The 144,179-nt window shown below is 39.6% G+C and overlaps 1 long non-coding RNA gene across 1 annotated transcript; it reads right to left on the bottom strand.

Annotated features, from left to right (window-relative positions):
• Positions 1 to 47,891: 47,891 nt before the first annotated feature.
• Positions 47,892 to 121,167, bottom strand: LOC123288715 (uncharacterized). Its single transcript, XR_011506851.1, has 10 exons — positions 121,031 to 121,167; positions 109,186 to 109,288; positions 78,637 to 78,721; positions 71,968 to 72,041; positions 71,028 to 71,051; positions 70,199 to 70,278; positions 67,646 to 67,738; positions 65,546 to 65,648; positions 48,448 to 48,544; positions 47,892 to 48,311 (listed from the first exon to the last, which is right to left on the bottom strand). It is a non-coding gene; the product is annotated as an uncharacterized lncRNA (long non-coding RNA).
• Between the last annotated feature and the right edge of the window lie 23,012 nt (positions 121,168 to 144,179).

Genomic DNA, 144,179 nt, shown 5'->3' with positions numbered 1-144,179 from the left:
TATAAGTAAAGCCTATTTTTCCTATAAATGAGAAGCTGCTGTGTTTCCTAATCCCTCTTTAATTAAGGACTAAAACTATAGCTGGAATTATAAGATCATAAAATGAGAAATAACCTTTTAGCAACTTAATATATGCAGAATAATGAGCAAATGTTTTATACTATTTTGTAAGTGACCCCAGAAACCCACTTAAATCAACAGGGAAAATGCTTTCCTGAATTTCTGATTAATGTTGCACTTATCTCTGGAGACCAAGGCACAGTGATTAATAAAACACACAGCAAAGTCATATTTTTTTAAAGTTCTGGCATCTTAGCATTTTCAAACGCTGAAATTAATCTGAGGATTAATGATGGAGAAGGTTTGTAAGACAGTTTTAGCTTGCACATTCTGCAGGATAGAATTAAAGAGAGGAACTAATCTCCAGAATGGGAGAAAGGAGTCAGAAACAGAGAGACTGTAAATTCACTGAGGCCTGTGCACTTAATTTGCAGAAATGCCCAACATCTGGGAGTTCCTTGCCATTGGTCTGGATTTAGCGGCTTATTGGAGTTTCACAGTTAGAACATAAATTATATCACAATCACTTAGACAATACCAGTTGTTCATTTTGTATTCATTCAACAAACTTTAAGTATCATGGCAAACCCACAACGGCTGTCACCAGTCTGGCACCCTCAGAGCCTATTTGCATCAGGACGCCTGACATTAGGTGTTATCCTCACCTCATACACTCTCAGACTGTAGAAACCACAAAGACAAAATAATAATGGATTTTAATCTTGACCTTTCCTAGAAGGTCTATAATGCATGAGCTCTGTAGGAAATAGTTGGCTTTCTCAAGCTTATAAGGATGTATGAGCATGAAAGTTACCAAAAATGGGAAGTAAATTTCTTTAAAGGGGCTTCTATTTTAAAGTTGGATGAAGACTTCTCTCAAACTGAACAAAGTTTAAAATGTGTTTTGAGTGTGGAATGATAGTGATAGCCAGAGCTCTGTTACATCGTGTATTTTTATCTAGGCAAGGCTTTCAGAGGTAAAAGCTAAATAGAGCCAGGCTAAAAATGTGGAAAAAATCTCTTGAGCTCCTTCGACTACAGTGTGATTGCACAGTCTTGGTCTGGTCACACATGGCTTATTCCTGGATTTGGGCCACTGTTTCCCTCCTGCCTCCAGTTCCTCATTTACATGGCCTTCCTGCATCCTGCTGTGAGGCAAATGTTTCTAAAATGCCATTAAATTTCCTTCATATAGCACAATAATATACAGTGTCCCCAGCCAGCCTGGTCTTTTGAAGTTCTCTGTTATTTTTTCTGCCCTCACGTGCAACAGCATCTCAAGGCTCCCCTTCATTCCCTGCCTGGGAAGGATCATCCACTCAGGTCAGCTCACCCATTTTGTAGTGCACATGGTATTCTTTGCCATATTGAATTCATGCATCTCTGCTTGGGCTTGTGCTTTTTACTGAACCTGGAACACCACCTCTTCCTCTGGCCCCCTATCTGGGCCTAGAGTTCACCTTCTCTGGATGTATGAGTCTCGGCTGATCTTTCCTTCCTCTGAACTCCCACTACATTTACGGCCCAAGCCTAAGCATTCAATCCTCTTACTGCCTCATGAGACTTAGTCATTTGTCACCTCCTGCAGAGCAGAAACTGTTTCTGACATATGTCTCCTTTGTGTCTCTCACAGCACAAGTATGATGCTGAGAACAGAGAAAATATAAAATACTTGTTGACTAATGCCCATATGTAATACATCATATCTTTTAGTCAACAAACCTGTTAGTTTTGAAACTTCGTGTTCTACAAAGAATTAAATCATTTCTAATTAATTCTATATGTACCATCTTCTACAAAAACCTTTCTACAAAATGAAGATGGTTTGAATTTGTGAGGATAGCACAGGTACCGTCATATGAATGTCCCCAAATCCTCCAGCCTTACAGAATCACCTTCCCTTCAACATTTGTATTACAATAACTTGTCACCTGTACCACAAAATCCAGGGATTCTAAAGGAGATTAGGATTCTCTAAGTCACAGCTTATTCTTATTGCTTTCCCTGTAGAATTTTCCATTTCATTCATGTTTCTCCTCTTATGATTGCTGTTTGCTTTTCATCCTATACTAATATAAATAAGCATAATTTCCCTTCTTGATTTCCACCAATACTGTTTATACAATACAATTTTGTAAAGAGACATTTTATATAAAAGTTTGTAGATGAAGACAGGAGAATAGCATGCAAAGCATCAGAGATAATTTGAAATTGAATCTCAGTCCAGGTTCCTCTAAACCATCCCCACTGTTCCCAACCCGGGGGATTTCTTGCTGGCTCACTTTCGTCCTCTGTCTTCTGTCCTCCTGACAGCTTGTTGTCTGTCTTTCTTTTCTCACATCTCCTCTTTGGCAGACTGCTCCTGGAATCTTAGAATCCCACAGCCCACCTCCCCACTTTTTTTTCCCTAACCTATCCAGACCACTTTCCTCTTCCACAGTGGAGAAAAATCATCAGAGTATTCGACACTGTTCTCTCCTCAAGATGAATCATTCCATCAGCATGAAAATATTGTTTCATTTTAATACATAAACAATGCAACAATCCTTCATAATTTTAGGGGGGAAAGTTAATATATATGTTATATAATTTTTCTGATTCTTTCCTTTCTATTTTCTATTATTTTATGTCCCCAGAGCTAGTGGGTAATTACTTATTTGCAGAATTAGATTAGATGGTTGAGCCAAAATCTCATTTATATAAATGTTCAGCATTTTCCCTGAAGCTTGAATCTTCCTGCAAATTAACACAGGGATTTTCTGCAACTTTCAAATGCACTGAGTATTGAAAACTTAACTTTATTTATTGTGAGGTGTTCTCTGGGAAAGTTTCGTGATAATAGGGTTTGATTTCTCTTGATACATCCAAGTCATTAAAGAGGTGGATAATTCTTCATTTTATCATCCAAGATGTTTCTTTGACTAATTAGAAAGGCTGTGACAATCTCCTTGGTGGTTAGGTGGAGGAAAAGGAAGAAAAAGATATTCCTCAATATTAATCAGGAGGACTGAGGTGCAGGGTGACAATCTCGGTCACCATGTACTCTTAGGCAGGATTCAGAGCAGAATTAGAGAGCAGAGGGGCTTGGGAAAGCTGCCGGGAATTAATTCATATCAGCCAGATATTAGGTGGAAGGTTCCAGAGCTGGAAGCCAGAATCCACGCGGAGCAGGCATCTGAAGCCTAGCAGTTGACACAAGAAGCAGGACCTCTTGAACGTTTGCAGGGCTCAGAATGAGGGTACAAATGCAGGCCCTCACCATATGTCTCAATACTTAAAAGTTGTAATAAGTCAGGGTAGCAAACTATTAAATGAGACATATTATCCTCCTACCTTGACAAATATACCTTCCTAACAACTTGGAAGGCCAGGATTTGACTTTAAAATTCTCAAACACCTCATGGTATTGGTTGCTGTGCAGCATTATTGTGGCAATAGATAATTGATACACATATTCTCCACTGTAAATTCCCTGGAATCAAAGAGCATCTGCCCGGTAGCTTGAGGAATAGTCTGTTTCCAGTGGGGATTTTAAGAAGAACCAGTATCTTGCTATTTGTGAAAACTATATTGTGATCTAGCATCATAGGAATATCTGCTATGGGAAGGAAATAAAATCTGTCAAATTGTATGAAACAAATGAGTAAAAAGAAAAGAATGAGGATATGATATTATTTTGAGAATCACAATTTATTACTGTTTTTCTTCCATATAAAATTTTTAGCAAAAAAAAAAAAATTCTCAAACACCTCAGAGTTCTATACTACCACATGGCAGCACAGAGAGAGCTGCTCCAGCTCCCGGCTCCCCAGTGCTGCCCTCTCTTGTCTCACCCTCAGCTCAGTTCAGAAGGGCGAAGGAGCTTGAGCACATGCCTGGGGTCCACCCAGCTCTATCCAAACACCACCCACACCCCTCGCAATTAGCCACCCCTCAGCTATCCTGGCCTATGGGTCTACACACAGGTAATATCTGCCTCAGGAAGACAGGCACAATGATGAAGCACACACATTCTTTGAAAGCGGGCTTGGGGCAGTTTGGACAGGGGGTTCTGATGTGCTATGTACCTGGATCAGGGTGCAGAAGGGGTCCTGTCTCCCTGACTCTGAGCACTCCTTGCCCCCTTGGGATGTAGCACAACCTGAAGAAGCCTGGAATGGAGTTCTAGGCCCAGGACTGGGGCCCCTCTTGACCAAATTTAACGGCAGTATTGACAAGAGGAATGCCCACCAGCCAGGAGAACGAGGAAAGCCTAGCAGAGTCAAAGAAACTGAGCACCAAGGTGCAAAGCAGAGGTCCCAGCTAAATCAACTGGAAGAGACTTAACCCAAGGCTGACCGCCTCTAGTGTTTACCTCAAATTGGTTACACTCACCTATACTCCAGTTACTTTTTAGTCTGGATAATGAGTATCACAGCTTCTGGAATCCTTCACTCATTCCTTATCCCCCAAACCTCTCTATCTTGCAAGGTCTTCCCCAAGTTCCCCACCGGAAGAGTGCCTTTCACTGAATTTCCTCAGAGGGCCTTGAGGACATACGATGGCAAGAGGTGAACCGCAGGGAGTGAAGGAATGGTCTGGAAGATGCAGGCCGAGTTGACAACCATGAAAGATCTGTAAGACATGTAAGCATTCTCTGGAGAGTCTCTGAAATTATTGTGGAGAAGAACTCCTAAAAAGGTTGATCTTGCTGTAGTCTTACAGAATGGGGGCTCAATAAATGTTAGTTTGGAATTAAAGGGAAGAACCCCTTCATGTATTTGGGAAGAATAATAAATGTTGGCAAAGATGTAGAATAACGAGAACCCTCATACCCTGCTGGTGGGCGTGTAAAATTGGTCTGGCCATTTTGGAAAAGAGTTTGTATCATTTAATAAAGCTGAGTGCACAGATTCTCTATAACCCAGCAATTCCACTCCTGGTATATATCCTGCAATAATGCACACATGTGTGCACCAAGAATGTTCATGGTAGAATTACTAGTAAGAGCCTCAAACAGGAAACAATCCTAAAATCATTCAGCATTAGATTGGATAGATAAAATGTGCATAAACATCAACAAAGTTCTATACAGTAGTGAAAATGAATGAATTCCTACAACATACAACAACATGGCTATATCTCAAAAATGTACTATTGAGGGAAAGAAATCAGACACAAAAGAACATATATAGTAAGATTCAATTTATATAAAGTTCGAAAACAAGCAAAACAATTATATCAGCAGAGGTCAGGACAGTGATTACCTTTGGGAAGGAGGGGAGGGATGGCAAGTGGGAGGGACAGAAGGCTGACTGGCTGTGTCCTATTTCTTCATGAGTACACAGGTGTTTCCTATGTGATAATTTATTAAGATGCACGTTTACATTTTGTGCATTTTTCTATGAGTATTATACTTCAATAAAGGGTTAAAATTGGGGAATAGAAGATCATACAAAATAGCGTTATTTTATGCGTGTTCTCAGCTTTGATCATGAACACGGCCCATTTTTCCGACTTCTCTTTTGTAGTAGCAGAAAAGAGGTTGCTCAAAGGAACAAGAAATGAATCTTATTTTTTTACCCAAATGAAGGTCATATGTTAGAAATGGAAACTCGGAAAATAAACACAGCAATCTATGGTGGCTTTTAAAAGTTGAAGTCGAACATAATCAGGAAAACTGGTAAAACCCCACTGCAAGGAAAGCTATCTGCTTTCCCCAGTTCTTTTCTTTTCAGGGTGTCGTCTTTCCTGGTAAGTTTGATTCTACTATTAAAGTTTTCAAAACATGAAATCGGATCGCTGGGAAACAGAACAAACCACCAAAATGAGAGGCTCAGTCTGCTTCCTCCTATACCTGCCTCCCACGAACACGTAATTTTGGTAAGGAAAGACAAACAGCCCCACTTTGGATTTGAAACTAATTAAAGGTCCTTCTGAAAAGTCAGGATGGATTTCCTCTCTTCCCCATACAGAGATGCACCAGCAAACAGTCTTGTCAGACAGAAACTTCCAAGATGGAAAATCAAAGGCCATTGGCAAATGGGGGCAAGAAGAAATTTTGAAGGCAGGAAACTGAAACCAGCAATCCTGTCGTCATGGCCAAATTAAACCCTCAGAGAATATCAGGGGAAAGGAGGGCATAGGATTTTAAATGGTCCTAGGAGAGCCAGAATATGTTGTAATATAATCTGTAAAATATAAGCCATAATATAATCGTGTTCCCCATTCACATCTTTGTCTGTAGACGTGAAAGTCCTTTCCCTAAACTAGGAATACAAATAGAAAAGTAAAGGGAAGTCAGTCTTAAGATACTCTAGCATCCGGAGTGAGTGTGTAGTTGGTGATTGTGTGAATTTGCTGATAACTGGGCCAGCAAAGAAGTGGGAAGCAGTTGAATGTTCTGGAGTAAAACGTATTTAGGTCTTCACTGGGTTTTAAACCTTGCTCTACTGTTAGCTGTGTGACCTTGGTTGCTTAATCTTTCTTTCCTTGGTTCCTTCATCTGTAAAATACACATAATATTAGTACTTACCTGATAGAGTAATTATGAGAATTAAATATATAAAAAGTGTAAAGCACTCAGTGTAGATGCTGGCACATGGTACCTGTTTGCTAGGTCATGCAATAGGTGGCAGATACCATGAGTCTTAAGAGCAGAACTTGTCAATGCATAAGTGTAAGTGGATAGTCCCGAAGTCGCTTGTAGTCAATCTATTCATAATCCAAGCTGAGAATTCACTAAACAAAAGGAATGGTCTCCTTTGAAGCACTCAGTGAGAAGCAGCTCTGAAATTTCCAGAGGCAAGGGTTAAAACAGGCAGAGCCCAAGTCAATAAATCTTTTTGATATGACTTATCTATTTCTCAGGAAAGAGAGGAAAAACTAAGAAGAGTGGGTGGTGAACTGTCAGAGTGAGCAGCGGAGTTTGCAAAAGTGTAGTGACCAGACAAGCCCTTTGCTGACTCGTCTGAAATAAATCTTTACAATAGTAGCACAGTGGCCCCGATGGAAATATTTGTGAGGCCTCAACGCCACCGAGCAAGAAGAGAAGCAATAGGCTCCATGGGAGAGGGAGAGTGGAAAAGCAGGAAAGCTTCCCGTTGTATCAGGTACTCATCGTGTACTTGTACTTGAGGGGTGCATCAGTAATGAGACTGGGAGGGGAGAAGAGTTGCAAGAACTTAAAAAGGGGCAGGAGGACCGTTTGCAGGGAAAACAAGGACTGCTCCACGGCTATAGGCAGTTAGAGTATTAAGTCATTATTTAACCATTCATTATCAATAATGTTTGAGCAAAGAAAATAAGAGCTGTATATGGTGGCCAATCACAGGTTGAAGGTGAAGTGTGGTTGTTTTGGGCAGGTTTGCATCCACGTGGTGTTTGGGCCATTATGATTACACAGACACCTAGTTCAGGAGTTGAAGCATGAATCACTGATCTGAACTCGAGCTCACTTCCATTCCTCCAAAGAAGCATCCCGTAGGGCAGCTGTTCTCAAAGTGTGGTCCCCAGACCAGCAGCATCAGCACCCTCTGGGAGCTTGATAGAAATGCAGATTCTCAGGCCCCACTTTTGTAATGTTTGGTTTTTCCTTTTTTTTAAAATCAATAGGAAATTAAAAAGGGAGTTACAAAATGGAAGTATGAGAATACTAGCTCTTATAGTTAACGACGTAGTTACCTTCACTGGAGTTCTTTATTTCTTTGTAAGTGACTGTCTAGTGCTTTTCATTTTTCTGAAAGCTTTCTTTGAGCATTTCTTGTGGGGTAAGTCTACCAGCAACGAACTTCCTCAGCTTGTGTGTATCTAGGAATGTCTTAATTTTTCCTTCATTTTTAAAGGACAGCTTTGACAGACACAGCATTCTAAGTTGATAAGCATTTTTTTTTCTTTCAGCACTTCAAAAATGTCATCTCCTCTCGCTCCCTTCTGACCTCATCACTTCTGATGAGAAATTTGCTGTATTGAGGATTACTTTCATGTGACAAATCTTCTGTCATGCAATTTGGAAGATTCTCTGTTCATCTTTGTCTTTCAGCAATTTGACTTTAATATGTCTCAGCGTAGATTTCTTTGCATTTATCCTTCTGGAATTTGTTGAGGGGCTTGAATGTATAGATTAGTGTCTTTTATCAAATTTGTAAAGTTTTCAGTCATTATTTCTTCAAATATTCTTTCTGCCTCTTTCTCTCTCTTCTTCTTCTAGAGTTCCCATTATGCATATGTTGGTAAATAGATGGTGTCCCACAGGTTTCTTAGGTTGTGGTCATTTTTCTTCATTCTTTTTTTCTTTCTGGTCCTCAGACTGGGAGATTTAAATTGATCTATCTTCAAGTTTGCTGATTCTTTCTTCTGCCTGCTCATATCTGCTACTGAAACCTTCCAGTGAGTTTTTCATGTCAGTTATTGGACTTTTCAGCTCCAGAATTTCTGTTTGGCTCCTATTTATAATTTGTCTCTTTATCACTATTTTCTATTTGTTCAAACATCATTCCTCTGGATTTCTTTAGCCCTTTGTCCATAATTTCCTTTAGTTCTTTGAGCATATTTAAGACAGTTGCCTTAAAATCTTAGTCTACCAAGTATGATATCTATGCTTCCTTAGGGACCCACTACCTATTGAGCAAATCTTATTTATGACTCTCTAGATTGGCTTATCTCCCCAGATTTCAAAGTAGCAGTTTTTTCTGTGACCTCAGTTCTCTGAGGGGTCCAAGAAAAGTCTGATTTTTGTTTACCCAGCTTTTTTTTTTTTTGTCAGCATGGAAATGATGACTTCAAAGCAATGTGCATGTTAGAGCTGAAACCAGATATTTATTTCATTTTATTTTTTTTCCTTTTTGTTCTCTCCATTTTCCATTTCTCTGTTTTTTTTTCCCTGCTTTCCTTTTGGCTACTTGAAAATATTTTAGAATTATATTGTGATATCCTATAATGCTTTTGAGTGCGTAGTTCTATCCATCAGGTTTTTTTTTTTTTGCTCTAATTATCTCACTATATATACATAATGTATGTAATGCATAATACATCATATATATATATTTATCAATCTATATTATACGTATAGTGATAACTACAGTTGTAGTAACCACATTTTCTAGTTTCTGTGTTTGATGCTTTGACTTCTTGGGGCCTTGCTGATTCTGGAGGGACTGCCCCTTCCAGGGCTAGCTAATTCCTAGAGATAGCAAATGATTCACCTGCAAACGTGCCTTTCATATGCAAACTAATCAGTCCAGAGCCTATACACCCCCCTCATGTCCTTTATCCAACTCTTACTCTCCTACCCTCCAGGCTACTATCCACCTGCCCTAACCACCCCAGGGCCTGGTACCAGACAACTCAAGACAGCCCCTACACCCCAGAGCTCACTGAAATTATTCAAACCAGCCAGTACTAAGCCTGATTACCCTGCCTTGCCTTGTTTTCCCACAGAAACGACAGTAAAGGTTTTTGCTCACATTTTCCTCTTACTTTCTCTGCCTCCTGACCAACCATGGCGCTCCTGCACATGACCCTACGTGATGTGTCAAGCCTCCTGTTTCTAGGGATCTGTGAGTATAAAAATTTCCTCCTTCATGACAGTCATTTCCATGTCTGTGTGTCTTACCATATCTGATTAAAACAAACCTTGGGTACCAATAAAACAATAATCTACTAGTGTTGACATTTACCAGTTGGAATGAAGTTAGAAACCCTATCTCCCTTTACATTCCTTTCATCTCTCCCATTTATATTATAAGGGTCTCAAGTATTTCCTCTACATACATCTAGAAACACCCAGATATTATAATTTTTGCTTCAACCATCAAACATTATTTAGAAAGCTCAGTAGGAGAATTACTCATATATTTGCTCTTTCACTTATTCTTGTTTATTTCCTGATAGGCCAAGATTCCTTCTGTCATAATTTCCTTTCTGTTTAGAAAACTTCCTTCATCTAATCTTCCAGGGTAGTTCTTCTGGAAACAAATTCTCTTAGTTTTTCTTTATCTCAGAGTACCTTGATTTCCCCTTCATTTTTGAAAGATACTTTTGCTCCATGTAGGATTTTGCTTCATGGCATCCCTTCTTTCAGCACTTGAGAAATATTGCACGAGCACTTCCTTCTGTTCTCCAGGCTTTTTAATGAGAACTCTGCAGTCATTCAAATAGTTTTTCCCTATAGATAAGGAGTCATTTCTCTTTTGCAGCTTTCAAAATGGTTTTCGTTGTCTTTGATTTTCAGAAGATTGACTGTGATGTGTCTTAGTTTATGATTCCTTGGATATATCCTGTTTTGGATATGCTCAGCTTCTTGAATCTGTAGTTTTATGTCTTTTACCAATTTGGAAGGTTTTCATCCAATATTTCTTCAAATACTTTTTCAACCTCACTGTCTTTCTCCTCTCCTTCTTGGACGCCTATGACGAAAAATGTTTGATCTTTTGCTATAGTCTCACAGGTCTAAGACCCTGTTCATCTTTTTGTCCAGTATATTTTATTTCTCTTGTTAACATTGAGTAATTTCTGATATTGCTAATATTGTTCTACCTCCAAGTTCACTTATTCTTTCATTCTGTTTCCTTCATTCTTGCTTTTGAGCCCATCCATTGAATTTTTTAGTTTAATTGTATTTTTCAGCTCTAAAATTTCCATTTGGTTATTTTTAGTATCTTTGATTTCTTTAGTGAGACTTTCTATCTTTTTCATTTGTTTCCAGCATGTTCATAATTGCTCACTGAAGCATTTTTATGATGACTGCTTCAGAAATCTTTGTAAGATAACTCTAACATTCCCGTGATCTTGTTCACGTGTATTAGTTTTTTTTTTTAATTCAAGTTTAGATTTCTGGGTTCTTTGTGTGATGAACTAGTGATGTTTCAAGTGAAATCTGGACATTTTGAGCATTATATTACAAGATTTTGGATCTTTTTAAACCTTCTCTTGCAACTGGCTTCCTGTGACAACACTCTGGCAAGAGAAGAGGGAAAAGGTGGTCCCACATCCTTACTGCCAGGTGAGGTAGAAGTCCAGGTTCCCCACCAGGCTTCTATTGATACCTAAAAGAGTGAGAGTCTTCTCATTACTACTGGTAAGAGGTAGGAGTTCCCACTCCCTGAATGGTCTCCACTGATAGTACCCTGGCTGAGAAGGCTAGAAGTGCCGCATTCCTGCTCCCCCCATGGCCTCCACTTAATCACAAGGGGATGGGCATTGGTGAACATCCTCACTCTCTGCTAGGCCTCTTCTGACACTACCCCTGTGTGTGGGAGAAGAGGAGCTTCATTGCTTCTGGCTGGAGATGGAATTCCAATCTCCCCATAATGAACACTGACGCCTTGGGGCTGTGGGGGCCTTCATTGCCATCCAGTGGGGATAAAAGTCCCAGCTCCCTACTTAGCTTTCTCATTTTTTTTACTTTGCTTCCTACACTGGGGACATTTGGGGCACCTCATTACAGCATGGCAAAGATGGAAGTCTAGGTTTCTCATGCTGCCTTTGCGGTCATGGGTGGGAATGGGGCCAAATTATTTTCTGTGGTGTCTGGCTGGAATAGAGCTGTTATTATCAAATAGTTTTTAGTCTTGCAAGGCTACCGCTTTCCTGTTCCCTTGACTAGAGCAGGCTTTTGTAGAGGCTTTTCTTGTCTTCACTAATTGGTGTTTCTGGCTTGCCAGTTTCATTAGTTCCAAGTCTGGAATACATGCGGCAAAAAGGAAATCCATGAAACGTGCCTCTCTTTCGTTACTTTGGTCCCAAAGTCTCTGTTTGGTCTGCATCTTCACTCCACCTCTCAGAGTTTTCATACATTTGGCTTTGTATATAATGCCAAAGGTTTTTAGTTGTACTTAGCAAGAGGAATAGGGAAAAGTATATCTACTCTGTCTTTCCCAAAGCAGATGTTATAATCTCATTTCATACATGTAAATCACTGACCTTTTGGAGTTTATCTTTGTAAGTAGACAATATGGATTCAACTTCAGTTTTTTCAACGTGGCCATCTCTGGTACATAGCTGTATATCCTAGTTGTAAGTCCTTCTAGGTTCTTCTATGTGGGATGCCACCTCAGACTGGCTTGATGAGCAGTGTGTAGGTCTGCACCCAGGATCTAAACTGGCAAACCCTGGGTTACTGAAGAAGAGCACATGAACTTAACCACTCGGCCATGGGGCCAGCCTCCATTTATATCCATTTTATTAAAGATTTTTCCTGAGGTTTTATCTCGTTCTTTCATTTGGAACATACGCCTTTGTTTCCTCACTTTGACTGACTCTCTGTGTTTATTTCTATGTATTAGGCAAAACAGCTACCTCTCCCAGTCTTGAAAGAGTGGCCTAGTGTAGGAGATGAAACTCATCGTTCAATCTTGCCCTAGCTCTTGGTTGTCTCTCAAACCTTTGTGATTGTCTAAGCAGCCTGATTAATTCTTCACAGGTCTCAGTTGTTGAGGGTGTGCAAGACCTGTCAGATCCCCAAAGACGGGAATCTCAGTCAGCACCTAGTTTCAGGCTCATTGGAAGACGAACCCTCAGATAGCAGCTTTAAAAGCATGCATATACATACAGTCCTGAGGGACTATAATAGCAAACCCCGCTGGCCTCCAGACCAGGCAATCTAGAGGTATCCCCTGGACAACAGTTGCAAAAATTTGGGCTCTAGATGAGAGTATAACCTCCTTTCTAGACATACAGTGAGCTGTAGCAAGGCTGAGGGAGAGTACAAGGATGGCTTCCCCAGGCCTACATTCCCTGAGAGTACCTCCATAACCTCTAGATGTGTGGCAAACCTGAAGACTGTTCCTCTGGCTGAAGCTCCAGGACAAGTAAATAGGCTTTTGCCACAGAAAGACTGGGGGTGTGTTTCAGTCTGCTTTCTGTGCCATGCCCTGAGGCTGGTAGCCTGCCAAGGACTGTCTCCGTGATTGTTACAGTCCCATGGGACCCAGGAACACAAGCCCTCTATCTTCCAGAGCCAGATGACCAAGGAGCGTCACCTGTGTAGACTGTGTGACCCACTGGCTTTAGTGAGGCAGAGGGGAGGGCAGGGCTGAGGCATGCTCACCAGCTTTAGCAAGGCATCAGGAGAGCACAGGGGTGGGGCATGCCTGCTGGTTTTAGCAAGACAGCAGAAGAGTGCAGGGCCTGTGCACACCCATCGGAGCTAGCAAGGCAGAGGGAGAGCACAAGAAGGGTGCCTGCTGACACCTCTGTTTTCAGACAGAGGCCCAACAGGCCCCTGCCCCTCGGGTAGATACTTTAAGATTAGCAAAATGAATCTCCTTCGCATACAGTCTAGGTGCTTTTCGAACTGATGCTTTTGCACTGGGCGCTAGGGTGAGTGAGTGTGTGTGTGAGCCTTTTAAGAGCAGTATCTCAGTTCTCTATAGCCCTTGGAGTCTCCTGGGCTCAAGTCCCATTGGCTTTTAAAGCCAGACATTGGGTTCTTGTCTCTCTGGTGTAGGTCCCAAGGGTTGGGACGCCTGATGTGGGGCACAAACCTCTTGCACCTCAGAGAGAAGCTCTGAATTTGTGAGATCCTTCCTGTTGTAGGTTGCCAGACTGGGGGTGGAGTTTGGGGCCAGACCACATCTCTGTCTCTCCTACCCATCTAGATATGGTCCTTTTATCATTTGTTGTGAAGGAGCTGCTCAGCTAGGTTTTAGGTCCTTTTCAGAAGGAATTGTTCCATATATAGCTGTAGACTTGATGTATTCATGGGAGGAGGTGAGTTCAGGATCTTCCTATGTCACCATCTTGGACCCCTCCTGTCTCAAAGTATTTTCTAATTTCCCTGGTGATTTCTTCTTTGATCCCTTAGTTGTTTAAGAGCATATCATTTAATTTCCACAATTTTGTGAATTTTCCAGTTTCTTTCTTTAATTGATTTTAACTTCTGCCATGGAAGGAGAAGATACTCTGTATAATATCTGTCTTTTTAAATCTATCGAGACTTAATTTATGTTCTAACATGGTCTATGCTGGAAAATGTCCCATGTGCACTTGAGAGGAACATGTACACTGTTACTGTTGGGTATATGTCTTAGATCTAGTTGGTTTATTGTGCTGTTTAAGTCCTCTGTTTCTTTACTTAACTTTGGTCTGGTTATTCTATCTATTATTGTGAGTGGGACATTGACGTTCCCAACTATAAATGTAGAACAATTTCTCCCTTCAATTCTGTCCATTTTTGCTTCATATATTTGGATGGCCTGTAATTAGGTGCATAAATGTTTATAACTCTTATATCTGTGTTTACCTTTTATTAATGTAGAATGTCCTTCTCAGCTTCTTGTAAACTTTTTTTATTTAAAGTCTATATTGTCTGATATTAATATAGGTACTCCTGGTCTCTTTGGTTACTATTTACATGGAATATTTTTTTCCATTCTTTCAATTTCAACATATTTTTTTCTGTCTTTGGATATAAAGTGAGACTCTTGTAGACAGCATTTAGTGGGATCATTTGTTTTTATTAATTCTGTCAATCTCTGTCTTTTGATTGGAAAGTTTAATCCATTTACATTGAAAGTAATTACTGATAAGGAACGAGTTACTTCTGTCATTTTGCTATTTGTTTTCTGTATGTTTTGTAGCTTTTTATTCCCTCAATTCCTGCCTTACTATCTTCTTTTGTGTTTAGTTGATTTTTTTGTTGTAAAATGTTTAAATTCCTTTCTTCTTTCCTTTTGTGTATATTCTACAGCTCTTTCCTTTGTGGTTACCATAAAGATTACATATAACATCCTAAAGTTACAGTACTCTAACTTGAATTTATACCATCCTAACTTCACTAACATACAAAAACTCTACTGCTTTACAGAGTCATTCCCACCCCTTTTGGTTGTTGGTGTCACAAAATTGCATATTTATACATTGTGTGCTCCAAAACCTAAACAAATAATTCTTATAAATGTATTCGTCTCTTAACTTATGTAGAAACAAGATTTGGAGTTATAAACCTAAGTTACAATAATACTAACTTTTAGACTAATAGTTTTTTTTTCTTTAAATATATTACTCTTAAATCATAAAGAAGATTAAAAGTGCAATTACAAACCATTTTACAATAATGCTAGCTTTTATAATTGCCCATGTATTTACCTTTATTGAGATCTTTATTTCTTCATACATCTTTGAGTTACTTTCTAGTGTCCTATTATTTCACCATGCAGGATGCCCTTGAGCATTTCTTGCAGGGCAGATCTAGTGGTAGCAAACTCCTTCAGCTTTTGTTTATCTGGGATTGTCTTAATTTCTGCCTCATTCCTGAATGACAGTTTTGTTGTATATAGAATTCTTGATTGACAGTTTTTTTCTTTGAGTATTTCAAATGTATCAAAGTTTCTTATGAGAAATCTGCTGGTAATATTATTGAGGATCCCTTGTATAAGACAATTTGATTTTCTCTTGCTACCTTCAAGATTCTCTCTTTGTCTTTGTCTTTTGAAAGTTTGATTATAATGTGTCTCAGCATGGGTCTCTTTGAGTTCATCTTAGTTGGAGTTTATTGAGGTTCTTGGATGTTTATATTCATGTCTTTCATCAAATTTGGGATCTTTTCAGCCATTATTTATTTAAATATTCTCTCGCCCTTTTCTTCCCCTACTCTGCTTCTGAGATTCCCACAAGCATGTGTCAATATACTTGATGGTGTCTCACAGGTCCCTTAGGCTCTATTGGATTTTCTTTAATCTTCTTTCTCTCTATTCCTCAGACTCAATACTTTCCATTGTCTTATCTTTAAGTTCGCTGATTCTTTCTTTAGGCTGCTCAAATCTGCCTTTGAATCTCTCTATTGAATTTTTCATTTCAGGTATTGTACTTTTCAACTCCAGAATTTCTTTTTGGTTTCATTTTAGGTTTTCTATCCCTTCATTGATATTTCTATTTTTTTTCATTTATTATTTTCTTGACTTACCCTACATCTTCCTTTAGCTCTTTGCACATCTTTAAGACAGTAGTTTTAAAGTCTGTGTCTATTATGTCTGCCATTGGATCTTTTTCAAGGACTATTCCTGTTGATTTATGTTCTTCCTTGAAATGAGCCGTACTTTTCTGTTTCTCTGTATGCCTTGTGATTTTTTCATTCTTGTCAAAAATTAGACATTTGAATTTGATAATGTGGTAACTCCAGAAATCAGACGTGTCTCCTTCTGAAGGTTTTCTGGGGTTTATAATGGTTTGCAGTTTTCTAATTGTTGTAGGCTATCTCTGTGCAGAGGATCAGCCTGAGGTGTGAACTTAAGATTTTCTCAGGTCTTTTTCCTTTTTTTTACTCAGGAAGATTAGCCCTGAGCTAACATCTGTTGCCAAGATTCTTTGTTTTTTGTGGGTTTTTTTCCTGAAGAAGATTAACCCTTAGCTAACATTGGTGACAATCTTCCTTTACTTTATATGTGGTTCACCATCACAGCATGACTGATGAGTGGTGTAGGTCTACGCCTGGGATCCGAACCTGTGCACCTGGGCTGCCAAAGCAGAGTGCGCTGAACTTAACCACTACACCACAGGGCCAGCCCCTCTCAGGTCTTTTCTGAGCCTTTCCCTGGGTGCGTGTTGTTACCCTTCTAATTTTCCACATATATGCATTTGTTTTTTAATGCCTTAATCTTTAATATCTGGCTCCCCAAAGGGGAAAATGAAAAAAATGGAAGGAGAGAAAAGGCACCAGCCCTTTAAGTCCCCTTTAAGTCTCTTCAGCCAAATGGAGAGGGATTTGCAAAAATGGAAGGAGTGCAACGACAATGGCTGCCCCCCTCTTTCTCCGTGAACAGAAGCAGCAACCAGCAGTCAGAGAACAGGTCCCTGATATTTAGAGGACAGGGTCCTTTTTGCCCATCCTGCCTCCTGCAAGCTGCTTCAGGAACATGTGCACATCCGCCTGCCATGTGTGTGAGAGTGGGTGATGGGTAGCTGCTACTGTGCTAAGAGCTAAAATTGACCACAATTTACTGTCCAAGTCTTCTCCTGGAAGTCATAAGTCTTCAGTAGACTCCAGGTTTTAAAAGAGTTACATTAGACAGATTTCATCACAAAATAGCATGTGTTTATTATCTTACTGACTTTGTGGATCAGGAGTCTAGACAGAGCTTAGCTGGATACTCAGCTTACAGTTTCACAGTGCTGTGGTCAAGACATAGGCCAAGGCTACTGTCTCATGTGAGGCTTAACTGAGGAGGGATCTGCCTTTGTTGGCAGAATTCAGTTCCTTGTTGTTGTAGAACTAAGGAATTCAATTTTTTCTTACCCAATAAAGGCAGTTCACAACATTAAAGACAAGAATAGACTGAGGGAAACTCCAGCAAAACAGGTATTAAAATCTTATGTAACATAATCTCACACCACAAAATCACATACATCCTATCAATATTGCCGTAGTTTATCGGTCAGAAACAAGTCATGGGTCCCACCCACAGTCAAAAGGCAGGAATCACACAAGGTAGGTATAACGGGGAACTCCCAATAAGAGTTTGTCTGCCATATAAGTGATAACTGCTGGGTTTTTAGAGATGGCAATTATTCATACTCCAGTGTCCCTGAATATATTTTAAACCAGTTTCTTATTTCTACAAAACACAATAGTTAGAAATGTTGAGTGTAAAATATTATCTTTGTTGCTGACAAACTTTAAGACTTAACTCTTCAGCCAAAGGATTTCCCAATATTTCTTCATCCCCACTCCTACCACCACAATTAGTAAATTTTCTCAGAAACAGAGCAGGATATGAGGAGGCCAGCATGGTAGGCACTGACCACTTAAAGTAGAGAAGAGAAAGGAAGATGTATTTTCTGAAGACAGGCCATAGTAAAATGAGAGCATATAGAGATGCAGCATTTATGTATTTTAAACCTTTGGGCCTACCAATCAAGTCTAAAGTTAATAGGGGTTGTAGCTATTCCCTCAAGAGCAAGATCAGTCATTTACTAGTACAGTTATGTTAACATCTTTATTAGTATGGTTCCCTCAATACCAATCATTGCTGTTTTGTGTATCTTCCTTGGAACACTGGCAGAAGTTTCAACTTTTGTCCTTAATTGGATCAACTCCAAGCACGTTCTATAATCTAGACTTAAAACACATTCACTTTTATTTTCCAACTCCAATTTTTCTCAGGCATTTAATAAGCTCAAATGATAGAAGAAAGATACTATAGTAATACAAAGTAAGCAATATAAAAAGTCTCAAGATTGAATAATATGTATTCCTGTATATTATTTTGTTCTTACGGAGAAATAAAGTCCAAAAATTGTGTCCCCATTATCTATATAAGTTAAAGGGAAAAGCCCAAATTCTTCAATATAAAAAAACTAAAAGACCACACTTCTTTCTTCCTCAATTCCTTATTTTACACAGTGTTGGCCAATTTAAATCAGAGTCCTGGATACTTTTAGGGGTCCATTCAGCTACTTTAGCAAGAGTAGTTACTAACAGATATAAGTTATTTGGGAGAGATAGAAAAATAAATATTATCTGAATATTTTCAAAATTTGATGAACACTCTACAACTACATATCCAATAATATGAGTGAAGAGTTTATAATAAACACAAGAAGAAGAGTCACAAAGAAAAGCATACCAAGGCACATTATAATCCAATTCCTGAAAATCCATGATAAAGAGAAAACCTTAAAAGTAGTCAAACAAAATACCACGTTTAGAGGAAGGGAGATAAGAATGACAAGACTTCTCTTCAGAGACTAGACAGACCAGAAGACAATGGAATGATATGTTCAAAATGTTGAAATAAAAAGAAAAAATCTGTCAAGCTGTACCTCTATAGCTAGCAAAAATATATTTCAAAAATGAAGGAGGAACAAAGACTTTTTTAACAAGCAAAATTGAGAGAAGTGGTCATCAGAGGAATGAACTACAAGAAAAGTTTAAAAAATTTCTTCAAGAAGAAAGAAAATAATAACCATATGGAAATTTGGACTACACAAAAGAATAAAGATGATTAAAATGATAATTAAAATGATAAATATCTAGATAACTGTTTTTCTCTTTTGCTAATATCCTGAAAAGATAACAGACAGTTTAAAAGAAAATACTAGCAATGTATTATAGAGTACATAATATATATAGATTAAAATGTACAAAAATAGTACCACAAAGGCAGGAGAAAAAGTATCTTACATTATACAAAAGGTTGTGTAATATTGTTTGAAGATAGACAGCAGTAAGTAAAAGATGTATTTTGTTAATCCTAGGGCAATAATAAAGCTTGAAACAAAGAAAACAATTGGCTAATAAGCCAATAGTGGAGATAAATGGAATCATAAAGAAATCAACACTCAACTAATAAAAAGCAAGTCAAAAAAAGAGGGAAGAAGGAACAAAAAGATAGATTTAAATTTTAAAAATAACCAGCAAGATGATTGATTAAATCTAACATAATAATAATTAAATGTAAATTGCTTAAACCTGTGCCATCCAATATGGTAGCCACTAGCTACATGTGGTTATTGAGCATTTGAGACATGGCTGGTCTCAATTACTGGATTTTGAGGACTTAGTACAAAAAGTAGAATGTTAACTATCTAACTAACAAATTTTATCTCGATTACTTACTGAAATAATGTTTTGAATATATTGTGTTAAATTAAAAATACACTAAAAGTTAATCTCACCTCTTTATTTTTACTTTTTTAATATGAACACTAGAAAATTTTAAAGTACTTCTGTGGCTCATATTATATTTCTTTCTGACAGCTTTGGTATGAACATTCCAATTAAAAGGCAAAGCTTGTCCGATGGGATGAAAGGCAAAACTCACCTATCTGTTGTATGAAAGAACCCAATCTTGAACATAAAATAGGATAAATGAGGCAAAAAGTGTGGAGGCAGGTCGTTATCCTGGATGTGACACCAAAGGTTACAGAGTTTTGACTATACCTTGCTCTTTCTACCTATCTTTAGACCCTTTGTAGTATTAGGTGTTTGAGATACAAAGATCTCAAGTGCACACATCACATCAGGGTCAGTAAATACAATACAGTACAGTAAGAGCCAGGAAAGTTTTGTAGTAGGCAAAGTTTATTCTTTGGTATCTTCCCAAGTCCCTATAATGTCTTCATGAGAATGGTATTATTGCTACTTCTTGTTTCATGAACTATCTTACTCTCAGCTTTTCTTCCCCTTCTGCTCTCGTCCAGATGTAAACTAATTCTGAACAGCATCAATCGAAAAAAGTTTAAGGTATTATCTACACTAAGTAATTTATATTTTACTAGAAGTCTCTGGAAGTGTTTTGAAGGAAAAAAATTTAAAACTTCAACATAAATAAATAAAAATCGTTGTTGATTGAAAGAATAAATAAAATCTTTAGTGACTGAAGTATAGACCCCTTGAAAGGTCATGTTTGTGGATGGAGCCTGCCTCATGCCATCAAATAAGATCATAGAATGTAATACAGCCGATGAAAAAGTTAATGTCATGTTCCTTCCATAAACAAATGCATAACACTCAGTTTATAAAGGTTAGTTACTGGACTCTGTTCTCTTCAACTGCTCACAACAGATTTTCAGCAGTTTATTGAAGAACAGAAGTATGTCCAGACGAAAGTCATCAGGATAGCAATGGGACAGGAAACCAGCTCAATCAAGGAATGCTGAAACATTTGGGAATATTTAGCCTAGAAAAGCCTCGGAAGGAACATATTATTCATAAATATTTAATAGATAACCACATAGGAGTAAGAAGAGATTTATCCTCTGCTGTTTCAGAGAAGGCTGTTGAGAATAAGAAGAAATTTAGGAGACATTTAGAGCTGCTCATCACCAGGATGATGGAATGGAATTCAATGCGCTTCCCCAGGAGCATTCAGATAGAGGTGAATGAAGGAAAATCTGTCAGGGACGATGAAGAGAGGAATATTTGACAAGATGCCCTCCAAGAATTCTTCCAACAGTTGTGATTGTGTAAGTCTAAGACTGGTATGTTACTCTTTCCCCTAGAAGCAGCCACATTTTAATGAGAAAAATTAGTTTCTGACATTTATACAAAATAAGTTATTTTATTTCCAAGTGTTAAATAATATATAGATTGAATTTCTCCTACCCAAGCTTTCACATACTGATCCCTCTTCATAGAGTCATCAATGGGACACCTGCATAGTAGTAAGAGATCTTGTAATAAGTAGTAAGACTTGTAGTTCATGCTTTTGTTTGGGTTGTGACCTCTATTTTATGCAAATATTATTGTACCAATACTTTGAAATAGAAGTAAATATTATAATTTTATTTTTTAATAATCTCTCTTACTAGGAAGAAATAGGTCCTTTATTCTTCTATGAACTAGTATATGCAGACAATTGTAATACCAGCTTCAATTCTGGGCAGTAATATAGTGAACAACAGAACGATGCTAAAATAATAGGAATTGAGCCCACAGAAAATTTTGACAACCTGTATCTTGCACTATATTCAGTGTCATGCCTAGTAGTAAACCACTATGTACCTAGTTATAAAATAAAGTAGACAAGATGAGGTCAAGTTATTGATTACTGAGTTAGCCTTAATAATGAAGGAGACGCTGGCCATCACCGTAGAGGGTGTCTTCCCTCGGTACCTAATTCTATCAATCATTGGACATTTGACTGAATGGCATTAGGACAGGAAGACTTGCCCTTGTTTTTTTACACAATGTTGTTCTATGTAAAAATGTTTTTTCTTGATTCGTACAGACCTTGGGTTAAAAGTCTCCAAGGAAACCTAAATGTTTAAATGAATTATGTTCAATGTGTTTAAATCTAAGTTTTCCAAGTGTTAAGCAAGCTGCTGTGTTTTTGTTGTTTGCATTGTTCTTGCACCTGGAAGAAGAAATGAGCCTTTCCCTATCTGGCAAGAAAAAAGTTGTGCTGAAAGAAAATGAAAATACAGAGTTCTGATTTCATCAGAACATTTTGACCTCATTATGTCTGTGTGAATACATATTTACTAATCTGTCAATTTCACAGTCTCTAGAAGCTGGGACTAAAACCTGCTATCCTGGCTATGGGCTTAGTCTTTCTTATCTTTTTAGCTGAGAGATAAGGCATGTTCATAAAATTCTATGAATACATACTGTTTATGGCAGACTGCTAACGGTGCCCCAAAATTTGTTCTTCCTTTTTCCCATAGTAATTCAGCTTAAGCTGGGCCCAAAGCCACCTACCTAGACACTACATTTCTCATCTTCCCTTGTTGCTAGGTGTAGCAAGTGACTAAATTCTATAGGGCTGGTTTCCAGCTGATGAATTCTTTAAGCAGGTAGTTTTCTCATCCTTGGCAATAGTATATGAAGAGTGCACAGGACTCTGTGGAAATGACATGTCTGTGTCCTTTCACTTGACAGGTCCCAGAGCATGTGTGTAATATCTTTTAACCTAGTGTTGTAAGATTATACTATGTTCAATTCCCTTAGAGGATATTTTGGATTGTGGAATACAAGGGAAAGGGATGTATGCTTCTTCTGTGTCACTTGCTTTAAAAAAGAAAAATCACTTGCTCTCCACATCCCAGGGGCTGAGGCACAAGGCATTGACCCAACTCCCCCAGACTGATGAGATCAATACTCTTGAGGATGGTAGACAATAGGATGGAAACAATAACCGGAGTCTATGAATGACCATGTGGAACAGAGTCACTCCAGTAGCAAGGACCTTTGATGGATGGTAGTGTTTGATATCTGCATATCCATTTCTCTCCAAGGATAGAATAGGCAGGGGTTTTACTCTGCACAAGGGCTAGTGACCATCACAGAAGACACAGAAAGCATTCTCTTGTTTGGTCAACTACAACTCTCCTCCCATGTGCTGAACGATCACCTGAATGTACCCATAGAGATTTGTCTCAGTATGGCTACATCTGATATCAGGGTTACTGGTGTGAATAATTTAAAATGTTAAGGTGCAGCCACTTCTCGTTCATCAGACTACTTGCAGAATCCAAAGCCGTGGGGAAAAAAAATGTGGCTTCTAAAACAATTTGTCCCTAAATTTATTCTCCTAGAAACTGTAACAACTTGTTTCAGCAACATACACACAAAATAGGGGCAGGAAGGAAGAGTGGTTGGCCCATGAGGAAAGAGCGTTTTATCATTGACATTGTATAGAATTGCCAGTGTGTTGAGATAACAAAAGTAGGCAGACTTGTAATCAGTTTTATTATTGTTTTTAAATTCTCTACTGTCAATTATCTCCTTAATGCCTATACCAAGGAGCTCCACTCCCAGTAGCCCACCCTTTGTATGCCACTGACTTATCTGAATATCACTGTATCCTGCACAACTGTGAAAACCCTGGAAAGATAAGGTTCACTTTTAGTGGCATTTGGTAAAAGAAACTAATAAATAAATTATTCTCTGCAAATACCTTTAGCAGACATGGTCAGTGTCATGCCAATACCCCCTTTGCCATTGTCTTAGTCTGCTAGGGCTTCCATAACAAAAATACCATAAACTGGGTCGTTTAAACAAAGAAATTTATTTTCTCACAGTTCTGGAAGCTGGAAGTCTGAGATCAGGGTGCCAACATGATCAGGTTCTGGTAAAACCTCTCTTTCGGACTTACAGACAGCAAACTTCTTGCCATGTCCTCATATGGCAGAGAGCAAAAGAGATTTTTGGTGCCTCTTTTTATAAGGATACTAATCTTATTATGAGGGCCCCATCCTCATGACCTCATCTAACCCTAATTACTTCCGAAAGACCTCTCAAAATCCTAGCACATTGGCTATTAGGGCTTCAACCTCTGGAGATTGGAAGAACACAGTTCAGCCCATAGAAGTCATTTACCATTTCCACACATGCCAGCCCAACTTCCACGTTCCCTCTATTCCCCCCACCCCAGGGACGGCAATTGCTTCCTGCAATTACTATTTCACATTATTTTTGGTTCTCCAATCCCCTATATTAAATTATCTTTGTTAAAATAACTAGTACAGTTTCTGTTTTCCTAAATGGACATGGATTGATACAACATCAAAATTGTAAATCAAAAAACTTAAGTCATTCAAAAGACAGACTTTTCATCTTAATGGTTAAAAGAAGTGAGGAAAGATATACCATCTCCTACAAATATATATTTACAAATCTTTTGCCATGCAGAAAGCTATCATGAAAAGAATGTTGAACTCAGAAATCAGAAACTCTAAATAAAGATCCTATTTTCATTCATTGGTCAACTTTAAACATATCAACTAGCTTGGAAGCCCTCATGGGAATACAATAATTCCTGCCTCCTCTGCGGACTTGAGATGCAGTACACATAAGATAACAGATATTAAATTGTTTTGTAAACTACAATTTATTTTAACCTAAAAGTTATTCATATTTGTTAATAATTACACCTCTAAGAATTAAGAATAGTCAACTTAAATTCTAAGGATTATTTTCTTTTAAAGTTTTACCTTAATTTTATGTAAATAATTAATAATTGATTTTTGCAAGCTCTTTGGCCATAACAAAGCATTTATTTGCTTATGTTACCGTTGTCTTTCTTACCTATAGAGATGATTTTGTTAACTCACCATCAATAAGATTTGTGCTTCTGTATGCTTACTAGGGGTGGTGGATAGTTGCTTTGAGTCACTGAACCATAGAAAATCAATTCTGGTTAAACACTTAAGCAGGAAAATAGAGGATGCTAAAACAATGTTTTTTCCTCTAATTTATTTTTCCTCATTGATATTTTTGGTGATTTTCCTACCATTTCTGAGCATATGATGTTAGATTGCTAAATCCTATAAATAACCACTTTAATGTTCTCCATTTCTACAAACAAGGACTTCTATGAGTCATACCCATGATTGCAGAAAAAACCTCATGGTCCTGGGATTGAAAATCGAAAAATAACCAGGAGACATTATCACATGGATACCTCACCAGCTCAAATGTGGCATTTTTCAAAAAATACCTCATTATTTCTCCCACCAGAAACAGCCAAGATAATGCTATTTTGGTCTCCGAATCATTCACATTGTAAATTCAGAATCAGCCCTTTTCTGGGAACTCTAGCTGCAGTCAGTTGCCAAACTCAATTATTTCTCACTTTTTAATGTCCGCCACTTACTCTTCTTCTGTGCTTTTCATTTTCACTGCCCTCCTCCTGTGCTACCCTGATACCTGGACTACTAGTCAACTCCTTCAACTCCTGACTTGCCTGCATGCTTCTCGTCTTTCCACTTCCTAATGCAATCCATAATCTACTGCCAAAGTGGTTTTCCTTTACCTCTGAGGTCCTTAAGAAAAAGCTGTGTGACCATTCGTCTAAGATGTCATATAGAAAATCCAGACAGCAGATCCCTTCCAAAACTGAGATTCTATTATCCTACGATTCTAACCACACATCTTTTCACACTTCCATATGCCTCCCTTTATTTCTCTTGTTCCTGACTTTTTCAAAGTTTTTACTCCAAGATTTGTTATATGACACTTTTGGCTAAGAAGTGCATATTCCCAAGTTAGAGGGCTTCTGAGTTGAATTTAAACCTACGTCGATTTCTTCTTAAAATGCTTCGAGCTGAGTCTTTTTTAAAGTCTTCTTATTAAGAGAAAGATATTTAAGTTGGTCTCTTCTCAGTTGTATCATATATTAAAGTTGAGTTTAGAAGACTTTTTCAATTAAGAATAAAACTTTCCTTAGTCTTTTCTATATTTAAGCAGGTTCATATGTTGGAGACATTTGATTAGGCATATTTATCCCATTATAGTATTATTTAATTTTCATTCAAAGCTTTGAAGTTTTGGATAATAGGAACTTTAGAATTCCCGAAGTCTTTGGGAAATCACTTACTTAGTTCCAGAGTTTTTGAAAAAATCTCTTTTGAAAAAACCAAGTGCTTTTGAGACACCACTTTTTTGTGTAAAGCATAGCTGCAAATAAAATGTTGGTAATTCTGCATTTTTTTTCCTTTGTGTCTAGCTAGAAACTGACTTCTAAAGTTTGTGTCTAGAAAGAAACGGAAGCAACTCATCCTTGTCAAAATACACAATTTTTAAACGTTTTACAAATATTTTTGTGACCTCAACACCTTTCTCTGCTCCCGCCCCTGGATCCATTGAGTGGGCAGCTTGGCCCCATTCTCTATGATTATAGTTGATTGACTTTTGGAAGAGGTAGACATCTGACCCAAAGTGAACCTGTCTATGAACTAGCCAGCACCTAGGACATGTATGGACCGGCTCAAAAAGATAGCGGGATCAACCACTTTCTTCTCTAAGAGAATGGAACTAATACACAAGGAGGGAGGTTTCTAATTGGAAAGCCTAAGGATGGAGCTGAGGTGCATCAATGACAGTGCTAGGCTCTATGAGCCTACTAACTTCTGATAGTGGATTACCATGAAATATCTCTTATCACTTCTCACATTAAACTCCCCTGGAAGCCAGTGTGAGGAGCCTTTGGTAAACATAAGTAAAGACAAATAATAGCAGGCAAATGTACACATGTCATCATCCATAATTTGAGTTTTAGAGCACGTTATTGATATGCTCTAAATGGTAAATGCTTAGAAGATCTTCCAAATAATTATATTAGACATGAGTTGGCACAGTGTTTAGCACAAGATTGATTCTCCATCAGTATTTTTTAATGACTCAACCAATGACTAAATGAGCTATAATCCAACCGTATTTGACATGAATAATGTCCATATTGTGGAATAACTTCCACATTGTCAAAAACTTTTACAGGGGGCCAGCCCCGTGGCCAAGTGGTTAAGTTTGCCCACTCTGCTTTGGCGGCCCAGGGTTTCACCAGTTCAGATGTTGGGAACAGACATGGCACTGCTCATCAAGCCATGATGAGGCGGTGTCCCACATAGCACAGCCAGAAGGACCTACAACTAGAATACACAACTATGTACTGTGGGCCTTTGGGGAGAAGAAGAAAACAAAAAAGGAAGGTTGGCAACAGATATTAGGTGAAGTGCTAATCTTTAAAAAAAAAATAAAAGAATAAAAAAAATTTTACAGGTCCATTTTCATTCTGTCTCATATGATTTCTTTACATTTCTATAGTATGGTCTACATCCTTGAAAAGTGTGGTCTGTGGACCAGTATCATCAGCATCACCTGGAATATTGTTAGAAATGCAGAATCTCAAGTCTGACCTCAGCTTGACTGAATCAGAATTTGTATTTTAACAACATCTCCAGTGATATCTGTAAACACTAGAATATGACAAGAAATTGCTGTAGAATATGGAGGCTACTGTAACAGAGATTAATCAGTTCAATGGTTCTCAACTCTGGATACAGCAGAATCACCTAATGTCCTTTAAAAAATACTGGGCCCAGGCCCTACCCCAAACCAATTAAATTAAACTCAGATCCATTGAGTTAGGTAATGAGAATTGAGCCCCAACATTGCATGGGGACTACACTACCACACCACTGGTACATGGTCACATTATATATAATATATATGATATATATAATATTATATATAGACACTTATCTCTATCTATAACTCTATCTGTATTTGTGTCTCCATTGGTATAAATGAAGAAGGGAGAAGTAAATTAAAGAAGGGATGACACCAAGGAAGTAAATCCTACTGGAGAAACTGACAACTTGAACTGTGATTTAAAGAAGGTAAAAAATAGTTTGGTTAAAACAGAAATAATATCTTGGAGCAGGCTGGAGATCAATGCCAGATTACAATAAAGGAGTATTTATAGAAGTGGCCGACAGGTAAAGCAACTGATCTGAGTGGGGAAGTTGCAATTTATAAACCAACAAACAGAAACTGGAGATAAAAACTCAGCCTTGAAAAAAAAGTAAGATCAAATAATAACTACACTGCAAATCTGTTGAGAATTTTCCTATACTTAGATTAAGACTTAAGTGGTTTGCAGAGGACATCAATCACTTAACAAGTATTTTTCTTTACCCTGGTTTTGTACAAGAAAAACTTTCATTATGAAAAACTGGGAAAGAGAAGAAGTAGAAAAAAGAAAACACAAATCAGTCATTATCCCATAATCCAGAGATAACTATATTAACATTTTATTATACGTCCTTCTAGGAATCTGTGTGTGTGTGTATTTCATATTTCCTTGGTCTTGGATGCCTTTGCTCTTAAGGTGCCTTGTTCATTTAATAACATTTTTACTAAGAAAAGAAAAATGTACACATTTTTATTTTTACTAATTGAAACAGGTTATTTTTTATGTGAGACATAATGCATTCTTCTAAATCTTCTATTTTATTTAATCTAAATATTGTTATAAATTGCTCTGAGCCCCCAGTAGCTATCAGCAGCAGTAGAGTGACATGCTGCTTTTCATAATCCACACCTGTGATCATTACTCCTTCATCCCTTATAGAACTGAAAATATAATTTTGAGATATACTAAAAAATATCAGGATTCTTCTGCATTTCCCGTTTGGTTAAAATCAGTCCAGGGTTTTCTTTAACTAGAATGCTTGGTTTCTCTTGACTGTCAGCCAGAGTTTTTGACACGTCGCTATCATGGCCTGAGTAAAAGTCCTTCATCATAATCAAATTGGTCATGCCACCTCTTCTAGCTTTGAAAATTTTAAGACCAAGATCAAATTCTATAGACTTATGTGTGACCAACCGAGTGCATGGCAGGCAATCTTCTGCATACAAAATAATCTTTGTTTGAAGTATGCACCTAGAATAATTTTAAGACATTAAAAGCAATAATTTGCAATTCAAATTTATGTTAAAATACACTGCTTGTACTTCTCCAATAAAAATAACTCAGTGAGGTGGAAATCAGATGAATATCTCTGTACATAAATTTTGATTCTGATTTCTGATTATTTTTATGACACGTTCTTTGACAATCTAAACCCAAAGTACCTCGTTATTTTGTTTTGTCTTGAATGTCTTTGATTACTAGTGAAATTGAGCATGGCTTATGCTTATTGGTCATTGGCATTTCTCCTTCTGTGAATTATCCTGGAAATGCCCTCTATTCATTTTCCCTGAATGTGTTTGTTTTTTAATATGCATTCTTTTTCATTAAATTTTTTTTAAAGATTGGCACCTGAGTTAACAACTGTTGCCAATCTTTTTTTCTTTCTTTTTCTGCTATTTCTCCCCAAATCCCCCCAGTACGTAGTTGTATATTTTAGTTGTGGGTCCTTCTAGTTGTGGCACGTGGGACGCCAGCTCAACTTGGCCTGATGACCTGTGCCATGTCCGCACCCAGGACCCCAACCAGTGAAACCCTGGGCCGCCAAAGCAGAACAGGAGAACTTAACCACTTGGCCATGCGGCTGGCCCCTAATGTGCAAACATTCTTATATATTAAGGAAAGTAGCATTTGCTTATCACATTTGAGGCATATGTGTTCCTCTTGCTTGACTACTAAACCTCTGTTTCTGTGTGCATAAAAAAATATTTATGTAAGTTCAAGAAGTCAAATAAATCAATTTTTTCACTAGGATTTTTTTCAAGGATTTTGTACTTGGGAAGTTCTTTCTCCATTCTGAGATCAGATAAAACAAATTTTAATGTATTTCATTTTGAAATGTATTTTTGTTATAGTTTTATATTTATGTGTATCTCTTTGATCCAACTGGAACTTAATGTATATTATATAAAGCTCTACTTTTACCCAAAGGAAATCATTCATATAATTCATCCCCCTCTGAACGATTTATGACACTTTGACTTTTATTATATTAGGTTATGTAACCTAATATATGTAACAAGGTATGTTTTGGATTTTCTGGATTTTACTTCTTCCCAGTAGATCCATATGTTTTTTCTTATATCAGTAGTAGACAATTTTAATTGTTGTAGTATATCAGTTTGGATTGTATCCAACTGTAATAAAAATCCCTACTACAAGGAAGGCATTATTTATTTTATGCGCTCAATGATAAGTCAAGGGGTTGGTAGCCCAGGGACGATTCAGCTGCTCAAGTTACCAGCAGGAACTCAGAATTCTTCTCTCTTCTCTGTTTAACAATGGCTACTGCAACTCCAGCCACTATACGCTCAACTGCATGAAGAAGGAAAAAAAGAAAGAGGCAACGTCTATGGAACAGGATCATCTCTAGCTGCAAGAGAGTCTAGGAAATTATAAGAGGATTTTTTGGGGGGTTTTGGTTTTGTTTGTTTGCTCGTTTTGCTTTTACAGTCTCTGTAAGTAGAATGTGGCAAGACAAAAGGGATTAAAAGCAGTGTGAGTGAGCAACATATAGCATATGTCACATGTGGCTTTATACTATGTTTGATGTCTTTCAGGAAAAAAAGCTTCCCTTACTCTTTCAAATTCTCATAGCTTTTCTGTTTATCCTTCCTAATGGATTTTGGAATTGAGATGTCAGATTTTATTAGGTTTTTGATTAGAATACATCACTCAAAAATATAGTACATTTTTATTTATTTATATCTTTCAGTAACTTTAAGGTCTATTCAGTTCTTAAGTTATTCTCAGAAATTTAGTTTTTGGGGCTTGTTTTGTGAAAATTACCCTTTTTTTCATGTAGCTTTTAATTAGTTGTGAATTGATTAGCTATTGATTTGAGGTTACCTATTGCGTAAGTAGATATACAACTGTAACTTTATTAGATGTAATACTTTTTCCTTGATTTGATATTGCTTTTTTTCCCCAGGTTTGCTGTATAGAATGTTTTGCTTAACATTATTTTTGGCATACATTTGGAAAATGGCCATCTTGCTTTTAAGTTTGTTATCATTAAGCATAAATTTAATCAAGGAAGTTATTGATACGTGAAACTAGATTTTAATCTTGAAGAGAAAAATATTGTGATGGTTAATTTTATGTGTCAACTTGACTAGGCTATGAGATACCCAGATATTGGGTTAAATGTTATTCTCGATATGTCTGTATGGGTGTTTCTAGATGAAATTAACATTTAAATCTGTAGAATAAGTAAAGTAGATTGCCCTTCCCCATGTGGGTGGACCTCATCCAATCCATTGAAGGCCTGGATAGAATAAACAAGGCTGAGTAAGGGAGAATTAGCTCACTCTACCTGACTGTCTTCATGCCGGAACACAGGTCTTCTCTTGCCTTTAGACTTTGACTGGCACTTACACTATTGGCTCTCCTGGTTCTCAAGCCTACAGACCCATACTGGAACAATACCATCAACAATCCTGGGTCTCCAGCTTGCCAACTGCAGATCTTGCATAATCGTATGAGTCAGCCTCCATAATCATATAAGTCAATCTTGAATTCATTTCCATACAATAACAATGAACTATCGTGAAAGAGAAATTAGGAAAGAAATCCCTTGTGCAATAGCATCAAAAATAATAAAATACTTTGGAATAAATTTAACCAAGGTGATGAAGGACTTGTATACTGAAAACTGTAAGACACTGATGAAAGATATTGAAGAAGCCACAAATAAATGGAAAGATAACTTGTCTTCTTGGATTGGAAGAATTAATATCATGAAAATGTTCATACTATCCAAAGTGATATATATATTCAATGCAAGGCCTACCAAAATTCCAATGGCATTTTTCACAGAAATAGAAAAAAGTATCCAAAAATTTGTATGGAAGTGCAAAAGACCCCAAATACCTAAAGCAATCCTGAGAAAGAACAAAGCTGGAGGTATCACACTGTTGATTTAAAACTATATTACAAAGCTATAATAATAAAACTGTATAGCATTGGCATAAAACAGGCATATAGACCAGTGGAACAGAATAGAGAGGCCAAACATAAACCCACACATATACGGTCAACAAATTTTTGACAAGGGTGCCAAGAACACACCTGGGGAAAGGACAGTCTCTTCAATAAATGGTGTTGGTAAACCAGATAAACACATGCAGAAGCCTGAAATTGGACCACTGTCGTACACCACTCACAAAAGTTAACTCAAAATGGATTAAAGATTTAAATGTAGGACCTGAAACTATAAAACTAGAAGAAAACATAGAGAAAAAGATCCTTAAAATTGGTCTTCGCTTGACTTTTTGAATTAGACTCCAAAAACACAGTCAACTAAGGCTAAAATAAACAAGGGGAACTATATCAAACTAAAGAGCTTCTGCCCAGAAATGGAAATAATCAATAAACTGAAAAGGCAACCTACAGAATGGGAGAAAATATTCACAAACCATGTATCTGATAAGAAGTTAATATCCAAAATATATAAACAACTCATACAACTCAATAGCAAAAAAACCCAAATAATCCCATTAAAAATGGGCAAGTGACCTGAATAGACATTTTTCCAAAAAGATATAGAACTGGCCACCAGGCACAAGAAAAGATGCTCAACATCACTAATTATCAGAGAAATGCAAATCAAAACCACAATGAGATATCACCTTACACCTATTAGGATGGCTACTATCAAAAAATAAGAGAGGGGCCAGCCCCGTGGCCGAGTGGTGAAGTTCACACGCTCTGCTTCCGTGGCCCAGAGTTTCACTGGTTTGGATCCTGGGCGTGTACCTAGCATTGCTCATCAGGCCACGCTGAGGCAGCATCCCATATAGCAGAGCCAGAAGAACCTACAACTAGAATATATAACTATGTAGTGGGGGGCTTTGGGGAGAAGAAGAAAAAGAAAAAAGATTGGCAACAGCTGTTAGGTCAGGGCCAATCTTTAAGAAAAAAAAGATAAGAGATAACAAATGTTGGCAAAAATGTAGAGAAAAGAGAACCTTTATACATGTGTTCATGGGAATGTAAGTTAGTATAGCCACTATCCAAAACAGTATGGAGGCTCCTCAAACATTAAAATGTTTAGGGACATGGAGGCTCCTAAAACATTAAAATTGCCACATGACCCACCAATCCCACTGCTGAGTATATATCCAAAGGAATTGAAATGAGTATCTCGAAGAGCTATCTGCACAACCATGTTCATTGCAGCACTATTCACACCCAGTAGTCATGGAGCACATCTCATGGCCCACCTGGGCAGGGAGCCAAGCCAGCAGTCCTGCACAACTGTTGAACACAGCCTCTGGCCCCACCACCCAGGGAGCCTGAATGGTGATCCTGAGCCATCTCAGAGCCCAGCCTGTAATACTTCCCAGCGGTGGAGCCCAGCCTACAATCCCGCTCAGCAGTAGAGCCAGCACGTGGCCCTGCCAGATGGCTGAACACAGCCTGAGGCCTCACCTGCGCAGGGAGCCCAGTCAGTGAACCCACTCAATTGTAGAGCATAGCCTGTGGCCCCATTGGACCAAAGAGGCTGAACAGAGACCCTGCCGAACAGCAGAGCTCCACCCAGCTCCAGCCAACTGTGGGGTAGAGCTGAAAGCCCTTCCCAACCAGAGAGCCTCCCCAACAGCGGAGCACAGCCAGTGGTCTAAAGGATGGCAAAGCCAAGCTGGTGCTACTGCCCACTTTGGGGTACAGCTTGGAGTCCCACTTGATTGCAGAGCAAACCCTGTGGCCTCACCCCACCAGGAGCGATTGTGGAGCACAGCGCACAGTCCTGTCCAATTGTGGAATTCAACAAGTGGCACTGACCTGCCAGGGTACACAGCCTGGGACCCTGCCTGACCAGATGTGATTGCAGAGCCCAGCTAGTGGCTCCACCTGACTGCAGAACACAGCCAGCAGACCTACCCGACCTCAGAGCACAGCCAGCAGACCTACCCGACCTCAGAGCACAGCCAGCAGACCTACCCGACCTCAGAGCACAGCCAGAAGACCGACCCGACCTCAGAGCACAGCCAGCAGACCTACCCGACCTCAGCACAGCCAGCAGACCTACCCAACCTCAGAGCACAGCCAGCAGACCTACCCGACCTCAGAGAACAGCCAGCAGACCTACCCGACCTCAGAGCACAGCCAGCAGACCTACCCAACCTCAACACAGCCAGCAGACCTACCTGACTTCACCGCACAGCCAGCAGCACCCTCTCCCGATCTCGAAATGGATTAAAGACTTAATGTAAGACCTGAAACCATAAGACTCCTCAAAGAAAGCATAGAGAAAAAGCTTCTTGACATTGGTCTTGGCAATGATTTTTTGGATATGACAGGCAACAAAAGCAAAAATAAACAAGTGGGGACTATATAAACTAAAGCTTCTGCACAGCAAAGGAAACCATCCACAAAAAGGCAACTTGCTGAACAGGAGAAAATATTTGCAAATCATATATCTGATAAGGGGTTAATATCCAAAATATATAAGAAACTCATACAACTCAATAGCAAAAAACACAAAAAATCCTATTAAAAAATAGAAGAACCGAATAGAGATTTTGCCAAAGGAGACATACAGATGGTTAACAGGTACATGAAAAGATGCTCAACAGCACTAATCACCAGGGAAATGCAAATCAAAACCAGAGTGAGATATCATCTCACACCCGTTAGAATAGCTATCATCAAAATGACAAGAGACAAGGGGCCGGCCCAGTGGCACAGCAGTTAAGTTCACACATTCTGCTTTGGCAGCCTGGGGTTCACTGGTTCAGATCCCAGGTGCGGACATATGTACCGCTTGTCAAGCCATGCTGTGGCAGGCTTCCCACATATAAAGTAGAGGAAGATGGGTATGGACGTTAGCTCTGGGCCAGTCTTCCTCAGCAAAAACAGGAGGATTGGCGGTAGATGTTAGCTCAGAGCTAATCTTCCTCCAAAAAAGAAAAAAAAAAAACAGAACTACAAGTGTGATCCAACTATTCCATTTCTGGGTATTTACCTGAAGAAAACAAAAACAGCAACTTGAAAATATATGCATCCCCATGTTCATTGCAGCATTATTTACAATAGCAAAGACATGGAAACAAAGAAAATGTGATATATAGTCATGTACTGCATAACAACATTTCAATCAATGACAGACCATATATGCAGCAGTGGTCTCATAAGGATTAGTACCATACAGCCTAGGTGCATAGCAGGCTGTACCATCTAGGTTTGTGTAAGTGCACTCTATGATGTTTGCACAATGATTAAATCACCTAACTGCATTTCTCAGAATGTACCCCATCGTTAAGTGATGCAGTGGTGTATATATACACACAATACGATGGACTATTATTCAGTCATAAAAAATAAGGAAATCCTGCCATTTGCTATGACTTAGATGAATTTTGAGGGCATTACGTGAAGAAAAATTATCCAGACAGAGAGACAAACACTGTATGATCTCATTTAAATGTGGACCTAAAAAACTGAATTCATAGAAATTGAAAATAGATTGGTAGTTGCTGGAGGGAAAGGTGGAGACAGGGGAAATGGGTGAAGGTGGCCAAAGACTGCAGACTTCCGAGTGTAAGAGGAGTAAGCTCTGAGGACGTAATGCACAGCATGGTGAGGAAAGCTGTGTACTTGAGAGTTGCTAAGAGAGTAAATCTTGATTTCTCACCACACACACACATACAAAAATAGTAACTACGTGAGGTGATGGATGTGTTAACTAACCTTATTGTGGTAATCATTTTGCAATATATACGTGTATCAAATCATCACTTTTTACATCAGAAAGTTACACAATGTTATATGTCAATTATATCTCAATAAAACTGATGGGAAAATAAATAAATAAAACAACTGCCATACTTACCTCTATATCTTCAACGGAGTTCAAATTTTTCTGCTAATCCTTTCCAGTCACTTTTGTTTTTCCTTCTCAAGTTCTTTAGTTTTTCCTTAAATTTGTGTTGTCTGTCATGGAACACCTGAGGACGGCATTCTGTGGTCCTCACAGGTAAACTTCAGTCATAATCCTTTTCTGCTGGGAGGTTGGAGTGTTGCTGCCTTGTTGCCATCATTTACTGTTTTTGAGGAGCACTCTGAGGCCAACTTGATTTGTTTCTCTTTATGGGCCACCTGCATATGTCCTCCTACATGCTTTTAGAATCTTCCTCTAATCTTTCAATATTCCACCTGAGCATCTTTTTATCATTGTTTTTCTCATAACAGAAAGTGCAGTCTCAACTTTTAGATTCAACTTTTATTTATTTGGATCTGTAAATCATGCTTCTATTTGTTTGATTATTGTTTGTATGTCTTATATTTCACCTCTTTGGAATTCCTATAGTCTGTGGTTTGGATCTCTTACACTGAGCCTCCAAGCCAGCCCTCATGGCCTGGTGGTTAAAGTTTGGTGCACTCTGCTTCAGCCCAGAACTACACTACTCATCTGTCAGTAGCCATGCTGTGCCAGTGGCTCACAGAGAAGAACTAGAAGAATTTACAACTATACACAGCTATGTACAGGGGCTTTAGGCGAGACAAAGGAAGAAAAAAAAAAAGGAGGAAGATTGGCAACAGATGTTACCTTAGGGTGAATCTTCACCTGCAAAAAAAAAAAAAAAAGAGAGAGACATTTAAAACAAAACTGAGCCTCTTTTTATACTATTTATAATTTTACACTGTTTCTGGGAAGATTCTTTTTCCTTCAAAAGTTTAATATTTTCAGCATTAAATCTATTATTTGTGTTCTAAATCAATTATTAATTTGTTAATTATGTGTTCATGTCCTTTCAAATTGTGGATTATCCTTTAATTACAACTGATTACTCCAACTTCATTGATGAAAACACCTCTCAAATCATGTTGAAAAATAGAAATAACTCAAATGTTTTCTAAGATTTTTCACCTTTCTTTTGTTAAATATATTTCAAAAGGAGGTGGACTTTGTGATTCTTTTGCAACACAGCATCTCTTTAGTGAGACCATGATTATTCCCTTCTTTTCCTTAAAGAGGGAGGTGAATGCTTATTGGCATTGTGTATCAGCTAGCTACTGCTGCATAACAAGCTACTCCAAACTTATTGACTTAAAACAATAGCCACATTTCAAACCTCTATTTGCCTCAAGTTTTCTACTCTCTCATCGGTCAAAGCAAATCACATGTCAGCTGAGCTCAACGTCAGAGTGAGAAAGGACTAGAGAGTTATAGGACAAGGGTATATATATAGGGAGATCATTATCTGAGATCATCAATGTAATCAATATGCTAAATATTGGCTCATATTTATGTAGTAATTGAGCTAAACTCAGTACGAGACGAATTGAGATACCCATCCAGGTCTTCACAGAAGAAACTTGAGGCCTGATGAGTTTCTGTGGGTAGTGGGGAAGGAGGCACAGGTAGCTAGAGTAGAGATATATTATCTTGCTCCTACCCTACCTCCCCATAACTTGGCCCTCCTGATTGTCTGCACAATGTGGTTTCCATAGTTGAATTGAACTCCAATGTCCCTAGACCTGCTTGGTAGGCAAAGTAAAGGGTCCATCCATGAAGTTTTCACAGTTTGTTCTTTCCAATATTTCTAGTGGCAAACAAGTAACAGTGAAGGCTTACCAGTACCCCCACCCCACCCTGTGCCAAGCTACTTTCTTTCTAGGAGAAGAGGCTGGTGTGGAAGGTCTTTGTGATCTGTGTGTTGTCTTGTCCAAACTATATATTAGGATAAAAATTCCATAAAGGTTGTGATATGTCAATGATTTTATCCTTAATTTCTGTCTCTGATGCAGGTTTTTCCGAATTTGCATGTTTCACTGTAGTAGTTGTTGTTGAGATGCACAGATCTTTAGTTCAATGAGTTCTAAGAAATGTTCAGTCATTTAAGTACCATCCAAAAATTAAGATACAGAACTTTTCCATTATCCAGGAATATCCCCTTGTGCCTCCTCCCATGTAACCTTCGTCATGCCAAGGCAAAAACATTTTGACCTCTATCACCAGAAACTATTTTGCCTCTTCTTAGAAGTCTTCTTAGAAGTTCCCTTTGTCCCTCAACATAATGCTTTTGAGATTTATCCATGTCATTGCATGTATCATTAATTTGTTCCTCTTCATGGCTGAGTAGTATTCCAGTGTTTGAATATACCACAGTTTGTTTATCTATCTTCTTGTTGATGACATTTGATTTGTTTCCAGTTTGGGGCTGTTATGAATAAGGCTGCAACAAATATTTCCAGATTAGCCGACTTGCTTCTGTTGAATTTCTAAGGAACAATTGCCTATAATTCAGGTCTGGAGGATTCTTTCAGTCTTTAAAAAAAGGGAATGAAAGTGTTCAAAATGCCTTAACATTGACCTTAATTTTGAAAGATTGCTACTATCAACTTCGAAAGTAGGACCTAGTGAATATTAAAAGTGGAAAATGTTTCTAGAAAAAAGTAGTATTTAATCAAGAAACATATAAGGACTAACAATCTGAAGGGAGATCTCTATGGCATAATATGTGTCTCTGTCCTTGATTCTGTCAGGGATAGAGTCTCTTCTCAGTTCAACATTTTAGAAATAAAAACAAAGCACTCTTATTTATCATCTCTATAGATGATATGACATGACGCTGTGGATAAAGGAGCAGTTAGCTAATACGGTGCATAATAGAATCAAATTGGAACGATATGTAAAATGGCAGGAAAAAATCTGCCAGAGGAGATTGTAGAGGTGCTTCCAGAAGCAGGTAGGATCTGAAATTTGATCAATAGCTCCCAAACTGGACTGCAGGGATTGAAATGACCTGGTTAGAGAAACAACCTGAGAGAGGTAGAAGAATGTAAAGAAAATGATGTTACAGGGGCCAGCCCCGTGGCCAAGTGGTTAAGTTCTCATGCTCCACTTTGGCAGCCCAGGGTTTCACGGGTTCAGATTCTGGGCGCGGACATGGCACCGCTCGTCAGGCCACGCTGAGGTGGCATCCCACATGGCACAACTAGAAGGACCTACAACTAGAATATACAACTATGTACTGGGGGGCTTTGGAGAGAAGAAGAAGAAGAAGAAAAAAAAGAAGATTGGCAGCAGATCTTAGCTCAGGTGCCAATCTTTAAGAAAATGACGTTTTAAAAATTAAAAATTGCTATTCTCTACTCTAATCGTGGGCATTATGATTCAGTAGGTTAAGGATGGGGCAAAGAGTCAACATTTTTAAAAAGCACCCCAGGTAATTTTGAGATATTCATTTGTATGAGAATTCATGACTTTCTGAATTGGATGCCTTCTAAGGCTCCTTTTAAACTGAAGGCACTATATTTCTATTAATAGTTTGAATGCCTTCTGATGTCCTTGAATTATGCTGGACTCAGATGATATCTTAGGTATGCCAAAAGGAATTTCCAACGATGTGATACTACTTCTTTCAAAAGACAAGGGAACAACATAAGGACACAGGCGAGGATTAGAAGATTAGAGGAGATGTGTGGATAGAGGAAATAAGACCAAGAAGAGATGATAACAAAATAATTCCTCAGAGCTTGGTTTCTGCTTTTATAAATGCTCAGTGTTTCTAGATGCAGAAAATGTGAGTGAATTTCTTGTCATTGTTTGAAAAATGGATAGGCATTTCTCTTGTGTTAAGTGGATGTAAATAGAGTGAAGTATAGATTCCGCGCCAGCAATCTAAGCCATATAAATGTAATTGCTCCCAAATTGAGATACATTATCAATTCCTATTCTAATAGTGGTTCAGAATTAAAGGTCATTAATCATCATGTTTGGCACAGGCAGAAATATGGAGCAATAGTAATAGGTTTTTAAAAATAGAGAATCAAAACATGAGTTATCATTTTTTAATTACCCACTGTGGGATAGGTCTTGTGCTGGGGACTTTGCTTACTTTGTCTCTATTCTCTTTTTTGTTTTGTTTTGTTTTTTGAGGAAGATTAGCCGTGAGCTAACATCTGCCGCCAATCCTCCTCTTTTTGCTGAGGAACATTGGCCCTGAGCTAATATCCATGCCTATCTTTCTCTACTTTATATGTGGGATGCCCGCCACAGCAGTGCTTGCCAAGCAGTGCGTAGGTCCGCACCCAGGATCCGAACAGGCGAACCCCGGGCCGCCAAAGCGGAACATGTGAACTTAACCGCTGCACCACCAGGCCAGCCCCTTTGTCTCTATTCTTTACTAAGTAGTCCTGTAAATAGATGTGGAGTCTAAAATAATAGACTGAGTAATGTAGTAGAAGGAAACCTAAAAACAATATTTTAGTCCAAACTGTGCCACTAATTGGGTGATCTCTGTCTTACATAACTACTTAACTCTCTGAATTTAAAGCCTGCAGAATGAAGAGTAACTTTGAGCTTTATAACAGTGTATTAATTATTAAGGAGGCTCACCTAGGCCATGAAGCTGCAACAAACAACCCCGTTAGCTCAGTGCCTGACACAATAAAATTTTTTCTCTCATACCGAGGCCACCATAGGTCTGGCTGACTCTCCATGTTAGCTTTTCTCCAAGCAGTGACTTGGTCATCCAAGCTGCTTAGATCCTCTTGTTCCACCATTTCAACTTGAGGAAGAGAGACCTAGAGAATGTCCAGGGTCTTTCCACTGCCTCTAACCATAAATGACACCTCATTTCTACTCACGTGTCATCAAGTAGAACAAGTCACATGGCCCCACCTAAGTGCAAGGTAGCTAGAACATAAAAAGTCTTCTATATGTCCAAAAAGCAGAAGAACTAGGTTTTGGTGAGCCTTAGTAAGGGCTCTTCTCTCTAAGTGCTCAAACTGCATCTTCTCTTTAAATACATGAGTATTATAGCCTGAGGATACTTGGTTAAGACCATTGATTCCAACATTTTATGAATGGTAAGGGTAATTACCGAGGCTCTTTTTATTGATCACCTCTGATGAGTGTTTATTTTTTTGTAACATTATAATAATAATTATTATTACAACAACCAATTTCAGATATAACAATACACTAAAAACTTAATTGAGCTAATAATAATAATAACAATAACATTTATGAGCACTTACGTTGTGCAGGCATTGAGGCTGAGTGCTTTAAACAGATTAAATTATTTCAATCTCACAACTCTATGAAGTACGTATTTTTGTAATTATTTCACAGCTTAAGAATAAAAATAGAAGCAAACATTTAAAAGGCCTTAGGTTAGGTAATATACCCGTAATTAAATCATTAATATATGGCCAAGCCAGACTTTAACTATGTCTGACCTCAAAGGTCATATTCATAACCAAGTCATACTTTGTTTCATTAACAAACGGGGAAACTGAGGCTCAGAGAAGCATGTGTCCAGACTAGTGTCACTCATCCTGAAGATTGTGAAGCTAGAACGCATGTACCCTTTGGGGTCGGAATATTTATTCTTCGTTTCTTCTGTGCCTGAGTCACTTAGGAAAAGCAGAGTGACGCTGAGAAGAGCCTCTACAGCAGAAGTCCATCTGTTACACTCACTTCACGCACTTCTGGCTGCCAAAACCTTGGCCGTGACTCTTGGATCTATAGTCTCTCTGAGATTTCTTCTCTCTGGGCTTTTTCTTTAACCATGCCTACGGTATTGAAGCACACACAGAGTCCATTCAAGGGCACATCTTTTCCGACTAGAGCACAAAAGAATTTTGGAGTACAAATCTCCTATTTTTAAAAATTACAGAATCTATTCTCTTGGTCAAGGGTTTCTGCTTGAGGAGCAACTATATCACCAGTCAGTAAGTGTTTGTTGAGATGAATGAATTTTAACATCAACTAACCTCAAAAACACTCTAGTGAAAGGAATATGATGCAAAAGACTACATATTGTATGATTCCATTATATGCAATGTCTATAAAATGCAAATCTTTAGACAGAAAGTAGATTAGTTGTCTGGGAATGAAGATGAGAGCAGAGATTGACTACAAATGGGCACAAGAGCTCTTTCTGGAGTGATGGCAATGTTCTAAAACTGGATTGTGATGATTGTAAAACACTATAAATTTACTAAAAATTGGTGAATTGTCCCCTAAAATTGAGTGAATTTTACAGTATGTAAATTGTACCTCAATAAAATTGTTTAAAGAAAGAACATATTCCCTTCATTAAATAAGAACAGGACACTATGAAATAGAAACAATAAGAACAAGAAAGAACTCTTAGAAAGCAAACATGATTTTTAAAATAATTTTTTTTAATTTAATAGAAGTTTGAAATTGAAGTCAAGGCAATTTTCTACGATATGGAATTGAAAGACTGAGACATAAAAGATAAAAAAAAAACTAATTCAGGAATTATGACATGTGACCAACAGGTGTTCCAGATAGAGAGGGAAAAAAAGTAGGGGAAATTTTATTTTTTCATTTTTTCTCTTTTTTTTTAATTTTTATTTTTTTTCAGATGTACATCGTATTTCCAATTCTGTATACATTACATCATGTTCACCACCCGAACACTAATTATAGTGCATCCCCTCACATGTGACCCTAATCACCCCTTTTGCCCTCCCCCCTTCCCCAATGGTAACCAGCAGTCCAATCTCCAATGCTATGTTGGGTTTTTTTTTGTCGTTTTTATCTTCTACTTATGAGTGAGATCATATGGTATTCGACTTTCTCCCTCTGACTTATTTCACTCAGCATAATACCCTCAAGGTCCATCCATGTTGTCAAAATGGCTGGATTTCGTCATTTCTTATGGCTGAGTAGCAGTCCATCATGTATAAATACCACATCTTCTTTATCCATTCGTCCCTTGATGGGCACCTAGGTTGCTTCCACATCTTGGCTATTGTGTATAGTGCTGCAATGAATATAGGGGTGCAAGTATCTTTATGCCTTTGTGTTTTCAAGTTCTTTGGATAAATACCCAGCAGTGAAATAGCTGAATCATATGGTAGATCTATCCTTAATTTTCTGAGGATACTCCAAAGTGCTTTCCATAGTGGCTGCACCAGTTTGCACTGCCACCAGCAGTGAACAAGGGTTCCCTTCTCTCCACAGCCTCTCCAACATTTGTTGTTTCCTGTCTTGTTAATTATAGCCATTCTGACCGGAGTGAAGTGATACCTCATTGTAGTTTTGATTTACATTTCCCTGATAGCTAGTGATGTTGAGCATCTTTTCATATGCCTGTTGGCCATCTGTATTTCTTCTTTGGAGAAATCTCAAATTATATTACAAAGCCATAGTAACCAAAACAGCATGGTACTGGCACAAAAACAGACACACAGATCAATGGAACAAAATTGAGAGCCCAGAAGTAAACCCACACGTTTATGGACAGCTAATATTCGACAAGGGAGCCAAGAGCACACAATGGAGAAAGGAGAGTCTCTTCAATAAATGGTGTTGGGAAAACTGGACAGCCACATGCAAAAGAATGAAAGTAGACCATTCCCTTACACCATGCACAAAAATCAACTCAAAATGGATTAAAGACTTGAATGTAAGACCCAAAAACATGAGACTTCTAGAAGAAAACATAGGCAGTACGCTCTATGACATTGGTCTGAGCAGCATATTTTCAAGTCCCATGTCTGACCAGGCAAGGGAAACAAAAGAAAAAAATGAACAAATGGGACTACATCACACTAAAAAGTTTCTGCACAGCAAAGGAAGCCATCAACAAAACGAAAAGACAACCTAACAATTGGGAGAAGATATTTGCAAACCATATATCAGATAAGGGGTTAATATCCAAAATATACAAAGAACTCATACAGCTCAATAAAAAAAAAAACCCAACAATCCAATTAGAAAATGGGCAAAAGATCTGAAGAGTGGGGAAATTTTAAAATAAATAAGAGCAAAAGTTTTGCCGGGGCTGAAAAGAAGCGTGAGTCCTTCATATTTTAAGAGTCTACAGAGACCCAAGAAGAAGGAATGAAAAAACAGATGACTCTCTAGACATATGGCCATGAAATTTCAAAACACTGAGGGAATGGCCTTAAAATTTCCACAATGCAAAACACAGAAAATGAGAATCAGACAGGCAATGGCTGTCTAACAACACTAAATGCTGTTAGACAATGGAGTAATGGCATTTAACGTTCTGAGAGAGAATTGTGTTAAACCCAGACTATTATACTTACCCAAATTTTCAATGAGGGTAAGACAAACAAAAGCATTTTTAGCTATTAAAGGGCTCGGAACATTACCTCCCATACATTCTTTCTGAGAAGAACAGGGCTAGAGAGAAGGGAAATCATGGGATATAAGAAATAATGAAGCTTACTGAGGAGCTCAATGAAAATGTTTCCCAGCCTGACAGTTACACAGACTGTCTAGAAGCAATTGGTTCTAATTAAAATAGGAATCCTTGGACTCGAAGAAGAAAAGGGAATGGGATGGACTCCAAGCAATATACAATGATCACAGAGCTGTCTTATATTAGTAAAAAAATGGTGAAAATAAAAACAAACAAAAATATGTTTCTACTCTCAATAAGAGGGAGGTAAAATAATTAGAACAGTTAAGAAAGCTATAAAACTGCATAAGAAAGGTATGTCCAAATACAGTGTACAGTAAACTATTGCATGATTTTGAACAATAAAAGGATAAGGAAAGAAAATCCACTTAGCTGGGATGCTTTGAATTGCCTCCATCAAGTGACACAGCAGTCAGGACGTTGCACTCATGGAGAATGAAATACAATCCTATCACTCTATTTTGCATACATACATATTTATAATATATTTTTGTAAATATTATTTATTATTTTTCAACTGTGAGATATTTCATTGAAAAAATCCTCAGGTCTTAAATGCAGTTACAAAACAGAATATAAACATCCTTAACCTTGACATATAAAAGGAAAAGAGTGCAGGAGGAAAGAAGTGGGTACTAACATCCTCATCTAACATCGTGAGATGCTGAGGTATAATATCTAAAGTTGGTGAAACAAGAAACAGTTTAAACATGACATTTAAAGTTACAAAGACAAGCAAAAGAATTAAAATAATATCTATCAAAAATAGGATCAGGGAGATAGAAACTTGGTTGTTACGGAAGTAAATCCTCATCTTTCACAGTGAGAAGTTATGTGTTAAATGTAAAATCAAGAAATGGTGATATAAACATATTATTTAGAATATAGTGAGTTAACCACGTTAACAAAATTGTTAAAAGTGTTTGTCTTGATTCAATGCAATCCCAATTAAAATCTCAGCAGGTTATTCTGTGGATATTGACAAACTGATTCTAAAGTTTATGTAGAAAGGTAAAAGACCCAGGATAGTCAACACAATATTGAATAAGAGCATAGCTGGAGGACTGACACTACCCATCTTCAAGACAATGTAAAGCTACAATAATCAATATTATAATATTGGCAAAAACATAGACAAATAGGTCAATGGAACACAATAGAGAGTCCAGAAATAAACCTACATGAGCATATTCAATTTATCTTTGACAAAGGAGAAAAGTCAACACAATGCAGCAAACATAGTCTTTTCAAAAAATGGTGTTGGAACAACTGGACATCCACATGCAAAAGAACAAATCTAGACACAGATCTCACACCCTTTACAAAAATTAACTCAAATTGGATCATAAACCTAAATGTAAAACACAAAACTATAAGACTCCTAGAAGACAACAAAGGGCAAACCTAGATGATTTTGAGTATGGCAATAACTTTTTAGATACAACATCAAAGGCATAATTCATGAAAGAAATAATTGATGAGCTAGACTTCTTTAAAATTTAAAACTTCTGCTTTGCAAAAGACAACATCAGGAGAATGAGAATACAAGACACAGACTGGCAGAAATATTTGCAAAAGACACATCTGATAAAGGGCTGTCATCCAAAATACACAAAGAATCCTTAAAACTCAATAGTTAAAAAACAAAAAACCTTATAAGCCAGTGGGCAAAAGACCTTAACAGACACCTCACCAAAAGAGATATTGCAGATGGCAAATAAGCATAGGAAAAGATGCTTCATATCATGTCATCAGGGAAATGCAAATTAAAACAACAATGAGATACCACCTTGCACCTATCAGAATGGGCGAAATCCAGAACACTGACACCACCCAATGCTGAGGAGGATGTGGAGTGACAGGAACTCTCACTCACTGCTGGTAGGAATGCAAAATGGTACAGCCACTTTGGAAGACAGTTTGGCAGTTTCTTACAGAACTAATACTCCTACCATACAATCCAGCAATCACACTCCTTAGAATTTACCCAAAGAAATTGAAAACGTCCACACCAAAACCTGCACCTGGGTGTTTATAGAAGCTTTATTCATAATTGCCAAAACTTAGAAGCAACCAAGTTGTCCTTCAGTGAGTGAGTGGACAAACAACCTGTGGTACATCCAGACATTGAAATATTAGCACTAGAAACAAAGAGCTACTAAGTCATGAAAAGACATGGAGGAACCTTAAATGCATGTTACTAAATGAAAGAAGCCAATCTGAAAAGGCTGCATACTGTATGATTCCAACTATATGCCATTCTGAAAAGGGCAAAACTATGGAGAAAATAAAAAGATGAGTGGCTGCCAGGGGTTAGGGGATGAGTGTGTAAAGAGGGAGGGATGAAGAAGTCGAGCACAGAGGGTTTTCAGGGCAGTGAAAAGATTCTATATGATACCATAATGATGGAGAGGTCATTATATGTTTGTCCAAACCCATAGAACGTTTAACACTAAGAAAGAACTGTAATGTAAACTATGAACTTTGGGTGATTATGATGTGTCAATGTAGTTTCATCAATGTAATAAAAGTACCATTTTGGTGGGAAGGCTATGCATGGGTAGGGGCAGCGGGTATGTGGGAAATCTCTGTACCGTCTCAATTTTTCTATCAACCTAAAACTTCTCTAAAAAAATAAAATCTTAAAAAATAAAATGGATTTTTTTTAAGTGCTTGTCTTTGGGAACTGAAACTAGGGTTAGTACTGAGGAAGGGCTCATAATTCTTTAATCCCTGCATTCAGTCAGTGAAAGCTTACTGAGTACCACCATGTGCCAAAGCTCATTATTATTTTATTTTAACATTGTGAATACATTACATAAGAAACCTTAAAAATTGGAAAAGCAAAGTAAAATAAAAAATGAAAATAAATGACAAATACAATTTAGCATTTGCCGTGGGAAAACCTGTTCTATGACTGGAAATGTTTTAGAAATTTGCGTTTACGTGGTTGCATAATATATAACTTTGATTCTAGCTGAGTTACTACTTCAATTGCCTTTGTCCCTAGTTTAACTAGAAAGACTCAAATTAGAGCGTTCATTTTTACCCATACTTCTGGCTACTTTCATTGTTCATTTAGCACTTACAACTAATCAAGTATTTCTGAAACTCAGAGCCTAAATCAAGAGAGAAAAGTCTTATGGTATACACTGAATAAGGTATTTACTGGTTATTTATACAATCATTTACTTCCAAAAATAGTTTAAGGAATTTTATAACTGTAAAATGAGAATGTCAAAAGAGAGAAGGAGCAGCAATCATTATCTAGATGAAGCAATTTCTAAAATACCAATAGAAGAGAACCCTGCTGTGGCTTGCTTGTTGCATGCAGGCTCTGATAGGCCGCAGGTCATTTCAAGCTTTTTCAACTCTGGCTACTTGCAGAACAGACCTGTGCAACATGCTTTACATATACAGCCAGGCAATGCACAGCCAGGTATGCATTGCCCTGGTATGCACTGAGAAAGAAGTTTGGGGAATCCTTCCACTGTGAACATGGGTCAGATCCTCCCACAGGCTTCCTTGTTCCCCACCCTTCCCAAGTCCTTCCATTTTTCCATAGAGAAGTTCCAAACAGGGCATGATACCATGAAAATAACCAGTTCTGCACTACAGAGTTCTTCCTCCATAGCAGTTAATAACATGAAAAGTGTCTCTGTGTAGTTTGTTTATGCAGTTTTTCTCAGCTGTTTCCTTGGGAGAACTGAACTGCAGCTTAGCCTTTCGTAACTTTTGCTCTGCTGTTAAAATTATCCCCAACTCACCCTCCTCTGTGCCTCTACTCTGTAAACCGCTGTTCAATAAAAACCAAACTTCTCTCCCAAATCCCCACCACAAGCCTCCGTCCTGATCTACCGAGCACTTAATGCTTACTTTTTTCTTCTCTTGGTCTTGGTGTAGCTAAAGAAAAAAGATGTGAAGTTCAATTTGTAGGAAACTCACAAGAATATGAAAATCAAAGTCCAGGTAAGAAAGCTTTGTTTAGACCAGAGACGGAGGCATTATATTGAAAGCTAAAAGCAGGAAGAGCTCACTTATGCAATAAGGTTACATTATAGCGTTTATTTCCACCGTTTTGGAGAAAACATTCTACCCTGCTACATATCCAATGCAGGGGAATCTGCAATTACCACGTAGCAAAAAAGAGTCTAAATTAAGAATAGATGATGAGGTCAATATTTGAGCCACTAATAGAAACCAATTAGCTTCCTCTCTGAATGAGTAGAATTTTCAAGAAGTTTCCCGCCATAAAGCCAAGGGTGGAAATACAACATAACTGCATTGTGATAAATGCACCTAGCTATTCCCATTGGTAGAACAGGGTTAACGACATTGAAGAAACTAGTTTCCGTCAACGCTGTGCTGAAGGTAGTTCACAGGGAAATGGGAGCTTCTAACCTTTGATGGTGAAGTGTCCTGGTTGACACCAAGCGCCTTCTCACTCCCTCTGCTTGCTATGCACCCGGGCTTCAATTGCCTGCTGTGTAAAATGGGACATCATAATCACACATCTGCACAGGCGGTTGTGATGAATAGGTGAATTCACACAAGAAGTGCCTGGCACATCACAAGCGTTCATTAAACATTAGCTGTAATAATAATTGTTATTACTTTACCTGCATTTGACACAGGATGCAAAGTAATTAGCTGAGAAGAGAGTGCTGCAGCCATGGAGATCTAAGTGGGTGACCACAGTAAATCTTATTTTGTTAGCTGTTGTAAAATAGAAAAATAAAAAAGCATTTTTTAAAAATCAACCTGTTGATTTTTATTGCCACGTTCCCCTACATTCATGGTGTCCAAATCTAGAAGACCACAAAGGTACAACAAGAGAAGGACCCACGTGAGGGTCAAGAGTACCTCTCACTTTCTCGTGTTGAAAATGGCTGATTTGGCGGTTATGTGTTATTTCACAATGACCTAATCTAATATGTGACCTCAGAGTCAAGGTATACACAGTAGTGGGCTGCAGCCAGCCTGTATCAAGAATCAATTGTTAAATAGTCAAGAATTTTGCAAGCTGGTTGTTAAACCGCCGATAGCTTGAAATCAACCATGGTGGGAGTATTTACACCACAGAAATCAGTAAAGCCTACAAGTTGGGGTCTTTTTTTTTCTCCCTGGAGAGCCCATTTACCGGCACACCACTGAGAACATGTGTGCTGTACAACACGTGGAAGAAAATGAGGACACTTCAAAGGTAGTGGCTGGTTCTTTCCAAAGTGTGTTTCCATCTTATCTAAATAATCTTCCCACCAAGTCTATGACAGCAGCAGAGCACTCATTGTTATTATTATTCCTATTTTACATTTTTGCAAACTGAACCAATGACGCAGAGTAATTAATAAACCAGAGTAATGCCTATCAGGGCAGAAGCAGGACTGAAACCCAAGTTGCCTGACTTACCACATTTGTTCTATCCTGGTTTTGAGATAAAGCATCATAGGATTTTATTTTTTGGCAACTTGGGACTTCCAATTAATTTTAAGAGATGCTACAATATTTTGTAAAGTAAAAAAAAAAAGAAAGAAACCATTCGAATTAAATATTCCATATGTCACTTTTTTGGGGAGTTCGGGGTGGTGACGAAAGTTGAAGCCATGATAGATATTTCCTACAGATGTAAATATTTCATTTGTCAACATTAGGGGAACCCTATGCTGGTTGCCTTTGGATGTGGAAAGAGGATAACAAAGAAATGGAACATGTACACTTTTCCCTGAGGAAGACTCATTATAATCAAGAATCAGATATATGAAATGCTTAAGAATGTTTACAAAGCAAAATAACCAAAAACAAAACACAATTTTGTTCAAACTGGGAACCTAAGTGCTGAGAGGTTGATCAAAGGAGACCTCCCAGAGGAGAGAATTTTGAAGTGTGGTTTCAGGAGGTGTCAGCTAAACCTGAATTGCTGCAGAGGACAGGAGAGGACACTGCACCCGGTGTGCTAGGATGGCTAAGCAAGGACTCCCTTCCCCAAAGTACCTTCAGCCTTCTGGACATTGCTCTAGATAAGGTACCTCCCCTAGGGATGGGGAGAGGAAATTCAAAGCAGACAGTTCTATTGTACCTTTCCCAGAACGGTAAAGAACAGAGGTTGAAAATTAATAACCAAACAGATTAAAGCCTTGGATTTTCATTTTCCTTTCCACCACTTTCCTTAGTCATTTTTGACATTCCAGTGGATAAATCACTGTATCAGGCGTGAGAATATCTGAAAAGATTTTCCTATTGTTCTCTTTAGAGCTCCATGACATATTGTTGTGCCACAATTAACAAAAACCTAGCAGACAAATATCCAAATTCATAATCCAAATGGATCAGAATATGGTTATTTGCATCACAAAAATCCTCTTCATTTTATAAAAAGATTCACCGTAGTTTTATTAATTCATTTTTACAACAGGCATTTGTTAAGTTCCGACAATATTTCAGGCACTGTAGATACAAAACTGAATAAGACAGGATCCACTGAGCTCGCCGATCTCACAGAGTCCTGGAGGAGTCCAGGATGTTCTGGCATAATTACAGCCACACTCGATTGTTTCAACACAAGTGCAAACACTTCAGGAAGACAGAGATCAGGACAGGTAGCTCTTGCAGATATTGGGCAAGTTTACAAAAAGAAGCTGACGCCTAAAGTTGAAATGAATGTGTTCACTAGACAAAAAAGGATAGCTTTCTGAAAGGATGACAAAATAGAAAAGTGAGCAAGTATTTTAAAAAATCAATGTGTTGCCATGGTTTCCACTGCATTCATGGTTTTCCAATCTAGAAGACCACTTAGATATAATAACTGAAGGACTCATGTGATCCTCACTTTATGGCATGGGAGCAAAAAGACTGTCATTATAATTGGAGCAAGGAAACTGAAGGTTCTGGAGACAGAGATTAGGTACAGGCAATAAGAAATCACTGAACAGTTTTAGCAAGAACAGGAGTGGCATGCTCTGATTTGTAACTCTTTTAAAAAGAAGATTTTAGAGATGATATAGAGGGTGGATTGAAGGGTAGAATTCTTTAAATAAAAGCTCCCTTATTACATTTAAAATACGAAAAATCACATTTTACAAAAGTCCTGCTTGCATCCAGCAAGCCCTTAACTGGTCCCCTGCAGCAAGCAGGGCACACCTCTGCTCGGGCAGGTGCAGTCCGGGAAAGCGCAGGTGTTCCCCGTGTTTTCATCCCTGTGCCTCCATTTTTCAGGGGCACAAAGCAGTTCTGCTTAGAGCAACTTGAAACCTGATAAGCTATGACTGATCTTGCACCATCCACATCGTAAATATTTTCAAAGTATCAAAACAATGGCTCCAAATGACTCAGACATATAAGTCCATGTCATTTATCTTCTATTTCCCCACAAAAATCTCTACAGTTCTTTGAAACCTCAAGGTGACTTGCCTTTTCCTTTGCTTTGAGATGCTGTGAATTCAGTCATCTCTGGGCTCTCTGCAAAGCTGGGATGGGATTCGCTTCACTCCTTAAGACAAACAAAGGAAAGCTTATAAGGAAATTTCTCAAAATGAGGGCAACAGTACGTATGATAGGCCCTAGGTATTTTTCCAGGGAATTTCTAAATTGAGTTTAGAGTTTGCTTCTCATGGCTAGCATCCCGCTGAGTTAATGATTTTCAAATTTACAAGACATAAAATAATCAAAATTGCTTCTGGAGATACTGTGAAGGACGGATGAAAGCCATGATTGTTCAGGTTAGCGCTTTGGAACTTGCTGGGATAGCCAGGGATCCCGGCAGGCAGTTTTATCCTCGTGTTTTAAATCATCTTAATTTGGAAATCATCTTTTGGCACTTATGACCCCAATTCTGCTCTGCCAGCATAGCAGATTACTATTCTCTTTTTCATTTTTTTACTTTTAAAAGAGGTGAGAGACATTAGAAAACTCAATCGCAAACTTCTTGAACCAAAGAATCCAGGAAAATGACGCTCTGCCTTCCATTTACAAGTAACTAGGTAGACCGTATTTCAGGTCAGAGAGCCTGAAAATTGATTAGCTCTACTTCTTCTTTCTTCTTTTATCTATTGTTGACAGATTCTTTTATGTTCTTAGCCAAGGAGGAGGGAAAGGGTGTCCGGCAATGGTGAATTGCCTAGGATTGACTCAGACCGTAAACTACTGAAAAATTTTCAGCCCTTGACTTTTAAAAAAATGCATCTATCTGTAAGGCTGCTCGCATTCATAATTTCATTTCAGTCACAGTTTTATTTATGATAGCTCAACTGACTTTAGGTTGTGACTCATTCCTTTAAGACCCAAAGGCTATTAGGCCTTTGTTGCATGGGAACTCAGGAGGCTCTGCCCAGATGCTGGTGGGTGGCTTTGAAAATTGTCAGTCAATGATGTTGGGGAGGGTGGTGGGAAAGCAGTGGCCTGGTCTACAGAATTATCCAAATATTTGTCTTAAAACACGACTTTAGTCCTTCTTATTGGATCAAGGCTAAATTCTCTACCTTAGGATCAATCCCTTCATTTTACCGGCCTCACTTGATCTCTCCAAGCTTCTGTCTTACTTTTCCCTGGTGCCAACCTTCTCATCAGCTGGTGCCCTAAGGTTTGCCTATTCCCTGATTATTAAGGCCCATATTTTGTATCTTTGCCTTTGTTTCTCATTTCCAACCTAGGATACTCTGTTAAGCTCTCTCCATTAAACTAAATCCTCAAATTCCTTCAAGACCCAGAGTTTGAAAGCTCACCTTACCAAACTTACCCCATCCCTCAGAGACACTCTGGAACACTGCTAATACTCTAAATCCTTTGTCATGCATTTTTAGCCCTTTCATTCATAAATCATAGGACCTGAGAGCTGGAAGGGACCCTAGGGATCATTTACAGAAGGGGATAGTGAGGTCCAGAGAGATTAAGGAAATTTCCCCATGACACAAAACAGTAGGATGAAGACTGAGGCTCCTGAAGACAGCCTTGAGGCCCAGTGATATCATGAGATGACTTCACTGTCGTCAAAGGATGATTTATTTACATTCATTACAGCTTCAGAGTTGAATTAAAATCTCAGAAAACAAGTATTCCAGGAAATTCTTGTGTGACATCTCCCAGGTCTGCAGCATAGGTATTCTCAGAGCATCCCGTTATCCACTCACTCCAAGAGCGGGGGGGGGGTGTGTTATATTTTGGAGATTTTCTTTGGTTGTTCTATGCAGATTAAGGTTTCCTCTTCCACTTTCCCGTAGCAACCATTTACTCTCTCATAGCAAATATTTACCATTGTGATAATTGAATTGGACTGCAATCATCGTCATATTAGAATAATGGTCTTATCATTGGACTGTGATATCATGAGGGCAGGGATGGGGCTTGTTTTCTATCATTGTATCGGAGTGTGTGGCACAATGCCTTAACACAGCAAGTGCCCAAGAAATGTTGAATGACCATGAATACTAATGCCTTTTCTCCAGCTTAAATGTAAAGTCTACAGGACAAGAACTTATTCTTGTTAACTTAAAGTAAGTCAATTAGGGCTAATTCAGGATTTTAAACAAGATATACTAGAAAGGAGTCGCAAATTTAAATGCCTACAGATGCAAGGAGGGAACATAAATGAGCAAAGCCAGGCTGAGTGTGAGGAATGCAACACAACAGTGCATGCGCGATGACTAGGAGATGATACTGATGCTGGTGAGGAAGGTGGCAAAGGAAAGAGCACAGGTCTCATTCAAACAGACTGTTTGTTGCCACGTAGCAATGAAAACCCAGTGTCACCAGGTCTCTTGGTTTTCCTACAGTGGCTGAAACCCAGATTTTAGTATAAAATACCACGACATTAAAATATTGGTAATTAATTCCTTTTTAAAAGAAAAACACTGTGTGGACAAAACAGATCTTTCTGAGGGCAGCCCAGAGGCTGCCGGTTCCCAGACTTCTGGTCTAGAATCTAAGGAATGTGTCTAGGCAGCTCTGTACAGGTAATGGAACCTAGTTTTTCATGCATGGGACTTCCTCCGGTATGGAGCATCATTGTGCCTCCCGACATGGCGCCATCATGAGAGCCAGATGGGCCAAGCCCTTTATTCTGATCCAGGACCTACTGGGACCAAGAAGAGATAGCACAGATGTGTCCCATTGGCAGGCTCTGCAGCTTCAGAAGCCAGTAATTGGCTTGACATTTTTAAAACAGGAAAAGCAACAAGACTTTGCACTCTAAATTGACCATGAAATGCTCTCTAAGCAAAATTACCGCCAAGCCTGTCTGAAGCGTCTTCCCAAAGAAATCAGAAAGGGGGGGACTAGGAACGAGGAAACCTACTTTTCTTAAACTTATAGATGCTACTTTGCCTGCACATTTGAGACAGTTCTTAAAATAGCAGTGTGTAATTTGATCAAGAGCTTTTGTACATGCTACAGAAGAGCATGTGCACAAGAAAGGGCTTTTTCATACAAATGATTTAGTTTAGAATATGCAATATATCACCTTTTTCTTATACAGCAGGCCATGCCTTCCTGAAGCCAAAACAGTCAGTTTTCAACTAGAAAAAGTTAATCAAATCTCTTATTGTAGTAGTACCTATATTTTTTTAAAAAATCAAAACAACCAAAAAAACCCAAGCAGCTAACACACGCACGCATGCGCATACGTGCACACCCTGAGTTATGTGAATAGAATTTTCTGTTAAAAACAGAATTTCATCAAACTGCCTTGTAAGTATGTCCATGGGCCTACAAGGACCCTCATTCAATTGCAAATTGGCTGATCCACCCAGTGTGAAATGGAGAAGGCTGGCTGTCAGAGATAGTATACCGTGGAGGAGAACTTGGAAACAATCTCACGTTCAGCTGGTGGTGTAGCATGCTGATGTCACCCACTTGACAACCGTTTGAGCTCGAGCTGTGCACCAAGGCACTGTGTGGACACCAGGACTCACCCCTTACCTCAGCCCTGCCGCCAAGTGCTCAGAGACACTCATTTTCAAGATTAGGCACTTAGGGTACACTGCTCCTCAGGGCGAAAAAAATGTAATCATTTTAAACATACTAATGCTTTCTCTGATCCCATTTATGCATCATTTGACAAATGAAACCTGTGCAGCCTCAGCACAAACACAGGGAACAATCACTTTTGGTAAAACAGCTGAGCTGGGACCCAGTTTCTCGGTTTCTCTCCCCTGACCGAGTGCTTTCTGCTGTTCCTCCAGCCTCTCTGCTTTAGCCACCCACAAAAGCCATTCATCTCCCAGCTGGCCCATTTCCACCTTTTGAGTTAGCTGGGGGATATGAGAGCGTTAACTAGAAAGAATTCTCCAAATTTGAGTCAAATATCCTGGTTCTACGTTACTTTATGCAAGTCACTTAACCTTTCTTGGCCTCGATTTCCCTATTGTAAAATGAAGCAGGTAGTGTCTGCCCTTCCAAGCTCAGAGGACCATAATGAGAATGATAGGAGTTTACTCATGTCAAGTCAAAGTACGTATATAACTTATCCAAATAGAAATAAACCTCCTTCCCTTAGAATTCCATATCAGTACTCACCTGGTTTTGCTCACTCCAAGATCTGAATTGTTAATTACAAGATGGGGGACCCAAATCTAACTAAATAGTGCAGGGCATTCTTTAAGATGATAAAAATAACAAAAAATTGTATTGAAAATGACCAACTTTGCTCTCAACTGAAAGTATATACCATTTACCATTTGTAATTATATACAAAGAACTGGGTTCTGGTATCACTCTCTAGTTTACCCCCACTAAGGAATGAGTGATAACCTTAACCAGCAGGGCTAAAAGACGATTTCTCATCCACTCTGGTCCTCATCTCTGAAGTTAGAAACTTTGACATCATCTCTCACTCCCTGTAACCAGTCCTGTCAACTCTGCCTCTTACTGTCTCTCGATCTTCTCCATGTCTTATTTAGGTTATTGCAACAACCTCCACACTGGTCTTCCTGCTCTAGGCCTGCTGCTCTCCAATTCATCCATCACACAATCACTCTAGCTCTCTTCCTAAGGGACAAATTCGACCAAGCCACAGCCCTGCTCAAAACCCTTCCATGACTTTCCATTGCCTTTAGATGTAAGACTCAATTCCCCACCTGGATTTCAAAGCTGTCTAGACTCTGACTTTTGCCCAGGTCTCCTGCCTCCGTTCCTGTTTACCGTCTTATGAGTAGGAAAAATCCTACTCATCCCTCAGATCCAGTTCAGATTTCACTTCTTCAAGGGGACCTTGCTGAATCCCTAAAATAGGCTAAAGCATCCTCTACTGTCTCTGCAATAACAGTCATTGTACATTATTGTGTAATGTCTGTCCTCCCACTGGACTCTAAGCTCCATGAAGATTGGAGCCACTTTATACAGTATTATATCCCTCATGCCCAACACAGTGAGGAGCACATACTAGAATCTCAAGGACACTTACTGATAGAGTGGGTGACTGAGTGAGAGAATATCCCACGCCATTATTTTCCTCCCACCAGGCTGCCTGTTTAGTACTATGATATCTGCTTCTTTCTTCAGGGCTGTCTTTGTAATCTAACATAGCTCTTAATTTTGCTTATGCTCAATAATGTTTAAGTACCACCTTTATCCACTGGTTTCTGTTGATAACCAGACTCCACCATCCCCTCCACTTCCCAGCTGGCACTGTAAAATATTAGTACTCAGGTACAAAACAAGGAGGTGGATATGTATCTACTCATATCAAACATCACTAAGCCATTTGAGTGAATATAACAAGTTAAAAAAAAATTCTTACACTAAATAACACTATATCTTTCTACAGGGCAATTTTAAGAAATTTGTAGACCCTAGACAATCTTAAATTTTGAAGACCCTGCTCCAACTAACTTGGGACATATTTCTCAAATTAAATACAAGTTTTTGTTGCAAAACTTACAAAAGATTTTTATAATTTTTGCTTTTGAAGAGATTTGGTTACAAGCAATTTATCCAATTTGCAATTAGCCATGAGTTTTCAATAATTATCATTCATATTTGGGGATATTTGTGAGGTGAAGAAAATCTAATCTACCTATTGTTTTCAAATGTAATGACTTTTTAATGAATACTAAGTTGGTAACACTAAATTTCGTAGAATTTTTTTTTCTTTATTTTATTTTTTTTAAGATTTTATTTTTTCCTTTTTCTCCCCAAAGCCCCCCGGTACATAGTTATGTATTCTTCGTTGTGGGTTCTTCTAGTTGTGGCATGTGGGACGCTGCCTCAGCGTGGTCTGACGAGCAGTGCCATGTCCGCGCCCAGGATTCGAACCAACGAAACACTGGGCCGCCTGCAGCGGAGCGCGCGAACTTAACCACTCGGCCACGGGGCCAGCCCCTAAATTTGGTAGAATTTTAAACATTATTTTTCAGTTGTGTAGTTTTTATATTTTAGAGGCAACAAAAAATTTTAGGACTTAAATATTTCAAGGGCCTCTGAAAAATATGTAGGCATTTATCATTATGCTTATAGTGCCCCATGGACCAAATGGTTACATGGCTACAGGTATAGATATAGATGGAAATGCACAGAAGATATAAAAGGTCTTGAATTATATACATTTAACTAATAACAGTGGTTTACTCTAGGAAGGGAACCAGGATCAGAAGTGGATGATTAAGAAACACCAGCTAAATTCATAATATCTGAATTTTTCACAAAGAGAATATATTCTTATATTACTTTAAAAATACAATTTAAAAGGAGACAATATTATTTTTTATATTAAGTATAAAGAGAAGACTGGAGTGGGAAACGTCATAGGTACTAAGGATTTTCAAGTACATATGGGTATTTATTAATGATGGGAATATTTCTAAGCCTATTTTTGCCAGGCTGTAACATATTTAGATAGACAAAACAGTGTTGATTTTATACAAAACAAACAAAAAACCTCCAAGATAGTTGTCCAAGAACTTCACTGTAGTATCTGACTATATCAGGTCTCTTGTAATGGATCATTCAATACATAACTTTTGTAATAAATCTTCCCCATTGCTAATATCTGATTTTACAGTTTCTAGATATTCATAATGGAAAAAGAAATTGATTTGAAACTTCTGGTATTAAAATGATAACACTCGAGAGGAAAAAAATAAGCAGATCTTGTCTCATTAATGATGTTATTTTGCAGTAGTTGAGTTTTGCCTTAGCATTTATGCCAAGACCTGGGGAAGTTGCAAAGGTTTTTCTAAGGACATTAAACCAAAGAAGATGTTATCACAGAGGAAGATGTGGGAATTTCATGTAACATGACCCCCACTTTTTCAATATATATTTTAATAGTTACTTTTACTGACATTTGCAAGCAGACATGGGATATTTAAATATAAGCATAAAAAGTGCTTTCCCAATCAAGGAACCACACCACCCATCTGTCAGTTGTCATACTGTGGCAGCTCACATGCTGAAAGCTTTGCCACCTGTGTTTCAAATGCCAGGAGGTTCACCCATGGGGGACAAATTTCAGTGGAGCTTCCAGATTTCAGTGGAGCTTCCAGACTAAGACACACTAAGAAAAAGGACCTTGCCACCCACTTCTGAAAAAATCGGCCATGAAAGCCCTATGAATAGCAGTGGAACATCGTCTGATAAAGCACCAGAAGTGAGAGGATGGCACAAAAAGACCGGGCAGGGTTCCAGGCTCTTGTACACAGGGTCACTAGGAGTTGGAATCGACTCGAGGGCACCAACAACAAATAAAAATTGTATGTTTGCTTTAATACATTCAAGAATATTCTGCTTTCACCCATTCAGACAAGACAGTATTATTTGAAGTGTCAGAGTTTGTATATAGTCTAAGCCAATGAAAAAGCATTTCTCTAATAATCTGGCTACTACATGATTGTTCTCTTGCATTACTTAACTAATTATAAAAAGTAACTCGAGGATTTTTCTTAATAGTCTTCTTTTGTCCATAAATTTCCTTCGTGTTTAGTCATTATTTTCAGATCCAAAACCTGAATTGACTATGGTAAACACAAGGACCCGCTGTTCCATTTTTTAGCATGGGGAAATTTATTTATTATCTTTTTATTTCCAAAATAAAGTCTCAAGAAAATGTTAATTGATTCCTTTAGGCAAGACTTGAGAAGTAGTAAAAATGTTATTCTGAAAACATAAGGTAGCAAGCAATGTTAAAGAAAAAAAAAAGAATTGGAAAATATGAAAGCCTAACTTTCCAAAATGACATATTATGAAAGAAGAATGTGGAGCATTCAACACAGGGACAAAATACAGGAACAAAGAAATACATCAAACCAAGGAGAACAAAATCATCAAAATGCCATAACATTCAAAATGTGGCAAGCAATAAGAAGTTAAGGCATTAGTGAAAAAAACAGAAGTGAGAACAGGGGGTGTAAAATGGAGCAAAGAGGAAAATTGAGGAAAATTAACAAATCACAGTTTTTAGTGGATTGTGGCACTTAAGGAAAAGTAACATCGAAAAGAAACCTGTTTTTAAATACTGATTCTATGAATTCTGTACCCTGAACCAAATGCTATGAAAGACCGTTCAGCTAAAATTATTAAGTAGAAAATTATCCTCTTTCCAACAGGAAGCTGTGGTCATCTGACTTAAGAACTTGGTTCTATTTTGACATTGTATCAGAATTCGAGGGAATTCAGGAAAATAGATCAAATTTGAGACAGAGTCTGAGCCACCCCGGATATCCTAGGCAGATGTTCTGGGCCTGAGGTTGGCCAAAAGCATCTTGACGTTACTCTGCTTTAGGTTTTGTTCGGCAGAGCCAGGTACTTTGTGACCTCAGATCTGCTTCTCTGAACCCTAATATCAACGGTCTTCCGATTTCCCTCCTTCATTTCACACCGGCTGAAATGCCCATGCTTCCTTTTGAGTGGGTCTTAACTTATTTGAAAGTCACCTGAATAGAAACATAAAACTGAACCCAAACATCAAAGCCACATATGCAGGGCCACTCAGAGCCCTGAGGAGCCTGGCAAGCAAGGCATGTTCTAGGCCTTTCCAGGCACAGAGGCACTACTTCTGCAAAATCCCAGACAGCAGTAAACTCTCTGTGTATTTTCCAATTTGCAGTATGGAGAAGAAACATTTTGGAGGAAATAAAAACGTTTTCCAGCTCCTGATATAAATATGTTAATGAAGTTCCAACCTCAGCATCTGTCATTTGAGGAACAAGAAAATCACTCCACATCCGTGGAAGCCTTGGGACATGGCCCGGTACCTGGGGACGGAGCGAGCTTAATAAACATTCGCAGAAAGGGAGTCAGTGAAACTCAAAGCTGTTATTACTTTCCAACCGCCCCACAGCAAATCCAAGAGAACATTTAAAAATGAAGCTCAACATTGTCTGGTTTCTGCTCAAAAGGGTTGTTTTAACTTACAGAAGTCCCAGTACATCGAAAATACTCTGGCTATGACATCAAGGTTATGAAAAATGAGTGTGGCTGGTTGACTTTTTTCTTTAAATCCATCCTAAATCTTGGACTGTGTTCAAGGTTGACTTTTTTTTCTATGTTCACCCAAACGAACTGGACTTGTTAGATATGACCCCAGGGGCACTTAACCATGTGCGCAAATCATTTGCTTCCTTTACGGCCGTCTCATTTTAATCACCAAAACAGGCCGTCAGCCAACATTATCCTTCCCTTTTCAGCTGCCTTTGTGGTTGTAAAACAGAAAAAAATAAACAAAACATTCCTCTCAGTGCTCGGTGCATCATCATTCCTATTTTATACTACTGAATTCACTCAAAAAGACTTCTTGAGCACAACATCTAGAGGCCCTTTCTGCTCAGGAAGGAATAGCCCTTATGCCTTTCTCATGTCCAATGGTTTATGTGGCATCTACCCTACTCTGGTGTCTACTCATCTTAGATTTCCAGAAGGGTCTCAGTTTTAAATATTGTGTCCTTGTGTTGCCTTAAGACATTGGATGTGAAGGGGCCACTCCCAGGACACTTCTTGGACTGAAATATCCACACAATTATGGAAATGTTTGGTACAGCCACTACTTTCTCAACAATCTTCACAATTAGCTCTGCCTATAGTGATCTAAGTTCTGGTATCCCAGGGCATCAAGCTTTGGATCAAGCTTTCATCGTTGCAAAAATTGGCATAACCCAGCCGTTTCTGCAGTGGAACCAAGGAGAGACTATTACCAGAAAGAATCCTGCTACACTCACAGCCAATCGAAATATTTGTCGGAGTCAAGAGGGGGGTCTACAATATCTCTTCACTGTTCCCATTAGGTCACTTACTAGACTACACAGGCACCTTCTCAGATGGGCCTCTAGAAGTCCCTTCTCTCTGGTTTCCTTTCTCCCTTCCTTTTCTACCATCTGTCCATCCCCAAGGCCCCCTGCGTCACTGACCCTGTGTCTGAGCCCTGGGAAACCCACTTCTGGTTTCATCCGAAGAGGGAATGGTGAGTTCTCACCATCTTCAAAGCAGAGCCCTTTCAGAACAGACTTCTCTCGCGTATAACAAGCATGTGTTATTCTGCTAGAAAAATCCCTCCTAGGAGGAGGTGAGGACGCATCAGCATAGAGGTAGTGAAGGAGACAGAAAGTCCATTACACTACAGAGGAATAACAAGAATTTAGGGAGAAGAAAATTTTTTAAATGAAAATATTTTTCCCAAGATACTACAACTAATATACATATTTGAAGTCATGGTGCTTGAAGTTGACACACTGTCTGTCAGGATAATGGTAGATGATATCACTGAGCACTTTCTTTGTGCCGGATACTGAGCTAAATGCTTTCCTTGGATTATGGTATTTAATCTTTGAGTCGACTCAAAGTAGTAGGTTACAATTTTGTAGATGAAGAAACAGATCAGGAAGATTAAGTTGCTTGCTTACAATTAGACCGTACATCCTGATTTCAGAAGATGACATGCGTTGTCCACATTATAGTTATTTGAGTACCAGAGTTAATCCTAGATTTAATTAAAAGGACTTGGAAACCAGAAAGTTTTATACCCACCCAGCATCCCCCATACACACTTGCATAGAAGTTAGAACAGTGAGCTGCACACACTGGGGACTAACAAATGTTTGTAAAACGCAGGAAGGCAGAGCAGGATTTCCATAGGTCAGTGTGGGAATAGAACCACATTTTTGGAGTTATAGTCAAGTGTTCACTCTTTGAGCTTACACATATGGAAATAAGAAATGAAATATAGCAATGACAGGGACATATTTAGAAAGAAAAATGAAAGAACTTAGCCAGAATTTAAAACAAGATAAAGATCACCCTTGACCAGCAATGGAATAGAGATGCAAAATGGTGAGCGGACTGAAACCAAAGCCCATGAGGCTCTGGGTCTGGACACAGGCGCTGGCTCCCAGGAGGCGAGGTTCTGTGGGGTGAAGGGGACTCAGAGTTCTCCATCACACACAGGGCGGGAGCCAGGCTCACAGCATCAAAGCCGGGGCTGAGGTGGGGCTCTCGCTCATCACGAAAAGAGGCTAACAACAAGGAAGAATAATGCGGCAAACGCCTCCTGGAGCTACAATTTTTAGAGAGCTGAGGGTCTAAGAAAGCAGCACATCGGTTTGTCTGAATATGAGACAGTCAGCCAAGTTGCCTCTGACTCCGGGAGGGGACTACCATCTCCAATATCACAGTAGATAAGGCATCCGAAAGTGCCCTTACTCTTCTTGATCTCAGAGACCCAAAGGCCGGGAGGAAGCAACTGCAAATCCGCTAGTCTGAGAGGGAGAGATGAACACACTATGAAATCTAATGTTAAAAAAGACAGCCAACAAAATCAACAAAACATTTTTTATAGAATATTCATAGGCTCAAATTTATAGAATATTTTTGGCAAAACCTTTAAATAAGTATGCTAAATGTGTTCAAAAGTAAGGCATAACTTCTTTTAACAAGAAAAAGACTTCATAAAATAAAAACAAGGAGAAATGAAACAGGCACAAGTAGCAACGAAAAAGAACCAAGTGTAAACTTGGCAATGAAACACGTGACACCAAAGGAAAAACTAAACAGGTAAATTCCAGACAGGACAAAGCTGAAGACAGATGAGTTATTTGGGCAATAGTAGAGAGGACAAAGCCTGCTTTTCTGTTCACATAACAAAGAAAATATCTACTTGGTCTTGCCCTTTTCCTCCCAAAGGCATCTAACATCTATGAGAAATGTTGCTTTGAGTCTGCTTAAGCTCTTTCAATCTTGGTTTAGCAGCCATTTCTGATGAAAGTTTTCTAAGAATAAATATATCTTGTCTCTGTACATTAAGGATATTCAGTCACTGTAGAAGGGTATGTAGCCCCACTCTGCTAGAATAAGGATTATAAAGCGATGAGAAGAAGTGACTTTCCCCTTCCACTCTCCTCTAGCCCATTTCAGTAACAGAAACAGGGGCAGAGCATCTGAGATGTGGGCTGCATTCAATGACCAAACTCCTTAGCTCTAATGGAGTCCATAGTGTGAGTGGCCCAACCTGGAAGTCCCTTTAGTCTCAAAATGGAAAGGGACAAATCTCTCGCTGAAGGAACATCTATCTCTGTTCCAGGAGTCTCAGAGGAGAGAGTTTGGGAATTAGAAGAGGTGCTGGTTACCTTGTCTGAAGTGAGAAACGGTGCTGATGGATTTTGTGCAGTTCAGGGCAAAATCAAGCTCCAAAAGAAGGGTTGTGTGTGTGCCTATGAGGAGCCCCATTCCTGGTTGAGTCTCTAGGTACTTGGAGGATAAAAAGGGCACCTCATCAGGTACTACAGTCTAGAGCTGCAGCCCCTGTTGGAGAAACCACCATCCTTTTGACAAGGCAGGCTTGTAGCTAAGGATGGAATGCATGTCTGTGACAATGGTTTCACCTGAAAGGTGCTCTCTGCCCAGATACTAGAAGCACGCTGGGAAGCTGAGGGGCACTGTAGGACTTGAGGCTGCAGAATAGAACATGTATGTTGAATTTTCTTTCAACCTATTCAGACTTTTAAAGATCCTATGGACAGTATACTTGCCATTTGAAAGGTTGATGCTCACCATTTTTGAGGATTTGAGCGAAGTGAATATTCTCTGGAGCCTTTAATCCGTGGACATCTTTTACACAGAGCTACGTAAACACCAATGGCAGCTTGAAGGTGGATTGAGGAGTTTAAGTCATTTTATTTGGAGGATACACTTAGCAGTGGTTGCACTGAGTAGTTTTGCTTGTACCTTGACCTTAGGTAGTCTTAAGCTGAGCACCCACATCCTCCTGGCTCCCCTACAATGCCAGATCCAAAGTGTGTACATCAGTCTCTGGAAACATGTCTCCCACCCCTGCCCATACTTGATCTGCTGCGCTCATTTCCTTTGGTCAAGCTTTCCTTCTGCCCTTTAGCAACTTTTACCTCTCCAGAAAATTCTACCCCCCCTCAAAACTATCTTGTGTAACAATTTCTTTTCATTTTTTCCTATCTGTTATTTATTTTGTTTTGTTTCCATACAAACAGAGCTAGAAGACAGTGTGGGGATTATCAAGTTCAATACCCACATCTTACAGATGAGAAAACTGAGGCCAAGTGAATATAATATAACTATATTTTTTAGTGAGCCATGGAAAAAAAGGATCCTCAAAGAAGAATTTGGCTCCTCTCAACGAGCTGGCTATGTTTCTAAGAATTTACGTCAATAGAATTTCTCAGAGTGGCAGACTCTTCCTGCAACCCCCAGAACACCCTAGAAGTCCAGCTACACAGGTCATTATGGACGGATCTGCTCTCCCTTGGGAATAGGCTGTCTGTGTCTCTAATCCTTTTGGACTCTTGGCATAGTCTGACCCTGCATGCTCCTTCCCCAACTTCCTGACAATCCTGATGTCATCCAGGATGTCGCCCCTCCAGCCTGACCTGATTCTCCATCTCATTGCCTCTGTCTAGAATCAATCTCATTGCCAAGGAATTTGCCTGCTGGCCCAGCAGCATGTTACCTCACTTGCCCCTCCTAAGTGTCTTTTGATGCCACCTGGTGACCATGAGCAGGGATCAGTCCCTAGGCTGCATTGGGACCAGCTCTGCTTCCAGCTCCACAGATTGAGACATGACCCCTGCGCACCTGCACACTGTGCCTGCCAGGACATGATGTGCTGAGGAAGATATCTGCAGATTTTAGAGTGGATGAGGGTGGGGCTCTCAGAGAGTTCTTGCTGGACATCTGTGACCCAGCTTCTCTTTAAGGCGAATAAGAAAGACAAATTCAAGTGTCCTTAGAACCATGGAATGTTAGTGCTGAATGAAAGAGATAATCTAGGTGAGAGCCCAATGAGTATCAGGTTTATGATCCATCTGAATCATCTTGAGGGATTATTAAAAATTCAGATTCCTTGACCTTACCTGCAGAGATTATGACTTACTTGGTCTACAGTAGAGCCCAGGAAAGCAACTTTTTAATAAGCACAAGTCATTCTGATTTGGAAGCCCTCAATATGCACACTTCCTGATGCTGCAAATAAGGAAGCTGAGGGCTGGACCCAGAGTCCACCACCCCTCGGTCCTTGGTTCTCCTTTTGTGTCTCTGACTCTTGCCCTGACTCTATGACAGGTGGGCTGTGCTCCCAGAAGAGTAACTGGAGGAACAGGAAAGCACAAGGCATGAAGGAGGATGCACAGAAAGGGAACTGGAGAGGTTGGGAGGACAGGTGCAACTACTTTTTCACTTTGCCAAAGGAGATTGCTGTGCCCAAACATCCAGTCCACGCTGTTGGAAAAGAGCCACCAGCTAACTGTCAACCCAACCAGTGTGTGGTCAGCCACTCACCTAATGAGACGGAACACAATCGTCTGCTGCAGCTCTTCCTTCTTCCAGCCCCGTCTTCCTCCTTCTCCGTCCTCCTCCTCCTCTTCTTCCTGATTTTACTTCCCTATGCGTAACGTGGTATATCAAGTTGGAAAGAGAGATTAATATAACACAAAAGTTGCATTATTTACACAAAGTCAAGCTCGTTTGAGTTATTTTTCTCAAGAGTTTTTAGACATGACATCATGCAAACGCAAATATGTGAAGGTGTCACCATTCCTAAAGTCCACGAATAACGCTGTAACAGCACAGCTGGGTTTCTTAAGGTGTGTTGCAGTTTCTTTTCTCGAAGGGACGACAATGGTTGAGTGCCACATAAACAGAGAGTGCAAAGGGGGAGGCATTAACGCCTTTCTAGTGGAAATGTCTTTAAAAAAGTGATTTTTATCTTTCAGTCTGAATCCCTCTTTAAAATTAAAATAACCATTTAGCTCTTTGGTGCCTAATGTACAATTTCAAATTATTCCCTCTAGCAGTTTTCCCAGCACTTGCCAAGACCTCACAGATGACAGGATATTTTATACCTTCAGTGTAAGTTTTGTTCCATTTATAGACATTAATCACCAAATGCCAAGAAGTGGCAAATATATGGGACAAAACAACCAGCATAAATTACATTTTAAGGCGTCCAGATAAGAGCAAAATCAACATCTCCATGTACCACCTCAAATCTCTTTTGGAGTTAGATGGTAGTATAAATTTCAAGTTATAAATAAGACGTTTCTGCACTATGTTATACTAACATGGAAAAACAAACCACTGTTTTTCCCCTCTGAGTGCGCCTGAACTTGAACCAGAAGTAAAAATGGTTTTAAAGAAACACAAAAACAGACTAAATGAAAGTGAATTTAAACTGGGAATTTTTTTTAAAACTCACTAAATGAAAGTCATCGTCACAGAATGCAACTACTTCAGAATACCAATCACACAATGACAAACTTTTCCTGGATAAATGACCCTCTTCCACTTTGTTGGATAATATTTCACACATTGATTTACTTAAAATGTTAAAGTTACAGGACTATCAGTCCTGTAACAAGATATCTGGTTAAGAGAAAACAATGATGGAAGCCCTGATGATCAAATATGAGGAGCAGCCCTGTGTGGGCTTGAAAAATGCCCCCCACACATGCATCTCAAGGGGCGGTTCTTAAGATGCGCCAGAAGGAGGTCTGAGCTACGCTGCTTTTGAAGTAGATGACCAGCCAGAAGATACTAAATAAATGTTCAACAAATGAAAGTCAAGCTAGAAGCATTCCCCCCTATACAAACTAAGTACACACTTAGCAGACCCGCCTAACTACAGGATACCTCTAGAGTTTATGAAGAACTTTTGAGGGGGAAATTAAGTACCTTTTATCATGCTTAAGCATTGGAAGTGATTTTATTGTGGTTTTGTAGGAGAAATATTTTATTCATAAAAATATCATATACCACTTATTAGAACCAACACAAAAATCATAATCTATAGATGCAGCAATATTCCAACAGTTCTGGGCAAAGGTATAAAATCATATGGCTAAAAATAAGTATATTGACATCAATAAGTATAAAATGCAACAAATTTACTGATGAATAATATCCTACACTTTTTATGTGATACTTTAAATGCAAATAACAATTTTGCTTTGCAGGGCATGCTGGTCCCTGAAAAGCCAGTCATAACATAAAATATATTTAAATGGATTTTTATACAGCACTCTGGACAAAGTAAATATATCAGTCAAAATTGAAAAAAGCAAATGGCAAGATACAATAAACTTGAAATTAATTCATAGATATAGAGCCAAAGGGCACATAAACAAAAACTAATAACTGATAGAAAGCTTTAAACTATGTAATAAATTTGAAAGAATTTATTCACAGACACAGACAGCCTATTCCCAAGGGAGAGCAGATCCGTCCATAATGACCTGTGTAGCTGGAGAGGTTGGGAGGACAGGTACAACTACTTTTTCACTTTGCCAAAGGAGATTGCTGTGCCCAAACATCCAGACCACGCTGTTGGAAAAGAGCCACCAGCCATCTGTCAACCCAACCAATGTGTGGTCAGCCACTCACCTAATGAGACGCAACACAATCGTCTGCTGCGGCCCTTCCTTCTTCCAGCCCCGTCTTCCTCCTTCTCCGTCCTCCTCCTCCTCCAATATCATGCTTATGTATGCAACAAAACCAAATACTACTCTCACTGTGAGTAAATGATAGGAAACAAGGAAAAGCGCTACGAATTCTGATAGATAATACCTTGAACTTGTTCTTATAATGAGTTTATTGGTTTTAAGTCATAACTTATTTTGAGACAAACATATATCTAAATTGTTAGTGAAATAACCCTAAATCTACTTCTTATCAGTTGTGTGGCTTTGGGCTTGTTGTTTTTTGTTTAACAAACGCCTCCCCTGGATGCCAGGTTCCACCATAAGGAGTAGTAATTTCACTCTTGTCCTGTTGTCCACCACCCCTGAATCTTGGGGGCCTGGCTGGACAAGTGAAGTAGGAGCTCACTGGATATAGGGAAAACTTGTTATATTTGGAGGGGGTTGGAGCATACGTGCCATAACCAACAAATCCGGTATATTTGGGTAACGGCAGTAATGGCTGACATATTGATGTGTTTTGTTAATCATTTTAATTTTCTCTTTAGCAAAACGGCACCAGCTCTTGAATACCCAGCTGTCAATAAACTCAATTGTTTTGTCAAATATCTGAAGATTATATTAACACAGTACAATTGGTTGATTTGCTGGCCAGAAGAAAAAGAGGACCCTGACTGGCTTTTATATTAGCGCAGTTTCATACCCCAAAGCGAAAAGCCCTGGCAGAAGTGACTATGAGGAGGCACTGCTAGTCACATTGAGAAAGAAGGGGTGGCCCCTGCTGACACGGAGCCTGTGGTCCAGGATGTAACAGTGTATTGAGCATTGCTGACAAGTAAAAGGGCCTCCTAGCAATAATTAGATTATTTTGATTTGCCTTAATTTGATTATTAACGTTCTGAGAAGCAACTACGCTAAACTCCTCAGGAATTCATTTAGCTGTCACAGCCTCGGGCCACCTCTATGAAAAAGAGACAAACGATATGATGCAAATTCATACGGGGAATTTCTAAAGCAACAACAATGACACACAAAAAAAACCCTCACACATTTCAGGACCACAACTGTGTCTATACTCTGCAGCCTCCAATCTGCTACAATCGACATCGACATCCGAGTCTGCAGCTACGAAATGAGTACAGTGAGCAAACGGAACACCAATTGGGTAACGACTGATTTGCACGTTCTCAAGGACTAGTTATACTGAAACTATGTATTCCATTTAGTCTGCTCTGTCTCATAAAACATGGAAATGTATATTGTAGAAAGGTTCCCACTAAAAATGAATTACACAATTTAAAATGTTGAAAGGTATCTGAGTGTATTTGGCCATCCAGAAATTCTCACTTCCTATGCACTCTGGATGGTGGAATACTTTAAATAAAATTCTGTGTAGGTTGATTTGGGTGGTGTGTAAATATCATCTCCTTTTTAAAAATCACTTCTCCTCCTTCACCTCTTCACCCGCTATCCACACACCATGAGCTTTTCTTTCGATGCACAAACGTGATTTTTCAACTCGGCATAAATTTCCCTTATCTTTTTTTTGGTTATCACAGACTCTTTTCTTTATTTTAGTCTCTCTCCTCTCTTTCTCTCCCTTTCCTTTTGGAAGTTATAGTCACAGTGCAGACAAAATGCCTACCTGTTGAATGTTCCTTATTACACGTCACTGTGTGTATTGTCTCTCTGAGGAAGGAAAGCAGCCTCCGCGCTGTGCTACATTCTCACTGCGCTCTGCTGCCTTCCGAACCCCAACCCTAGAATCCGAACCTGAAGAGACCATGCAAAGCATCTGGCCTCCTCTCCTTATTTCATAGGTGAGGAAAGTACGACCCCAAAGTGTTAACTAACTTTTTTCAACATTGCACTGCTGGCTGGGAGCAATAAGGTGTCACATCCCCTCTCCCAGCTCCAGCCCGGTGCTTGTCTCACTGCGTAAAATACTACTCCCCACCCCCCAAACACACACACACTTCCTTTTCTTATTGATGATAATGTGCATTGAAGGCTATTTTTGCTGTTTTGGAGGAAGGGAGTGGAGTGGGTGATGGGAGGGAAGCTGGATACTGCTTGTCCATTTTCTGGAATATTATGAGGGTTGCACAAACATTTCAAATATAATCATTCTAACTCCTCAAGGGAAAATATCCAAAAATAAACATAAAGTATTAATAAGAATCAGATATGGTTTGCTTAACCACAAAATGGTTAACATCCAGATATGAAATATGGAATGCAGAAATACATGAATTCAGAACTAATCTCTTTTGCTTCCTGAACACTCAGATTGGCAAGGTATAGAATTTAAACATCTTCTTCAGTCTTCCTGCAGCTGTGATTATGAACCTTTCCAACAGTGTTGCAAATATGTACACAAAATACATATGGGATTTCTTTTTTATAAAGTGCACGCAAGATGTCTACCATCAAGATGTTTTCCCAGTCCAAAACAGTGTATAGATGTGCACATGCTGTTCTCTTTCCCGTCCCATGAGCCATGACACAGCACACCTACCTGGTCAACCAGACCTCAAGGGTTCTGCCTCAGTTTCCCCAGGTGTCCTTCTGTGTTTCCGTGGTGGTCACTGCCAGCTCCTAGTGAGAATACAGCATTGCTGGGAAGGTGCCAGTGCAGTCTGTGCAAAACTTTGGTACAAGGGACCTTCTGAAGTTTGCACACGACAATCTCATACCCGATACCTCACAAAAGAAACACAGCTACTTAGGTAACAACCACCCTGCAATTTACGTGTAACGCCAGTCAGGGCCAGCTGCAGCCAAAGTTGTCACCAGTAAAAGTTGTTTCTACCACATTGTGCACCTTTTGCCCTTTGGTGATTTGGTGACCTTCTGTATTCCCACTATTATAAGGCAAGCTTTGAAGAATCAGTGAAGTTTCTTTAGCTTAATGAGATATTACAAGTAAATCAGTGGTCCAGCTTAAAGCATGCTTATGAAAGAAATGCCAAATAGCAGTTCGGACATAGGAAGGAATTGAAGATGATCTACATTCACACCAAAATCCATATATAGAAACCTACCTAAGTGTAAAGAAACTTTGGGGCTTATGCGAAAACTGAGGGCAAATAAAGCACTTGTCACGAGAAAGACCACATTAGTTGTTTTTTAAAAGGCAATTTGGTTGAGTTGAAAATCTACTAAGTCAATGAACTATCACTTTCTGAGTTCAAAAAGTGAGACTTTTATCTGCTTAATTGTCTTTGCACTAGTCTTTTTAAACTGGAAACCTATCACTTGTTTTTTTTCACACTCAAAAACTCCGCTTTACTTTCAAAAGACCTAAATCTTTGCCTTTCCTCTTCATCCTATCTACATGTACTTACAATTTTCTTTTCTTTTCCAAAGGCCTGAGAAAAAGGAAGGGGAAGAAGAAAAAAGATTTAACAATTAGAGGCTGAAGTAAAACTCAGATCGCAGTTTTCATTACTCCAGGCTTCCGCATCCACAACTGTAACAAACTGTTTTCAGTTACTCTGAACAGCTTTGATGCTCAGAGAAGGGTGCTGATTAATGTGCCTGCTCATTTTCCTGGATTGGCTGCTAGATGGGAACTGGAGGAACAGGTGAGCCAGATATCAAATGTTCTGGAGGCATTCAGATGTCAAGGCTGTGATGTTGGGACTCCTCTGTCCTAGAAGACCCTGCCACCCTCTGACCTCCTGCCACCTGACTCCAAGCTCCTCACTGTCTGAATAAGCCCTTTCTTCTTTCAAAATGTTGAAAAATATTTTCAACAAATATTTATTGAGCAACTATTACGTCCCAGGCACTGTTGTAGGTTTCTGCCTTCATGGAATGTACTTTCCAATAAATAGGGAGAGAGGGGAAACAATAACATCTCCTTGCCCCAAGAGTTAAGTGCTACAAATAAAGAAATAAGAAGAAGATGTTGGGAAAGACAGAGAGTGACTTCACTGGGTATCAAAGGGGCAGCCAGGAAAGGCCCCTCAGACCATTTGCTTTTACTTGTCAGCTGCCTTTTCTCTGTGAAGCTACAGCTCAGAAAATAGGTCTTCATCCCTGTCTGAAGGAATGAGAAACTTTTTTAAAGAAGAGTCAAATATGCAAGAATAAGCAAGTATGTACACTGGAAATGATAAACACTAGATAACATAAGGAAGCTGGAAAATAAGAATAACTATTCTAAAGAAAACTATCTGGTTCTGTAAACCAGTGTTGTAAATGGCCTCCATTCCTTAAAACCTAAGAGCCTGGGTTCTGCTCCTTTGTCCCTAAGGGCCAAGAAGGTCGCTGCCAACTTACCAGGGGAGGTCGCTGTTCTTTGCAAATCTCCAGGAAATGCTGCTATCACCTTCTGCCCCTCAAAGTCATGGCGCCTGTGAAGGAATGAGATGGGCTGTAGTTCAAGGGGAGATAGGCACAGAAGGGCTGTCAGAGCCTCCGTGGGATCTAGTCAGAGTCTGGCCTGAGGCCAAAGGGTCTGAATGTTCCCCTTGGCTTTCCCAAAACTCTGAAGAGAAATATAGTTCCTCAAGAGGAGAAAGGTCATTTCCTTTGGTTATTGGACCCTGACAATGGAAACGTGGTTCTTATTTGTTCCAACCATTGCTGTGTTTCCTATCTTATGTTATATTTGACGTTGGTTTTTTTCTAACTTGTTTTTTTTCCTTTTTGATCATAAGCAGCTCAGAAAGGGAAATATGGTACTAATCATACAAGCTTAACGTGCTAATCCCAGTCTTCATGACATCTCCTTCCTAAGTCTTTAAAATCTGGTCTGAGCAGGGGGAGGGAGGTTTAGGAAACATTCAACAACCAGCACACAAGCCACCAGTCCCCTCAGCACAGGGCACTTCACAGACGCTCACAGGTCCTCTGTCACATAACCACTTCCCTGATTCAGGACAGAGTTGCTAAAAAGGAAGAGGTTTTCATTTTCAGTCCCATCCTTTGTGTTAATACATCCTATTGGCTTTTAAAGGAAAGAAAAAAAGAGCAGAATAGGTAAGAGAATACATCTATCTGGACTTTTCTTCTTAAGGAGTTTTTAAGGCAATTGTTTTGATGCCTTATTTTTTTTTCTTGAGAACCTTAAACATTCTTTCTTTAACTGAAAAATCTTAAGAATAAATACAAAGTACTTGATTTAACATGTTGCTAATGCAGATGAAAATTCTGCACAAAATTAAGACTGCTGATTAATCTGTGGGATGACCCTAGGTCAACAGTTTGCACTTTTTAATGGTGGTGGAAATCATTATTAAAAACTGAATCTTGTGTGAAGTACCAACACGTAAAGTCAATAAAATTTGGGTGTTCTCATTGAAATGAGGGTTAAGGCCTAAATGTCCTCTCCCTTTAATCTTTCCCCAGCTCCCCTCCTTTCTCAAACACACACCTCACATACTCTCCCCACGCTCGTGGGAGACACACACCACGCTCTGAGGAGGCCCCTGACGTGCCTCCCCCTTATGGAAAGCCCTAAGGGACACAATTTTAGAGCCACAGATCTCGATGGGCCTCATTCTTTCTAACCCCACGATACCACACTTTATAGGTGGCCACATTGGTTATCCTGAATGTGATTAGCCTTTTGGCACGTCCAACATTAGACTTTTGCTTATTCATCTCCAAAGACAATCCAGGAAATTTAAAAGGCACCACATTTAATTCTTCTTTTATTTCTCATCACCCTTTTATGAAAACAGAAATAAAAATAAATTACGGTAATTAAGGTGATTTGAAGGAACCTAGAGGTTTCACCTGGATCTACTCTTAGGCTTAAGTTTTTTGTTTAAGTTAATGTGTTAAACAAATACTTACCAAACTCCTTGTACACGCAAGACAGTTAATTGTCTGAACCAACCAGGCTAGGGCAGTGTGGTGAAACGGAAAGGACGTGGTCTTTGGAGTTATCCCAGTTCAACCAGTTACTGCCTTTTCCCACTGGGCCTCAGTTTCTTCATCTGTAAATTGGGGATAATGCCCAACTCACAATGTGGTTGTAAGGTTCAGTGGGATAATGCATATGAAAATACCTATCTTAGCACGTGGCCCCAAACATACTGAATTTCTCCTGAGATTGGGGGAGCATGGGGGGAAGGGCTAACAAGTTCTCTGTGCTGTAACCATTGAGTGGAGAGTAAAAGCCTGACATCTAGTGGTGGGAGTGACAGTTGCACCACGCCTTGTGGCATGGTTTAGTCTCAGGCGTTTCCAATTTGAACCTGCGTCAGAACCACCTGGAGAACCAGGCTCCTCTCCTAAAGAACCTGATATTGCAGTTCCTGACCAAGGCCAGGGAAGGTGTCGACTGAAGAGCTCTCCAAAATGGTAGTTTGAGGTCACTAACCTGAGGGTTCAGAGAGAGGCCGGTAGGTGAGAAAGGTCTTTATTTTAAGCTTTTCATAAAAAGAGGTTTGTGCCTACAAGGGAACAAAGGTAAGAAAATATTTTACAAAAGAGTGGATTTCCAGGGTTCAAAGTCAAGCAAACCTAGCCCAAACTAAGAATGGTCCCACAGAGAAAAATCAGCAACGTTAGCTCTTTCCATGGAAAGAGAGAGAGAGAGAGACTAAGGCAAGCCTACAAGGAAGCACTACACTTATCTTCTCATCACAATTCATTCTCTGGGAAACAAAGAAAGTCAGTTGTAGTGTTTCTATACATTTAACAAGCATTCATCCAACAAATATTAATTTAGCACCAGGTACATTCCAGGAACCATGTCGGTCCTTGAGGATATAAGTTGAACAATATTGATTCGGTATATTCTCTTACAGATCTCATGGGCTACTGGGGAGATGATCAAGTAATCAGGCATTAAAGTAGAATCTGAGTGTTAAGACATAGAAAAGAGAGGAAGGTGTGGAAGCATGTGGAAAGCCATCTGTATTACTTTCCTGTCACTGCTGCAACAAATTGCCAGACTTAGTAACTTAAAACAACCTAAGTTTATTATCTTACAGTTCTCAGTTTAGAAGTCCAAAAGGGATCTTAGGGGCTAAATCCTGGAGTCCACAGAGCTATGCTCCTTTGGAAGCGCTAGGGAGGAATCTGCCTTCTTGCCTTTTTCAGCTTATGGAGGGTCCCTGAGTTCCTCGGCTCATGGCTTCACCACTGTGACCTCGGCTTCCGTTCTCACATCTCTTTCTCTGATTCTGACTCTCCAGATACCTTCTTATTAGGACCCTCATGATTAAATTAGGTCCATCTGGATAATCCAATATCATCTCCCCACCTCATTATTCTTGACTTCATCACAGCTTGACTTCATCATAGCTTTTGCTATGTAAGGTAACATGTTGACAGATTTTGGCAGTAAGACACGGACATGTCTGGGGAGTCATTATCCTATCACCACACCATCTCACCCAGCCTTGGGGAATCAGAAGACTTCCTAGAAGAAGAGATATCTGAACTGAAATTTAACTGATAAAATACATTTCTGGGGAAAAAAAGGTGGAATAAGTGAAGGAGGGGGATCAGTCATAGGCAGAGGAAGATTTCCCAAACAGAGAAAATGTGAGAAGACTCAGAGGTGAAAGGAAGCATGTTTATGGAACTAAAGAAAGTGCTTTAGGGCTGGGTGGAGGGTGGGGGAGGGAAGGGATGAGAAGGCTGTAGAAAGTAATCAGTGGTCAGAGCACAGAGAACAATGCCAAAACCTGTATTATGGACTTAGAATGTATCCTAAGGGTAACAGGGAGCAACTAAAGAAGTTTAAGTAGAAATATCATTTCACTGTGGTGTGAAGCTTGGAAAAGAGCATGGTTGGAGGCTGTTGTAGAAATCCCAAGAAGAGATAATATAGCTGCCTGAACTAAGGGTTGGGTGGTTAATAACCCTTATTGGTTCACACTACAAGGCTCCTTCACCCACCATCTACGTGACCTCTGCAAAGTGCTTAACCTCTTTGTATCACATTTACCTTATCTGTAAAAATGAGAATAACAGTAGAGCTCACTGGAGCTTACCCAGCAGTGTTGTTCTGAGGAATAAACAAAGAGAGTCACTTAAAGCACTTGGTACAGAGCCTGGTGCACAATAAAAGTCCAGTTAAGGTTAACAGTTGTTATTTAATGGTCATTTCAGCATGAATGGAGACAGCTGAGGGGATGTAAGAGATACTTAGGAGAAAGAATGACTAGGACTACTGACAGGTTGCTAAAGTGAGGTGAGGTAGACCAGGAAGCCAAGGCTGATGCTCTGGTATCTGGGCAGGCGGTTGACTCAGTGGTGCTGCAGACAATGGTGGCTCAGAACACAGGGAAAGAACTAAGATGTGCACATGCGGGGAGTGGGGTGGGGGCGGTGACTGGTCCTATTTTCAAAATGTTGAATTGGGGGGCTGGCCCGGTTGCTTAGTGGTTAAGTTCGTGCACTTCACTTCAGCAGCCCAGGGTTTTCAGGTTCAGATCCCAGGCACAGACTTAGCACCACTAGTCAGGCCCCACTGTCGCAGTATCCCCATAAAATAGAGGAAGATTGCCAATAGATCTTAGCTCAGGGCCAATCTTCCTCACACACACACACACACAAAAATCTTGAGTTTGGAGGTGGTTGTGAGACTCTCAAGAAGAGAGATCTGATAGACATTGGTTGGATATGTTTAGAAATATTTGAGCTGGAGATCTCTATTTGGGAGTCATTAATTGAATCCAACAGAGTGAATGAGATCACCCAGGAACACACATAAAGTGAGGAAGACAGACCTCAGGAAGATATGGATGGAGAAGACTTTGAGCTTTCCTTCTCATGGCATCTATCACCCTTGATTGTAATTCTTGTTTAACAACCCCATCAGACTGCTGGCTCCCTGAGGGGGGTGAGCATGTCTAACTTGCTCACCATTATCTCTCCAAAGAGTAACATTGAGCTGACGTACAACTCCACTCAATAAATATCTCCAGTTGAATGATTAAGTTACAGGCATCCTTCAAAGCCAAAAAAGGATAATAAGTATAATGTATAGCAGAAAGAAGCCACCAAAGGTCCTTGAAAGTCCAGCATGAAGACAATTAATATTGTAGCAGTATGCAGATGGTGTTAAGGAGTTTGTAATAATGGGATACATGAGAAGTTGGTAACTAAAAGTAGAATAATCACTCTAAGATGAGCTATGAGGGAAGAATTGACAGGACGTGGTTATTGGACGATGATGATAGAAGATGATATGCAAAAATGAGACTTACAGAATGATAGTGTCATTGAGAACAGGATAAAGGGTCATCTATATCCCCGGGTGATTCAAGTATAGTCCTGTCTGTTGACAGATCACTTTTTGGTCCAATAGTTCTGGGGTGATGGGAGCCTTACAATGGGCATCCTAAGCCAATACCTAAGATATTCCTTTTCATGTATTTACACACTCATTCCACAAACATTCATTGAGCACCTGCTGTATGTCAGGACATGGAAATGAGTGAGACATCATACTGTCTCTAAGAGAGACAGGTATATTGTATCAGTGTTATAGTAAGAAATTTAAACAAATAGAGCTACAACATTGATTTTATATTCTGGATATAGAACACTCTATCAAAATTGTTTTGTCGAGGTCAGTAATGATCTCCATGTTGCCATACTAAATAGTCAACTCTATGTCCTCGTCTTACTTGACCTATCAACAACATTTGAAACAGTTGATCACCCTCTATTCTTGTAATGCTTTCTTCCCTTGGCCCTGGTTTGATTTCTACCTTACTAACTACTCCTCTTTAGTCTCTTTGGATGATTCTTCCTCACCTCCATGACTTCTAAACATTGGATTGCCTTAGAGGTTGGTACTTGGACCTCTTCTCTATCCATACTCAACTCCTCAGTGATCTCATCTAATGTCTTGGCTTTAAAATACCATCTGTATGCTGAAGACTTTTATATTTTTATCTCAAGCCTGAACTTTTTCCATAGTTTCCTGGTCATGTAACCAAACGCCAAACTGACATGTCCTCTTGGATGTCTATTAGGCATCTCAAACCTAGCATGTCCAAAATGCAACTCCTGACCATCCCTCCAAAACCAGCTCTTCCCATGATCTTCTCATCTTAATAATGGCAACTTGATCCTCCTAGTCACTCTGGCCAAAATACTTGAACTCATCTTTGATTTCCCTTTTTCTCTCACACCCCACAGCAAATCAATTGGAAAATCTTTAGGCTTTATTGTCACACTATACACAGGACCTCATCTCCTCCACCACTACCAAACTTGTCCATGCCATGGCCATCTCCTACTTGGACAATTACAACTAACTGTTCTCCCTGCGTCTATACCTGCCTTCCTACAGCCTTGTTTTAACACAGAAACCAGACGATCCTGTTAAACATGTTAGATCACTCTGCCACTCAAGCCCTGCTTTCCGTCTCGCTCAGAGAAAAGCCAGTGTCCTTTCAAGGCCTGTTTACCTCTCAGACCTCAGATCCTCCCCTTGGTCACTCTTCCCCAGTCATACCAGCCTTGATGTTTCTCAAACATGCCAGACACTTGTTTGTTCCTTCTGCCGGGAACAGTTTTTGCCTAGAGAGCTATGTCTGAATCTTTCGTCTCCTTCATATTTTTGCTCAAATGTAAAGCTGAGATGAGAGGCACAATTTGCTCTTGTGAACCAGTACCAGCAGGCTACAGCACACCTCTGGGAGGCTGAGTAACTTGCCTAGAGTCAATTTGCTAACTGTCCATCTCTGTGAGATTTAAAGACGCATCCCTTCAAATGCCTGAACGATTCTGATAGCACTAAAAAATCCACCTTGGGAATACCAAATTATGTTTCCTTCCTCCAACAGGCTTCTTCCCAGCAAAGCACAGAGAAGGTGACATGATTTGCCACACAGTCCTTTGGTTTGGGATGCAGAGGGTGAAACAGACAGAAAGTGGAGAGAATGGTTACTCAGTGAATTTCACTCATGCTCAGCTTTTGAAGACAACCTGCCTCTTCCTGGCAAATGCCTAGATAACAAGACAATGCCTTACCTCAGGTGCTCATAAGATGTTCCATTCAAAAGCCATGCTGGGCGGGAGGCAGTCCCCAGGTAAAGCAGAAAGCAGACCCACAAATCTGAAAAGGAAAGTGAGAACAGGCTTAGACGGGCAGATCTAGCTAATCCTGTGATGGTAGAACTTACAATTCCAGGACAACTGCTTTCCCTTTGTAAGGGTTAGAGAGGGAACATTTGCTTTTTTGGGGAACCATCTAAGATGATTCGAATAAGGACTAAATATATATTCCCAGCCCCAAATAACCTGCCTTTATGAACCCAGAAATATAAATAAAATTTGAAGGTAATAAAAGCCTTTTTAAAGTGCTTAAAATGTGCCAGATACTGTGCAGACTATTTTACATAAATGAGTTCATTTAACCTTCACAACAACTCTCAAATTAGGTATTATTCTTGCTATTATGCAAATGTGGGGACTAAGGCTAAGAGAGATTAGGTAAATTGGCTCAGGTCGGTGGTAAATGACAGCGTCAGACCTATTCATCCCCAAAGCGTTGTGCCTTCCACTACATCAGACACTGAAGACAAGTAAAGGGGTGTGGGCAATGTCTCCTACAGAGAAGGAGGCTGAGGACAAGGCTGACTTCCCTGTTGAACACTTCTTTATCCACCCAGACCTGCCTCCTCCAACCCTGAGTGCCCCCTCCATAAAGCGCTGCAGATCGCGGCCACTAGAGGGCAGACATGGCCTAAAAAGTCACCAGAGCATTGAGGAACTGGGTCCTGCCTATTTTCTCCCTTGGTCTCATTCAGACCAGGACTGGAAGAGGTACATCTGGGGCTTCAGAATAAGTGGTAATAATTACCACGTACATTTACACAGCCCTTCACAGTTCACAAGTCCCTTCTAAATCACATTTCATTTCATCATTGGCACAGCCTCATCAAATAATGTTTTTTATCATCTTCACTTTACAGAAGCACTTATAAAAAGAGACAGATGCCAAAGATCTCACTATCAATATTTTTCTAGATTGAAGAGAGTTGTTAGAACCATGGAAAGCATTGATCCCTCAAAACAAATTGGTCCGATGGGATAAGCAGCCCAAAGGGAGAGTGTAGACACTTAGATAGAGGGAACAGCCCTGTCTTGTTCAGTCCTGGGCTCCTAGCAAACAAGTGCTCAAGAAATATTAATCAGCTAAGTAAAGAAAAGAACCTCAAGAACCTACCCTATCAAGTTCACTGTCTTCAAGATTTTACAAATAGGGCTACTGGGCATTATTATCCCATTTTAAAAGGAGAGTATCCGAAACTCCGAGAGACTAACCTTAAACCACAAAGTTTTTCAGTGAAAAAAGTGGGACTTGGATTAGTGTTTACTTTCAGAGCTCTTTTTACCATACTTCACCATAATCTAGATCCAGAACCCACAGAAGATCAAAAAAAAATCAAAGTCAAAAGAGATGTAACCCAACCGCCAGGTTCTAGGAGGCTGGGGAAGTTCAGGCCATCTGTCACTGATAGGACGGGTCATCTATGGTATGTCCAGCTCACTCAATCTGACCAGCTTTAGAGACAGCTGCTCACCTCACCCTGTTCACAGAGTTGTAGCAAGTTATAGGTAACAACAAGGCATGGGAAGAACACTTTGAAGCCTTACTATTAAAAAGGAAAGGTTAGGGGCCAGTCCCCTACCCTATTGGTTAAGTTCGGCGTGCCCTGCTTTGGCGGCCCTGGTTCACAGGTTCGGATCCAAGGCACAGACATACACCACTCTTCAGCAGCCATGTTGAGGTGGTGACTCCCATGTAAAATGGAGGAAGATTGGCATAGATGTTAGCTCAGGATGAATCTTCCTCAGGAAATAAACAAATAGATAAAACCTTCCTTAATATTTCCAGCTAAAACTAAACCCTCTACCTTCGTTCTGGACTGTATCACTGCTACTTCTTAATAATCCTGTTACAAAATATATCTTTAAAGAAAAAAGGAAAGGTTAAGAAAAACTAATTCTAACTAGGTCATTAAGATGACCCACCACAGACTAGCTGGTTAGAACTTCTACCAAGCTACAGTGATGGTACCTGAGCTAAGACAATGGCAAACACTAGTTTGAAATCTCGCTGGAGGAAAAGTGAGGGGGAAAGAGCTTACTGAACTTAACATTTCTTCAACCAAGTTCCAATCTTTCTACTGCAGTAACTATGAGAAGAGTCTTCAGTCATACCTCCCAGCCATTCCTCTACCCAACCAGCCTATTCTGTCTTGGTGAACTGTTGTCTGCTGCCTCTTCAGCTGATATTTCTTTTGGACTATCTGTTTTATTCTAAACTCTGGCTTCACCCTGAGATACTGACTGGTGAATGCCCTTAGCACCATATTCTACAACCCTAGCATCAAATCCACCCCACCCTACTTCTAATCCAGACCCCAGAATCCCATGGTGTGTGGAGCCCTGGTCCTACATTTCAGTAAAAAGGTTCCCACAGAAAGACAGCCATTTTCACATCATCAATTCAATGTCATTCAACAAATACTGATTCAATTTCATTCAACAAAAATTTACTATGCACATTCTATGTTCAAGAGTTGTGCTAGGTACAGGCAAGGAGCCAAATAAAATTAAAATAAAGATCCATATATTCATAAGGTTTAATAATATATTGGAAATGGGGACAGATTAGGGAAAGATAATCTTAATATATGATGAAATAGGTTGAACTTCATCATAAGTAGAAAATGCTACAGGTATCCAGAGGAGGAAGAGATTGCAATCAAATTAGAAGGATCTTGGGAATCTTTGTAAAGGAGTTGGCATTTAATAAACACTAAAAGAGATCAAAGAGAAGAGAGTTCCAAGAAAGAAAATGACACCCTCAAGAGCACGTGCAGAGAAAGCACTGAAAGTACGTCTAGATTTGTGGAATGGCCCAGTGTGGCTGAAGAATGGAGAAATGGAATTCTGGAAAGGGTGAAGGGGGTGGTCAGCCACATGGCTTCCTGAGATTCAGAAAGGGGACAAATGAAACTAGCCTTCCCAAACAAAAGGAACAATATGTTCTGACACATCAAGTATTGAGCAATGCTTAAACTGTAGCATTTCCACTGGGCAAGCTTGTGCTGGATGGAGCTCTTGGGTCCCTAGAGATTCACTTCATTAAAGTTGACTTGGAATATCTCTTCATGTCCCCCACCACAGTTCATTAAGTTCTTTCCCTCTGCTCTAACACCTCATAAAATTTCCACCTTTTCTTCCAAACCTTGATTCACTTCCTAGAAGAGCGGTAGTAATTTCACCTTTAATCACTAAATGTATCATCCCAAGCTGTCCGTCAGAGCTCACCTCCTACTCTCCCCACAGCCTCCAGATCTCCCACCTTCCATCCCTATCTGACATTTTGCTCATTCTTTGTGTTAAGCTGTGATTGTTAAAACTTGGTTCTGCCCATTTCCATCCCCAGGGATGCTGTGTGAGGCGTGTGTGCTGTGGTTTTCCATATGACAGGGATCACCGCTATTGTGTGGCTGGAAACGGAGCTCAGGAACAACTCCAGGGCTGGGGCAGGTACTCTATTAAGTGCATGACAGATGCTTTTTATGGTTAAAACCTAACACACTGATAGAAATCTGAACCTCCGTTCACAAACTGTTTTGAGAAATAGCTCAGGGGTGATCTGAGATGTGGCATCCAGTGATGGATTCATTCATTGGTGGTTTGCTGTTAATTCCCTGGCCCTCGTCAAGTGACAAGACTTTGAGTGATATGAGAATTTGTTACTTCTTTAGATGCCTCTCCTACCAGGGCTGAAGATAAATCAGTAAGACATGGACAGATGGCTTTCTCCAGATTGGCAATCATCCAACGTTCCCAGAGCAAGGATGAGAATGCTGAAGAGACGTGGTCCTTCTATCTGTGTGTCCATTTCCAAAGGGCATATTATGAAGTTGTCCAAAATAGCCAGGAAACCTTATTGATTAAAGCTCCAATAATTTTCAAAACAATCTCCATTGATTTAATCTTTCGGAATCTTTTGGAAGGGCACAGAACTGAGATGTAGTTTTATGTCATCTGTTGGGGGAAAAAGACTTTACTAAGTAAGCAACGTTGATCTGTGTATTTTCTCTCCTTTTCCATCTCTATGAATTATTTTCCCAAATTTTACATATATATTTTTTCCTCCCATCTAATTGACTAATCTCATTATTAGTCAAACATTTAGAATTAGTTAAAAGATACATTGACTTGGCTGCTAAAAGTAATAGAAGAACAAAGAGAGATTCTACACATTCTGATAGTGTGTAGAAGTGGGGTGGGGTTTGAAGACTTTTGCTCTGAATGCATAATTTACACCATCCTTTAAAAATCAGAATACTAAGAAGTTCAAAAACATGGATATAGAACATGGTGACAACGTAAAGACTTTAGGGAATTTAAGTATGCATGAGTGTTGATGTACATTCTTTTTCCTGTAATTAACTTTACAAATTAAACTGTGCACACCTTAAGTGAGTATTCCATTTTATTTTCACCAAATATTCCCTGCTCCTCCAGTGGTTTGCCTTTATTTGTGCAGTCCAAGGTAAGGTCGAGCATTAGCTATTATCAAATAATGTGTTTTCACAAACAAATATGCACATAACAATTCCTTATCTTTGTGGCTGTGTGTCCATAAATGCAAGCTGGATGCATGAGAAGGATTTTATCATCCCCAGGTTGGGTTACCATATTCATGTGGTCTCATGATGAACTTGAAGACAGACACACTAGGCCTGCCTGTCCTCACACCACAAGAACTCTGAAGGCCAGATCTGTGAAACATGTCCATCCACCTGTGCTTGTTTAAACCTTTCAGCTGTCAGCATGTGCCCTGTTCAGTTTCTTCTCATGAGTCCCTACACTCCAGGCTTTACTCACTGCATTTTTTTCCTGTTAAGACTATTCCAAAACTGCTCAGTTAACATACTAAAACAAACACATCCAAGTTAGGCATTCCTTTGGTTATGCTTTTTTTGTCCTTTCACCCCAACCCACAAAAGAGGGCAGTTGCCAGGAACTACCAAATTCTGGCCTTAAAAAGCCTAGTACGTGGTCCCAAATCGAAGACTCTTATTTATTAGATGTTTGTGAGCATCCTGGACTAAGCACAAGGAATTGTTTCAAAGAACCATTCTCTAAGGAGAAATCAATTTACAGAGAGTGAAGACTCACACCCTCATGGCTTCTCACTGCCCACAGGATACATCCTGCCTCTTTGGCTCTCTGTCCTGGCATTTGAGGCCTCCTCACTGAGAACTTCCTGCCTCCCTAGCCCCCTCCCAAAAGTGCTTCAACATGAGCCCTTTGCTGCCTGCTCTCTGACTTTGCCAATGTCTTGCTCCTTACTTGGAGTGCACCATCCTCCTGACCTGGCCAAATGCCTTTCCACCCCCTTTGAAATCTGCTCTTCATCCCCTCTAAAACCTTTCTGCACCACTCGGGTCTACCTCTCTTCTCTGAATTCAGAGACCTATTTATCCACACTGTTTATTTCCCAAATGTCATGTACTTCGTTATGACTTTGTTGTGTCTTATCATTAACTTCTCATATTATTGACTTGTCATTTATATGACCTTTCTTTACAACTAGACCCTAAGTTTCTTGAGAGCATGGACCCTGTTTTCTACATCTTTGTATCCCATGGTGCCTAGCATAGCACACAGTAGGGAGTCAATACATATTTGTTAATAACACAAAAGAACAAAATAGCTCAAGAACCTCCAGAAGCCTTATCCTCTGAGAGACTGAAAATATGTATTCAGTGATGCTAACTTTCTGGAGAAACAGAAAAAGCCAGCTCTCCTCATTGCATGAGTTCCATGTGCAGGCTCAAGCCCTTCCTCTCCCCACAGCCTCTGATGACACCTGAAAGAGGCCCAGGAGGAGAGATTCTCCAAACGGCCCCTGCTCTGCCCTCTTTCCACTCCATACAGCTAGACTTCTTATCTGGGTCAACAGTTTAACCCTTGATCTTTCACTGCCCTTTCCTTTCCGCCACATTAGAATCCATCGGCTCCAACAATGATCAAGATCAAATCCCCCATGCTACATCTATTTTCCCTCCATCCCTGCATGGGATACATGATACCTCGTCCCTCTAGTTATTCACACTCTCCACTATTGTCATCCTTGTAATGCTTTGCAGCTCTCCCACTCAGCCCCATTCCTTCCAAACCCGTGCACTCTACCCTCTTGTTCTCTCCATTATCGACGAACTTCCTGTTCCCTCAGACCCCTCTTTGAAACTCCTCCCCTGTCTCCACCTTAACTGTCACTGGCTCTCCCCTAAAGGCAACAGTTCTCCTACTGTCCCAAGAAACTGCTCATTTTCCCATGCCCTTGTTAAATGAGATATGATATATACAATACTCAGCCCTTGGTGTGGTACCCCATAAGGCCTCCTGAAATGGGAGCTGTTAATATTCCATTGTTATAATTATCATTGTTATTACTCCCAAGGTCAGGAGGTGAGGTCACTGTCCTTCCACTCCCCCAAAGTATTTCTAGACTATCCTCCTCCACCTTCTGTGAAGACCCTTGCCCTGTGGAGTGCATGCTACCTGGGCACATCACCCTTGCCTCCACCCTGGAACTGTCAACAGAGTCTCCGGCTCATAGTTGCTTTGTCTTGTCCCCATGTACCAGCCCCACCCCATTTCACTTCCTTGCCTCTGCAATTTCAATTTCATGGTGTGGCATCTCCACCCGACTCTTACCCAAAACCTAAACTCTCTTGTCTGTCTCTCATTTTTTATGATCTCCTCGAACAAATCTCTTCCCTGGATGGTATCAATTTTGCTTTCTCTGTGCCAGCACCTGAGCAGGTAAGCCATGGACTCAACTTGCTAATGTTTATACAGGAGTTTTTTTCATGCACTTCATGAGATAGATCATTTTGAAGTTTCTTTCTGTGATATATTATTCAAATCAGTGAGTATTTACAGCGGATCTGGTTTGCTCCAAACTCTGATAGCAGCGAAGACACTGACATGGCCATAGGCTTCTTGAAGACTAAAACTGTGACTGTAGGTCTGTAAAATAAATTGGGAAGATGTTTATCTTTTTATACTGTTGAAGAGTTTTAAGAGAACAAAAATTAACCTATCCCTTAAAAGTTTGATAATGGTTAATGTTGATTTTAATGTAGGGTTTTGGCCTTTGAAGATGAGAATCATTAAGAAATGGATGTTATTTAAATTGGCAGGGATTCAGTAATAGAACCAGGAAGGAACACTTGACTTTAACCATGTCTTTGAGTTCTGGACTGTTCTTCAACTCTTTACTGTTGGTCAAGACAGTATCTTCTGGACGTTTGGTATTGAATCGCCTGTTGCAGACTATACATGAAAACAATTATTTAATAGATTGCTGAGTGACTTACTTGGGCACAGAACTCCATTTTCCTCATCTCAAGACTATAACATGTAAACCTTGCCTGAGTTTCCAGCCTGCCTGTAAATCTAAAACTTGCCAGCCCCTACAATTACATGAGCCAATTTCTTTTTTTTTTTTTCAAAGATTGGCACCTGAGCTAACAATTGTTGCCAATCTTGGTTTTTTTTTCTTCCTTTCTTTTTCTCCCCAAAGCCCCCCAGTACATAGCTGTATATTCTAGTTGTGAGTGTCTCTGGCTGTGCGAGCCAATTTCTTAAAATAAATCTCCTTATATATATATATAAATACAAATATATATATCCTGTGGGTTCTATTCTGGAGAACCCTGACTGATACACCTATCCCAAAGTTTGCTTCATTTATGACTGTCCCTTCTCTCTCCAGGGACCATGATCTGTTATTATTTTCCTTTCTTTGAAGTCCTGGGCAACACAATCCATCATTCAATAGCTAAAGTTTTAATAAGCACTTAGGAGTATCTAAACCCTCAGGGACTTTCAAACAATAAATGTATGCAGTTTTTAGAGAATATTAAAGAAAAAAGTAATAAGACCTGGGAAAATGTTCACAAAATTATACAAAATTTTTTAAATCATAGAAAAATCTATAAGTACTTGGTGATCATGCCCAGTACACCGGTTCTTTTGGTTCTGGTTTTTCTTAAACTTCATTCCAATTAGGTATGATCCCAATTTTGATATTTTTTTTTAGTCAAAAACAAAACTGGAACAGAAGAACATTGTTCATCTCCTTGAGATGGAATTACATACAGAATGTCTAGCTTTTATTTACAATGAACATATATTGCTCTTATAATAAGAAAAAATAAAGATTCTGAAAAATAGAAATACTTATTTTTATTGTATGCAATTAAAGCAGAGTTGGAGGTTTTGTATAACATGGATGGAAGTAAAGAAATACTGAAAAACATTAGGAAATCGAGAACTCAGTGGTGTAGGAATGTAAGTCAATTCTCCTAACATCATAAACAAACGTATATGCAGGGCAGACAGAGAGACAAGAGGACAGATAATAGGATTAGCCATCCCATGATGGAAGAAATAAGAGATTCAGCTTCCTGCGAGAGCCAAACCCACAGGTCTGAACACTGGAGAATGGAATATGACATCTAACTGAAAAATAAGGCTGTTAATTGGGGCCCAGGGCCCCGGAGCATCAGCGCTGTATCAGCTCGTCAGCCCCAGCTGGGAACATCTCAAGTGAAATGGATGGATGAAGTTAGAAGTGACTGAGCAAGAAGAAAAGCTTTGGGAACAAAGCTCTATCCAGAGAAACGGAATGGTAAGGGAACTAAGAAAAGCGACTCAGCTCTTGTGCTGATTTTTTTAAGAAGGGAATGTGTCCATGGTAGGTTAAATTCAATTGTGTTGAATCTGGAAACACAACAACAAAAGATGAGAAAGATGTTCAAAAATACGTTTAAACTCTGAGAAACTTTATCAATCAAATGCCACCCATGAAGAGAAATCCTTCCGGATAAAAATCCCTCCACCAAATCATGTAAGGGCTTCATGAGTTTTTCAGAAGAAAAGCACCCTGGAAATTTAAGTTATTTTTATCACTTTTATTGAAAAGGCCATTTCTTTGCTCTAAGGCTGAATTCTTTGATGCAAGTTCAGTAGCTTTAGAGTGAATCTGAATGCAGTTTTCAGAGCAGCAAGAAAAATCATACAGTGTTGAGATGGCAAGCTTCCTCCAAGAAATAGTTTGAAAATAATTGATAAAGAAGCTTAGGGTTCCTCTGAGGCCTTGCGAGGTACAGCATTCACAGAACCTGGTGGTTTGAACAACACTTTCCTGTGATTACATACTGCTAAATTCTAAAACGCCATGCAGCAGTATAAGAGAAAAACATTCGTTTTTAACTCATTGTGGACAAAATGCATAGACGCATTTGAGGCTAAGGAGGTGGACCCTGATGTACCAATCAGGTTATCTTGTTTACTGATCTTAATGATCATTACCAATGCCATGGCCATCAGTTACTAGGCAGGGAAATGATTGCATCAGCCATTTCAGGCATTTGGCAAAGATATATCGAGTAGCAGGAGGAAGAAATGAGATAGAGCAAAAACAATTACAACAAAAGTACTTGGGAGACCAAGAGATATAATCTGGCCCATGACCTATGTAATAGTGCACAGTAAACAAGACAAAACCATTCTAATAAAAGAAAACATTGTATAGTTTTTAGAGTTTGGGCATTTTGTGGATCATTGATTTTTAGGGTTTTATTTCTGCTTTGTAACACAATTTGACCTCTGAAACTTCTTCTATATACTAAAAATCATTCATTTAATAATAATAATAGTCAACACATACTATGCTTTTTATATACCAGGCATCAGAGTTTACAGATACTATCCCACCACAACCCTTTAGGCTAGGAGCTTGTTTTCATCTCCATTTTACAGAAAAGAAAACTGAGTCACAGAGAGCTTGACTTGCCCAAGGTTATACAACTATTCAGTGACAGAACTCAGATTCAAACCCGGTTAACCCAGCTTAAATGTCAAGGCCTTTAGACTGCCATACCACACACTGCACCTTATATTTTATTGAGGATCTATTATGGACATGGCACTTTGCTAGTTTCTGTAGATTATGTGAAGTATAAGACAGGATTTTCTTTTAATTTTTATTAAGTAATATTCAGTATTTTTCTACTTTCCAAAAGCTCATGCACATATACACCTAGCAGTTTGCCACATAGCCTTTGGTGCCATCTCTACTGAAAATCCCCAAAACAGTAAAAATAGCTCACTGGCAAAGAGGAGCTGATAATATGACACCTAAATCTCATCTATCCCCAGAGTAACGTACGGATCACCTGTAAAGAGCAATGCATGGAGTAAACAAATGGCTCAGTAACAGCTCTCTGGACCGGAGGCCTATGCTAAAAGGCCTACGATGTCTGTGACGTCAACACTGAGAGAGCTCCCCAAGCATCCATGCTTAACCCACCCCCGCATCTCCAAGAGATCAACACCAGGGAGGTGGCCTGTTAAGGACAAGACTCATCTGAGTTGCCGTTGAATTACCTTTTGTTATAACTAAAGTAGAATAATCCAAGATATGGAAGCAATCTTAGTGGCCATCAATAGAGGAATGGATAAAGAAGATGTGGTACATATATACACACAATGGAATGTTATTATTGGGCTATAAAAAATGAAATTGTGTCATTCGCGACAATATGGGTGGACCTAGAGGGTATTATGCTAATTGAAATGTCAGACAAAGACAATTACAGTATGGCTTCACTCATACGTGGAATCTAAGAAACAAACAAACAAAACAAAACAGAAACAGACTCATAGGTACACAAAACAAATTGGTAGTTGCCAGAGGGAAGGGTGGTTGGGGGGCAGGTGAAATGGGTGAGGGGGATTAAAAGACACCAACTTCTAGTTATAAAACAAATAGGTTGCGGGGACTTAATGTACAACATAGGGAATATAGTCAATAATACTGTAATAACTTTATAGATGACAGACGGTAACTAGACTTACCATGGTAATCATTTCATAATGTGTATAAATATTGAATCACTACGACATACACCTGAAACTAATATGATATTGTATGTCAACTACACTTCAATGAAAAATAATTTAAAAATAATATACACAGGCTCCTTGGCACTGCCTATATAGCACTGATTTGTTATAATACTCTCATCACAGAAATATTTTTTATTAAAAATATTTAGAGACTATATAAATCCAAAATAGTGAGGAAGAGTACAATTATTAGGATGAAGCATATGAAATTACCAACATTCAAGCTTTTTGACCTACAAAAAGTGTTTTCTTCTACAGAGTGGATACTGTAAATAAAGTACTATCATAAGCTTTCAGTCAATGAACCGACTTCTCATAGGGTGCTTTGCTCAATTAGAAGGAGGTTCAACACTCTGTGGCCTCTCTCTCAATATCGTATATTCTTGGGGTTCAATTTGGACTCACAAATAACAAAGGGTGAGCAGGTGACAGTGACTCAGGTGCTGTAAAGCATGATGGAAGAGGTGGAGGGTGATGTTGAAGTGCAGGCTTGGTGGCTAGTGGCCTTCCCAAGGAATGTCAAAGAAGCACCGGGTGAAAGTCAGCTGCCAAGAAGGTAGGGATGCAAGCCTAAGACAGTATGAATAGCATCATAAGCCTCATCTTTGCACTGGAAAAACAAAACAAAACAGAGACATGTCACAACTTCAGGAGATGGGACAAGAACAAGTGACTGTCAAGATTGGCTCTTCATAGGGATTATCCTCTGGCAGCCCATGTTTCCAGAAAGCATCTCTGTATTAAACAGATATGCATAAAATGATAATGATAGGTCGACACTTCCTGAGGACTGTGACAGGCAAGGCACTGTGCTACCTGCCTTCATGTATGTACCAGAGAGGATTCCCCAGAGCAGCAGAACCAGTGGGATATATGTACAGTACATTGAGAGCTACTCAAGGAATTGCCTTACACAATGGTGAGGCTGGCAAGTTCCAAAGGCCTAGGACATGCCGACAAGCTGGAAACTCTCAGGCAGGAGCTGATGCTGCCATCTTGACGGAGAATTTCTTCCTCCTCAAGAAACCTTAGTTTTGCTGTTAAGACTTTTCAACTGGTTGGATAATGCTAACTCAGACTATAGAGGATAACCTCCTTTACTTAAAGTCAACTGATTATAGATATTCCCACATCTACAAAAGACCTTCAGAGCAACACCTAGATTCAGGTTTAATTGAATAACTGGGTACTATGGTCTAGCCAAGTTCACAGGTAAAACTAACCATCGCAACATATGCCATTTTTTCTTCATGAAAAATCCATTAGGATAGTACCATTTTATCCCCATTTTACAGGTGAAGAAAGAGAGGTTCAAGAAGATAAAGAATTTGTTCAGGATCACAGTTTGGAAGGATGGAGCCATCCTTTGAAACCTGGGAGTTTAACTTCAGAGGCTGTGAATTTAGCCACTGAGTTCTTCTGTCTCACCAAGGTGCAAAGATTTTCTGCTAAGGATTCTCTCATGTGAGGGCCGAGTAGGGAAAAGCCAGCAAAAGGTAAAGTGATGAGAGCTCAGCATTAGCTCTTGTGCATCAGAGAATCATGAGCTTTCCATTGTCATAGACTCCATGGCCCTCTCCCCGGGAAATGAACACAAATTGAGGACTTATTAAATGAGCCACTCTATAAATGGAGGGAAGGTTACAACGTAGTGGATATGGCGGGTACTAGCTTGAGTGAAAAATAAAATCACATCAAATTGGGTTACACGTTAAGACAGGGATCAAATGGATGAATGAAAAAGTCCTGCTTTCTGCCACTCCAAATAGACTCCTTCCCAATGTCCACACCAACCAGAATGGCAGCATTAGCAGCAGCTAGGAAAGCCGCCTGATGAGAGCCGTGGCAATGTGGACACACAAGGATGTGGGGTTTGGGAATTCCATTGAGAGGTAGGTTGACAGCTAGCTGAGGGGAGATTTTATAGTTGCCAGAAGGCTCTCCCTCACCTCTCAAACAAATGCATCTCTCCCACTGTCACCCTTCCTTTCCCATACTCCATGGTGGCACTTGCAAAACTTTTCCATGTCGCTAAAGCCCTCAGCTCTGCTTGCAGATATTTTAGCAGACTTTATGCCCACCTTAGGAGAAAAATAGGGGCCAGCAGAGACAACCTTCCTGAACATCTCTTTACACCCCCACCAAACATAGATCTGTGCCAATCCTCCCCGACTCCCTCTGCAAGACTACTTCCTGTCTTGTACTCTGGAGTCTGGAAACAGCACCAGCCACTACCTCTAGAGCTTGCCCCATCAGTCAGAACTTCCCTTTCTTTTTTTTGTTCGAGGAAGACCAGCTAACATCCACCACCAATCCTCCTCCTTTTGCTGAGGAAGACTGGCCCTGGGCTAACATCCATGCCCATCTTCCTCTACTTTATATGTGGAGTGCCTACCACAGCATGGTGTGCCAAGCAGTGCCATGTCCGCACCCGGGATCTCAAACCCTGGGCCACCAAAGCGGAACATGCGCACTTAGGGCTGCACCACGGGGCCGGCCCCAGCACTTTCCTTTCTCTTGTTTATATTTTCAGTCTTTTTAGTTTTTCCTTTCCCCTCTGCCTACGAGTAGAACAAATGCTTCCACCACTCTAAAAAATACCTTGCTTCTAGATAATAGTAAAAAACATAAATGACTAAAATGCTTTACAAATGGGGAAGTTTGATCAGAGCAGATGGGATTTAAAGACAACAGCAGCTATGTTCTGATTTCAAAAGACACATCTTAAATGTGAGGATATAAAGAGACTGAAAGTAAAAGGATAGAAAAACGATATTCCTTCCAAACCCTAAGCAAAAGAAATGAATATCAGACAAAGAAAACTTTGAGACGAAAATATTATTAGAGATAAAGAAGGAAGTTGCATAGTGATAAACATTTCAACTTACAAGAGAGATATAAAAAATTTAAATCTGTAAATGCTTAAATATACAATTTTAAACTTGTATATTCTAAATACAGACATCAAAAAATTGATGAAAGTAAAAGAAGAAATATACATCAATAATGTACTGTGGGTTTTAACACACTTCCACCTATAACAGTAACCTATAGAGCAAGCATACACACACACACCCCAAAAAAATAATCAAGATTTCAAAGGGTTTGATACACAATGTGACATATGAATAAATGGGCCTATCACTTGAATATAGAAACTCGCTATGACTATTCCTAGAGATATGCTCAACCAAAACAGGCACACATACACACCCAAAGACATTCACAAGAATGTGTATAGCAGTACCATTTATAATTGTCAAAAATTGGAAACAACCCAATGATATGAAGGCAGATCAAATAAATGAATTGTGATATTAAAAAAAAAATACTCTGCCTCAACTCTGCTTCCCCCTCAAGCTACCAAAACTTTTCTTTATGTTCCTATCAACCAAGTTTAAGTAAAAATATTTTTGGAAAAAAATACCAGCTCTATTTCCTCACTTCTATTGCACTGCTCTATCTTACGCAATACTTCCGGCCCCCGTCTTGCCACAGAAATTGTTCCGGTCAGGGCAGCAATTACAAAACTCTATTAGGACCTTGTTTCTTATTCCTAGTCTACAAAGTTGGCTTCTCAGCATCATCTAACACTGATGGTCACTCCCTTCAACCTGAAAATGTCTTCTTTCTTAATTTTTTGATTTTTCTCTTGGTTCTCTTCCCATTGTTAAGTGTTTTTTCCAGCGCCTTTCACAGCCGTTTGTTTGTCATAGCAGGTTCGTCTCTGCTCGTGTTGGGTGATGGTATTTAGTCTCACGGCTTCAGTTCCATCTCCTTGCTGAGGAAGTAGGTACAGGGAGATGATTGAGCATGGACCAGATGACAAACTAACTCTGCAACTCAAATTCTCTAGCCCCAACCTTTCTCCTGAGCTTTAATCAGAGGGGCACTAAACATAAACTTGGCCCAGGTCATAACTCTGTCATGAGCCCGTTTTGCATCCCTCCACATTCACAAGTTGTTGAAAGCCCGTCTCCTGTTCTCATAATACCGGACCCAGTTGATGCAATTCTCAGATTTGCTTGGCCATGGTTTTCCACTTAGTGCTACAGATGATCCTCAAGGAAAATCACTTGGTACCAATGGCTTCTTGTTGGTACAGAGATGAGATGTCCATCTTTACTAGAGAGAGACTCACTGAGCTCGGTCCCTGCCCTCATGATGGAGACTGCTTTGTCCTTGCACCAGATGCCTAGCAGATGGCCCTGCTGCAGTAAGCAGCTGTTCCTAATCTCCCATGTTGCTAGAAGCAGGACCAAACTGTGCCTCATCTCACACCTCCAACCTCACACTGCAGGGCTCTCCCTTTCCGTCCTTGTGCTTTCCTGTCACTGCTAAAGTGCAGATGTCAGCAGCTTACTAAGCTTCCCCAAGCCACCCACCCCACTGGTTTTCCACGATAGACTTTGAGGCTGCACGTTGCAGAGAGGGAGGCATAAAATGTTTCTGGCTCATGCTCTTTCACTGGCTCAATGCCACTGCTCTTATAGCAAAATAACCCAGAAATGTGGGGGACTTAACACCCTAGTGGTGGAGAAAGGCGGAAGCTTCAGCCAATGAGCAACGGGAGACAGAAAGGAGCCAACAGACAGATTCTTCCCTCTTCCTCCTCCCTGAGACCTTTCTGGGAGCCAGCATTTCCAGATGCCCTCCCTGGAGATGTCCTGTGTGACAGAGCAACCAGTGTGTTTCCTGGTAAAGTCTGGACAACTTGGAATGTACTCTGTTCCACTTGCTTTCTCTCTTCCCTGACCTCACTTGCCTGGTTCCTTCACTTTCACTTCCCTGGACTGCACCCCCTCAACAAAGCTTTAGCACATAACTTTTGACTTAGGCTCAGTTTTATAGGGGAACCAGGCTAAAATATTCACCATGAAAAAGAAAGGGAGCACAAGCATTTTGATTCCCTGCTAAGTGCCTGTGTTTTTGCTGAGTGATTTACATTTGTTACCTCTTTTAATCCTCTCAGAGAACTAAACAATAGGTATTATTTTTCCCTTATTTCAGTGAGGAACTGAGGCTCATGGAGGCCTAAGTAACTTACCCAAGAGGGCACAGCTAGCAGTGACAGAGCTAAGATACTTACTCCAGCGTGGCCTGCTTCAGAGCCAGTATTCATCCTACTGTTCCTTACTGTTTCTACTCTCAGGACATTGGGGGCCTAGGGTTTCTATGAAGCTTCCATGTGGTACTTCACTGGTGGAGTCTTCAGAAGCTTTGAAGATGATTCAATGAAGAACCGTTTAAATATCCAAGTAGAGTATTATAAGAGAGTCCTAACATGACACGGTGAGCAATCAATAAAAGCAGATGGTTAAACCACAATTATTATTCAACATTTAGATATCACTTTAGTAATCTCTAAATGGAATCACATTTGATGAGCCAACTAAAGGTCATGAAAATAGCTGCTACAGGGATGAGAGCATGAAGGGTTGGGAGGAGGCACAGAGACCCAAGAGATGAAACAAGGGAAAGAATCTCCTCCTCCTCCCCAAGCCCAGCGTGGTGCTCCAGCCACAGTGTGAAGACACTTGGCCAAGCTCATCTAGATCATCCAGATCTGTCTGTTCTCCCTACAGAGATCTTTGAGAACAAAAAGTGCTAGGACTTAGCTAGAAAATTAACCTTGAAACAAAATAGAGGGATCCTGACTGCCAGAGGCTAAAATGGGAAGGATGTCCTAGTCCTGCACAGAGTGTTACTGGCAGACTTCTCTGTGTGTCCAAAGGTTCGGGCCAGGATCGCACTTTGGAAATTGGAAAAAGATCGAATTCAGACCCAGTACATCTCTCAGTTAGCATCTCTCCAGTTCATGGATTACGAAGTGAACCTTTTCCTTCTGTATCCCTCATGTGGGAAGAAGATGTTTTTGTGTGATAAAAAAGTCAGACTGTTTACAGATTTAATCATTGTCTTGTGGTCTGATAAAGTGCTGAAGGGTTGGCCCCTTGAAGATGGTTATTACTTTGTAAACAAATGCTTATAACATCAGGTGGATTTGTGTACACATAAAGAAAGCATTAATACCATATGCCTCATATGAAAACTCTTGCCTTTGAACTTGATGAGCATCCCAGGGTCTCCAGGAACCCTGCTGTGCCACAGTAGATGTTCGTCCTCTGAGCATGGTTCTCAGCAGAGGCTGAGTTCTCAAACGGGCCTTTTGCATTTCTGTATTTTCCCTGCATGCTGTTCAACCGCACAGCTGCAATGCCAACTCCTCCCTATCACTTTTGCCTAAGGAATCAACACTTATCTCTGAAATATGTAACCCTCTCGTCCCCTAACCTACCCTCCCAGAAAGAGCTTCTGTTCAAAGAGCTTAAAACGCAGTGTCTTGAATTTTGATGTCAATCACCTGGAGGTCTCGATGAAATGACATTCTGATTCAGTAGGTCGGGGTTGGGGTTGAGATTCTCCATTTCTAGCATGCTCCCAGGATTTGTCAATGCCACTGATTTGTGAACCAGACTTCGAGAAGCAAGAGTTTAGAAGACTCTTCTGTTTTTCTTTTAAATACTTTGAAGATTATTTGGCCCTTAGAAAAAAATGCCACTTGAAAATGCCTCGGTGCTACCAACAAGCTGTTCTGGGCACCGCTGCAGAAATTTCCAGACAGATGGGGCTAAAGTGAGAAATAGTGAGGACATCATGCTAGAGCTGCTCTTAGTGGCCACATTGTTTTAGCTCTGAGCACAAGCACAAACTCAATGCTGACCTAAAGGCTTACTCTCAAAATTACACACGAAAATGGATTTTGCCAACACTGCTTGGCTAAATGAGTTTGTCCCTAAGACCACCAGGCTCATTTTATTCAGTCTCAAGTTGGTTATTTTCCTTCGGTAATTTCAACTATTGTGTGGGGTAAGAAGATTTAAATGTTAAAGCACATACACAGAGGCAGCTTAATTGTGGATTTAAATTCTATATTTGATTGAACAGAAGTAATACTTGTTATTCTGCCTCTATTTCAGGGTTTTCATTTTCTGCTTGGAGAATTCAGTCATTTTGGTGTCCAAAAAAACTATTGCGGAAAATGCGACTGGTCCAAAGCGTGTTTAACTGTCTAGAACAGATTGGGTAAAGGGGTATCGAACTAGGCAGCTTTTTCCAGATGCTTTAGAAAAGTTTAATATGTATCGCCTTCTACTCAAAAAGCATAGCTATATATTATCTTATCTAGAAAAATATCTTACTTGGAGAAAAATGAAAATAAACATGTGGTTATGTATAAACTATACCAATCCTTAGATTTATCCCTTATGCTCATTTTTGAAAACTGCCTGCCTACATCAGATCTTTACCATTATATTTCAGTGACATCCTCCTGGTTAGTACCTGTCTCTAGAGACCATCTGTTCCAATAGATATCTGTTCCCAAACACATTTGCCAAAATCTCCTTAATTTAAGGAGGTTAAAACCTTAACAACAATTTGTCATATCATTCTCCTATTTCAAGAAATTTGCTCAAAACCTATAGTTCTTAACCGACTACTCAACACCTTTAATCAAATAAATTCACAACCAAATTTCAGATTTGGGGAACACTCTATTTCCCAGCAGAGGCAAAATAAGGTGCCCTCCATCAGCAAGTTAATCTCGGTTACTTGTCTCCGTCCATACTGACCTGTGCCATTTAACTGTGAATTCAATTTCTTTCTTTATTTCTTCTTCAGTGAGTTTTGGTAGTTTGTGTCTTCAGAGGAATTATTGCATTTCATCTAAGTTGCTGTGTGTACATGCACAGAGTTTTCATCGCATCCCTTTATTGTACTTTTAGTGTATGTTGGTTGTGTATTGATACCACCTTTTTTATTCTTGATATTGTAATTTGTTTCTATTCTCATATGTTCTTGATCAATCTGTATAGAGGTTTATCAGTTTTACTGATCTTTTCAAAGAACCAATTTCTGCTTTTATTGATTTCTCTATTGTTTTTCTGTTTTTGATTTTATGGATTGCTGCTCTTACGTTATTGTTTCATTCTTTCTGATAACTTTGGTCTATTTTGCTCTTCTTTTTCTAGTTCCCTAAGGTGGGATCTTAGTATTAAACTGAGGCCTCTCTTCTTTCCTAATATACGCATTTAATGGCATATTTCCTCCTAAGCACTGCCTTAGCTTTACCTCACAAGTTTTGATATGTTGTATTTTCATTTTAACTCGGTTCAAAATGTTTTCTCATTTCCTTTGAGTCTTGCTCTTTGGCCCATGGATTATTTAGAAGCATGTTATCTAATTTCCAGGAATTCGGGGGGTTTTCCAGATAGTTTTCTGTTATCAATTTCTAGATTAATTCCATTAAGATCAGAGGATACACTTGAGATGATTTCAATACTTTTAAACGTGCTAGTGTTGTTCTATTGCCCAGTATACTGTCTGTCTTGCTAAGTGCACTAGAAAAGAATGTGTGTTCTGCTGTTCTTTAGTGAAGAGGTGTTGTTCAGGTCTCCCACGGCCTTGTGGACTTTTTGTCCGCTGGCTCCACTGCTGAAAGAGGAGACTCAAAGCCTCCAACTGTAATTGCACGTTTGTTTATTTCTCCCTGCACTTCTTCCAGTTGTATCTTAACACTTTTTTTGGTTTTGGTTTTACTGTGTGTGCATACATATTAAAGATTGTGTGTCTTCTCAGTGTACTGACCCTCTTATCATTAAAAAGTGGTTCCTCTTTGTTCCTTGTAATTTTCCTTGTTCTAAAGTCCACTTTGTCTAACATTAACAGAGACAATGCAGCTTTCCTTTGATAAGTGTTTGCATGGTATATATTTTTCCATCTTTTTCCTTTTTTGGTGAGGAAGATTGGTCTTAAGCTGACATCTGTTGCCAACCTTCCCCATTTTTTTCTCCCCAAAGCCCCAGTACATAGTTGTATATGATAGTTGTAAGTCCTTCTAGTTCTTCTATGTGGGATGGCTCCACAGCATGGGGGATAAACAGTGTGTACGTCTGTGCCCAGGATCTGAACTGGCGAACCCCTGGCCACCAAAGTGGAGCATGTGAACTTAACCACTACGCCACCAGGGCAGCCCTTATCTTTTTAATTTTAACTTATCTATATCAGGATATGTCAAGTGGATTTCTTAACAGTATATATTTGAGTCTTAGGGGTTTTTTTGTCTGATTTAATGATGACTGTTTTTTATTTGGAGTGCTTAGACCATTTATATTTAATTATTGATAAGGTGGTCTTTTGGTTTATGACTATTTTATTTGTTTTCTTTTTCTCCCCTCTATTTTGCATTCTTCTTTTCTCCTTTTGTGCATTCTTTTGAAATATTTGAATATATGTTTGTACTCTGTTTTAATGTATCTATCGGCTTTTTGTCTTTATCTCTTTGTGTAGTTTTTTAGTGGTTGTTCTAGGCATTACTATATACATATGTCACTTTTTACAGTCTATTAAAATTAATATTTTACCTCTTCAAGTGAAATGTAGAAATTTTATCCTCTTCCTTTTCTGCTGTATTGTAGTTTTCATATGTATTACATCCACATACATTAAAAACTCTACCATACAATTTTATAATTTTGGCTTTCCATCATCATACATATTTCAAAGAACTTTAGAGGAGAAAATAATTTGACATATTTACCTAGCTATTTACCGTTTATGTTGCTCTTCCGTCAAAATTCCCAGTTTCCCTATAGTATAATCTTCTTTCTTCCTGCATTACTTTCGCTAACATTTCTTTTAAAGGCCTGGTTTTGATTCATTCTCTTAGTTTTCTTTCATCTGAGACTATTGTTATTTCTTCATTCTTGAAAGATATTCTTACTGGATAGAGAATCCTGGGTTGACATTTTTCTTTTTTTTAAGATTGGCACCTGAGCTAACAACTGTTGCCAAATTTCTTTTTTTTTTTTCTGCTTTTTCTCATGAAATCCCCCAGTTCACGGTTGTGTATTTTAGTTGTGAGTCCTTCTAGCTGTGGCATGTGGGATGCCGCCTCAGCATGGCCTGACGAGTGGTGCCATGTCCGTGCCCGGGATCCGAACCAGCAAAACCCTGGGCCGCCAAAGTGGGGTGCATGAACCACTTGGCCGTGGGACTGGCCCCGACAGTTTTTTTCTTATTCTACTTTTAAATTGTTGTACCACTCCCTTCTGGGCTCCATTGTTTCTCATGAGAAATCCACAATCATTCAAATGTAATGTGTCATTTTTTTTCCTATGGCAGCTTTCAAGATTTTTTAAAATATTGGTTTTCAGCAGTTTGACTAAGAAGTATCTGATCACGGTTTCCTTTGAGTTTATCAAGCTAGGGGTTCTCTAAGCTTCTTGAATCCGTAAATTTATCTTTTACCAAATTTGGTAAGTTTTCAGCCATTATTTCTTCAAATATTTATTCTGTACCAATCACATTCCCCTCTCCTAGGACTCAATTGGCATGAATGTTATACATTTTTATACTATTCTGAAGGTCCCTGAGACTCTGTTAACTTTTTTTCCCCATATACATTTTCTCTGTTTTTCACACTGGATAATTTGTATTACTCTATTCAAGTTCATACTTCTTTCCTCTGTCATCAATAGTTTCTTTACTCTTTAGTTCTAAATGTCCATTTTGTTCTTTTTTATAGCTTCTTTTTCTCAACTGAGAACTATTATCTTTCCATTTGTTTCAAGAGCATTCAACCGTACTTCATGGAACATAGTTATTACAGTTGCTTTAATGTTTCGTTGGATTTAGATCACCAAGATTCAGATCACCTCAGGGTAGGCAGCCATTGAGTGTCATTTTCCTTATAAGTTCTTGAGATTTTCCCTGTTCCTTGTATATTAAGTAAGTTTAAATTGTATCCTAGACTTTTTGAATATAATATTATGGGTCCTGTTAAAATCCTCTGGGAAGCGGGACTTCCAGTTCCAGCCAAGTTGGAGTAACAGAGACAAGTCTCAGTATTCCTTTGAAACAGTTTAAAAAGTGGACAAAATATATGCAACAATGGTTTGCAAGACACTGGATATTTGGCAATGAGGGACAGTAATCCATGAGGGATAGGAAACAAATGAGGCAAGCCCTATTAATCTCCCCCTTTTAATTCCTTGAGAGAGTTATCAGGCCATGATGTAGAGAGTGGGAGCCAGACAAAGTCCAGTGGATTCCCTGAGTTGAGATTAAGCTGAGCATCCAGAGATACCAAAGTACCTAGAATTTACACTACAAATAACAGAGGTGAGAGAACTGCCCAAAGAAGAGACTCTGGAGATCTTCAGAAGACCCCCTTTGAGTATTATGATGAGTACTGATCAGTGCAAGGGTGTGAGGGAACTATCTGATGCTAGAAAATAACCACCCTACAGGATGAGAGGAAACATTCTTTGGAGTTTACACAGGAACAGGAATAGGGCCTGTTCCCACCAGCCAGAGCAGACAACATCGTAACCCTTGAAGCATCTAGTAGAATACTCAGAATACCTTATTTCAATAGTGGGAAATAATTAGCCTTAGGTTAATGCTGCTCTGATCGTGCTTAAACAGATCTTAGAAGCAAGACACAAAAAGATCAAACTGTTTCCAAATATTTTAATTGCATTCCAGAAAAAAATTAAGAATGTTTACAGGAAAACAAAAGATGTTCAGCACCTAACAAGGTAAAATTCACAATACCTGGAATCCGATTTAAAAATCACCAGCCATGTAAAGAAGCAGGAAAATATGACCCATAGTGAGAATAAAAATCAATTGATTGAAACAATCCAGAACTGACACAGATGTTAGAATTAGCAAACAAGGGCATTTAAAGTTAATATAATCAGGGCCAGCCAGTGGTGCAGTAATTAAGTTCTCATATTCCACTTTGGTGGCCCGGGGTTCACCAGTTCGGATCCCAGGTGCAGACATGGCACCACTTGGCAAGCCATGTTGTGGCAGGTGTCCCACATACAAAGTAGAGGAAGATGGGCAGGGATGTTAGCTCAGGGCCAGTCTTCCTCAACAATAAGAGGAGGATTGGCAGCAGATGTTAGCTCAGGGCTAATCTTCCTCAAAACAAAAAAAAGAAAAGAAAAAGTTAATATAATCATATTATGTACATTCAAAAACTTAAGTAGAGACACAAGGAGATATAAAAAAGATCCAGATCAAATTTCTAGAGATGAAAACTACAATGTCTGAGATAAAGAAAAAAATACATTGGATGGGATTAACAGATTAGACATCACAGAAATAAATATTAATGAACTTGAAGACAGAGCAATAGAAGGTATCCAAACTGAAACACAGAGGAAAAAAGAATCCAAAAAAGAAAAGAGCATCAGTTAACTGTGGGCCAACCTCAATGAGCCTAATATTAGTGCAATTGCGATCCCTAAACTAGAGGAGGCAGGAGGAAAATTAAAATATTTGAAATGATAGAAAAAAAGTCTCCCATATTTGATGAATGCTATAAATCCCCACAACCAAGCTCAATGAACATCAACTTGCTCAAAAACAATGATAAAGAGAAAAATCTTAAAACCTATCAGAGAAAAAGATTCATTATGCATGGAAAAACTAAACTAAGGATGACAGCAGATTTCTTGTTGGAAACAAGGCAAGCGAGAAGACGGTGGACAATATGCTAAAAGTACTAAAAAATTATCATATAGAAATGTATACACACCAAGAAATATATACCTAATGAAAATATTTTTTTAAATTATGGCAAAATGAGCCATTTTTCAGACAGACAAAAGCTGAAATAATTCATCACCAGCATATGATAGAAATGTTAAAGGAAGTCCTCCAGGCACAAGTTAACTGATTATCAGATGAAATATATGTATTGAAAAAAGGAATAGAGGGGCGAGTGGTTAAGTTCGCGCACTCCACTGCGGCGGCTGAGGGTTCGGGTCCTGGGCGCAGACATGGCACCGCTCATCAGGCCACGTTGAGGCGGCGTCCCACATCCCACAACTAGAAGGACCTGCAACTAAGATATACAACTGTATACAGGGGGGGTTGGGGGAGATAAAGCAGAAAAAAAAAACAAAAAGAAGATTGGCAACAGTTGTTAGCCCAGGTGCCAATCCTTAAAAAAAAAAAAAAAACGGAATAGAGAACATCAGGTAGATAAGATTTCTTTTATTATTTAAATATCTTTAAAAGATAATTGTTTATACATATTGGATAAGAAAGCAGGATCCAAGTGTATGCTGCTGCCATTCAGGACTATGTATGTGTGTATGAGGCTTTTATTTATACCTATAAATACACACATAACAGAAAAAGTTCTACCATGCTAATATGAGTTATGAGAAATCTGTTGTGATCATAGTAATATCATAAAAAGTATATTTCACAGCAAAGAATATTACCAGCAATTAAAAAGTTTAATAATGATAAAGGGATGAACTTATAAAGAGGACACAAAAATCCTATTTATGTACCTAATAATAGAGCTTCAAAACATATGAAGCAAAAATTAATAGAGTTAAAAGGAGAAATAGACAAAACCAAAATTATATTCAGAGATATCTATACTCTTTTTTCAAAAATTGGTAGAACATGTAGACAAAAAGTCTAAATGAACCTTTAGTAAAGTGAATCCAACAATATGTTAAAAGGAAACTACAACAAGGCCATGTAGGATTTATTCTAGGAATAAAGAGTTGGTTTAACATTAGAAAAATCAATGTGATTCATTGTATTAACAAACTATACATTTAAAAAACCATGTAGTCATCTCAATAGATGGAGAAAAAGCATTTAACAAAATGCAACATCCATTCCTGATAAAAACTTTCAACAATGAGGAATAGAAGAAAGTCTCCTCCATCTGATAAAGGACATCTACTAAAACCTGTAGCAAACATCATACACAATGGTGAAAGACTAAATACTTCTCCCAAAGGCCAGGAAAAAGATAGGGATGTCTGCTCTCACCACTTCTATTCAGTGCTGTACGAGAGGTTCCAGTCAGTGCAATCAGCCAAGAAGAAGGAATACAAATAATCCAGATTGGAAAAGAAGAAGTAAAATTGTCTTTATTTGCAGATGACAATGCCATACAAACAACACCATATAATAATATCCCAAAATATGATATACTTAGGGAAAAATCTGACAAAAAGTGTGCATGCTGCAAGCTATAAAATGGTAATGAGAGAAATTAAAGAAGACCTAAATAGAGAGGTATGATATGCTCCTGGCTCTAAAGACTCAATGTTGTTAAGATGTTGGTGCTTTCCAAATTGACCTATATATTGTGGGGGACTGGTCTTGGCCATGCCAAGATATGCCTCTTTGGCATGAGGATTATTTGAGGCTGATTGCTTTTGATAAACTGGGACAGAGAAGGGGGCTCTGAGGAGTGGAACTTGCTTGCCCTTTGTTGAGAGACATTTACATTGTAAAGGAATTCTCCATCTGTAAAGATATCTCCCTCTCTACCAGGAAGAAGGGGAGATGACCTTGTCTCTAGAAACTCTTAATCAATGGGGAAGGCAAGGACTTGAATCTGCATTCGTTTATTGTGCTTGTCTGGTAACCTCCTGTAAGTGACTTCCCTCCCCCTCCCAACATTGGCATTTCTTTAAGGATTAAGCATCTTTCCTTAGGCTAGGAACTGATTGCTGCGCTCACCTGTGACCACCCAGCTCAAGACAATAGACTTGCCTCCTGCTACGCCCTATGAGACAGAAGACCCACTATCTGCTGTGTCCATCAAGCGCTGTGCCGACAAGGCAATCTTGTGACTATTGTGGGAGGGACATTTCAATCATATGTGAAACATCCTGTTTGGGGGTACATAACCACTCTGTGTACCCCAATTCTTCGGTGCCCTTTCTTCCTTCGGGAAGAAAGGCCCCGGGCCATGGTCCTCATAAAGCTTTGTTTAATTTTCTCCTGTTATTCTGTCGCATGTGAATTTAATTCATTCTCCGGCCAGACGAACCCAGGTAATGCAGAGGAAAGGTATTCCTTCCCTACAATATCCAATGCAATCCCAACTAAAATCCTCGCTCACTTTTTTTGTAGAAATTGACAAACTAATTCTAAAATTTATATTGAAATGCAAAAGATCTAAATTAGCCAAAACAACTTTAAAAAGAAAAACAAAGTTGGAGAATTAACTCTTCCTGACTTCAAGGCTATTATAAATGCAAAAGTAATCAAGACTCTGGAAATGGCACAAAGATAGATAAATAGAGCAATAGAACAGACAAAGATCCCAAAAATTACAGACAGACCAACACATATGGACAAGCAGTTTTTGACAAAGGTGCAAAGACAGTTCAGAGGAAAAAGAATATTCTTTTCAACAAATGGTTGGAAAAATGGATATCCATATGCAAAAAGAAAGAACTTCAATGCATATCTCATGCTATATACAAAAATTAACTCAAAATGATTTATAGACTTAAAGACAAAATCTAAAACTATTAAGCTTCTGGAAGGAAATATAAGAAAAGGAAAAGACAAGCTACAGACTGGGAGAAAATACTTTGACCATTCTTAATATTGAGTTGATGATTTCTTTATTATTGGGTTTCAAGAGTATTATAGATAAAAGTCCTGTATCAGATGTAGGTTTTGGAAATGTTTTTATTCAGTTTTTTGTTTGTATTTTTATTCTTTAAACAGAGTCTTTTATAGATCAGGCATTTTTAAGTTTGATAAAGTCCATTTTATCAATTAGTTCCTTTATGGATCATGCTTTTGGTATCATATTGAAGAAATCTTTGTCTAACCCATAGTCACAAATGTTTTCTCCTAGAAGTTTTATAGTTCCAGGTTTTACATTTAGGATTATAATCCATTTTGAGTTACTATATAGTCCAAGGTTTAAATGAAAGTCAAAAAGATTTTTTTAAGTTTGAAAATATTTATAAGTCAATGAAGGATTTGTATCTAGAATGTATAAAGAATAAACTCCCAAAATGAGAAAACACACAACCCAGTGAAATAAGCAAAGTCAATAAACAGATGCTTCATCAAAGAAGATATCCAGATGGCAAGTAAGCATATGAAAAGATGCTCAATGTTATTAGTTACTAAGAAAATGCAAATTAAAACCACAGTGAAATACTACTACTCAACTATTAGAATGGCTGAAATTAAAAAGACTGGTCAAACTTTGGTCAAACAAAGTATTGGCAAGGATGTGGAGGAAATAGAATTTTCATAGGCCGCAGGTCAGATTTGTACAATTACTTTGAAAAACAGTTTGGTAGTTTCTTGAAAAAGTTAAGCATACACCTACTATGTGATCCATTCTTTCACTCCTGGATATTTACCCAAGACAAATGAAAGCATATGTCCGTACAAAGCTGCTATGAACGTTCACAGCAGCTTTTGGTAATAGCCAGAAACTGGAAACAACCCAAGTGCTCATTAATAGATGAAGGGACAGACACATTTTGTATATCCATATATATTAGTTTCCTAGGGCTGCCATAACAAAATTGTGGCTTTAACAACAGATATTTATTGTCTCACAGTTCTGGAGGCTAGAAATCCAAAATCAAAGTGTTATCAGGACTGGTTCCTTCTGTGGGCTGTGAGGGAGATACACTCCATGCCTCTCTCCCAGCTGCTGGCAGCCTCAGACATTCCTGGACTCGTATGTGATGGTCTCCCTGTGTCTTTACATCATCTTCCCTCTGTGCATTTTTCTGTGTCCAAATTTCTGTGTTTTAGAAAGACACCAGTCATCTTGGACTAGGAACCATGCTAATGACCTCATTTTAACTTGATTACCTCTGTAACGACCCTATTTCCAAACAATGTCACGTTCTGAAGCACTGGGGGGTTAGGACTTCAACGTGTCTTTTTTGGGGGGACACAATTCAATCCATAACACCATACAATGGTTACTATTCTGTAATAAAAAGCAAGCACATGAATGAATCTGAAAATATTTATGAGTAAAAGAAGCCAGACCAAAAAAGAAATAGCACATGCTATATAGTTCCATTTATATAAAATTACAGAAAATGTAAACTAATCTATAAACTCTACTTTCTTTACAGAAGGCAGATCAGTGATTGCCTGAGGACGGGGGTATGTGGAAACTTTCAGAGGTGGTGAATATGTTTGCTATTTTTATTGTGATGATTGTGATGTCATCATGCAGACAAAATGATTTAGAGACAAAACAATCAAATTCAAAGTCGGTAGAATGAAACCACACAGAGAAATAACCCCATTACTGGCAATGTTGGGTACCATTACCCAGGAGAAAGGCACCAGTCGTTCTCCCCTCTAGCTGCATCATCATGTCAGTTGCGCTCTTTCTCTTAATGTAGTGGACTCCAAGCCCTCTGGGCCCCTTACCTAGTGGGAACCCTTCCATGTTTCCTGTTCCCTCTAGTTGCTGTTAGTAAGGCAGAGAGTGTCAGCAGAAGGGAGCAGCTGTATCAAATGCTTTGATCCAACTATGTAGCCAGGCACTGACCCACATTGTCAGGGCAGAAATAATGGAACCCCAACTCGTTTCCCTGCCTTTTTTTGTTCTTTTGGTGATTCATTTTTTTCTTAAATATTGGGGAAGTGAGAGAATAGATTTGCACGTTCCTCCTAGGCAGTGTTCTATATAAATAGATTTGTGTATCAGTTTTGCCCATTATTGGATCCTTAGGCAAGATATTTTATTTTTCTGGGTCTTAGCTTCTTTAACTGAAAGATAGAGGCAATCATATCTATTGCAATTTAACCAGATTTGATAACATCTACAGTTATTTCATGTGAACACACTTTAAGAAGAATTTTTTTTGTTTATGTAATAAACTTGGGCATTGTACTATTGCCAGCCATTGTTCTAAGCAATGTACAAATATGAATTCATTTAATTTTAATAACAATCATATGATATAGGTATTGTTTTCCTCATTTTTGAAGGTTGGATAACTTAACCAATGTCACAAAGCCATAATATGACAGAACTGGGATTCAAACCAAAGAGCACAGTCTGCCTACAGAGTCTGTGTTCTTAAGCACTAGGCATTGCTGCCTTATATTTGGGATTAAGTGTAAAGTAGTTCTAAGAGGAAAAATATTCATGTAACTCACTAAAAATGATAGTCACTTGTGTTGAGGCAACAGTTTGCATTATACAACATTAAATAATACTTGTGCTTAATTATTTTTACTACCTACTAAAGTTTCCAGCACACACTAGGCACATACACATTGATTAGTTGACTCATCACACAGTCTAGTCTCAATTAGCCAAACTGACAAAACACAGAGATTAAGCAAGTGATAGCAAAGCATTTATGTTTGGCCTGTGAATATCTAATATGCCAGAGCAAGGCGGAGAGCATTTTTGTCTGCAATCCCCCTTCCTAAACATACTGTCCCTAACATATTTACTAAATTGTCCCTCAGACATTCTGCAAGATATCAGTAAATTTTCTCTTTCTCTCCTTAAAAATATTATTTTCTCCAGTTCTGAAATCATTTTACTCTTTCAGAATTTATGAGTCTGTAACTCATTTTTATTCAGTAAGCTCTTTGAAACCAAAGCAGGGTCTACTCCAGGTTCTATAGACCGTCAGCTCAGGGATTCATCTAGACTGAGTTTCATCTGGAGTGTCAACTCTGGACAATGGTGTCTCTCTTGGAGCAGTGGATAGAAGAGTTCTGAGGCTGGCATCTGGCTTCATCATGTGGAGCGTCATCTCCAGGGGACTAGGGGAGTCATAGCCATAGGGTCACACTTACTTCCATCCCAGTGGCCCAGCTCCTTACTCACTACTATGCATCCAACCATCAAAGTACAATAATAATTGTGAGAGATGCACACATCATTGTTAAGGGGATCCTCAAATGGTGAGAAAGACACCTTCACTTTATTAAACTGAAGTCCAGTAAACATAAGAGCCAGCAAAGTTGATTTCTGCTTGTCACTCTTAAAAGTCAGCCAGGATTCTACTCTATACTTTCTCAACTTCAAATGACTGCCCTCTCAAGTAAGAGATTCAGGAAGAAAGGTCATTAGAAATCCCTTTAACCTCAAAGTTGAGAGGCTAGAGATGATGCAGGTCGATTCAAGGGTGGGAATGGGACCCGAGAACCTAGTGCTTTGTCAATTTAAAGTAAGGACCCTGCTCTTCTGTGAGCACTGGTTTACCTGTCTATGAAATGTCACCTATTTCACAAGGTTGAGTCACTGGAAATACAATAATGTATTTACAGGATAAAGGTAGGGAATATTTGAAAACAAGTGGAGTTCTTTTTCCTAATATTAACTTAGACAAAATCAATGTTTAATGAAGTAAATGACAGCACTAAAAAAAATAATAATTTATTTGAAATGCTCCCTACAGGAGGAAATGACTCAATTTTCTTCCACCAAGCAGCCTGCTTCCTAGGAGCCTAAGGAGACAGTGTCTATATGAAGAAAAGGAAAAATTCAAAAAAACTTGGTGGACGATTGAAGAAACAAAGATTAGGTTAGCGCCTGCTTTGTACGGAAAAGGCTTGAGACCAGAGGGGCAGCGACTATCTCAGAACACAATGCTGTTCCCCTGTTTACTTTTCCTCTTACCGCTTTCCCCTGCACAAAGGCACAGGAAAGCATGCTCATTCTCTCTGCCTCAGAGACCTCTGGCAACATAAAATACCCACTGGTGCTTGGATGTCTTCTCCATTCATTGTGGCGGATCTCTTCAGGGCAAAGATTTCACAGGCACATACATATGGTTGAGCAGCCTGAGGCATCCATGAAAGCCTATAGCAGAAAAGGAAATTACAAAACATGTGAAAATATTTCTGCCATTTTAACTTTAGAATATTAGAAATAGACTTTTCAAATTGAAAGTAGTCCAATGAGTTTAAATATCTAGTTATTAGTTTTCCTAATAAACTGCAGAAATGAAACTGGACCTTTAATCCCTCCAAAACAAAACAGATGGATAGAACTGTGTCATTTCACAAGGTGACTTTTTTCCAAAGCCTTTGACTATCAACGTTAAAAAGGATGACATTCAGTAAGAGCTAAAAGCCTCACATTATTCACTCCTATTTGAGCTTCTCTTGAATGTGGTCTCTGATCATGGTGTTTCTGGATAGACTCCCTTTATAGCAGCTGCCCAGTGATCCATTAACGTGACAAGCGAAGGGCCACATGGTGGGCTGAGAGCACTTAGTGTAACACTGACAGGAGAGATGACAAAAAGGTTTCCTCCAGCAAGTTACAAAGATGCCTCTACAACCGGGAGCAGAAGGAGTACTTTCAAGGTAAAGCACAGAATAATCTTTGAAATTCCAAGGATTGGAAATGGAATTGTGAAGCTATGAGGCCAAACGAATCAAAGTGATTTTAAATTAGTATTAGAAACCTAAGAATGCAAAGCTTGTAAGAGAATTTGCTACAATAATGCTCCAATTATTACCTCTTGCCAATGGGTTAAAGTGTCACCTTTATGATGCTCTCTGGACATCACTAAGTAGACGACACCATCCATTGTTGTCACTTTAATAACCTAGATTATTTATGCTAACACAGAGTTAAGATGGATGACAGACAACTGTAGGTAACCTCCCTGGGATTTTTGTTTTAGCCAACAGACATTAATACCCATGATTCTTACTATCTCAGAGGTCAAATTCTGTAGAGCAAAGTCTGAGAAAGGTGTGAAAACTGCTTCATTGACAGAGGCCTTGTAAGGAATTCCATTTCTAGTTAAGGTGAGCAACAATGAGATGGACTGAAAAGTACATGCTACATGCTCTCTATCTGTCTGACAAAAAATTGTAAAATAAATAAAAGTAGTAAACAACAGGCTCATATGTTTCCTTTTTAACTTCTTATTATGAAATAATTGTAGACTTACAAGAAGGTGCACAAAAGAATAGACTAGAACCCATCTTTCCCTAATGGTGGCGCCTTTTATAACTGTAGTACAAAATCAAAACCAGTAAATTCACATTGGCACAATACTATTAATGAGGTTACAGACCTTATTTAATTTTCACTCATTGTGTGTGTATAACCTACTATGGTTTTATGGGCAAGTTCTACCAAACTTTTAAGAAACAGATTATTCCAATCATATAATAGAGTGTACCACATGAAATGTCAATATTAGGTCAGTTGTAAATTTGTAAACTACAAAGTTGTAAATTGGCTGTAAATATGATTCCATTTGTGCTACTGAGAATTTACAATGGTACTGTGCTCCTTAATTTTGCTTGCTTATTGAGTTGATTTTTTATTTTACTTTTCCACAGAAGTAAACAATAACATCTGTGAAAGAAATGGAAATCATTTTTTATATCAGTTTACATTGGAACATCATACACCTGAAGCAAACAGAAGCATCATCAGGCCGGTAGAAAAGCTCTCTAGTAAAAGGATTACTGAATGATAGTTCAAAAATTTTGTTCTGGGAATCTGATTTTCAAAATTGAATCTCAAGAGAGATTCAAATGTGTTTTAAATAAAAATCAATTAATTAAAAGCTGACCCAGAAACAATAATTCAAAGATTTGTAGCAAACTTAAGGACAGTAAGTATCTCAGTAGTATATCAACACTTGGCTACAACAGAAAATGTGAAAAAATTGGAGAAGTGGGCACACTGATGGGTGATCAAAAACTGAGACCCATTTTGGAAAGGACCAAAGTCTTTGACAAAGAAAATAGAAACTGTACAACAGTCAAAAGCAATCTGGACAGGAGCTGGATACTGTTAAAGTACACAAATATGCACAGAACATCACTGCAACTAGAGAAGATTCTGGTGACTCATGTGGTCTGTAAATCCAGGTAAAACAACTAACAACATCATTGTGTTGCCCTTAGCATACTCATTGGAACTTTCTCCAGTGGACTACTACCACTTTCCTTATCTGGAGCTCTAAAAAACAAAACCTTTCCCAATTAAGAAATAGTAAGTTGGAGGACTTTGGAACAGTTTATGCTACGTAAAACCATCCAATTTTAAAAAGTTGAATATAGTACTTAATATGTCAATGTAATGGTACATATGTATTGGCTAAAACTTATTTTTTCCCAAAGCTCCACAACTTTCATTATTATCTACAAGAACAGTAATTTCTTGTGGTTTATGGTATAAAATTTTCCAGAGAGCAGAAAAGTAGAAGGACACTCTTCAATTCATTTCTGAAGCCAGTACCACTGTAACACCAGAATCAGACAAGGACCATAAAATTAAAACAAATTATAGAACAATATCACTCATTTATCTACATGAAAAAGAAATCCTAGACATGATAAAAGCATACTAAATCCAGTAACATGTAAAGAACAAAAACTACACTCTGACCACATTGGACTTATTCTAGACATGCAGGAGTGGTTACCATTAGAAAAATCTCTAAATGTAATTCATCACATTAACACAGAAGGAAGATGTACAAACACCTCAATAGGAGCACAAAGAGCATTGATAAAATTCCACACCCATTTATAATTTTAAAAAACCTCGTGGCAAAGGCACAGTAAAAAATAGAAGGGAACTCTCTTAATATGATTAAGGTTATCTATCCAAAACCTACACCAAAAAACATAAAGGTGAAATATTGGAAGCATGCCCTTAAAAATCAAGTGTGAAAGAATGTTACCCGCTACCACTGTGTCCATTCCACATTGTTCTGGTGGTCCTGGACAGAGCAGTAAATCAAGAAAAAGAAATAAAGAATATAACAATTAGAAAGGGGGAAATAAAATTGTCATTATTCACACCAGATTGTCTACATAGTAAACCCCAAATAACCTACAAATTATAATAATCAATAATAGAAGCAACCAAGTTTGAGATGTAAAATTACTATTCAAAAGTCATTTCTACACACAATTTCTATAAAACATGTTAGAAATTGTAGTTTCAAGAGAGAAACCAATTTAATGGCAAAGAAAGGGTAACTTGGAATAAATTTTGCAAACTATGTTCAAGACCTTCTTAGAGAACATTTTAAAATGTTATTGAAAGACATTAAAGATGAATTAAATAAACAGAAAGATACACCATTGTTAATGGATAGAAAGACTCAATGTTGTAAAGACAACAGTATTATTGAAAAGATTCTAAATTTGTAAATATTATAAAGATATCAATTTGCATCAATTTACCTATACATTATTTACAATGCTTGTCAAAATCCAAACTGGCATTTTCTTAGAGGAATTCGACAATTTAGTTAAAAATCTATATTGAAAGGAAAAAAAACAAGAAAATGGGCAGAAGAAGATGATGAGGGGACTTGAACTATCAAATCTCAAAACTTATTATAAGCCTTTAGTAATTAAAACATTCTTCAAGGGGCCAGCCCCGTGGCCAAGTGCTTTGGTTCACATGCTCCACTTCAGTGGCCTGGGCCTTGCCAGTTGGGATCCTGGGTGCGGACCTACACACTGCTCGTCAAGCCATGCTGTGGTGGCATCCCACATAGAAGAACCAGAATGACTCACAAATAGGATACACAACTGTGTACCTGGGCTTTGGGAAGAAAAAGAAAGAGGAAGATTGGCAACAGATGTTAGCTCAGGGCCAATCTTCCTCACAAAAAGAAAAAAAAAGCAGATTGTTCAGTGGAGCTAAGAAGAGCACATAGAAAGACACACATCTATACAGAAACTTAAGTAATAGAGGTGGCATTACACATCTGTAGGAAAAGACAGGCCAAATTGGATCCCTGCCTCACATGATACGTGAAATAGAGTCTAGGTATTTTTAAAATTTAACTATGTAAAATAAAACTTTAAAACTTTTAGAAGAAAACAAAAGAGGATTTTTACAACCCTGGAGTAGGGGGATGCATCCTAAACAAGACAGTAAAGCTCTAAGTATAAAAGATTCAAAATTCTGATGTTAAAATTAAGAACTCATGGAGTTGACATCAGCATCATGGTGGAGTGAACTTCCCCTCCAACATGCAACAAAAAGGGACATCCATACTCCAACAGAAGACATTCTAACAACACAAAACCCTCAGAGAAACACGCAGCCACACAATGGAGGGCGGAGAGGCTGGAGCCCCCCTCGGAGGAGCTGGAATGGGGTAAGAGAGAACTTCTCTCCCTCCCATAAAGACTGCAGTCGCTGCTGCAGGAGACTCCATGAGGGAAGGAGCAGGGCAGGGGTCACTTGGTTGTGGGATCACCCAGGACTCCCATGGGCCCTTGCAGCCTAGAGGGAAGCCCTCTAACGGGGTGAAAGCTTTCACGGAGGGTGACCTCATCAAGCCAACACCCCAGGAGACAAGATAGTGAGAGCTGATCAAGAAACCCTGGAGTGTACACAGGAGAAACTGCCCCTCCCCCCACCCACCCCGCGCCATCTCGGCTGAAGGCAGAGGGCTCAGAATACGTGGCTCTTGACCCCCACCCAGTGGTGATAGGTGGCAACTGCAACTGAATAATATCACAATGGGAAAGCCCCGTCCTTCCAGCATCAGACACTACATCAAATCTCCAGACTAGAGAGAAAATTCAAGCACCCAGAACTCAGTCCTGAGGATACAGAAATATGTAAACTAAATGACAATGAATTCAAAATAGCTATCACCAAAAAACTCAATGAGGTAAAAGAGAATGTAGAGAAACAATTCAATGAGTTCAGGAGCTACTTCACAAAAGACACTGAAACTATAAAGAAGAATCAATCAGAAATATTAGAGATGAAAGAAACAATGGAAGAGATAAAACAAAGTACAGATTCCCTGGATGCTCGAGTGGACATCAGAGAGGAGTGTATCAGCATAGTCAAAGATAGAGATGTTGAAATGCTCCAGACAGAGGAGGAGAGAGAACTAAGACTAAAAAGAAATGAAGAAAGTCTCCAAGAAATATGCAACATAAGAATTATAGGTATTCAAGAAGGTGAAGAGAAGCAGAATGGAGCAGAAAATAGGTTCAAAGAAATAATAGCAGAGAACTTCACAAATCTAGGGAAAGAGAGGGAAATATGTGTGGAAGAAGTTCCAGATCTCCTAGATTTGTCAATGTAAAAAGACCTACTGCAAGGCACATAGTAGTAAAACTGGTAAAAATTAATGACAAAGAAAGAATACTCAGGGCAGCAAGGCAGAAGAAAATAACCTACAAAGGAACCCCAATCAGGCTTTCAGCGGATTTCTCTGCAGAAACCTTACAAGCTAGGAGAGAATGGAACGACATATTCAAAACTTTAAAAGATAAGAATCTTCAGCCAAGAATACTCTATCCAGCAAAAAATATCCTTCAGATATGAGGGAGAAATTAAGTCTTTCCCAGACAAACAAAAGCTAAGGGGCTCGTAGCCCCGAGAACCCCCCTACAAGTACTACTCAAGAACCCTCATACCTGAAGGAAGCAAAAAGGGAGAAAGGGGACACAAAACATAAAGTAAGGAGATAAATAGATAGACAGAATCAGAATAGGATAGCAAATATGCAACTATAGCATTAGGCTAAAGGGAAGGAAAACATGAAAAACAAAGACAATCTTGTCACTTTAACCACAAACTCACAACACAAGTTGGAATAAGATGTGAGAAAAACAACTTAGGAGGGGAGGAGGAAAGGGACTGAATCGGTTTAGACTAAGGAAATAAGAGGCCATCAGTAAATAGACTATCTTATACAGAAGATTCTGAATACAAACCTCAGGGTAACCACTAAACAAAAAAGCAGAACAGAGACACAAAAAATGAATAAGGAAAAAACAAAGAAACACACCATAAAAAACTACATAACTCAATTGGTAGACCAAAACACACAGGACAAGAAACAAAGGAAACGCAGGAAAATCAGAAAATGAGTGATACAAGGACAGCATTAAGCCCTCATACATCAATAATCACCCTACACGTAAATGGATTGAATTCTACAATGAAAAGACACAGGGTGGAGAGATGGATTAAAGACAAGACCCAACAATTTGCTGCCTCCAGGAAACACATCTCAGCTCCAGTGACAAACACAGGCTCAGAGTGAAGGGGTGGAAGATGATACTCTAAGTTAATGGCAAACAAAAGAAAGCAGGTGTTGTAATACTTATATCAGACAAAGTAGACTTCAAGATAAGACAGGCAAATAGAGACAAAGAGGGGCAGTATAAAATGATCAAAGCGACACTCCATCAAGGAGAAAATAATGCTTATAAACAGCTATTCACCCAACACAGGAGCACCAAAGTTCATAAAGCAATTATAAACAAACCTAAAAGTGTATTAAAAATAACACAATAACAGTAGGGGACCTCAACACCCCACTCACATAAAGGATAGATCATCCAGACAGAAAATCAAGAAGGAAACAGTGAATTAAATGAAAAGCTAAACCAGTTAGACTTAATAGGCATATTTAGAACACTCCATCCAAAAACAGCAGAGTACACATTCTTCTCAAGTGCACATGGAACATTCTCAAGGATAGACCATATGTTGGGAAACAAGGCAAGCCTCAGTACATTTTTAAAAATTGAAATAATAACAAGTATCTTTTCCTATCATAATGCTATAGAGCTAGAAATTAATTACAAGAAAAAAGCGGAGAAAGGGACAAAGATGTGGAGACTAAACAACATGCTATTGAACAAGAAATGGATCATTGAAGAAATTAAAGGAGAAATCAAAAAATATCTGGAGACAAATGAAAATGATATACCACATCAACTCATATGGGATGCAGCAAAAGCTGTATTAAGAGGGAAATTTATCACAATATAGGCACACCTTAACAAACAAGAAAAATCCCAAATAAGCAATCTCAAATTACACCTAACCCAATTAGAAAAATAAGAACAAACAAAGCCCAAAGTCAGAAGGAGAGAAATAATAAAAATCAGAGCAGAAATAAATGCTATTGAAACAAAAAAGGCAGTAGAAGGGATCAATGAAACAAACAGCTGGTTCTTTGAGAAGATAAAAAAAATTGACAAACCCCTAGCCAGACTTGAAAAGAAAAAAAAAGAGAGAAAGCTCAGATAAAGAAAATCAGAAATGAAAGAGGAGAAATAACAACAGACTCCACAGAAATACAATGGATTATAAGAGAATACTACAAAAAACTATATGCCAACAAAATGGATAACCTAGAGGAAATGGATAAATTCTTAGACTCTTACAACCTCCCAAAGCTGAGTCAAGAAGAAACAGACAATTTGAATAGATTCAGTAATTAACGGTAATCAAAAGCATCCCAAAGAATAAAACCCCAGGACCAGACGGCTTTCCTGGGGAATTTTACCAAACTTTCAGAGAGGAATTAATACTCATCCTTCTCAAGCTATTGCAAAAAATTAGGGAGGATAGAACACTTCCTAATACATTCTATGAAGCCAACATCACTCTGATACCAAAGCCTGACAAGGACAGTACAAAAAAGGAGAACTACAGGCCAACATCGCTGATGAACGTAGACACAAAAATCCTCAACAAAATTTTGGCAACCTGAATTCAGCAATATATCAAAAGGATCATACATCATGATCAAGTGGGATTCATACCAGAGACACAGGGATGGTTCAATATCCGCAAATCAATCAACGTGATACACCACATCAACAAATTGAGGATAAAAACCACATGATCATCTCAATAGATGCAGAGAAGGCATTTGACAAGATCCAACAGCCATTTATGATAAAAACTCTTAACAAAATGGGGATAGAAGGAAATTGCCTCAACATAATAAACGCCATATATAACAAACCCACAGCCAACATCATACTCAATGGGCAAAAACTGAACGCCATCCCCCTGAGAACAGGAACAAGACTGGGTGCCCACTATCACCACTCTTATACAACACAGTACTGGATGTTTTGGCCAGAGAAATTAGGCAAGAGAAAGGAATAAAACGAATCCAAGTAGGGAGTGAAGAAGTGAAACTCTCGCTGTTTGCAGATGACATGATCTTACATATAGAAAACCATAAAAAATCCACCAGAAAACTAACAGAAATAATTAACAACTACAGTAAAGTTTCAGGGTACAGAATCAACTTAGAAAAATCAGCTGCTTTTCTATACTTCAATAACGAACTTAAAGAAAGAGAACTCAAGAATACAATTCCATTTGCAATCACAACTAAAAGAATAAGAGGAATAAATTTAACCAAGAAAGTGAAGGACTTATCCAATGAAAACTATAAGACATTACTGAAACAAATTGATAATGACATAAAGAGATGGAAAGAGATTCCTTTCTCATGGATTGGAAGAATAAACTTAGTTAAAATGTCCATACTACCCAAAGCAATCTACAGATCAGAATGCAATCCCAATCAGAATACCAACGACATTCTTCACGGAAATAAAGCAAAGAACCCTAAAATTCATATGGGGCAACCAAAGACCCCGGATTGCTAAGGCAATCCTGAGAAAAAAAGAACAAAGCGGGAGGTATCACAATCCCTGACTTCAAAATGTACTGAAAATCCATAGTGTTCAAAACAGCATGGTACTGGTACAAAAACAGGCACATAGATCAATGGAACAGAGCTGAAAGCCCATAAATAAAACCACACATCTGCAGACAGCTAATCTTCGACGAAGGTGCCAAGAACATACAATGGAGTAAAGAGAGTCTCTTCAAGAAATGGTGTTGGGAAAACTGGACAGCCACAGGCAAAAGAATGAAGGTAGACCACTATTTCACGCCATACAGAAAAATAAACTCAAAATGGATCAAAGACTTGAAGATACATCCTGAAACTAAAAAACTCCTGGAAGACAATATCGGTAGTACACTCTTTCATATCGAACTAAAAAGGATCTTTACAAATACCATGTCCTCTCAGACAAGGGAAGCAAAAAAAAAAATAAGCAAGTAGGAATTCATCAGACTAAAGAGCTTCTGCAAGGCAAAAGAAACCAGAATCAAAACAAAGAGACAACCCACCGACTCCGAGAAAATATTTGCAAATCATATATCTGACAAGAGGTTAATCTTCATAATATTTAAGGAACTCGCACAACTGACAGTAAAAAAACTAACAACCCGGTCAAAAAATGGGCAGAGGAGATGAACAGACATTTTTCCAAAGAAGATATACAGATGGCCAACAAACACATGAAAAGATGTTCAACATCACTAATCATCAGGGCTATACAAATCAAAACTACACTAAGATACCACCTTACACATGTTAAAATGGCTATAATCACTAAGACTAAAAATAACAAATGTTGGAGAGGGTGTGGAGAGAAGGGAACCCTTGTAGACTGCTAGTGGAAATGCAAACTGGTGCAGCCACTATGGGAAACAGTATGGAGATTCCTCAAAAACCTAAAAATAGAAACACCATATGACACAGTATCTACCCAAACAATTTGAAATTAACAATCCAAAGTAACATATACTCCCCTATGTTCATTGCAGCATGATTCACAATAGCCAAGACATGTAAACAATCCAAGTGCCCATTGACTGATGAATGGATAAAGAAGATGTAGTATATATACACATACAATGGAATACTACTCAGCCAGAAAAAACAAAAAATTCATCCCATTTGCAATAACGTGGAAGAGAATTATGCTAAGTGAAATAAGCCAGTCTGGGAAAGACAAACCCCAGGTGATTTCACTCATACGTGGAATATAAACAAACACATGGACAAAGAAAACAGTTCAGTGGTTAGCAGGGGAAGGGCAGTGGGGGGTGGGCACAGGTGGGGAAGGGGAGCACTTAAGTGGTGACAGTCAAGAAACAATGTACAACTGAAATCTCACATTGATGTAAACTATTATGAGCTCAATTAAAAAATTGAAAAAAAATTAAGAACTCATGTTAAACAAAAGACATCATAAAGTGAGAAGTCAGGCCAGAAAAGCAAAAAGATTATTTACAATACATATAATTGACAAATCGTCAGTATTCAGAATTTTATACAAAAATCTACAAACCTCTCAAAAATGAATAAAAGGGATAATCGATCCAATGGGGGGTGGAATGGACAAAAGATTTGAACGGGTATTTATTTCACTGAAAAGAAAATACTAACGGACATTAGATGCTCAACATCATTATTGATCAAGGAAATGCAACTTAAGATCATAATGAAATATCATTTTACACCTGTTAAACTGATTGAAAAAATAAGACATCTGACAATAACAACTATTGTTGAGGATGTGAATTAATGGAAATTTTATCCCCTGCTGGTCAGTGTAAATTGATTTAATGACTCTGAAAAACAATTTGGCATTGCCTTGTAAAGCTGAACGTGTGAATACACCATATGTCAGTAACTGGCTGAGGATGGTCCTCCAGTGTCCATATGCCTGTTCTTCCTTTTACTAATAAAACCTCCCCAAGTATTAGCTGGACACATGGCTACCCAGCTAGAGTAGATTTCCCTAGTCTTTGCAGATAGGTGTGTCTAGATGACTAAATTCTGGCAGCAGAATGTGAGATAAAGTGATTTGTGCAACTTCCAAGCCATCTCTTAAAAGACTTCAGATTCTCTTCCCCCTACGCCATGGCTGGGACACAGAAAACTGGAGCGGCTGCTTTGGACTTGATGAAGGAAGCGTCATGTTGAGAGGAGCAGAGCCAATGCCTCAGCGCGAAGATGAATGGACTCCAAGAGGAGCCTAGGCAATTTAAATGGTGTTAGTAATCTTATAGTTATCATCACACCATTATTCGTGTATGCATTTTTCTTCGTAACTTACATATATTGTTTTGTACACTTCAAATATTGTATAATGCAAAGTTAATGACAAAATAAAGGAGAGGATTTCTCGTTGGCCGTCTAAGAATCTGCATTCTGTAGAGTACATTGTCTTAACAATGAACAGTGTTTCTGCTGGACAGGTCAGAGACTCTTCAACTGCACCCTGAGGCTCAGGCCTCAACCAGACTCCTGGTGGCCCCGCTGGGAGAGCTGCCCCTCTTTGCCTTCATTTGTTCATGAGATTAAGAAAGATACTATTTATTAACAGTCTCACATACTCCAGCCTAAGGCATGGGTCAAATTTCTCTCCGTCTCACAGCTTCCTCTACCTCCACCCCACAGATCCAATCCCAGCATTACAGTTCTTAATGTCCCCTGTGGGCTGCCAGCCCCTCCCTGTCTTCCCTTGGTAGTTCCTAATCCCAATTTGACAACTTTTGGGCTGCCAATCACCACCTGGCTCCATCTTTATTCTCTTCCCTCAATTCTTGTCCCCAATCTTCTCCGAGACCTTTCTTCATACCTGGACCAGAGTTCTCTTTCAGAAACCGATCTATCTCCCTTTTCTTTACTAAATTCTTTCCACCTCTCACTTTCTCCATGAAACTCTTCCTGACTAGCTAGAAGGAGATTTAAAATCTCTTCACCTTAATTTTGCTGATCATCCCAAGGGTATATTAAAAACATTATTGTTTTCAGTAACAAAACTTGGGAGATACAGTCTATAAAGTATTGCCAAGCTACTCTGCAGAAGAGAGGGTGGATTTTAAATCAAGGCTGCCCCCTAACATCTTGGACCAGTACCTGCTAGCACCCAACTAGGTCCCTCCATTTTAACCACCTACCTCCAGTCCAGTGGTGATAGTACCAAATCCCAAGCAAGAGGAAGGGAAGTCCTTCTCCACCGAATCTCGGAGCTCATGAGATTGATTGCAACCAGTCCTTATCCTTATCCACATCGCATTCCATTTCCACTGACTCATACTGATCATCTGTCTTTCCCCAACCCACTCAGCTCTCTTTAGCTTCTTGGTAATCTTGGTTTAGTGACGTGTCGTGTCCTAGTTTTCTAGCTTCAATTGCCCTACCTTAATTTGTGACTTATCTCCTCCCTTCTAGCAAAAGATTTCTGTGGACACTTGTTCCACAGACTAGCCCCTCCATCCAGCTACTGAGACTCTCTTTTCTTCCCTTTCTGTATCTCTTCCACAGACTGACCCAACAAATAGCCTGGGACCTGGCCCAGGGTCCTAGGCCAACAGCCACATGTACATGCACTATGAAGATATCCCTTCTTCTGGTATCTCGTTTCTTTGTGATACTGAGATACTGCGTGGCCTCATTTGTGAACCTGGTGAGATGTGTCCAAAATCTGAACCAAGACTCATTCTTCTCCAGTTGAGTGTAATCCTTATTGTCCAAAGTAAAACCTGGCAGCCACCACTTCCTACATCCCAAACTATTGACCACCCTCCTAATGTTATGATAATAATCACAACAACAAATAGTTTTGTGGGTACATACTATGTATTTGGCACTAATTCTAAAGCACTTTACAAATATCATCCATTAAATTTACACAACCCAATGAGGAAAATACTAACATTATCTCTAGACAAGAAAACTGATGTTTAAAGAGGTTATCTTGCTACTATTTGGTGGAGTGTGGATTCTAATCCTGATAAACTGACGACAGAAGCCTTAAAATCTTGAATTCCACATTGAAAAAGAGATAAATCTGTATGGGGCCTCATTTTCTGGGAAGTGCTCAGTGAGTACAAAGTAAGCAATGAAAGTTGGTTGCCCATCAGTAGATGCCATCAAATTCTAATCTCTATTAATCAATGACATGGGTTATAGTTTATGCGTCTTAGGAGACTTATTCTTATGGAGGGATGCCAGAGAAATAAGGTTTAAAAACTCATTTAAATATCAAAAAAAGACATGCTTGTCTCCCTCTACACTAACAAAAAAATTTATTTATATATATACACATATATAAATTTATATTATACACACACACACACATACACACTAAGACATAAAGGGCAATATCATAACCACTTCCTTGCACACAGTCTCAATCTCCCTATCTTCACCATCCTCACTTGGCAAAATCACGATCCTAGTTAAAACCAAGTCTCTGCATCCTCCCTACCTGTACCTGTGCAGCTAATGGAGCTGGAGGAAAGCAATTACACCGATTGATCCTACTTTAAATTCATGATCTAAAAAGTCAGGTGGACCGTTACCTTATGACTGCCCAACAATCGTATTATACTTCCCCAGTTCACTCATTCTCCTATTCTTCTAGGCAAGTACAGCTGACTCTTGTTATTTGCTGCAGTTATGTTCTATAAAGTCGGCACGAACAGTGAATTAATGAATTCTGAACCCATGCTCCTAGGGGAAATACAGAGTTAGGTTACCGGGAGCCTCTGGCCACAATATTTGCATCAACCAATCAGTATATAACCTTGTTTTATGTGTGTTTGTTTGAAGACGTCTTATTTAACACTTATTATGGATTCATTAGCATTGAATGCACAGACAATAGCACTATAACTCATGCCTGAATGAAATTTGTCTAACATACATATTTTCTCCACAAGGCACATAACAGTCTTCTCGCACTTAGGAACACTTGACAGCACTTTAGCGCTATGCTCAGGTGGCATTTTAAATGTCAAAATCACCAATAAAAAGCACAAAAATGAGGCACTAAATAGACCACAAAAAAGATACTTGTTTACAGTATGAGAGCTGAAACAGAAAAGAAGAGCATCACTTTGTTCTGCCTCAGCTGGGGACGTGCATGTTGGGCAACTCATATTTTTCACAGCTCTGAGCATTGCATGTCTGCCAATGACCATGAAAGCACTGAGAGCACTGGTTTAGGGGTTACCAATTAATTTTAGCAAGCAGATGAATTTACAAATATGAAATCCACAAATAAAGAGAATCAGTTATATTTTACATCTTCTCATCTCAAATCTTCAACATCTTCTCCTCTACTCTCACTCAAACTCATGACCTCGTTTCCTACTTCTCTAAGAAAATTGAAGTAATCAGGAGAGAACTTCTGACTCTCACTACCACCCTACCAACCTTCCAGCATCTTCTCCCACATACTCCACCTTCCTGCTCACTACCAGAGATGGATTCTCCTTGTTCCTATTTAAAATCAGCCCCCCTTGCCTGTCTGTGCACTAAGATCCCATACCCTCCCACCTCTCAAGGATATTGCTGTCATTATTCTGCCCTTTCTACCAGACATCAGTTTTTCTCTCTCCTATGTCATTTCCATAAGCATAAAAATATCATTCTCAGGGTTGGTCCCATGGCCTAATGGCTAAGTTTGTCACACTCTGCTTCAGCGACCCAGGTTCAGTTGCCAGGCTCAGACCTACACCACTTGTCAGCATCCATGCTGTGGTGGCAACCCACATACAAAATAGAGGAAGATTGGCACATATGTTAGCTGAGGCTGAATCTTCCTCGAGCCAAAAAAAGAGGAAGATTGGCAACAGATGTTAGCTCAGGGCCAATCTTCCTCAGAAAAAGAAAAAAGAAAATATCATTCTTTCTCCTTTCTTGACAACCTACTGAAGGTTACTTTGCAGTTTTAAGTAAAACTCTTTAAAATATTCATACATTTTGGGAAATATTCCTTTGTCTGTCCTTAATACTAACGAAATAATCAGAAATAAGCACTAAGTAGTATCTAGGAGGTTATTAATCGCAGCAGTATTTATGAAAGCAAACAATTGAAATCAATCTAAATAAACAGTAGAGAGCTGGTTAAATACATACAATAAAATACTATGCAGACATCATAAACTGCAGATTAGTATTTAGTAATACAGAAATCTTCATTATAAAGCAAGTGAAAAGTGTAGATTACTAAACAAATTATAAAATACGGTGCTACTTTTATAAAAATAAAAAATGGATTAATTTTGCCTATGTGGGTTTGCACTCTGAAAAATAACCAGAAAGATATATACCAATATTTTACCCTGGTTAGCCTGACTCCAAAACTCAGGGTCTTAGCCACTCTGCTAAACTACCAGGTATGGCTGCGCTCAGCTAGACTGAGATGGAAACCCATGGAAGTTACTCTAAATCTTGGCTCAGAAAGGCACTAAAACTATATATGTGTCACTAACTTGTTCCTAGAATGTAAAAAACAACAAGCTAGAGTTGCAATGTCTTCTTTTTCTTTTATAGATACTCCCTTTTTAATTGTGAAACTGGGAATATAATTAAGGGGCGTGTTAAACCCAACAAAATGGCTGCCAAAGAGGTGAGCTGGGATCTCCCTCCCTTCAGCTGAAGGCAGAGACCATGGAGACGCACATCCAAGACGCCTGGTGGGATAAGAACAAACAGCTCTTCAATAGCAAAACCAACCAAGTGTCTCACGACTGTGTTTAAAATAGAAACTGCGATGTTAGAGTAAGTGGAGCCCTTCCTAAAGCAAGCGAGGGGTGTGTTTGCAGTCTGTTGAAAAGTTCAAAGCCAGACTTCCGTCTCGACAGCTGTTTTGCCTCTCACGAATCACCACCACGGCTGCTCCCCAGCTAATACACACCAGATATTTGGAGAGGTGGACAAAATTTCCCCAAATCCATCCTAATTCCCCAAAAGAATTAAGACCTATTGCATTCTAAAAGTCAGCTTTATACAGCATTAAACAACAGTATATCACATAGGGAGAAAATAAGACTAAACAGTAGAATTTAAATTTAACACTACTTCCATTTTCAGAGAGCTTAAGCAAATTACATTTCTCGTTTTCCTACAGAATAGGAAGAGGCGCTGTGGTTGCTCTGTTTTACAGGTGAAGAAAGCATGGCTCAAAGAGATTAAGTGCCTTATTCAGGCCCATTTCTGAGAAGATGCCAGGGCAGAAAGCCAGGTCTGCTGCTCCTTGTTTGCTCTTGGCAGCATGCCTTGCTGCTGAATGTCTTTTCTGGCCTTTGAAGACACGCACCCCAAAGCAATCGCAGCCCATCACCCCACCCCCTTTTCTCTGCCCACCCTAACCCCACACCACTGTTCATTCACATGTTCCAGAAACCCTTTCCACTCTGCCCTGCAAGCTCCACATCAGTCAAGTTCAAGACCTAGATTCTGCCTTTATAGAAAACACATGTTTAGGTTATACAGGTGTTTGTTTAATAATTATTATTTCAACCATACAGATGGTATTATGTATTTTGCATTGTATCTCTAAAAACAAAGTAAAAATAAAGATGATGAGGAAAATAGTTAACTGTTGGTATTTTTTAAAGTTATGTCCTCCATCAACAAAATGAAAAGGCAATCTACTGAATGGGAGAAAATATTTGAAATTATATATCTGATAAGTGGTTAACATCCAAAATATATATATAACTCATCCAACTCAATAGCAAAAAAAATCTGATTAAAAAATGGGCAGAGGACCTGAGTAGATATTTTTCCAAAGAGGATATACAGATGGCCAGTGGGTACATGAAAAGGTGCTCAATAGCACTAATCATCAGGGAAATGCAAACAAAAACCACAATGAGATATCACCTCACACCTGTTACAATGGCTGTTTTCCAAAAGACAAGAGATAACAAGTGTTGGCAAGGATGTGGGAAAAAAAAGGAAACCCTGTGTGCTGTTGAGAGGACTGTAAATTGGTGCAGCCACTATGGAAAACAGTATGGAGTGTCCTCAAAAAAAGTAAAAATAGAACTACCATATGATCTAGCAATTCCACTTCTGAGTATTGACCCAAAGAAAACAGAAAACACTAACTTAAAAAGATACATGCTCCTCTGTGTTCGCTGCAACATTATTTACAATAGCCAAGATACGTGTACCACCTAAGTGCCCATCAGTGGGTGAATGGATAAAGAAAATGAGGTGTATGTGTGTGTGTGTATATATATATATATTTAGGAATATTATTCAGCCATAAAAAAGAATGAAATCTGCCTTTGTGACAACATGGATGGAATTTGAGGGCATTATGCTAAGTGAAATAAGTCAGACAGGGAAAGACAAATACTATATGCTCTCACTTATATGTGGAACCTAAAAACAAAAACAAAACAAAACAAAAAAACCCCAAGCTCATAGATACAGAGAATAGATTGGTAGTTGCTAGAGGTGGGGGTTGGGGAGTAAGTGAAAGGAATGAAATGAGTCAAAAGGTACAAACTTCCATTTATAAAACAAGTCCTGGAGATGTAATTTACAGCATGATGACTGTAGTTAATAATATTGCGTTGCATATTTGAAAGTAGCTAAGAAAGAGAATCTTACAATTTCTCATCACAAGAAAAAAAATTGTAACTGTGTGGCGATGGATGCTAACCACTTTGTTATGGTGATCATTTTGCAATATATACAAAGATCGAATTATTATGTTGTACACTTGAAACTAATATAATATGTCAATGATACCTCAATAAAATAACTAGACTAACACATAAAAGCACAAACTACCAAATCTTGCCCAATATGAAATGGATAATTTGAATAGCCTTGTAACTAATAAAGAAATTGAATTTGTAATATTAAAAACTTCAGAAAAAAGAAATCTCCAAGCTTGATGATTTTACAGCAGAATTAAAACAAATGCTTGAAGAATTAACACCATTCTACACAATCTTTTCCAGAAAATGAAGATGAGGAAACACTTCCCAATTCATTTTATGACACTGATATTAACCTGATACCAAAACCAGGCAAAAATAGAACAAAAAGAAAACTATAGAGCAATGTTCCTTGTGAAAAAAACTTTTTAAATAAAATTACATCCTTTTCTGTCCCTTATCTGTTAGCGGGTCATGAATTTTGATTCCTTCATCACCCGAGTCTTTGCCCAGGTTCCTGAGCCATGTCCAGTCAGCCTCCCTCTCTGCCCATGACCTTTCCACCTGGCCCTGTGTCAACATTCTACCCTCTGCAGAAATGAGGCTCTCTGGAGTGCTGCCCACTTGGGCTTGTAAACTCTGGGCCCCTAGTCTTGACATCCACCCAATCCGACTACGGGCATAGAGAAATACATAGAATTCTTGCCTTTAGGATTTTATGTGAAAATAGTGAAACAATATACTTAAATATGATTGAACACGTACTGTGAAATGAAAACTATACATAGTTTGTTACACACATGTGAAAGGGCATTTTTATCCAGGCCACAGCTGAGGAATCTTAGAACTCATGAACTCTGACCCAGAGGTCAGCTGGGATGCTTCAGGTAGACCGCTTCTTAACTGTCATAGAACACTGGGGACGTTCTTAACTGTCACCGACAGCACTGCCCAGTCATATCTCTTGGTGCACCTGATGGAGCAGGAACCCTGTAGGGACATTTGAAACTGATGTATTCAGGCATTTCTGCTAGACTGAGTGTCCCCAAAGGGAACCAGACTGAAGGGAAGAAGTCTAGGAGTCCTTAGAGAAAATCCCTGTGATTAAACATGTTTCGTCGATTGGATGTGACGGAGCAGCAGAGAACGTCAGCCAGATAGCAGGGATGTCCTCTGCATCCCTGAGCCAGCTTCTCTGCCCACCTACCCCTCCCCTTCTCCCCTTCCTCAGGGAAAGAGTAGGCTCCAGAGAGGGGAGGGCTGTGGTCCAGAGGAAGCTGAGCTCCAATACCAGTGGAGTGGTGATCCAGAGATGGGCAGCAGTGTGGGGAGTGGCCTCTGTGAGAGGAGACTGACTGGAGATGGGGCAGAGGGAGTGCAAAGCCTGTGGGCTTTGCTTTTGGGATAGAAGTCACCGAGTCTCCTTCCAGGTACTTTTGGAAGAAAAGTGAACATTCCTTCCTAGAAGTAGGAATATTCAGATTACAATGAAAGCATGTTTAGAAATCCTGAAGAACATTTTGGAAGAGGGATCATGAAAGGGGAAAGATAGAATTGTTGCTGGGAGGCCAGAGCAGGGAGAAGGGCGGGTCCACCACAAGCGGGGAGTGTGTGCGCTCAGTGGCTGTAAATCAAAAAGGGTGTCTAATGGGCGGTGGTATGAATCTGGAACTCTTCCCCATTAAGGGATGGATGATAACCCCTAGCCCGGGGGGGTTATGAAACCATCCTGATCCAGTCTGGATCCTCCTCCTCGTGTCCTGCGTGTCTATGTGCTATGGATGAGATCCTCATTGAGTAGACCTCCTCGCTTTGGTGCCTTTATTTCTGAGACCTGAACTTGGCTTAGGCAGTTGCTCACAGAAAAGCTTGGAAGTATAATGCCCTTCCCATTTATTTCATGGCAGGCTCTGCTTCCCTGTGCTGTGCTCTGTGAGGTTTGCTGTGGCCAAGGGGGGGGCCCTCCCTCTCCAGCCTATGTTGGCTGTGTCTGTTTCTGTGTTCTCTTTGGCAACTGCATTCTCACTTTGGGACCCAGCTTCTTCCTACATGTTGTGGTAATCAGAGAGGTGTTTTAAATCCAGCTCAGCTGCTGAATATCAGCATAAAAGTGTTCCTATTGGATAAAACATGGGGATGGGGTTAAAATTTTAACATAAAAGGTCAGTTCCTGCTTGAAATTTGAGGTGAAAAGTGTTCCCCTCTAGTCCAAAACATGGAAACCAATCCATTCCTTATGCAGCCGTAGGCAGTAAACCCCTCTCTAGCCTCCCCCCCCATCCCCTTGCCATAGTAACTGACAGCAAATATATTTCGCCAATTTTGTGCCTGTAGTTAATGCAAACCTCCACAGGGCAGGTCGTCAGACTTCCCTGCCCAGTTCTGGTCATTTTGCTTCTTTGTTTCTTAACTTGCCACCTGGGACATTGATACCTAACCTGTGGGTAGCCTGGTTACCAACCTTGTCTAGACTCTTGCTGCCCTTCCTTGTTGTTCCCTTCAGAGGAGCAGGAGGACCCAGATAACAGGAGTCTAGCTTCACAAGAGGAAGGGTCTGGAAGGTGGGCATAGTCTAGACATTGAACTCTAGAAGTCTACATAGACACATTCAGAGTTTGGAAATCCAGGTTTCTGGAGTCATAGGGCCCTCTGGGGTGGAAGTTGACACCTTTGGCAAAGGCCCCATGTGCTTAAGAAAAGCACACAGCTTCCGGTTCTTATTCTGCCGGATTGGTTGGGTGAATTTGGGCAGGTCACTGACTTTCTAGCCTTGGTTATTTATCCAGAATTCGAGGAGGCTGGGGAAAAGCTGGAGAGGGGGATCACCTGGGAGCTGTGAGTCTGAAGATCCAAAGGCAGGGGTGAGAGGGACCGGCAGGAGGTGCTGAGATGGCTCAGGCTGAGGGCATCAGCTCTGTGCGCTGTTTTACTCAATCTGCCACATCTGTGTGGCCGTTGAAAGCTCTTGATGCTGACATTTTTCTGTGTCTCTTGACTTCTGGAGCTCATTAAGCTGCTGGCTTCCAAGACTCTCGGGAGTCCTAAAAGAATCCTGAGGCTACTCTATCCAGCGAAGGGCACTTCTCCATATCTGTTTTCTTTACCTTCATCTCCCCTAGCATGTTGAACAGCATTGAGTAGAAACCTTCCCAGCTGTAGAAAAAAGATCTTAAAGTCTGAGGCAAGAGCAGCCTCATTTTGTTATTTTTCTCTCTTTTGATTATTTTTATTTTTAATTTAAAAAGCATTTTTAATTGAAAAATGCATACTTTACGAGGTAAATGGCACTCTCCCACTTAAAACCTTAGATAATCCCTCATTGTCAACAAGTTAAACTAGGCATGAAATTCACGATTCTTCATGATCTGGCCCAAACTTTCCTTTCCAGTGTAATCTCCTGTCACTTTCTCCCACTCTAATTACTCTGGCTCCTTCAGAGAGCTTTGAACATGTGAAATACTCTCTTGCCTCTGTATTGTTGCTTATGTTGCTGTTTCTTCCCTCTCCTCTGCCTATAAAGCATGCCTCTACCATAATTTCTTCAATGTTACCTTGCTACCCCTCCTACCTCTTTCCTTCTTGAAAGGCACCTGTCCCCTCTGCTCCGCACTCCTGGAAGTCTACTTCACTTATTCTCATTTTTGTATACAATCTTATTTAACTTTTCTGTGTGTCTCATCTTCCCAACTATTAAAAGGTTTAGGGCAATAGAGATGGTTCTTACATTTCTTTTATACCCCCCATGTTGCTTGACACTGTAAACTTATGTAGCTGTTCCATAAATGTTGAAATACAGGAAAAGAAAGCATACCGACCAATCCATTTGAAGATGTGCCAACCTTAAGTTTTCTTTCTAAACCTGCCATATCTATATCTTGACCGAGTACTTTTCCATCCTTGCATGTCCTCACTGCCTTTGGCAGTCAAGTCAGTTGATCAACACGGATGATATAATTACATGTCCACTTCATAGGCAGGAGGCAACTGAAGCCAGTTTTCCAGTTATAAACCAAGGAGAGCCAAAATCTTCTCAACATTGTTTTCAGGATGCCTGAATGTGTCACACTGAGGTTAGACTAAAACATCAAGAAAAGAAAAAACAAGGAGTGGCCTGAAACTATGCCTATAGAGAATGAGGTCAAGAATGAGCATCTATCCAGTTAATCTTATTTTAGATAGACAAATTGTATTATTCAAAGTTTAAAATAGAGTTTTTGAGAAAATTGACAAAGTAGATAGCTTAATACAGCTCTTAATTCTCTGGATGTCTTTTAAGTGACAAATTAAATCTCAGACGTCTTGGTTTATCTACCTTCTCAAAAGAAATCCAGCTGATCCCCTCTCAGTGATTTCCCTCAGGAGTAAGAGATGAGAAAGATTTATTATGGGTAATTGAAGGGTAATTGGAGAATTGAAAGAAGAATGATTTTTAAAGTACTAAGGAAGCTACTGATAGCATTTCAGATCATTCTTCCCGACTATTCCCAGAACATACATTTGCATAACGTAGGTACTAATGTGCATCAGAACACGAACACACAGTGTATGCCCTTAAATTGGAAAAAATAGACTTGAAATGAATGCTGTACTTTTCTTGACTTGAGAATACCTTCAATACCAAGCTACGAAATTCTGCAAAATCATTAACACTGTACTGGATGACGTCTACTCATATCCTTTCCTGCATTCTTCAAGCTTTCAAGATTAGACAAAAAAAAAAAAAACTACCTTAGTTAGGATAAATTCATCCTGCTGAGAAATACAAATTTTTCCAAAGTAAAAATAAGCCATGAGTTCAACCACTCATCAAGGTCTGGGGATTATGAAGATTCCCGGCTCTTCGGCTATTGCTTATTTCCCAGAAACATCAAAAGACATCAGTTTTTGTTATCCTTAACATGATTAAACCTATTTGATTCAAAAACCCTGAAAGGTAGTCATGCACATGATAATCACATCCTAAATCTTTTTTATTCTAGACAGACACTGAAGAGCATTGCAGAAATAGTCCATGACCATGGGTTTTTAAAGCTAAAGTCAAGTTCAACTGGATGAAATTTAAGTCACCAAGAAGACAATTTATAGTATCATCTGATTTTTCACCTTGTTAGTATATGGTTTCCAGAAATGAGGACATGGAAGGATAGCATATGTTTTCTTACATTTTTACCTGTAAAGCTCTGCTAACTCCTCTCCCTAACCCCCTGTCTCTTGCCCTCTAATCGATTCTCCACAACGCAAGCCAAAGCATCTCTCTCAAGTGCATATCTGATCACGTCACTTCCCTCTTTAGAATCCCTCAAAGGTCCTCCATTGCTTCTAGGATGAAGTCCAAATTCCTTATCTTGGCTTACAGACCCTGCTGGATCCGGCCCTGGCTTCTCTCTCCAATTTTCTATCTTTACCACCTATCACTGCCTACCGTCACCACACATCTCCTCTGCTTTCCAACTACACTGAAAACCCTTTCTCCTCTATGGTCTCTTGTCTCCACGTCTTCAGCATCTTGTTCCCTCCTACTCCTGTTCTATCCTACATCCTCCTTTAATTTAGACTTGACTTCATATACATATGTTTGCACAGACACGTGTAAGAATGAATGCATAGAGTGGTGTGAAGAATAAGATTTAACTCTTAACTACTACATACTACAAATTCTGTAGTGATTTTACAGGCCAACATGTAACTTGTAACTCTAAACACCGTCATTTTCTGTCTTGATTACCACCCCCACTCCACCAAGTCAGTTTGAATGTTTGACATATTATGAAATAAGCTGTGTTTCAAATTGAAAGCAACTCTAATATGTAGGCTGTTCTGGCCATCTCTCTTGAAGTCTTTAAGTGTACACTGATGAGATTAGATGTGATAGCTCCATCTGTCTGTGTTTGATTTGGCTTGGTCTTGACTATGTAAAAGATTATACCGTAACATTAACAAGATATTTAATTCGCCAAAGAGGTCATTTAATTTTCTCACTTGCTAAATTAACAGGAAGATAATCCAGGGGGATAATGAAAAACAATTCACCTGCCCAATTTTTAGTAGATTTTACAATTCCCACAGATCCTTAGAAAAAGTATCATAGTACTTTCTATAGTTCCATAGGAAAATAATTTTGCATCTGGACACAGTCTCTCTATCTTCTTCTAAGCTTTTGCTTTCAACTATTGAAATTCAGGATCTTACATAGTAAGAATTCAAAACTTTTGCAGTTAATGGTCTGAATTCTTCAATTTTTAGTTGTTTTAATGCCAAGAAAACATAGTCTTATATAACTCAACTTTAATCCAGTAAGCTTTTACTAAACATTTGCTGTATTTCAAGGCTTTGCTCCTTGAAAGTCCTTATTTATATGGACCTATCTGACTGATTATTAGGTGTGTCCAGGATATAGAGGAGTGAACGCTCAAACATTGACCTTGACTCCGGGACTCCCCTGGGTGACCGGGGCTCTAAAAGGCAAGCTTTCTCCATGCCTCCTCACGCTTTGTGTAATGCTGGCACTCCCTCCTGGTGCTTCCCTCAGAGCCTGCATGGTTGTGCCCAGAAAGCTGACATCATCTACCTTGCAATGCTTTCACAGAAATACTACCAGGAAGGGTCATGAAAACAAGGAATTCGTGATATCAAGTTCTCAAGGTTACTTCTTAAAGAACTCCCTAAAGCAAGAATCGTATAACCAAGTTTATGATCCAGCCAGACATTACCTAGGATCCCAGTTTCCAGCAGCCCAAGAACTCCTGTAGTTGAGTTCAACAAGTGTTCATATAAGTGACTGCCCGGAGCAGCACACTGGGCCAGGGGCTGGGCTGGCCTTGAGAGATCACCCACCACCTTTGCCCCACCCAGAAAAGCTTACATCCAAATGGCAGAGACCGGGCCTCATGCCTCCTACTCGGCCCAGGTCTTCGCAGAGGCACTCCATTAATAGTGAATTAGAGAATGAAACAAGAAGTTTTTCAAATTAGACAAGTCTATCCCAATCAAACCAGTTCCTATTTAGTGCTTGAGAAGAAAGTCAAAAGTAAGATTAAACCAAACTCAAGAACGAATACACTGAGAAGAGTAAACAAGAGCATTAATATTTGATAGAAATAAAATTCTTACCAAACCTAATATCTAAAACTTAGGCAATCTGCCAAGACATGAGTCACCAATGTCTCTCTAGAAGTACCATGCTGGGGCCACAGGGAAGAGCCTAGGGACGTTAGGAGAAAAAGAATCAAGAGAACTTGATCTCTGATTAGGAAAGGTGGGCGGAAGACATAGAAATAAATAATTAGACTATGACTTCCCAAGCATGCTCATTACTCTCAGTGTGGGCAGTGGTCCCTTTGTCCTGAAAAGGAGCAGCAGGCTGTGGGGAGCTGACTCACCCACCACCTGTCTGGGATGTGGGGATGGGAGAGCCAGTAGGCTCAGCTGTTGGATCCTTTGTAATCCTCCAAAGCTCAGTATTTTGTGCCACAGGAGAGCTAGCGGCACTCTGCCAGAGGAGGTTTTATTTTGAAAAAATCACACCAGCTCTGTTTGGGAGCTGTGTGAAAGAAAGGCTGACCACTGGGAGGAAGGGCTCCTGTCAGGCAGGGGAGCTGCTGGGAGGGAAGGAAGGGGATGGGACCTACAAGATGGTCCTAGGATATCATTTCTTTCCTTGACCTCAGCAGGGGTTACAGAAGTAGTGGTTTTACAAATATTGGTTAAACCACACAGATTTACGCCGTTTTCTGAATGTTGTTTTGTTTTACAACATTAAAAAAGAAAAAAGAACAGAGTGCAAGAGCATAAGCAAAGCCCCTTCCGTGCATCTTAGCAACTGTAGGACTTCAGTCCGTAAAAATAAGAGTAAAAGCTATTGAATGCTGGCTGTGACCCTCAACTAAACTTGTATTATGCAACACTTCCATAGGTTAGGTATTATTCTGCCCATTCTACAGATGAAGAAACCGCCTTAGCAAGATGAAGGAGTCGGCCCCAAATCGCTCACCATTGAGAGGCAGGGCCAAGTTAGGACACAAGGTCCTCTCAGTTCTGCACCGAGCCTGCCATCCTACAGCAGCAAGAGGACATGCCCTCCAAAGCCAGCTGGCTACTGGCATGGCCACTCAAACAAAACTACACTGTCTTGCTATCCCTGGAGATGAGTTTAGAGAAAGGTCATTTTATAAGATTGTAATCTGAAGATGTGGTCTTGACAGTGCACTTTAAAGAATGTGCTGGCAAGAGATGCATAATTAAATGGATGATTTTAATTGCTTATAAGAGTGTGTTTTGATTCAACGTAATTAATGTTTCTGCTGGGTCGTGTAAAGGAAAATACCTGAAAGACATTACTGACTCTCCCTGGGAGTTCCTGGTTTGGCCTCTGGCACTAAGTAAGTGAACAGTCAATCCTTCAAGTCCCGGTACAATGGTCCCTCTGTCCCTAAGGAGCAGTAACTTGGACAGTCCCTAAGTTCTGGTTACCCTGGAGAGCCACAGCTGGCAGGGCGCAGCTTCTCCTGATCTGGAAAAATGACTCTGCACATGGGGACCGAGGATTGTTGAACCATTTCTCTAATCTCTGGCTCCTGCCACACACAAAAGCAGTACAGTTGTGCATGGAGTTGAGGTCCAGGACTTCAGGGATGTGGGTGACTGCCAGTGGCTCTGTGCTTGAAGCAAGTCCATGGGTCCTGCGGAATTTGTTACTACAAAGTGTCCCATCTGGTTCCCAAAAACCCCTATGCTCATAACCCTGGTACTATAATGCCATTCCCATGGTTCCCAAAAAAGAGGGTACTTAGGTCTGGATATAAGTGGCAGAAGGTTTGGGGGTACCCAATCTACTAGGTAAAATGTGTATGTTTTCCTGAAGTAGTCAATTAAATATTGTTAAAATTGAAGGCTTGTTCCTATAGCCTGCTTCTAAGAGACTCCTGGGTGTCTGAGCCTTGTTTGGATCACAGCTCCAAGATGGGGAAAGGTTTCAGGCAGTATTTGGGCTGAGGGAGATAAGTCGGGAGCATGTTCATGCCCATGTGTGCTGTGTTGGCCCCTCATATTATCTGGTGTAACACTGAGAGTGATGGCATGCACTTTGCACAGGGGAGGGTCCCCAGCACATGCTCCCAGGCTACAAGGCCAGGCTTGAGGGGAACGGTGTTGAAGTGCTCTGTATCTGCTGCTACACGCCTCCATTTGGGCCCTGGAAGCTCAGACCTCCATCTGTCACTGGTGGATGTAGCTGTTCTCTCTGCTGTCTGCCCCATTGGCCCAGACTTCTTTATCCCTCAGAGAAGCAGGTCCTGTTTGTTAGGCCCAGTCTATCAACCTGAACCTATTGCCACTTGTCAATATGGGGGGAGTACAAAAAGAAACACGGATATACTGTGTTACAAAATGGCCTGAATTTTAGGACAATACACAAAATTTCAAAAACAGAATGAATGCTTTGGGGCAGCTATGGGCTGGCCTAGAGTGAGATTTGGAAGAGTGTGGTTGGTACCAGGAATGGCAGGATGGTATAAATTCATTCTCCTCTGCCCTTAGGAAAATTCTGGTGCGAAAGCCTGAAGAGCAGATGCCCCCAGTCCAAGCTGACGGCTGCCTCTCAGGAATAAATGATCTTTGCAGACTCTAAGCTGCGCACAAACGAAAGGCATGGATGGTGCTATCCTTGAGTTCAGACCAGGAACTACTGGCTCCCCCTGCCTGAGTGTGTGTCCCAGCTCTGCCACCTCCTGTGCCACCTCAGGCGAAGTGCTTTTCAGCATTTTATCTTCCTCATCTGAGAAAATGCAGATGATGATACTAGCACCTACCTCAGAGAGCTGTTGTGAAGATTAAACGGGTTAATTGACAGTGGCTGGCATAGAGCGAGCACTCAGTAAACGTTAGCTTGTCGCCGCGGCAGGAGGCATAGAGGGAGAAGGAGGAGTGTGACGGAGGAAACGCAGCCATCCTTTCCAGAAACCTCAGCCTGGTCCTCGGGGAAGCCCCTCACTCTCCTGTTGGAAGTTCTCCTCTCTAATCTGTCCTCTGTTTGCCTTCAGTGGTCTGTGGCATTAGCATCCATGTTTTTAAGTCCATGAGCAATTGCGGGGCCTTCCTGAGAGAAACGCTGATCGGCTCCCCTGGGCCGTACGATGGTATAACTGCTTCTCCTTTCTCCTCCTCAGGGAAGGACATGACGTCCAAGTCTGTCAGCTGAAAGGGGAAAACCTGGCCTCTGGAGGTCCCTTGATCTTGTTTTCATTGCGTTCTGTTTCATCCAGATCTACACCTCGGAGGCTTTTCAATAGGAAATAGGAAAAAGAGAGAGAGAGAGAGAAAAAACAGACCCCGCTTTTTGATTGGATCTTGAAATGGTTTCCTTAGATGCTGCAGGCTACACAGTCCTGGTTCAACAGCCTAACCAAACACTAAAGGGCAAGAGTAGAATATATCTTCCTCCCAAGATATGATTTTACAAGTGCTTTTCAAGCACACTCCTCATTTAATGTGTCAGTGTCAGCCTGCAGAAGCCTTAGAGGCCCAGGCCTCTGGGCAACACTGGCCTGCTGGGGCTTCCGGTGGGCAGTGTTGGGGCCCTCCCTCACCTCAGGCCATTGGGCCGTTGCCTCCGCAGTGAGATTCGTGTGACCCAAAGCCCTCGGCAAATGGGAGCGACCACGGAGAGCTGAGGGGAAAAGAGTGTCTTCCTGCCTTTTGAGTTTCAAAAGCCTAGACCTTTATGGAAATAGAAAAGCCTTTGGCTTTAAAGGATTTGGGAGGAAGCCTGGTAGGTAAGAGCACGACACCCCACTCTCCTCCATACTATACCCCCAACAATAGAAGAAGACCCCTCTCGCCTGAGTGGAGGAGAGAGGAAGGGGTACAAGGGACGATGTTTGTGGGTCCCAGGAAGAGAGCCTACTCTCTAGGTCAAGCCCTGGGAGGTCTGTAGGGCCATACAAAGAGGGAACCTGTGCCCTATTTCCCAGGGAAATCACTAGAGAAGTGACCGGACTCCAAAAAATAGATGGATAAAGGGCCTTTCTAGAAAGATGGGGCCTTAGATGGCCTCCAAAAACTTCCACACAGCTCAGACTAGTTGAAAATCCAAAACTGGTTCTTTTGAGCCTGAGACATGGTGTATCAGTAGAACTGAAACGGTACCAGAAGATGGGACCCAGGGACATCCCTGCAGTCCCCTGTGTGCTCCAACAACTGTGGGCCCAACGCAACAATGGACATCACAGTGGACACTATGCAGACAGGTGACACGGAGGACCTGTTAGCCCTCCTGACCCTTTTTAAAGCCCCTGGGACTTGACCAAGACCCTGAGCCAAAAGCATGAGAATCCCTGATGTGACTGGGATTATTTTCCCAGCGCCCTATCGGATTGACAGCTTCGAAGATAAATCGAAATTGAAAGATGTATTTCTGAGATGTGTGGCCATTTAGATACACATGCACCCTAAAAGGCTACAAAATAGTGTGCAAACCTTTGATCCCGGTTAATCACTGCTGAAGACATCTCTTCAGATGAAAGATTTGTAAGCCTACAGAAAATAAGTAAAATTTGTTGAGGGTTGATTATTCTGAGGGCTTGTTCCACATTTGGTGTGGCACTGCCCAGATGATGGTAGGAGCGTGGGGAGTAGCCACAGCTACCGCCAAGCTGAGACAGCTCACAAGGCCCACTGCTTCCCAGGGTGGTGGAGGAAGTTGACTAACATTCTCAGATCTTCAAAGAGATTTTGGAATTCTGAGAGGAAGAGTAACCTAGAGGGCATCCAAGGTCTGAAAGAAGGAGTTACAGAGGACAATGGTAAGGACTTTGGTCATTAGCAGGGGGCAGGAGAGCCATAACCTGATGGATCCCAGCATCAGACATTTGACGCCCAGGCCACTGAGCCATGCTCAGCAGTACTGCAGGGACAGAGGGCCAAGCCCAGTGGGGACCAGACACCCCTTTCCCAGTGCCGGAAAGTACATTAGTCCCCTTCCTCCCAGGCACTTGATGCCACCTCCAAAAAAGAAAGGCAGGTGAAAGTGGAGAGAAAAGCAACCCTGGGAAATAGAACATTTACCCCAGAATGATAAGCTTTGAACTTGACAGTGATTGAGAAAATAACATTTGAGTGTAGCTGAAAAAAAAATCCCTGGATTAGATTGAATATGCCCAAATGGGAAAGATTGAGTTTTCTGTTCTCAGAAGCAAAGTTGAGTTCAGTATCCAAAAATAATGTCACACTTGCTCATATTCAAGTTCATGATGGTCTGATATAGACTTGCAATACATGCCTAGGGAGGGACAGGAAGAATAGTACTGCAGGAGAATTCTAGAAAAAAAAAAGTGGGAAAGCAGCAGACAATTATAGTCATGGGAGTCCATAGGCAAGGAGATGTTGTCCCTGCAAGGAGGGATTTATAGTGGGGAAACATTGCACTTAGGCTAGAAAGCCCACTTAAAATAAATTTCACATTAGAAAACTCACAAAGGTAGCAATAAAGATAGAACAGAGAATGATATTGGAGGTATGAAACCAAAAAGGAAGCTGGCTTTTACCAGTCCAGGAGATAGGAGTAGCAAGGTTGAGAAGAAAGGACGGATTTCAGAGAGATTTAGGAAGTAAAAGCAAGAGAATTTACTGTTTGATGCTTGACTAAAGAGAGGGCAGTGGAGGATGAAGGATTCAGGGTAACTTGTAGCCAGCTCCTTTGGACAACTGAGTGCAAGGGACTGTCATTCACTAGTTTCACCAGGAAAGGCAGGGGCTGAGAGGACAGCAGTTTGGGTGCGTGGGAGGAAATTAAGGAGATGCTGGATTTGAGGCACCTGTGGCACATTCAGCTGGATAGTTCTGCCAGCCAGGAATTCAGAACAGAGATCTAGAAAGGAACAAATATTTGAGAGTCATCAACATACAGATGGTAGCTGAAGTCATACTGTGTGTGAGATTGCCCAGCAGCGGAGCATAGAATGAAGAGACGAATAAGGGCCCAGGGGCAGAGATGTGGGAAGGATGGACCCTGGGCAGAGTAAGAAGAGCCCATGATGAGCTGCGGTGATGAGCAGCCAGGGGGTTGGGAAGTGAACCGAGAGAGCAGGTTCAGGGATGTGAATGGAAGGTTTCAAGAGGAAGTGGGCCATTAGGTCCAGTTCCCAGCGGAGGCTGGCAAGCTGGCAATTTTGGAGTCAAAGGCTCTAAGTTAGAATGTTTCTACATTTCTTTTCTCTTCTACGGTTGCACGAGTATAGTTAAGCTTGGGGTGTCTGTAGATTGCCTGACTGAAACGCCGGCCAGGATGGGGTTTTGTTTCCGTTTTTCTCCCACTGCTCCCCTGATTTAGCTAAGAAAGAATAGAAAGGCAAGAACTATGTTGGGGGCCACCTTCTGAGCAGACTCCAGCCCTGCAGCTTCTGTGAGACTTTCCCCTTTTTAGCGCCTCCCCGGAGAAACAGAAGCTGGAATCTCCAAGTCTCTAAAGCACTTTAGAGCAATATTGCCAACATACAAACTAAGTACCCTGAGGACTATGCCAGGGCCATAGCGTGCCCTTTCCTTATAGAGTGCCCCCCACACAGGATGCATCCATGCTTTGAATTGCTTTCAAACGGTTTTCATGGCCATTTGTCTCCTTGGGAGTTGGATAGCACTCAGTGCCAACCTTATTTTGGTTTCTAGACCTGTTTAAATTTCTGCCCCCTTTTTATCCCACTACATGGGCCACTCTAAATATGCCCAAGCACTTTGTTTTTCAGTCACAAATGGAAACAAAATGGGTTAATCTACTCTCCTCTGAGCAATCCTCCTCAGAGGGTGTGTGTGCAGAAATGTCTCCAAGATTTCCGTCCTCCCTCCTGGCCTCCTCCAGCCCCACTCAGGTTTGGGACTAAAGACCCCTAAGCTATCAGCTCAGCTCCATGCCATTCCTGATCTCTTCACCCCACTAAGCATGGTATCGGATAGGTCTCCAGAGCATTTTGGGATACCTGTTGGTCCACAGAATCTTGAATCCCAGCATTGTGACTAGTCTGAGTCTTATTTTCCTTATTGGGGTACAATTTGCCACACTAGGATGGAAACTCTTATCAACTAAACTCATACTCACTTTGTCCCAAGACCTCATCTATCCGTAGCCTCCCCCTTTTTATTCTCAAGACCCTCAAGTAGCATTGAACCCAGCATGCCTTTCCCACGTAGCATCTAACGGTTTATCCATTCCACAAATATTTTCATGCCAGGTACTGGGACATAAGGAGTTAAAACACAACCCTTGCCTCATGGGACTTGCAGCCTCATGATGTAGACAGATGAAAGAACAGACATAATGATGCTGTCATCAATGCTCCCAGGTAGTGGAAAAGGTGCATAACCAACAATGGAAGTCAAGAAAGGTTTCCTGAGGGACGTCTAAGTTGAATAGTGAAGAATGAGTAAGGTGGAAGGGGGAGAGGAAGCCGGGAGTGGAATTCCAAAAGGAATAGGCACCAGGTAGAGGAAGTCAGTATGATCCATCAGAAGTGCCTGAGTTCTAGGTCATGTGAGGTATTACAGGGTCAGAGCAGTGAGCAGGGGCGACCGTAAAAGGCTGGGTCTGTCAGGAGAAGGAGCTTGGACTTTATCCAGTAGGCAATGAGGAACTGTGGAAAGGATTTATCGGTGGAATAACAGGATAAGTTTTGTTTCAAAAGATCTTTGGAAGGCCCTGATTTGCTTTCGTCCAGAGGCACGGGCAGGGAAGAGCATGCTGCGGAGGAGGACTGTGAAATCATCTCTGGGATGTCACAGCATTGACGCTATTTAAAAAAGAAATTTACCTGCACATTGAGAAGGGATTAGCTTTTGGATCCTACACTTGAAATTAAAAGAACTACTTTTCATTCTTCTAGTCCAAAAAGGCATGAGTTCAGATTTATTTCTGCTAGTCACTTCATGCTCACTGTCCTTCATTTTGAAACATTTATGTGCATCACTCAAGAAACCCTCTGTGCGTCCTCATTACGGAAATCTAACATTCATTAATTTCTTACTTTGAAATTTTCAAGTTTTTGACTTGGACTCAGGCCTCAGATGGATTAGAATAAATCCATCTTACACTGCAGTAGGAGCAGTGCCCAGGAACAGAAGACTATTCATAAATCTCAATTCAACTTGAATTCCAGCTGTGTGCATTGGTGCATGTATGTGGTGGTCTGAAAAATGTCCCCTCAAAAGGACCACAAGATGGTAGGGCTGGATGCTGAACCTATGATGGACGGTATCATGCTGGAGACACTAGAGGTGCCAGCATGTAAGGGGCCACTGTCAAAGAACATATTCTTGTCAGAGCAGCAGAGGGGGCCTGTCCTCTGAATGTTCAAGTACACACTTGGTTAGTCTCCCAAACAAACCTATTGTGTGAAGTGGAAGAGATGATACAGAAAGCTCCAAGCTCGAGCTAAAGTGGTTTTTGCAAAGAAACGGCATGTCCATATTCTGCTCTCATACCAGAAGATATTAATGACCATTTTTTTTTAAAGACTGATGTTTCAAACTTCTATTGTTTTTAAGAACAAAGCTTTAACCCTTACAAATGTTACAGAATAAGAAACAAAAATTCTCAATTTGATAAAAATAATAAAATGCAACAAAATATTCCAGCTATCTGTGATATGTTCGGTGTACCCAAATCACTGATTTCTGACATTCCTCTCATGCTAAATCACGTGGAATCAAAGGTAAAGAGTTATCTCTCAAAAGTCCAAGAACGCTATTTAGAAAAACAATTGCAAAAAAAATTATTCAAATCCAAGACAGGTGAAACAAGTGGAGGAAATCAATGATTCTCTTTGTCTATAAAAATGAACACTATATTCAGATATTAATGAAACAATTAGATGTGACTGTACCATCTTTTGGACCAGGGCAAGGTAAAAACAAATGGCGTGGAAAGAATTTCCCAGCCTAAGCTTTGCTAAGTAAGACACCTATTCTGCTGGCCCCTCTATGTGCTCCTTGTGACGATCACTAATACATGTAGTGACACAAGCCAGAATTTCCATGCACCATTAACAAAGAGTTAATAGGAAGCAGGCCTGACAGAGGAGGAAGGTGGAGTGACACTGATTCACCACCTGAGGAAATGTCCACATGGCAGGAAATGCAAGAGGCAGGTGGGGAGGAGGGGGTGGAGCTGGGGAGAGATGGGGGTAGGAGAGTGCTTGATAGTGGTGGCAGGAGTGGGGGAGGTGATGCGAAGGAAAAGTAGTGGCTTGGGAGGTGGGGAGAGGTGGAGGAGAGTGATAGGAAAGGATGAGATTTCCAAGGAAGAGGAGGCTATGGCAGAAGTGGGGATTATTATGGAGTTTCATGTGCAGGAGATGGAGGTGATGGTGGATATATAAGATAAATTCTAAAAATAACCTCATAAATTACATGAATATTCTTCATAGACAATTCAGCCCTAGCATTCTCAATAACATGCGTGAATATCATCTTTGAAGTAAGCTCCTGATGTTCTTGCATCTGGGTAATAGGGGAGAGTATTGCTTTATACTAACAGTTGCTTTCCTAGAAGAAGTAAAATTTTTTTGTCCATATTTCACATAACCTGAGCATGGCAGGTCTTTTTGAACCAAAAAATAATATTTTAAACAAAACAATATTAATATTTTAAATGAAGTATTTACCACCAACAAAAATGAAAAATTGAAATTATGTTGTTGTCATAATTGAATTTAGACTGTTGCCTATATTCAAGTTTGAGACATGTAAGTTACTGTACTTATAATGCAAAGGAATACGAACTGCTAACCTCATTAAAAAAAAAATCAGCCTGAATCAGTGTGATGTTTTTGAAAGTGGTTAAATAAATTAAAAATCCTAATCCTGTCGGCCCACGAGCAGATTGATTAAGGTCTCCTCAGGAACTGAGTTTGGATTCCAGAGAGCAAATGGCTCTCCTGTAGCTAACAGCTTCTAGATAAAGCCTTCCTGAGCAACGAGAGAAGGGAAGCATTTCTTTGATGCTGCAGCTTTAGCCACAAGCAAAATTATGAAGTCAAGCGTCTTGCACTATCTGGTCTTTCTTCCTTTGTCAACCACACAGGGACCTCCAGCTCCCAGAACGCTGCCTAGCCTGTAGTCACACTCAATTAATTCAAGGAATTAATTAATGAGTGAATGCAAGGAATGAATGAATGAATGAAATGAATAGAAAAGTTATCAAGCATTACCAAGCTCTCAGAGCCCACAGGTCAACAGTGGAGACAGAATGGCATACAATAGAATAATAGAATAATAGAAATAATACAATAGAAAACATAGACTAGAATAGAAATAATAGAATAAAAATAATAGAATAATAGAATAGAAAATTATTCTATTTTCTGTTAAAATTGAAAATAAAGTACTGAAGGAAATGTGCTTTGGTAATTCTAAGTGCAGCATACTGGAGGCACATGAGGGATCTTCCCTGCTTTTCCCCTTCTTTCTAGAATCTTCTTCTTTTCTCCATGCCAGTTGCACCCCCATTTCATTCATTCAACAAGTACTTATTGGGCACCTACAGTACACACACCAGTAGGGAGTGGGATATGCCAGGCTCTGCCATCATAGAGTCTACATTCCCATAGGGAGGGACTGGAGACACACAGTGTTTGGGGCTTAAGACAATTTCCAG

The sequence above is a fragment of the Equus asinus genome, chromosome 11 (assembly GCF_041296235.1).
Source record: "Equus asinus isolate D_3611 breed Donkey chromosome 11, EquAss-T2T_v2, whole genome shotgun sequence".
In the NCBI taxonomy this organism is placed as follows: Eukaryota; Metazoa; Chordata; class Mammalia; order Perissodactyla; family Equidae; genus Equus; species Equus asinus.
Note: the sequence above shows the minus strand (reverse complement) of the source record. Positions and strands in the feature narration are given on the sequence as shown.